General features: G+C 38.2%; 2 protein-coding genes across 2 annotated transcripts; one reads left to right on the plus strand and one right to left on the minus strand.

Moving 5' to 3' along the window:
* Window positions 1-5,061: 5,061 nt before the first annotated feature.
* On the plus strand, window positions 5,062-8,753 carry LOC120754225 (vitamin D 25-hydroxylase). Its single transcript, XM_058420963.1, has 4 exons — window positions 5,062-5,201; window positions 5,925-6,121; window positions 7,136-7,465; window positions 8,060-8,753. Exons 2-4 carry the CDS (start codon window positions 5,971-5,973, stop codon window positions 8,233-8,235), a joined length of 657 nt encoding a protein of 218 aa, XP_058276946.1. The 5' UTR covers window positions 5,062-5,201; window positions 5,925-5,970; the 3' UTR covers window positions 8,236-8,753.
* An 8,784-nt stretch (window positions 8,754-17,537) lies between these two features.
* On the minus strand, window positions 17,538-99,831 carry PDE3B (phosphodiesterase 3B). The gene is made up of 16 exons (XM_040067857.2): window positions 98,634-99,831; window positions 37,044-37,094; window positions 36,157-36,402; window positions 32,728-32,873; window positions 30,186-30,292; window positions 29,810-30,020; window positions 29,203-29,276; window positions 28,579-28,682; window positions 27,701-27,835; window positions 26,094-26,205; window positions 25,256-25,369; window positions 23,439-23,638; window positions 21,861-22,064; window positions 21,465-21,626; window positions 19,894-20,143; window positions 17,538-19,553 (listed from the first exon to the last, which is right to left on the minus strand). Exons 1-16 carry the CDS (start codon window positions 99,627-99,629, stop codon window positions 19,327-19,329), a joined length of 3,339 nt encoding a protein of 1,112 aa, XP_039923791.1. The 5' UTR covers window positions 99,630-99,831; the 3' UTR covers window positions 17,538-19,326.
* Between the last annotated feature and the right edge of the window lie 8,619 nt (window positions 99,832-108,450).

A 108,450-nucleotide genomic window follows, 5' to 3' on the forward strand; every position in this document is an offset into this window, starting at 1 on the left:
CAATCAATTACCTAATTCATAAGGGAAAAACATCGGATGTGTTTTTCTGTTTTAGATAATCTGTAAAGCACCAGCATCATTACAGGCTTGGCTCAGGAGATAATTGTAACATGGAAGTTGATTATTCACTATGATGACATACATTAAAAAAAGCTTTGTAAATGTAATAGATAACATCTACATCTCGGTTTCTTTTCTGAGATTCAGGTGGTTTTAGAGTCTTTTTGCCTTCTGCAAAACCCTGAGCCAGATGCATGAAAGAGACGGAGTCTTCAGGTTCTGATGTTTCAAGGTTGCATGCTTTGTTTATTGTTTCTTATCTCACAATTTTCTCAGTGCCCAACAAAGGTCTGTGCAGCTGCTCGGGCATCTGGTGACTCCTCCCCACTGGGCTGCGGTGTTATCTTTTATACTAATTGTTATGTACTCTTTATTTATCGTTATTTGGCAATACCTATCACTTATACTAAACAGGTCATCTCTACTTTGACCCAATCTCCTTAAACTACTTTGTGCCACCGTCACTGCAGAAAAAGGAGTGGGGGAAGAAGAAAGAAGAAGCAGGAGACAACGCCCAAAATCCTCCATCCTGCTCCATCTACTTCCATACTAAAAACCCAAACCTACTGTTTTCTCACCCTGTGATAAGCTAAACTACTATCTTTCACACTCCTGTGACTTGCAATCCATCCCGCAGTGCAGGAAGCCTTTCCCATGGACTGGGATCAAAGCCAATGTCCCTCTGGGCCCTGGGCCAGGGTCCCAGACCCCCCTGTCCAGGTCTCTGACTTGCCAAAGGAATACCCTGGACTCCAACATCTACACATGGCTCTAAACTTGTCAGTGGGCTTATGAAATTTCTTTCATGACAAGCATGCCTGTTTTACATACATCTGTAAAGATCTCTCTCTTTTCCCCAGTCCACCATCAAAGGCAAGGAGCAAAATCTTTACACATCTGTCTATAAAGAAGTGGTTTTCCTGCATTTTATAAATCATGTCATGATTTCACTGAACAAGAGACATTACTATAGGAATGGAAGACACTTTAACCTGATAAAAGTCTACCTTGTTTTCCAGCTACAAGAAGAATAAGAAAACCAGAGCCTGCTCCAAAGTTGTAGCTAAATGCAAGTTTGTGAGATTTTTAATGGAACTTGGAAACAACTTAATATTTCTCCCTAGAGTTATCATCAACATCTTAACATCACTACTCAGAGAACAGCCACACCAGGCAGTATATTTCTTCAAAAGTCAAAGCTATATATAAGTATGTGTAGTCAAAGAATACAAAGCCAAATAATTGCTTTCTGATTTTCTTGAGAGGACAGGAACACAATCATTTCCTGTTATTCCAGCTTCTGCTTACAGAATTTCCAGTGCAAAGTAATTGTAAAACTTGATGACTAGAATGTTTTAGAATTTAATAAAGATACACGCTTTAATGGGTTTCTTTACTCAGACATCATTTTTATAATTGAAATTAAAAAAACCTTTATTCATCCTATAAGTTTGCTCATTTGATCATCCATGATTAAGATGAGTAAAACATTCCCAAAGAAGCAATTCAGCACAAGCTGCCCACACATTTCTGAAGGAATGAATGAATGAAAAAAAAAAAAAAAAAAAATAAAAAGATCAATCAGAAACTGGCAAGGAATCCTGCGCTTGGACAGCCATTGTAGTCTTGCATCCCTAAACCTGCATCCTTAAGTGATTTCATCTGTCTACAAGGGTTTATTTATCACTTACTTTTGACAAGTTTCAGTCATCTTTGTCCATGCTGGTGCTTTTTACCTCCATTTAATCACACATCTTTTAGAGGTTCTCGGACCTTTAATCTTGATTGATTCACCATCTTTTAGCATTTGGCTTGACCAAAATGGATTTTATTTTTCTGCAATCATGCTCTTCAGTTTCCCTTCCTCTGTTACAGTGGGTGACATCACCGTCTCTTCTCCATCTCCAGGGCTCAAACACTATGGTAAGGTCAGTTTTGACTGTTCTCTCCTCTGCTTGAAGATAATTGTCAAATATCATTGGCTTTCCCTCTGCTACAAGTCTATTTACTTCCTTTTTAGTCAAATATTTGGACTTCTCTTCTGTATCTTGTTTCCCCTCTTCTTGGTTCTTTCCTATACTATTTTCCCCCCTTTATTCCCCCTTCAAAATACTTGCTGTCAAAACTGTTAATCACCTTTCTTTTCTTACCAGATGCAGTGGAAATCATGATCATCTAAAACTTTGGGTATTAAACACTTAAATAACAGAACATTGAAGATAAGCTGCAAAAATAAATCAAAACAATAGTACCTCTTCCTATGTTTTCTCAGATACTTAAGCACACACACATACACTCCTCGGCAATTTCTCTTAATTCTTCCTCTGACTGGAGCCAGTCTGAGGTTCTGAATCTCCTGCCTTTTTGGTGAAAATTCTTTCGGCGCTAACACTGAAAATACTGGTATTTTCAGAATCTGGGTTTGTTTATGAAGTGTTTTGCCAAAAATGTCACAGGGTGCGGCAACCTTGCTCTCCGACCTCTGCCCTCCCGATCTCGGCCGCTTCTGAGGCTCAAGCAGCCCTCGCTCCTGAGCCGTCATCCCCACCACGTAACAACAACCTTTGCACGTTCTGGCTGGGATCTCCGGGGACATTCCCCGCCGTGCTGCCTGCGAGGGCTGGGACGGAGGCCGGGCCCTCTCCAGCTGCCGTGGGTGACCCCAGCCCAGGCTGTGCAGCACAGGGAACTTCGGGCGTCACCGCTGCAGCTGCTCCCACCCACCTGCTACCAGAAATCTGGGGGCGCGCGTCTGCCAGCGGGAATCACAGCGGGCTTCATCGGCCCAAGCCCAAAGTGTCTGTGGGAAAGACACCTCGGAACCGTGCGTTTGAGATTCCACAGAGATTCAACAAGGAGCAGAGAGCCGCCGATTCCTCCGCTCAGTTGCCAAGGTCGGCGTGTGGAGCGCGCAGGCAGCGGTGGGTTTCAAAGCTGCACAAACCCCGAGGGACCAACTCTGTGCTTTATTCCAGGGAAGGGAAAAAAAAAAAAAAAAAAAAAAAAAAAAAAAAAAAGGGCAGCGAAGCAGCAGCGCTCCTGACGCGGCGGGCGGAGCCTCCGCGGACCAATGCGCGGCGGCCGGCGGCGGCCCGGGGACGAGAGGAGGAAGCGGCGGCGGGCCCGATGCGGGCGGCGGCGGAGCCGGGGGTGCGCCCGGGCGCGGCGACAGCGGGCAGCGGCACCTGGCTCCTGCTGCTGGCGGCGGCGCTGGCGCTGCTCCTGTCGCTGGTGGTGCGGCAGCTGCTGAAGCAGCGGCGGCCGCCCGGCTTCCCGCCCGGCCCCGCGGGGCTGCCGCTGCTCGGCAACATCCCCGCGCTGGGCGCCGAGCAGCCGCACCTCTACCTGCGGCGGCAGAGCCAGATCCACGGGCAGGTACCAACGCCCCGGGGCCCCGCGGGAGCGGGAGGGCCGGCCCGGGCGGCCCGGGCACGGGAAGCCGGGGGATGTGCCGCCCTGCCCGGCCCGGCCCCCGGGCGGATGCTGCGGGCGGAGCGCCCCGCCGGGAGCGGGAGCGCCGGGCTCCGGCGGAACCGTGCTTCGAAGTAACTTCAGCGCGGTATTTGAGATACTTACAGCCCACTAGCGTAACTGTGTAAAAACGGATCTTTCTCTTTTTCCTTTTTTTTCTTTTTTTTCTTTCTTCTGTATCGGGCGTTTCTTTCCATCGGCCAGTTTTAAGCAGCCAGTCTCTTCTTATTGGCTTCAGAAAAGTTAATTCCGAGTTAGACCTAACCTGTGTTTTGGTAATAATAATAAAAAAGTAAATGTTCTTCAAGCAAAATACTAGGACAAACAGAATGGAAATAGGAAAGGAAATGTGTTGTCAAATGCCCCAAGCTTTTTACTTGCCTGTATGGGATACTGTATGGAGTTTTAGTCATCTGCTTTCCAAAAGGATCCTGCAGAATTTGAGGGAACTTGGATACAGCACATTAGGATTTGGGAGACTGGAAAAATACAATCAAAGGGTTAAAAACAAACAAACAAAAACCCCCTACATATTATATAGGAATAAAGATAAATAAGCTACACCAAAGTATACAAAACTCACAAATGGTTTGCAGAAATATACTGGAGTGTCTTCTTGACACATAAAAAAGAAGAGCCACTATAACAGTGAAAATACCAAGTTTGCTTAAATAAAATAGTTATAGATTCCTAGAACAATTTATGTTGGAAAAGACCGTTAAGATAATCGGCTCCAGCTGTTCACCCAGCTTTGCCAAGTCTGCACTGAACAATGTCCCCAAATACCACATCTACACAGCTTTTAAATGCCTCCAGGGATGACAACTCTGCCACTTCCCTGGGCAGCCTGTTTCAGTGCCTGACAACCTTTTGGGTGACAACCCAGTTGTCACAGAATGTATAATTAGGCTAACACAATTTCATATTGTGGAGGTCACCAGCTTTGACATGGAGAAAAAGCTAAAGATTTGTAATGGTAAAAATACAGATTTCTAATGCCAAGGGAATGTATGGAAAAGGAGCTAAGGTTTCAGTCTTGAGTTTAGGCTCAGTTTTAATTTTTAAAATGTAGATTCAGATTTTAATTTTTTTTTTATCCTCTATGTGCCTTCTGCAGGTTGTACTGTACCTTTCTCCAATGCACCTTGTACTAGCCACCTGTGGAAATGGGAACTGGGCCTAGCTGGGCTCTGCTCTCAGTAGTTGGCTGTCACCTTGGCTCTCACTCCTAAGGACTATATGAAAGTGTCCCCAGTCCTTTATTTGGAGAGCTGTTTCTTTAGGTGCGCGGCAAAGCACAGAATGTAGTGTGGGCTAATTAATTTCACCTTCTAACAATGCAAATTAGGCACACCACAGACTCTCCTGTGTAGTGCCGCAGCGCCGCAGCTGTCCCACCTGCGTGCCCTGGTGAAGGTTATTCAACTCTGCATTTCGCGTTTATGTTCGGTGTTTCACTTTTTCATTCCTTGTGCTCAAGATTGGGTTGTAACAGCGTTTGACATTTTTATTTCTTCCCCCCGCAAAGATCTTCAGCCTTGATCTCGGGGGTATATCCGCCGTTGTGCTGAATGGCTATGATGCAGTGAAGGAGTGCCTTGTCCATCAAAGTGAAATTTTTGCAGACAGGCCATCACTTCCCTTGTTCAAGAAGCTGACAAACATGGGAGGTGAGTGCTAATGTCTTCTGTATAAAAATGTAATTTTTGTCCTGTAGATGAAAAATCACATGAAACATCTGCTTTAGCCATTTTCTCTACTTGATGTCCTTTCGTAAAATGCTTGATGCTTCTTTAAAGATATTACATGGAAAGGATTGTCACTCGTGGACTATGTTCCATAGCAAGATGTCTGAAATATTTTGTCTCATTTTTTGTCTCATTGAATAATTTTATTATCTTATGGGGGAAGAAAAATAAAACATTGCATAAAATACTGTGTCAAAATATTTTTTCAGGCTTACTGAACAGTAAATATGGCAGAGGATGGACAGAACACCGCAAATTAGCTGTAAATAGCTTTCGAATTTTTGGACATGGTCAAAGGTCCTTTGAACACAAAATTTCAGAAGAATCTCTATTTTTTCTTGATGCCATTGATACATACAAAGGGAGACCCTTTGATCTTAAGCACTTGATAACAAATGCTGTTTCAAACATTACTAATTTGATTATTTTTGGAGAACGTTTCACATATGAAGATACTGAATTTCAACACATGATTGAGATTTTTAGCGAAAACATTGAATTAGCTGCTAGTGCTTCTGTATTTTTATATAATGCTTTTCCTTGGATTGGTATCTTGCCATTTGGGAAACACCAGCAGCTGTTTAAAAATGCAGCTGAAGTCTATGAGTTTCTTCATGAGCTTATTGAACGTGTCTCTGAAAATAGGAAGCCTCAGTCACCTCGACATTTCGTAGATGCATATTTAGATGAGATGGATTGCAATGGAAAAGACCCAGAATCTACATATTCAAGAGAAAATTTAATTTTCTCCGTTGGAGAACTCATCATAGCTGGCACAGAAACCACAACAAATGTTTTAAGATGGGCAGTGTTATTTATGGCTCTTTATCCGAACATTCAAGGTAAGAAATTTGACATTTTGAGGAACTAATTCGCTTTCCTATTGCAAAATTAAAATGCTTTTTTCAAAGTGGTGCATTGATCCATAATCATCACCAAAAAACCAGCTTTGTATATATTAGTCTATTTTATCATTTACGAAATACACTACGGACAGAGATGGAAGGCTTGCTTTTAGTGCAAAGAGGATATCAAAAGTCAAGTGTCATGATAAAATTTTAAGATATTTGTGAATACATTTTTATGAAGCTTTAATACTTTTAAGTATTTCTAATATATTTAAGTTTACCATGGTGATGCATGAGCTGCTGTTGGCAGATGTACTAATCTGTGTAGTTAATAAATAATAAGAAAATTAATTAAATATGAAAGTAATAAACTAAATTAAAAATGTACAAGTGTCAGCAAAAATGTAAATCAGGTTGTGGTTAACAATTTAGATACAATTCTTTTTATCTTAGGTGCCCCAGTTCACAACAGATTTATATATTATAGACAGGAATAATTATACTTTGGGGAGAACAGAAATGGCATTTTAAAATAAAAAGAGATGAGTAACAGTCATTCTGAAGTGAAACAGCAATAGATGTCTGAGTGTTAGCCCAGACATTTTGAGGAGAAGTTTGGGTTCTGTAAGTGAACAGTCACGTTTCTGATTTCACTGCCTCCTCTTCACTTTTCCTGCCAAAACCTCACCAGTGCTTGGTTCAGCTGGGGCTTCCAGGATTTGGAGGAAGAGAGGCCCAGATAACTTGGAAAGTTACTAGTGGTACTTTGACCAAAAAAAAATATCAGTCTAATTTCAATATCAGCATTATTTCAGAATGGGGATAATAATACTAACCATGGATAGGAATATAGAGCCTAAATTGAAAAGCTTGTACGCTGTTGGTTTTTATATAAGGTATATCATGTTTCAGTACTCTTTTAAAATGTATATATATAAACAAATACTTCAGCTTAAATTAAAATGCAAAGGCTATTACAAAATAAACTCCAGCTTTTATTCCTAACAGGGCAAGTTCAAAAAGAAATCGATCTGGTCATTGGCCCAAGCAAAATGCCCACCTTGGAGGAGAAGTGCAAGATGCCCTACACTGAGGCTGTTCTGCACGAGGTTCTGAGATTCTGTAACATAGTACCCCTAGGGATTTTCCATGCGACTTCCAAAGACACTGTTGTGCGTGGCTACGCGATTCCTGGAGGCACCACAGTCATTACAAACCTCTACTCTGTTCACTTTGATGAAAAATACTGGAGCAATCCAGAAGTGTTTTTTCCTGAGAGGTTTTTGGACAGTAATGGGCAGTTTGTCAAGAAAGATGCATTTATTCCTTTTTCCCTAGGTAAGAGCAATTCCTTCCACTGTTCCTTTTCACAAATCCAGGGATGTGTAAAGTGTAAGGGATGGCAAGAAATGGACAAAATAATATCCTCAGTTCTGATTTAAAGATATCCAATATAATTAAATTTAAAGATATTCAGTAGAATGCACTCTGGAGATAATGAATTTTAGCAAAACATCTTTTACAGAGATGAGCTCAGTATTATATATAAACTAATAAAAATCCTCCCTACAAAGTTCTAATAATTGCCAGTTAATAATGAGTGGCAGTAGATGTAATTAAGAAAATAGTAGGGGGAAAAGGCTAAAATCCACAACATCATTTTTTAAAGCATCTTCTATCTAGATTGACACTTTGTGACAAGATACAGTAAGTAAAAAGTGTATCTAAATCAATTTGACAGAACTGGTTTCAATGGCATTTGTGAACAATAAATTCTCTAAATTTTTTAGTGTAAGTTATCACCTATCCTTCTTACAAAATACTACCACACAGCACTCCTAGAACACAGAAATGAACATTCCTATTCATCATAAGAGCAAAAATGCGACTGAAGATATCTTAAATCTTTTTAAATTCTTTCTTTCAATTCAGGAAGAAGACATTGTCTTGGAGAACAGCTGGCTCGAATGGAAATGTTTTTGTTTTTCACCTCATTGCTACAACGATTTCACCTACATTTTCCTCATGGAGTGGTCCCGGAGCTCAAACCAAGATTAGGGATGACCTTACAACCACAGCCGTACCTCATCTGTGCCGAGAGGCGGTGAAGGGGAGGGCTGAGATGGGCAGGTGGAGCACAGTGTGCTCCAAGCAACAGCTCAGGATCCACTTTGCCTTCTATTCCTAAATGTGTTCAAGCCAGAGTAACAAAAATTTAAAGGACTAATAGTTTATTTTTTATTTGGTTTTCAACCAAAAAAAAAACCCAAAGCTGAACCAAAGGTGTGGAACACATCCTGTGTTGAACAGACGTTTTCACCCCAGAAGACTATATTGAATCTAACTTCTGATATGGTTTTTAAATATTTCATTACTTAGCAAGCCATTTTACTCTGAGAGAATATTTTCATAAGCATGGAGAATATGGTTTAAAATGTTTATGCTTGAATTCATCCATGGAAATACCATTTCCATTATTCCAGCTAAGCCATTCTTTATGATTATCCATTACATTTTCGTAGCTAAAAGGGCTTTAAACAGTGTCTATTTGAATATCTGTAACCAAGAATAAACTACATATTGCAGCCTTGAAAAACAGATTGTCTATTAAAGCATTTTAATCCTTCTTTCTCCTTGTCCTATCTTCCCAGTTAGTCATAATTTTCTAGTGATCCAGATAGCCGTGAATTCACTTTCTTTTATGACTTGCTTCTCATTTAGCATCCTACACAAAGTGTTCAATTATTGCCATACTCCTGACAATCACAGGACTTTTTTTTCTCCAGTATATTGCATTTCCAGACACCTGTCCTCCACTGCCTCCCAATACAAAGTACTATGTAATGATTAATCTCTGCTTAAATAGTCTGAAAAAGTCAGTATTTGTGTTAGCAGAGTCACATGCAACTATACTACGAGTAAAGAAAATAGTCTGCTCTCCCTTCTGACCAGAGGAGAAACTTTCTGGGGAGGGCAAGCCCAATAGGATGGGGAGAAACAGACTTTAAATGAATTTTAAGCGCAAATTTTAGGTGTAAGGGCTACACTTAACTTCTGCCAGCTTCATTTATTTGTCTTGCCAACTCTTGCTTTGTGGTTATTGGTAGAGAAAGATTTGTGTCTGCAGAGCTTGCGGGAGCAGCTATAACTCCAAACACTCTGTGTGGGGAGAAAGTGCCACAGGACAGAGTTCAGAACAAAACAAGCAAGCAGCTATTGAAGGACAGGGCTGAGTGTTTGACCTGGCTTTTTACACAGATAATACTGCAACTTGGAGCTGCAGGAAAGTTGGAAGGCAGGAACTGGCGTTTGTCTGCTGACCTGATGTTTTCAGCTTATGCTGAAAAGAAATACTTCCTTTCTTTTGAAAGAGCAAAAGAGAAAAAGCAAAGAGAGCTATTACCAGTCCACTCACCTAACAGCCTGTTGACTTCAGATGCAGCAGGTCCAGATTATTTTACCCTCATGTTTCACAGAGAGCAGCTCTAACACAAGTTCCTGTTTCTCTGAAGAGGCTTGGCAGGCTACTCCACTTCCCGAAAATGTGCCTTTCTTAGAGAAGATTTAAAACTAAAAAATAGAGGAAGGGAGCAAACCTAATTGCTGTGTATTGGGCACACCAGGAAAACTGAATAAACCACTCCTAAGCCACTGGCAAGCAGCAGGGTTAGGAGTAATGATCGAGGTCTTTCTGGATACCAAGTAGATGTTGTGTGCTTGTGAAATGCCTAAGGAGAAATTGTGGAATCTACTGAACTAAAGTGTTCTTCAGGATGAAACCACCCTGAGGACTTCAGCGCTAGTTTTGGACTCATGGCAATTCTCTCTTTGTTCCCAACCCTGTGCTTGTAGATCTGACAGCCAGATTTTGTTTAGTACCTAGTCTTGCTTTCTGGGTTGTAAGAACTCTAGGCCATCCTTTGGTTACAACCTGGCTCAAGAAATGCTGATTGAAGTGGGGGGAGGATTGAAAAACATCAAGAACCAGTTCTTGCTGTTCTTTGAACCATGCTCAAAATGCAGCTGATCGGTTATAATTCCCTTTTGCTGAGGTATTTTGAGATCTAACTCCTGGCTAGTCTTTAATCCATTTAATGAGAACCATATTGATTATATGTCTTTCTGGTTTCTAAATCAAAATGCCTTATAAAAGCCTCAGAATATCAATTTAAACTTTTACCATTATCTGCCAACTTATGGTCTCATTTAAGCAATCAAATACATTTGACAAACTGTCTTTTTTCTAAATCTGTATCAGTATTAGTCATATTTACATGTTTCATTCTCTATCAACTTTTTCATTATTTTCTCTCTGATTTAGGATTAGCCTAATGATCCAATTTAGTAATTTGAAATATTGACATAATAGAAATTTTTCTAGTCCTCTGGAATTTCTCCACTGTATCAACATTGATTACAGTAGCCAGCTAGATGTTCACAATTTCCTGGTGGGATGTTCAGATAATTCCAGCTGAAATTCTAGCTGTTCAGATAATTCCAGCTGGCTGTTATTTAACATTGTTTTGGGATTAAAGGCTGATCTATTAACCAGCGTCACTGCTGCAAGAGCTGCAGCCAGAACCACCATAGTGTCTTAAATCCTCCTTCCGAAATGTCTAGCCTCGCATTTAAGTTTTTGGGTTGTTTTTGGCCATGTCAGCATCCCCAGAGACTGAAAAGGGAACACTACAAGCATGTCATATATGACACTTGGCAAAAGGCTTAAGAAAAATCTCACTCATTGCCGCTTAATTTCCTGAACCTCCAGCAGTTTCAGTGGTACTGATGAACACATCCTTAGTATGAACCCAATAAATGCAGGAAGGTTCATTAATTAATTAACTGTACAAAGGAAGATTTCATGAAAGCTCAAGAAACACTACTGAAAGTCAATAGTTTAAACTTACTGTGATATTTTTTTATATGTATCCAGAATGTGTTTAGCCTAAATTGAGCTTAAGGTTTTGTGCAAGCACTAGAGAGTAGATGAGGCAGATTACGTTGTCACGAAGATAACAAGTTTATGGGAAAAGTGGCAAGCTCAGAGAAAAACACAGTAAAAAATAGCAAAATCCCTTTGAAAAAGGAGTGAAAATTAGATTGCGTAAATTTCGTAACAATGCAATGGATATGAAAACATGAAAATTCAGGATAAACGAGGAGAAAATCATAATGGGGAAGATGCCAGATCAGAATTCGTCTTTGGCTGAGAGAGATGGACTGATGAAAAGACAAGATAACGCGGCCATGATCAGAGGAGTCTTCAGTAAGAGTTTGAAAGGAGAGCTGTCAGCTTAAATTGCTCTGTGAAGGTACACACAGAAGGTTAGTATGAGTTTTTATACCAACGAGCTGTCCCAGGTGTCTTTGGCACTGGGCCTGATAATTCAAACCCTCTGTCTAATCAAGATTCAAATGAAACTACGGCTCTGGAAATCTTCTGCTTTCTTCTGTCCCTTCATAACAATGTAAATTGTACATCAGGAGACTCTTCCCATTCTAGATTATCCCTTCAGGCATTTTTGAAGGCTGACAACTCTCTCCATGTCATTAGAATTAGGCAGAACCCACACTGAGAGTGGCCATTCCTTCGGAAGTCTGCCAGGCTTCAAGAGACGTTACATTTGTTACATTCTTCTGAATAAGTAACATTCCAAATAGATGAAACCCATTAAAATAATGGGAGCATATCAAGAATGTGCAATCTAATCCAATATCTTGCTATTACTGCAGGAGATGGCTGCTTGCCAAAAATTTTGCATGTGATGTAGGCCGACCTATAGCAATATTCCTGAAAACAGAATAAACTTACTGTTTATTCTGCTGCTCTTTTCAAGAGCTGACTTCCTTTTCTCCACTCATACAAAAAAAAAGAACCTTAAAGGAAATATTTTTAATTTGTGTAAACGATTTATCAGAAGCATGAAAAAATATTATGTATTTAAAAGTTTTTTACATCACAGTTAATTTGTTCAGATGCTTATCCACATTAGGCCCATCAGCATCCAGAAAACAGGATCCACTCATCCATGTCTCACGGACATTTATACCCTCGCCAAGACAAGGGGAAAAAGGATGTCTCATTGTTCAGGTCCTTCACTAATATAGATAATCCAGGTACAGCTTCATACCAGTAAGGAATGAAAGTTAGGGAATAGAATCACTATGGGCAAAATATCTGAAAGAATTCCAGTTAGTCTCGGGTAAATGTGTTTCCTTTCTCCACAAGCATCCCTGTTTAAGGACTCAAAATTCCCTTTTGGTTCTCTTCCACTTACACAATAAGCTCAATTTAAAACAATAATAATAGTGCTGAACATGCACCACGGCAGAATTTTATAAACCTAATACTTTCAGGAAAAACATTGATACTGACAACACCTCTTTAGCTGATATAGTTTAGGAAGTTAATTTAATTGCTTTTTTTTGGAAGCATAAAAATTGCTTTATAAAGCCACTTCAGGGCAGTTTCAGATCTTGTTCCATTTTTTTTTACATCCTGTACAGATGCATCATTTCTCTCTCAAGGGGTGTACAGTCTAAACTGCCACACTATAGAGAGGAATGCAACATAGCTTAATATTGCATTTACTTCACCACAAATTGTAGGTATAATCTATAAAATGTTCGAGCTCTTTGTGCCATAATGAACTTCATGATTATATGGAGACTGTAAGAATAATTCATTTTTGATTGGAATAAAATTTAGTGCTAAGAGCTAAAATTTGTCTAAAAATCCCTACTCACTTATATTAAATCTATTGCTAAGTATATGAATTACATCACCTTCTGAAGCATCCAACACCTCCCAATGTCTTAAGTGTGCACTTTCTTGAGATCTAGAAAGACCCACATAGCTTGACAAATATTTAAAATACAATTTGCTTTAGCAAGCTAGCTTTAGATAATCATATTTTAAAAAAACTTTTTGGCTACTGCCTCTTCATTTATTCACAATCTGACAATTAGACAGATTCTTATCTCTGGCTAAGGTTCAAATCTTGTCTATTTTTTCAAGAGTATTCTAGCTCTCTCAACAAATACTCTGCTGGGAGATGAATTATGGGTGAAACATATTTAAAACAAAAAGGTTTTAATATTTACTGAAATACAGGAGTTGATATCTCCAATTATTGTTGTTTCAATGTTATTATTTTTATAACTGTGCACATTTTCTTCTTGGTATTTAAAGTTTCCGTATCAGACTTCTACTCTAGTCCTAGCGCTTATAAAATAGGTTTCAAAAGGATCTCAGTAAGTTATGCAGTTCACTCATCAGGTCCACTAATAGTTCTACTAAAAGCTGTTTTCCAGACTTCTTTTTTATTTGCAGAGACTTTCTTAATAGCCTAAGATAATCTATTTCAGTGAGTCACACTCCTCTCAATCATTAGACAATCAGTCATGTTTGAGCCTCAAAACCTAAAGGTGTTACTTCTTGTCCTAAACACTATAAACACTCAAAGCATTATTCCGATTACTCTTTGAAACAGTCTCACAAGGTAACCTTAGAATATCCCACTCAAGTCTTATTTTCTGTAGATTAGGTAAAAATCTTTTTAATTAATTTTCTCTTTCTCCTTCTCTTCAGGCCACGTCATCAGTCTCACTGCTCTGTACTGTAATTCTGCAATCTGTCTAAAGGACGGGTGTTTTCCCTGAGATGTGGCATCTGAAATTAGAAATAGTATTTTGGTAATGCCTTAGTTATGAGGAATCAAGTTAAATTATTACAAACCCATTCTAAAAGATAGAGGGGTTTACTTATCCACTTCTCTGACTGAAAGAAAGCTTAGTTAATATGAGTTAGATAAACTGGCAAAAGTACAGATTAATAAATTCTAGTAGGATGAATGTCATGATAAAAGAAAGGGGCATGCTAAGCCCATTTGAATGACTATATATAGGAGCAAGCTTTCACATCTGACTGGCACAGGGGACAAAATGTGCACTCTGCTCCTCATGTGCTATAATTAACGCCAACCCTATCCTCAGTATTTTTGGTATGATACCTGCATTTTAAGCTAAGCATTACCTTTTTTTTTAATATGCAATTAAAATGAAGATGTTTTGATCTCATTCAAGGTGCAAAGGGTTCTGCTGATCCAGAGAGATGAGTCAGAAGTGACTCATCACCTAGTTTTTGGCAGGATGTTTAGAACGTGGACAAATCACAAAGTGAATGCTGGGGATCATTTGAAACACTGTGCTCTCTCACCAGTACTTGCCAGGTTGGTTAAATGTTACCTTTTTTGGTTTTCCCTTCTGAAACCTCACAGATAAATCAGCAGACAGAAGGTCTCACCTTACTAAAAAATTTTTACTCTATCAGATTCCACAGAATCTGTGTCAGGTAGCACAGCCTGTGCAGTAAAACCTACCACAGACACCAGTTGCTACCATCTGTGATCTCTTGAAGTCCAGAAATCGAAACATGATCTCATGGTGTACGGATTCCAAAAGAAACCTTCCTTCAAATATTTCAGGTTGTGTTGTGCCCTTTTTAAAGGGTGTCTGAAGTGTCACACAGAACCAAGTAAGTGTCAATCACTTACATACCTAAAGCCAAGTGCAACGGAATGTTTATCCTGTGGCAGCTTAGTCCATAAACCTTCTTTCCTCTTTCCTCTAAATAAGTGTTATTCCTTCTCATTAAACAGAGGACAAATAAACTGATTGCTTACAGCCCTATTAAATGAAGATCAGATAGAGAGCAGTTCAAAATTGTGTTCTTTTGTCAGCTTCGTCTCTGAGAATCCACAGTATAATTTTATAGCAAGTTAAAGACTTACTTCAGAAGATATCGAAAGGAAAATTCCTCATTGGAAAAGTGAAAGTAATTCATTACCTCATCTGCCTTAACATAGATATGAATGAAGCAGCACATTGTCCAGAGACAGTTCTGAAGAGAGCTAGAGGAAAAAAAGCAAAAAAAAAAAGTCACCGAGACACACAAAGCAGACGAGATTTTGCAAGGCAGAGGTCCTTCCGATCCCAGCTCACAGCTGAAAGCCAAGAGAAGGAGACCCCTTTGTTTATTTTTTTACTTTTTATACATTTGTGGGTCTAGCAGAAGATTGGCTTTTTGGGGTTTCCACCCCTCAGCCTCAGTGGCGAATTGTCAGTTACAATTGTTTTCAGGTTAGAAATATGCAAACAAAGGACAGAGAATGAAAAACAAAGGATTTGTTTATATTACTTCTGTGGGAAAGGTAGAAAACTGCTCTAATATTCTACAGTAACTAAAAGACCTGACTCCATTTATGAAAATCAAAAGGCTAATAAAGAAACTCAGAAAAAACCAGGGTAGCAAAAAAATACTGTCTTGGTCATACTTTTTGTACCTCATTTAATCAACATTGTATATTTTCTCTCATCTAATCTTTATTGGCCACTGAAGGATCAATTTTCTAAAACTTGTATCACAGCTTGTGAAAATTGCATCATTATTTCTATTAGCATTTTCATTTCATTTCTAAAAATCCAAGTATTCTGACTTGATAAAGACATACTGTTTCTAAAATATTTTGAATACAAACTGGCCTGAGACAATAAACAGTGTCTCTCTTCTGAATATCTTTAGTATATCTGTGTGTCTGTGCCATCCTTACCTCTTTTTCATTATCATCCAGGCTAATTCCATCCTTTTAGTCCAAAACATCTCTCAGTCCGGGATTCCTGCTCTCAGACTCACCAGTGTATGAGATACATACACTTCTGTGCATCTCAAATGCCTTTTTGGACAAAAGGGGAGGTGCTGCCATGTGAATGTTGGTGCCGCAGAGAATCCCAGGATGGGTCAGGCTGGGAGGCACCACAGTAGTCCAACCTCCCAGCTCCAGCAGAGTCATCCCAGTGCACATGGTACATGACTGTGTTGAGATGGTTCTGGAATATCTCCTGTGAGGGGGACACCACACCCCCTCTATGGGCAATAACATACTCTGGATTACCTCATATTCTATCCATGCTTTTGAAGGATTCAGAAGCCAAGATCCAACTACATCTATACCAGGAGCAAGCACCAAAGCTAAAGCTTTGAGCTCTTGCATTCTGCTGACTCCTTTTGCTGAGTCACCTGCCACTGGTTGTGGTTAAAACTGGATGCAAATACAAAGAAATGGTTCTATGCACAGAGGAAATCAGGCCTTACACAAACTTTAGTGCTCTAATTAGTCTAGACTTACCTTGAGCAGTGCTACACCATTCCTTTCATTTTGAACCTTACACTCACCGTTTAACTTTGTTCATGGAGGAAGAACTCACAGAAAGAGGTTCCGAGTTATTCATTTTGACTGGTTTAGCATATCTCCTTCACATCCAAAGGAGTCCAGAAAGCACAGAGAGAGTTTTGTCCTTATAGAAAACTTGGTAAGTCTAGTTCTGCGTGTATGGGTGCAAGTAATCCAACACACGTTGTAAAAGAAGATGGAAGACTCAAACCTGAGAATAATATACAGAAAAGTTGTAGTCTGCATGGCATAAACTTCAGTGTAGTCTAATTTGGTCTACTTCTTGGAAGAGAAAGAAAAAAAAAAAAGAGGTAGTGTTGCATTAGAAAGTGTTTCAAGTGCGCTCCTTTGTGTGGTTTTCAGCACTACTTAGCATCCCCTGGTAGGTGTGAATTACTGACGTGTGATCACAGATAAAAGAATGATGTGCCTAATATGGAGAGATGTTATTTTGGACAACGCCTCAATCAACATTCAGAGGACCGTCCATTACCATTTTTGAAAGATTTAAGACACCGCTAGCTACAGCCACATCCACTTCTGCAAACATTCCCTGAACCAGTCTGTTAACTTCTTTCCAGTCTTTTCCCTTTGCTCTTAGAGTAACAATTACTCGCCTACTGTGCACACATAAAACCCAGGCATTTTAATGTGGACTTAGAACACATTCATAGTTAAACATATCTTTGAAGCAAGCTATTGCAACTTGGAAATATCTAATTGGAAACACATATTAGCATTACGCTTTATTAAACACTGAGCTTTGCTGCTTGTTACTGGATTTTAAAATTGCTTCAGTATTCCTAAAGAGTTTAAGAGAAACCTGTGATAAGACAGTTGCTGTCAAAGATGTCACCACATCTAAGTCCTGCCAATGCTCCAGTAAAAGATAAAATCTTAATTTTTACCTTGTTATAATTTTGTTATTTTTTAAATAATGACTTTTTAAGGGAAACTAAAAATGGAAACTTGTCATGCAAAATAATAGAACAGTAACTTAAGGCAAACTAATTAGTATCATATTTTCAGAAAAAGCAAAATGATATTAAACAATATTAAAATTATTTTTTTATGTACACAAACACACTATCTAAACAAAAAAGGCTGAGAATACAGCATACTGAAAGAATCAGAATTTTTCTTCACATTATCTATAAGAAGAATATATGACCAAAGAAAGGTAAAATACAGGTGTAAGATCAGTAAGTGCCAGCTTCAATAGTGCAACATTTTATTAAAGACAGAAATATCTGGTTTAACACTGCTCATGTTACAAAAAAAACCTGCAGTGATAGTGATAATGGCAGCAAAGGGGAATTTGGCACTGAAGATACAGCAAAACCACATTTAGTGGTCTTTTAAGTGCATCCACAAGAAGGCTTATTAGTGGAAAACAAACAACAAAAAAAAAAAACCAAAACACCAACCCAAATCTTTCAGTCATTTAAACTGGCCAATGAAATAGCAGAATGAAAATCTATGTAAAATAGTGTAATACAGTTTACACAAGGTTATCTCTTTTTATCCAAGTCAATTGATGCAAACACAAATATGCTGAGACACATTTAGAAATAGCACACGTGCACTTGGGTTTTATTCAGTCCAACTACACAGCATTTAAAGGTTTAGTACTAAAAGTAGCACTTTTAAAACAAGGCTTATCTGTGGCTTGCTTACCTGTAGCCTAATTTATGACTTTTTTGTTTGTTTACAAATCAGACCTATAATGGTAGTGTTTCTAAAAATACATTGGGGTGGAATGTGCAAGTTTGTTATTTTAAAACTCAACAATCTAAAATGTAGTACAGTACAGTGATTTTTATCTTGTATCAAGCTTTACATAAAGTTTCCACCTTCTGGTTTCCACATGTGTATTTCAGGATGTACCTTGAAATTGAAGGCAATAAAAGCGGTGTCTGTGATGGAAGAAAAAGTGTAGGGCAAATTAAAAAAGCCATTTTGAAGCAGTAGTTTATGTTAAAAAAAAAAAAAAACCAAAACAAACACTTTAGTTCTCTTAAAGCTTTACATACAAAGAATAAATGAGATACGATCTTATTTCCTTAAAATTTAATATGGGAAATAGGTGCAAGATAAAAATCTATTATGTGGGTTGACTTGTTTTTACACATGAACCTGAGTAAGGGCAGGAAATACAACATTACTTAGGACTAAAATAATAAAATTCCTTCATAATTTAAGTAGCTGAACAGGTTTTTAATGTTCTACCACAAACCAGCAAGGTGACAGATGAGAATGGCCTTGTATTCAATGAATTATCATGAACATCCACTGCAAACCTGAATATTTTCTGCAAAAATAAAACATCAGATTATGCACAATAATAAAAAGCATCAGAAATAGATGCACCTGGATTTTCTTTCCTCTTTTTAAACCACAAATACCAGAATTCAGCATGTATGTCACAGTCCTTGAACAGTTGCTCTGAGATGACTACAAGAAGCACACTACTGCAATATAGGTAGACACCCCACAACAGGCTTGCACTGCAGCAGTAACATAGTTTTCATGTAGGCACAGACTTTTCTCTCATTCATGTTCAAAAACAACATGAAATAAGCAACTCAAGGCATTAGGATTCATCCCGCGGTTCCTTGTTAGCGAAAAGTTCTTGCCACTTTGGTAATCAAAGTCACTGAATGTTTTTTTAAAAAACTGCAGGTACCTCAAGGAAGAGTTCCATATTGAGCAAGGCAGCATTATATCAGGATATTTTATACCAACTAAGGCATAAAGAACTTTGCATCAGGGTACACAATACTCAATCTCTGAATAAAGTTCTGTATTCTGTGTGACGAAAGTGCATAGGAGTGGGATTCCACCAGAGTAAAAGGAATCCTCTCACAGTATTAAGGCCTTTCGATTTTATGCGAACTGTGTTGGGCTGAAGTCAGCACAGTGGAAAAAACATAGGCTGTCATCACACTGGACTCCACTGGAGTTCCCTTAGCATGTCTTGTCTTCTCCTAGTTGTCGTTCATCATCTTCATCAGCTTCCTCAATAACCTGAATGTCATCTGCTTGAGGTAAAGATGAGATTTCAGTCAGCAGTTTGGCTCCTTCCGTTTTGGTTTTTTCTTCCTCCTCAATCACTTTCTTCCATATTTTGTGATTTTCACTGAGGTGGTGTATTAGCTGGCAAAATATTCGTCTACCTTTTTTTCTTTGAGCTTCTGTAAAATTATAAGCATATTGGATTGTTTGACATTTTGAGTAATTGTATTTTACACATACAAAACCAATGGCACATTGCAAGAGAGAGGTAAATTTGAGCAAGGCACATGGATGGTTATTCTGAATATTTAAACAGTGGCATGGCAAAGGATACCAACAAGTTTCACTTTTAAATTGCAAGTCTCCTGGTAGCATCAAAATCTTTATTAAAAGAGGAAAATTTATGAAGCAGCGTAAAAGCAAAATCTATGAGATTCGTACTGCACAATTTCAATTGCCACTGCTATGTCTGAAGCTACTGAAGGACAACTAAGCACCAACAGAAACACAGAAACTTACTTAAAATAAGATCATCTTCCATTTCTTCATCATCACTCTCTAACTGTGCACCATCATCATCTTCAGTGCTTTCTACATCCTCCTCCTCCTCATCAACCCACTGCCCTGGAAGCAACCCAGCTGCGTTGTAGGAATTACAAAGGGGGCCAACTATGTGAGTGATGAAAGATTCCTGCAGTTTCGCAAGCTGGGGAGAAGAACGATCCATGAAGGGGCTTATAGGTAATCCAAGACTTGCTTCCTCATCACCCTGAAAAAGAAATGGAAAAGTTTACCAAAATTTCTCACAAAATTAGCTTTAAAGTCTCATTTTAATGACTACTTTTAATGAACAGAGTGAGCTCCAGCTTCCTCACTGGGGGAAGCACATGGAAAGGCATGGATCTCTTCTCTCTAGTGAGCAGTGACAGGACTGGATAGAATGGCACAAAACTGTCAGGGGAGGTTTAGGTTGGATATTAGGAAAAGGTTCTTCACCCAGAGGGTGATTGGGCACTGGAACAGCTCCCCAGGTTAGTGGGCACAGCACCAAGCCAGTCAGAGCTCAAGAAGTGTTTGTTTGGACAATGCTCTCAGGAACAAGGTGTGATTTTTGGGGTGTCCTGTGCAGGGCTAGGAGTTAGGCTTTGATGACCCCTTGATGGTCTCTTCAAACTCGGCATATTTTGTGATTCCATGAACCATCAGATGCAGTGTATCTTTTTACTGGGGAGAGTGATTGTATGGACTAAATGAATGAAAATATAATTAGGCCAGTTTAAAATAAAGATGCATTATGACTCAGACTTGCACAGTCCATAATCCTCCCTCCAGCTTTGCTTGTGTTGGGATGGAGAACTAGCTCTCCTGGAGCTGCTATTCCTCTGCCTTTACAGGATGGCTTCAGAGGAGGCAGAGATTCAGCTCCAATTGCTGAGCTGATGAACAGAGAAAATGGCAGAATAATCAGCTATAAGGCATGCTGGTAATGGCATGCCCTGCAAAGCCACAGAAGAATGAAATGAGCTATAACATCCAGAGTAAAGTGGTTTGTTTTGTTGTTTTGGGTGGGGTTTTTTTTCATTTGTTTTGTTGTTGTTGCTGTTGTGGTTTTGGTTTTTTGTCGTTTTCTTCCATTTTATAAACTAGAGAAGAAAAACATTGAACAGTTGCTCATAGAAAAATCTGAGCTATAATTACTTATCTCAGCACTTCCATGGACCTGATATCCCTAGAGCTGAACATACATTTTCAGTCTTGTAGATTTTGTACATAATCTTTCACCTAGAAACACATCTGTGAACTTAACTTCCAAAAGTGAAAGAAGTTATTTTGATTTATAAGCATCATCCTAAGGAAAGAAGCTCTCTTCATCAAAAATCCCATATTATCTGAAAAATGGAGAATATTGGCTGGGAGCTTGTTTTCTAACACAATTATTAGAAACTAAAAGATCATAATGAGAAGATGGAAATACCTTACCTGAAGATTTAAACAAGGAATAAAGCTTACTTCAGTTAAATCACTGGTAATACAAAGAATCAATAATCTGCTCATCATTAAAAAGTGAAAATTGCTCTTTCCATACCCACCTGTTCGTAAAATTCATTGACAATGCCTTCAGTCCATTTCAGATGCAGGTCCCTGACTTTGGCTGGGCCATTAATATCAGCCAGTTTGATGCATATTTGACAGGCCAGCAGGCGATCGTTCTCATTGCTCCATTCTATGCCATTGCTGTTCATGCCATTGACCTGGGGTAGGCACGGACATAGAGTTAAAACTCTTCAGCCATGGGTTAATTAGGCAAGCTACAAACCATCTACAGCTGGTTTGTACAAAGGAAATACTCTACTTGCATTTTAATAGCTTAATTTAAATAATATAAATCTTTAAATGCATGTGATTAAAAGTAACAATTACTGAGAAGCAGTGATAACGTTGGAATATCAAGACCAGATCAGCGCAGACACTAAAGCTGAACAAACCTTGGCATTAAATTCTGCAAGGAAATCAAAATGCTTCTTGAGGTCTGTGGCAAGGATTGCTTCAATCACTAAGAAACGAAAGCGCTTGAATTCTACGTGATCAAGGTTTGATAAAAAGTTGTATTCTGGTCGTGATAAGAAAAGATTCCAGGCAGATGCAGCGTGGTGATTTTCTAAGACTGATCTGTCATTGTAGAGAACAGCCTACAAGAAAAGAAAAAAAAAAAAAGCAAAGAATAATAAATTATGCAGGGAATTTTTAAAGTTATAATTAAATATTCTGAAGTTTAAAGGCTAGCCAGAAACAACATTAGGTAAAAATAAAAAAAAATATGCTTTGTCTTCTAGTTTGAGGGTTAAGTATATGGAAACGACAGAAGAGGTAAACGCCCCCCCCAAAACTCAACAATTAGCAAAGTTCTTTGTTTTTCTAGAAGTCCTTAAAAATGTCTTAGTGACAGCTGCATTCAGACTGTAGGCACACATACACAAAACACTTAAGAGTTTCCACAATGTATGTGTGGAGCAGTGAGTGTTTTACATCACACAGTGATGTAAAAAAGAAAACAAGAAAAAAGAAAGAAATCTGAGTATATGCTTTTATTTCCTCTTAACTGTGTTGAAAAAAACCAAAACAACAAAAATCCCAACTCAACAAAAACAAAGAAATAAATAATAAACCATAACAAATAAAAAAACCCACCACAAAAAGGACACCAAAACACATAAGAACTGTCATAACGGAAAATGGTGCAAAGTATCACTGGTTTTCAAAGGGCCATGTTTAATGCTGATGCAGAAATTTTAACTGCAAATGAGCTAACTAAAATAAAAAAACAGTAGCAGACTTTACTCACAGCTTCCATATTTACATAACACAGAAAATAATCAATCCAATATCAATTAAACAGAACCTGAAAAAAACTTAATTTTCCCAATGATTTTTGCAGTTTTTTGAAGAATGCTTGTATTTTTGAAACTTTGTGATGGATGTCTGTGTTGTTTGGTTTTGTTCCTCATTGTATGCTGTTTCCAGCAGAAGTACACAAGTGCCTACATCCTAAACTCTCTTTGTAATAAGGAGTTATTGAAAACTGATTGGAAAGTTCACTTTCAATGTCTTTATCTCCTAAGAAGCTGTACCAGTTTCTAATCTGTTGTTGTTGTTGATGTTGTTATTATTATTTAAGTTTCTTGCCTGTAACATACCAAGAGAGATCCAAATAGCCATCATAGATGCTTAGACAGATGTAGGGCCATCTCTCTATGAAATAATCTTTTACTCTATCCTGCACTGATTTATGTTATTTTCAATTTTGCAAATTCAAAGTTGAATACACAATACACAAATGAATATATGGATACACAAACAATACATACAAAACACACCAGAATTTAACAGGAAAGAAAAATAAAAATATTGCACAAGTAGAGTACACATTAATTTCCCCATTTCTTAAATCAAGCCTTAAATACTTAAATCCTAAATAACTTACTTTAGGGATATAGAATAGAAAAAAAATCTTTATACTGATTTCAGACAGAAACAAGTAATTTTCTGTGTGAAGATGTTCTGACCTGAGGTGCATTTGTGGCCACTAGAAAAGCATTTGTACGTCCAGGATGATCATAGTCGTGCATGGCAGCTGCTACATATAAAGCCATCAATTCCAAAGCAGGAATGTTTGATGCCAGACAACCATAACTGTCATCGGTAACAGGACAGCTTTTTGAAGAAGTGTAGCTGACTTGAACCGGGGCAATACCACTGGCTTCATCTAAAAAATAAAAATTCAAAGTACAAAACCAGAATATTTTTTAGAACAGTACTTCGTTCACATTTGAGGTATGTTATAAACATGTACAGACAGCCTGAGACTGTTACAAACATGGTACAGTTATCCTTGCTATCATAACAATGAATAATTGGCAAAGACTTATATTTTTAAAAATAAAAGTCATAATAGTGTTAATAGATAAGTAACGATTTTGAAGAAAAGTTGAAGTGCATTGAGTTGCAATTTTGTAGCATTAACATTAGCATTCCACTGTTTGTCTCCAACCTGAATTAGTGAAAGAAAAGATTAATCAGCACCTTCCTCTGTATTTCTGTAATTTTCCCATTTCTTGAACTTGCAAACCTACAGGAAAATCTGGAGGGGGACAGTGGAAACTACTGCAAAAGGAATTAACTGCATTAATTTAGAAACATTTGCATGATAAGAAGATTCACAGTTTTATTATCCTCTTCACCATGGACAAAGTCACTACTTTAAAAAAAAGGAAAATGAATAGCAGTTATTTTATCAATGCATAATATAAAAGGACCTCCTTTGCCTTAATAGAATAAGCAAGGATTAAATGCCTGAAAATATTTATACTGGCAGAGTTTCCAAGCAATAAAATTATAATTTTTTATTTTAATTTATCTTTCTTTGTAGAGGAGAATAAAATGCTTTTTATCACTTTTCTCCAGTTAAGTCTCCAGTCCCAACCCATTTAACACTTGGAGAAAGAAAAGGCAATAGGGTGCAATCAATAGATATGGACAAACTTGGAAAAAAGAGAAAATTCCAGCCCTTTAAAAGCTACATGACTTGGGTCTTGTCTTTTTCTACTTCACATATAACACAGGGTTCTTGGACAGTGCTTAATTTCCCCTTTTCATTTTTCTGAAATACAAACCATTTAGCATCAAATGCTGGGTTTACAATATTTTTTAATACCCTTTTCATACCGGACATAGTTTGGTAAAAATTACAAATTTTAAATTCAAAAGTTAGTTCTATGAAGTCAGAGACTACACAAAAGCAAGTTTAATTGGAATAACTTCACACAAAATTTGAATTTGGAGGTATTATTCCTTTTTCAGGGATGCTCTTATGCAGTTATTGTTGGGGTGGTCACTTCAGTGTTTGAAAGTCTGCATGTGATACCTAACAGAGAATTCTAAAATATTAATTTTTATACTAAAGCCATTAAGGAGAACTTCAATTAAGTTAAATACTTTGGTATTTCTTTAGTCTATTTAACTTTCCAATAAAGTTAAGAAATATTAGCCTAATGTATTTCAAATGCTAAAAATACCCTGACTATGGCAGAATACAGAGGTTTCATTCAGCATAGAAAATTTATTAAGTGAACCAGTTTTCTTGGCTAACAAACTAACCATTACTCATCTAATAATTTTTCTAAAAGTCAATTGCATAGTATTTCTGAATGGTGTGTGCTTTGTGATTTTTTTTTCCTACTGCCTTATATAAAAGTACAAAAAAAAAAAAAAAGTGAGTCATAAGAATAATTAGATATTTTCTTCCAGAGTAATTTGGTTTACCTGATGTAGTTTCATTGTAACATTCTTCAGCACAACAAAAATAAGCTGTGTGAATACATACCTATCTCACTCTCCATTATATGCTCACTACGGATTTGCTGAAATCCAGGAATGGGCCGTGTGGTCAGGTACCACACTGCGTGGAGAACATCCGTGGCATGGATACGATTGTGGTCTGAAAATCAGCAAGATATGATAAAAAAAATATTATCTGAAATGTCATCAAAAGGAATAATAAACACAACAACAAAAAAAGAAATGTACAAAATGTATTACAAGTGAGATTTTGATTAATTATAAAATGTTAGCAGCAGATATATGTATCGCTGAACATTTTTAAGAAGGCAGTTAGATAAACATCAAACATTGGCTATGCATACTTCATCCTACCTGGGCCTCAGGAAGGGATTAAATGGCCTTTTAAATCAATAATGGTGAGAAACAAGCATGGCCTGCAATCTGATGCCTACAAGCACCTGGGCTGGGCAAACATCAGTGGCGTGGGGAAGTGCGTTTTTAGTTTTATTTTCAAATAAACTTGGCTGCCCTGCACAGCAAGGTGAATAAGTACCATCAAAATTCTCTATTTTCTTCTCATTTTATTAAGGACCTCACCCAAATTTCAGCAAGTATTCAGTTAAATCAGCAAGTATTCTCCCACTGACTTCAGCCTGTATGATTCAACTACTAATTCAAATACTTTAAGATTATCTTCAAACTCCAAATTAACAAATTCACTTTTAGAGTCCACCCACTTTGCCCTGCAATTCATTTGACCCATTCTAAGCTCTGTCAAGTGCATTTGTTACAAACACACAAAGCTGCCTAGAAATGCAAATGCACACACCAAAAGAGAGACAGTGACATAAAAATTCCATGTGTCGCCAGGGAGCACTTACAGGGAATATCCCGGTAGCCGTTTTCTAGCGCTCGGAAGTAATTCAGGAATTCTTGAACAGGGATTTTGAAAATTTCAAACAAGCCAGTGTCTTGAAACAAGGCATAAGTTACCTAAATAAAGATTGAAATTAATTAAAGTCAGAAAGATGTACCAATGCATGCTCTGCTTTTTCAACTCTAAAAATATTCTTGTTTGTTATAATTTTACTTGCCCACAGACATGGAAATCACTGAAATTCCACTAAAGATTATCGGAATGCTATTGTCAAAGAGATATGCTTAATACATTTTTAGCACAAAAATGTGGATTTTTATGATCCTCTCAATAAAGAACAATAAAAGCTTTTATTTCATTACTGATAATTCTATGCACAACTGATTTTTAATGATGTACCCCAAAATTTTTTCATAAGGCTAAATAAGGCATGCTTTATTCCATTGGTGACCTAAAAAGAAGAAAATTATATTCTGACTTATTATTCACAACTTCAATTTTTTTAAATTATGACAGCAGAGTCATTAATAATAAAACAAAGAGAAATAAACAACACCAGCCCCCCCAAATACTGTGGCTGTTTTTGAGACTTTGGCAAAGAGATCTTATTTCTTGCCTTTATCATGTTTTATCTAGAATGTTTTTAACAAAACGAGCTGATAAATCAAGAAGTATTTCAAAAAGGTATTCAGAACTTCCATATATTAAGGTTTACATGTAGTGTAACATTAGTGTACTTCAAAGCCTAATGTCCCTCCAAGGCTGCAAATATTTAAAAAAAAAAAAATTAAAACAAGTCACTGTTACTCATTTTTATAATTTTCTTTTTCCTAGACAGGAAAATAATTCCTAGGAGAAGAACAAGAAGTTCCGAAGTGTGGGAGATGCTCAGAGGAGCAGGAGCTGCAAAATTAGGGGATATCATTCCAGGGTGGAAAACTAAGATACTGGAAATAAAACTGTTTAGTAGTCAAATCAGAAGCTCCATGATTGCTAAATTCATTGTAAAGAAGGAGACAGAAGCTTCCAGATGACCTTGACAAAAGGGAGAAGCTGAGGAAGTGCAAACAGAATCCTACTCTTGCACCTGCCAGCAGGTCTGGCTTCAGCAAACATGAAACTGCATGGAAGAGCTTAGTAATAAATCAGAAAGAGATAAAAAGGGTATGATATGAAGAAAGCAGCATGGAATAAATCTCATTTGTAGGCTCAAGAGGCAAAAGAATGCCTAAAAGATCACTTCTCTTCCCCCACAGGTGTAGTGCTGGCAGAAATATTTTACTGAAATAAAGAAAAAAGCAATGGTTTCACAAACAGAGTAGTAATTCTGAAAGCAGGAGGTAATTTTGCATAGAAAATGGCAGATTATTGCAAAACCTAATCAGTGTGAGTTTAACCTATTTACATTGAGAATAAAATTCAGAAAAACTTGAGCACGTTCTCTATAGATAAGCCATTTATTTATGGTTTGCAATGACATGTAGCACATGAGAAGTCATGTATCTGCTTTTCAAGATAGCATTCGCATAAATGTTAACTGCAGAACTTCCTCATGGCTGCAATAAAGGACAGCTTTACATACTCTCCTCCATATAATAAAGGACAACAAACCTGGCTAAGGATCCTTCCAGACTGATCTCCCATTTCTTTTACAAGGTCAAAAACTTGGAAATTCCAATTGTTCATCTTCTCCATTAGTGAATCATGGTCTAATAACATTGTTTCTAATGTAGAACTCTGTTCCACCTGTATGAGATTAAGACACTTCATCATCTCTAAAACAACAATGAAAACTAATTTATCAGTTGTGCTGGCAAAAAAAGCCTTGAAAATGATAAATCATTAGTGAATTTATTGAATGGTGCTGCAACTACGGCTATGAGAAAACTATAAATCAATATCACAAATAGCACACTTAAGGCTTGAGTTTTCCTGCTTTGGGCAGCAGATTCCAGGGCTTTCTGAGATGGTGCTAAATTTTCCTTCTTATATATTTTTAAACAAGATGAGTTAATAAAACAGAGCAAAAAATATGCATAGGCTAACCAAAGATTTTCTGAGCTTTAAGAATAGGTTAATTGGACAAGCTTTTAAAACACCTGATGTGCAAATCCAAAATGTTAATAGCACTGTATTGAACATTCATTTGTAAATCTCACTGCAACTGCTGCATCTTTCATAAACCTCCAAAAGAAAATATTAGCCAATCAGTGTTTGAGCATACCCTCTCAACATTAAATCTACACAAATCAATACTGATCAGCAAAATCAATACAATCACAACCTTTCCTGTCATTTGCTAGTGACATTTATGCAAGATAAACAATTGTTTAACGAAAATTTGAATTCAAATCATGCACCGTAACCCCTTAGAAATTACTATTTTAGCAATGTAAAGGTCTCTTCACAGCAAGTTAGAAATGATAAAGAAATACTGAATTGAGAAAAGCAATTGCAAGTGTTTGGGTTTTTTGCAATTACATGCTTACAAGCAGTTTATTTTGTGTTTGATCGACCATTTCCTTCTTTTCATCTTTCCTCTTCTCTGTATGGTGGAAAGATTCTTTGGAGATGTTAGCACTTGCAATTTCACCTTAAAGAAAACACATACAGAAATACTATATCAATAATTGATTTTTAAATTACTACTGGTTAATATTTTTCAACTGATCATAGAGATTTGTCACAGAAATACAAGTAATAGCTTGTTTGTAAACCATTTTATTTAAGAAATATGCAAAGAAATTAATAAAGGACAAAATTTATTTGACAAAACCTAGTTGAAGATTAAGAAAAGCTGAAAGCATAGCTTTTATACTAAAAAATTGGTTCAGTGATTAGTTTAGCTTAGTTGGTAAAGCACTGGTTTGATACATGGAGTACAGAGCTATAAAGCTATTAGTGGAAGTTTGTTTTAAAATCCTTACGATGAAGCAGGCAATATTTTGTTTTATTTTGATTATTCTAAAGCACAAAATAATGTAAAATACATACATAGGTTAAAATATATGGAAAATTATGTAGAAATAGTAACACTTTAACTTAACTGGCTTGGAAAAAAAAAAAAAAAGCAGTAAGTTGATATCAAGTATTTGTCTATTTTGAAATCCCACCTGATTTTCTGTCTCTGTATTCTGCAAAGTCTGGTTCTGGTATTGGAACAGGCTTGAGTATCTGACGTCCACAGCTTACAAAATACATGAAAAATATTTACAACATTCAGTAACTTTCTTCTTTTGCTACTGCTGTCTTCTACTGAAAAATATCTGCAGATTACTTTTTTTAAAAAGGCTTAGGAAGACTCCTTCAACAACTGAACTAAATTTGGCACACATTGATTTAATCTGTCCTTAGATAATAATCAAACATCACCTCCCTCAGACTTAGACCCCATAATTATTAAAGTAGAGTTTGTAACCAAGAAAACATACAGAAACACAGAATCCGATTCCCAAGTAAGAAACCCTCCTTTTCTAAAATTCCACAGAATATTGTTCATCTACAATAACAGCTGCTGAGAAGGACGGGCCATTTCTAAGCAGCGACATATATTCAGCATTCTTTATTCTCCCCTGGTTAACACAGTTACAGATTATTATGAGATTTATGCCCTTTTTCAACCCTAGTAGGGGCACAGGTCTTGATTTTTTTTTTTTCATTTTAATTGCATTCTTTTCAACCCATACGAATTGACTGAAATTATAACAGAGTTTACAGTACCTGCTACACATATAACCTACAGGTGTTTTAACTGGCTGCTGAAAATCTGGAGAGCTAGGTGTGTGTCCTGGAGGCTTGTGTATGTTAATGCTCGGTTTTGTGAGGAAATCAGCAGTGTCAGGGAACTCTACAGGTGACCAGTTGCTGAAAGCCCCGCTGGAGACAGATCCGTGGCTTGGTGAACCCACGGGACTCAGGCTGGGAGAAGCACCTTCCAAAACAAACATCACATGGGGTTCAGATGACAATAAAGTCATTGCTGTTTACAAAGACTGGATTTAAACAACAAGGGACACGCCGATGTTATTTTAGTGCTGTGTTTACATGAAAAAACCTGTGCTGTACCACCCTGTTATTACAAATTGCATGATCCTACCTGCTCGCCTGGGACCCATGTGATGAGTCAAGGTCACAGAGGATGATCTTTGCTTTGGTATTGTCAGCAAGTTTGCACCAAAAGACCCATTTGAGTGAGATCCTTGGCTGAAAAGAAAACAGTAAAGTTTGTTTGTTTGTTTGTTCCCTAGTTTGTCTTCCACTTTTATTAAATAAAATTCATTTAAAATAGCTACACTGCCCAGTGACTGGTCCACCACCATTCAAGAAAGAGAGAATACTACAAAGCAGTCAAATGCAAAGTCAGCTAGAAAATATATGTCAATCACATGAAATAAAAACTGCTGTGTACTGAATGAAATCAACTTTAAAAACTTAAAAACTTGAAAAACCTAACACAGTCGTAAAATGATGCAGTAAATATACTCAGACCGTGTGTGATAGGTTTTACTTTCTAACACACCGCTTTCCTTTAATATTTGAAGCAGGCTGCTTCCTAACAGATCTGAGGATTTATTACTTTAGAAGCACAATGAAAACTTTACACAGCCACATGAATTTTGCATATTCAATTAATTATTTTATGTATTATAAACTTAAACCTGAAGCTGGTTTTGGCATCAAAGTGTATTTTGCTTCAGCGGCAAAATCCTTCAACTGAATTGCTCAATCCTGCCATCTGCTGTTCTAGGGACAAAATTTCACGCCAGAATTTAAAATCACATTTCCTTTAGTGACCAAAAATGTAATATGCAATTAAAAATAACTGCATATGTTTACTTCAAAGTGAAAAGAGTTTTCATAGAACTCTTTAATCTCAGGAGGGGAAAATAGAATTTACCAAAACAGATTTAATCTTCTTTTAGCTGATCGTTTAAAAAAAAAAAAAAAAAGTCCAATACGGAAATAATATTTGATCTCCCATTGCTAGTTTAAACACATGAATATGAAAAATGAGTTCAAGAATAAACATGGATTTATTTCTGTGTATCTCTAGCTACTGGAGAGGGTCCAGTGGAGGCCATAAAGATGATGAGGGGTCTGCAGCATCTCCCATATAAGGAGAGGCTGCAGGAGCTGAGTCTGGTTAGTTGAGAGAAGGCTGAGAGGGGATCTCATTAATGTTTATAAATATCTCAGTGGTGGGCTAAGGGGATGGTGCCAGACTCTTTTCACTAGTGCTCAGAAAGAAGAGGAGCAGCAATGGCCATAAACTAAAACACTTGAAGCTTCACCTCAACATGAGGAAGAACTTTATATTTTGAACTTGTGTTTGAATGAGAAACCAAACCAAAAATTTGCATACAAAAAAACCCAGAAGTTCCCAGGAACTGCTTTTGAATAGTAAGGAAAGTGAGGAAACCCTGTGTAAATGTACACTGAGACTGCAGCAAGAGGGCTGAGACTCAAATTGAAATCCCAGGCTTACTAAGGTAAAGCAATTTTTCTGGTCCCTGGTTATTTCCAGTGCATACAACTGGGGAGGTTCATCTGGACACTGAGCATCAAGTCAGCATGGAAATATAATATTTTAATGACTCCTACTGCTCTTATTAGAATCTTCAATTATACTCCACACACAAACTACAATTAAGTTTTACAATGTAAAAACTTAAAGATCATATTTTATTCAAGGGGGAAAAACCACTGAAAGGGCCAAATTATTTAAGTGGTTCACTTTAATAGAAGACCGATAATTAAATTCTTGCACATGTGTATATAAATTTCTATCCACTACTAATAATTACCAGTTATCAGCATAACTCACTTTTTTTAAAAAAATGCATCTATTATGCTTTCCTTATGACCTATATAGAACCATTAAGAAAAAAAACCAAAAACAAATAACCAAACAAACAAACAAAAACCCAAACAACCAAACAAACCAAACAAAACAAGAAAAGCAAAACCACACATATTTTTACAGATTTCAGAAGCAAAGGCATTCTCATTTATACATTTAAATAAAATTAAATGTGTGAATTTTCACTAATATACATTACACAAAAAGAAAAAAGCCCACACATTTAAATCCTAATTTAGATCTTATCTTAATTTTGGAAATAAAAGCTCTAGTTGCACCATATTTACTAACATGTAGAGAAGAGATTACTACCTTAAAGTATCTTACACTTTGTTTGATGACTGGAGGAATAATAAACATTATAATACACACAACCAGTGGCTACCAACCACAAGAAAATTGTCTCACATTTTTAATTATGCATGGGTATACGGAAGTTGCTAAGTGATACATATTTTAAATAAAAAGAAGGAAGAAGCCAACAGAAGTTTAGAGACCAAACTAGTTTGTTTTGCAATCACGTATGTTGGACTTTTTTTTCATTTCCTACTCAAGCTTCTATCAAGGCTTACTTACCATGACAGAGCACACCATCTAACCTCGGCATGACCTGATTTCTATGTAAGATCAACCAGAGTTACAAAGCATAGTACATCATTAACTTTTCCAGTTTATGCTGGCAGAATTTGGTGACTTAATTCGCAAGATTTCACATCAAATACTTCGGCTGCCAAGTTCCAGCTTTACTATTGCCCTTAAAACGCTGTTCTGTGCTTACCTTGGTGTGTTATATTCCTGATGGGATCTCTTGCTAATGTTACTCCGTTCCCATCTAGGTGATGTTGATTCTATAGCTGACAAGCCAGAAACTCCTGAGGATCGTCTCAGCTGTGGGGTTGGCAGGCTGCTCCTGCTACTTAGTCCCTGTTGAGTAATTTGGCCATGGTTAAAATCCATGGAAGTAAAAGCAGATGTTAATTTGTTTGTTTGTACGGGCTATTTATTTCTTATTTTATTAGTGAAACAGCTGATTGTAGTATCTTACCACAGGAATGGTATCTTACTCCAGGTGGGGTCTCCCGAGGGCAACAAGGCCAGGAGATAAGAGATGTGCATACTCAGGGGGTTGCCTAGACAACTTTTACTTGCCTAGACTGTGAAATCTGTTAAAACCATGACTGTTAATAACAGCAGAAATCCACTCATCCATGCTGGCAAGCATTCCACTGTCATACACTAAGAAACCTGTGGACAGTTCTAGGGACAGTGCCGATGGAAGTGGATAGTGTTTCTGTTGCAGAGTAGTCTTGCAATGTTTTTGTCTCATATTTAATTTTTTTCTTTCTGAATACTTGGCAGTTTACACTTCCAAGAAACCCAAGGGGAAGGGTTAGTAGTAGATAACCAGTTATGACTAGCCCAAGGACTGAAGCTCTGTTTCAGTTACATTATTTTCCTTGTTTTTTATCCTTTCATATCAAGGAGAACAGGCAGTTCACCACTGAATCATAGAATGGTCTGTGTTGGAAAGGACCTTAAAGATCCTCTAATTCCAACCAGCCCTGCTGTGGACAGGGACACCTTTCCCTCGACCAGATTGCTCACAGCCCCATCCAGCCTGGCCTAATACTCAATCTAACCCTGCCCTCTTTCGGTTTGAAGCCATTCCCCCTTGTCCTGTCACTACATTCTTGTTTAAATAATCCCTCTCCACCCTTCCTACAGGCTCCCTTCAGCTACTGGAAGACGACAATCAGCTCACCCCAAAGCCGCCTCTTCACCAGGCTGAACAATCACAATTCTCTCAACCATTCCTTGTAGGAGAGGTGCTTCAGCCCTCTATTCAACTTGAGGTTCCCCTAATCGACTTGCAAATTATAACTGAACACACTTTGGAAGCCAGTCAGGGAAGAGAAATAAAGATGTACATAATATACAGCAAAAAAAAAAAAAAAAAAAAAAAAAAAAAAAAAAAAAAAAAAAAAAAAGGAGGAGACCTTCTAAATTCCAAGTCAGAGAAAGAGAGAATGGGAACCTTTCAAGATAGTCCATTTTGAAGAAATACTTTCATAATATTTTCTTTGCTGTTATAACCTGGAATTTTTGCTCACTTATGTGGTTTCTAAAAGCAAAATAAATCTTTCTCTTGCAGTAACATACACAGGGGGAAATATTTGGGCTTACTCTTAAACATATACCTGCGCCAAACAATTACTGAATGATTGTAGCAAGCACTAGGCAAATTTCTATACAGAAAATCCCCAAAACTTGAGGAAAAAGGAGAAAAAGAGAATAGGTGTAAAAACCCATAATATTTCAATCTTACATACTCTTTATAACTGGTCTCCAGCAATGAATATTTTTCATTTCACTCTATTTCGACTAGCTATTAAGAAATTTTAAAAACCAAAAGGTACACCAATCCTTAGCAGCTTTTAAAGAAATCCACAAAGAAAAACATGTGGAATGACTGTGATCCCTGCCCAACCGATTCCCGCAGGTATCCATGTGACATTACAAGAAAATTCATACTGGAGTGGTTCTGCAGGATCTTCCACAGAGTAACCTGTAGACACTGAGTTTTTCCCCTAAAAATATGGTTCTCAACAGACATTTCTCAGGCTGAATCAGGCTCCAAAATACTAAGCCAACAGGATGATCAGTTTGGGCCAGGTTGCCCACTTCCTGGAAATGTAAACAACTACAGGGCATGTTCAAGAGCAGCCTCCACAATAAACAGCCTCAAGCAGTCAATACTGGGGTGGAATTTTTAGCTCTGATGCTCTACAGCTGAGTTTCTATATTCCAGGGTTTTTTCCACCACATTCCTTACCATTTCATATAGTAACTACCCTCTTGCTTTCACTTATTAACCCCGAGCAATGGAGAAGTGACAGAAGATTTTACATTGTTCTCATAAAGTGATTTGCTGAAGAAAAAGGAGGGATATTATTGATGGTTAGGTCTGTTCCTTTTTTTTTTCTTTATAGAATTTTTCCCCGTAAACTGCTAAGAGACTAAGTACTGGTGCTTAGATAGTGCCTGACCAACACAACGGAGATGGCCGAAAGTCGGAAGAGGGGAAGATCTTGGGGCAGTTTTGGGGCAGAAAAAGAACAGAGCTGGAGGCAGCTTGGCTCTTCTTGCTCTCAGCATCAGAGAGAGGATGACCAAGCTGCTGCTTACTGTGGGAGAAGTCCACTGTCAACAGAAAGTCCGGTCCCGGGACTAATCTACCATAATCTGCTCATGCGCTCAGGAATTCTGAGCTCCTCCGCCTGCCCTGTTGGAGCTGGGCCAGCCCTGCCACGCCGGTCCTGGCCTCTTCAGCACTGCTTCTTCTTTTTGCTACGCTGTAGCCCCGCACCCCCTGCCTGCCCGGGACATCCCCGCTGCCTGTTGAGGACATCCTGCTGTTCCAGCCACCAGCCCGGGAGCTTCCACCATTCCAGCTTGGTGCTCTCGGAGTCCCAAGGGATCAGACTGCCCTGGGCTTTGTGAAACAAAGCCCCTCGAGGCTCCTGGTTCTGTTTATTATTAATGCTGTAGCTGTTGTTTGTTTGCCTTGTTATACTTGCTAGTAAAGAACTGTTATTCCTTTCCCCATACCTCTGCCTGAAAAGCCTCTTTAATCTTCTAAATTATAATAACTTGGAGGGAGGGGATTGGAATTCCCTGTTCCTAGAGAGGCCCCTGCCCCCCCTAGCAGATACCTGTCTTTCAAACCGAGACAGATAATTTTTCCTTTTACATAGCTAATTTGCTTCTTTATGATGGTTGGTTTGCTGTCCACAAGAGCAAATTTCTTGAGGGAAAAAAGTCAATGAAAAAGCCACACTGATAGTAATGGTTGGATAAAGAATATGGAAGAATCAAGATCAGCCCTGTCTGTCCCATATCATAAGATTATAACATCTTCAATTTATATTTGCTGTTATTTTGAGGAACGATATGGTCAGGGTGCAGACCAGTGCTCATACATGTTTATCCATCAAACACTTGAATTTTCATTTTAGTACCTATCTCCATTTCATTCAACGAGTTTTCACAGCTTTTGACCTTAAACATTGTCCATAGGTACTCAGTAGAGAACCTGCTATGCACATAGGGGCATTCTTTCTAGATGAATTTTCCTTTATCTATTTTTTTTTTTTTTTTCTTTTTTTAATTGCAACACACAGATGGATGAAAATGAAAGTCACTTGACCTTGAGCAGCTTCCGGTCTTTTTCAGCAGGATCCTCTATTTCAGGGCAGGGGAAGAAACCAGGAAAGGGTGTGAATGGGCTGGCCTTTGGCCTGCACGCTCCTGAGAAAGCGCCAATGAGGCTGTTAATGCTTCGAAGGGAAGAGATCATGTGTGGTGGGAGACACGGGTCACTCAGGAGCTCCGTGAGCAGGTTCCGAGCATCGTTCAGTGCTGAGACATCAACTCCATTCCCACTGCCAGCACTCTGGAACAGATGGAAATGTTACAAACTATTAACATATCAAAACACTTCAGGGTATTTCTTTGTTTCAAATAAGTATCTTCTGCATTGCAAATGTCACAAAATTGAATTTTAAAAAATCAATGCAACATAATTTTTTTTAAAGAAAATATATATAGACATTCGGAGAGCAGCATCTGCAGGTTTTTGTCACACACACAAAAAAGTAATTCACAATTCAACATTAGTTTTCAGTTTATTTTTCTGTATTTGGAATCTGTTGACAATTTTTTTATCTCTGTTTTCATTACTTTGTCTCAGCATTAAATTTGGTATTTATTCTCTTCCAACAATATCAACAAATTTTGTCAAACTGTTAGAGCCCCTTGCAGAGGTGCAATTTCCACAACATTAAAAGTTTAATTAACCCTGATTCTACTGAAAGAAATTATAAAAAATTTGTCCAAACAAAAATTATTAGTTTAAATTTTGCATAATTCTCTGAACAGGAACAAGAACAGCTTACTACAATATAAGAGACAGAGGGAAAAATTAGCAAATATAACATCAACAGAAAAACTGAAATCTGGCAGTTTGAACAGTTTTGAACTCGTACTCAATCACATTTCACAAAAAAAATCCAATTAAATTCACAATATACTGACCTGGTAATAGGGCTTGTAGCATTGCTTCAAATCCCAATCCCAAAGTATCATCTGTAAAGATAAAAATAAAAATAATAATAATAATAATAATAAAATTAGGTGATGTGTTTATGTTGAAAAACAGCAATGGCTTAAATTTCAATTACGTGATGCAATAAGAAATGTTTCTCCCTTCATTTTTTCATATGTAATTTGGGCCATATTCTCAGTTAATGCTACCCAGCAAGAGCCCTAAAGAAGAATTTAAAGAAACTGCATGCAAAAGAAATATCATTATGACAGAATAATATGGCCTTATTTCAATATTTTTAGATTGCTTATAAATCATTCAACATGCACATTAAATTTGGTGGTGATGGTGCTTTCCTGCTCCTATTGACCTCAACCTACAAAAGCAAATCTAGCCTAAAATCATCAAAATATTTTTTTCTCTCCAGAATCATCCAAACAGAAGCAATTTTTTGTAAAAACAGTGAAGAAAGCATTACATTAAATCATGTACTTTTAAAAGGGGGGGGGGGGGGGGGGGGCGCAAAAATCTCTCCAGAAGTTAAAAATTGGTACTTTAAAAAACATTTTCTTGCAGGAGGTTTTGTTGGGCTTTGCTGCTTGAACATGGCTACAAAGCCCCACGTTCTGAATAACTTCACTAAACCCACCAAACCCACAAAAGAACGTCAGCAACACAATCTGAAGATGCTATCAGCTTCAAGTACGTCAACAGCACTCACTTAATTTGTCTTCTATACTGACAAAAAATGAAAACAACATACAAGAAATGAAATTCAGATGTCTGTTCTGTTTCAAAAGCTTTCAGTCTTCATGACTTCTTGACAGATTCTAATTATTCTCTGATAAATTAATCCATTTGCAAAATGTGTATTCACAAATTAAACATAGCTTTTCTCTCTTTTTCATAGCTACAGAGCACAAATAACATGCCGATACTGCACTTGGTAATTCATATTTTGCAATCCTGGAAGTTCTTGTACTTATTTTTATAGGTGAGAACTAGGTATGTTTTTGTTCTTCTGGGACTAACAGCACTTCCATGGAGAAAACACGATGTTCCAGGCCAGCGCTTGTCCAGAGGAAGGTGCAGAAAGTGTCAAAAAAGAAACACAGGTGGGGACGTGTCAGCAATGCCCAGGCAAGGGAGGCGCTTAAAGGCTCTTTTTCTCTTCAGTTATCTTTGCAGAGATGCCACTAAGCTACATCTAAAGTTAATAGTTATGACATCCGCTTGCTAGGAAAAATGAAGAGATCTACCCCGAAGCGTCTGCTTGAAATGGGAGTAAGTAGTGCTCTATCATAAAATCATACTGTGTAATACTGGGTAAGGCAAGCAGATCAAAATCAAGAATTTAGGTATTTGAGAGTTTGGGGGTTTTTTAAGTGACTAATGTAGCTACTTTTTTTTTTTTTTCAGTTGTCTGTCATTGATAAACAGTAAGATAATGACCAGCATTCTCTGGCCATACCCATTTTGCCGTGATGCATTTGGTTTTAGCAACATCTTGTCAGATGGGGTTGGCTTTTTTTCATTTGTTTGTTTGTTTGAGTGGTTTTATTAAATTTTCTTTATTGGGAATGAAGCTCCTCTTTCTAGATTGATGCTTCTTTACTGTATTGAACATCAGCAAATCTTTTGGTTTCATTCTGTCCTCACACACAGAGACTGCATTAATCTGCTTCATTAACTTTTGCCTCAATCAGCAGCAAAGATCAGCTGTCCACATGGGTTTTGTTAGTTGTATTAGTAACCTTTGATACTAATGGGCCACAGGGTTGCGTCAGCTCGCTCGTAATCTTGCAGCCTCCATTAGGGGACACAAAAGAGGTTTCCCTCTTAGAGCATTTTTTTTTTTCTTTTAAATATGTGGTATGTTAGCTAATTTTATTTATTTGCTACAAATGAGCTCACAATAATAAGAAGAAACTAACAACCAACAAACAAGCTAACCAAACAAATTAGCAAACAAAAAACCAAACCAATAAACATCTTGCTTACTCCAGAAAATTTCTGAACCAAACCATTTACTGCAACTCCTTTATTCATCCTTTAAGCCACATGTACACGTACACATGCTCACATAAGCTGTGCTTTAGGGGGTCAACCTTTATGACTAAAAACGTTCAAAACCTTCCTTTCAGTTTTAGCCCTGCTACGGTAAATAAATAGGCTCTTGTGACCCATGCTCACCCAGTAAACACAAGGCAGAAAAATCTCCCAATCTACTTTCAATGCAAGTATTTGTTTGATATTTTAAGTGGTGGGGCATAATTTTATGCAGAGTTTTATTTAAATGAAAAATTTCACAGCTTGAACTTGTCACTGAAAATTTTCTGCTGCCGCTTAAACCAGAAGATTTAAGCTTCTCCACTGATACCAATTTTACAGCAAGGAAACTAAAGCAGTTTTAAAATTAATAGAACTTCAGTTTACATGTACTATGCTATCAGATTTTTCTTTAATTCACTATCTATTACCATTAATTAGAAGCCATAACCCCTGAGAGAAGACAAAGCAGTGTATCAACCTAACTAGCAAACTACCACAGTCTGTCACATTTCTACCTGCCTCACAACGAAGTAATTAACATCAACTGATGAGCAGTTTAGGTACAAAGTAGCAATCTCTGTTGCCAGGCACGACAGGAGGGGAAAAAAAAAAAAAAAAAAAAAAAAAAAAAAGGCAGCAGATCTCTAACGATGAATATTTTTCCACGGTAAATCCGACTTGGTTCTTCTCTACACTAAGCAAATCCTCGCAGGTTAGTAGTGAGAGGGGGGTTACCTTTCCTTAGGTGCTGGGAACGCACCACAAGATGGCACTCAAAATCCAAAAAGCCTCCCCCACGAAAACAATTTCAGGAGAAAGCAGAGGAAAGCAGCAGGATGTTCCTTAACACACCTTCTGCAGAATTGCCAGGGTTTGAAAGACAAGGACGGTGACGATTTTAAAGGTTAACAGCTGATAAATCCTATTTCTCTATTTAAAGAAGAATTTTCTCCTTAGGACTAAGAAAATTTTACTCTTTGTCTCACTACCTACCAGACTTAGTTTAAGTAGCCTAACTCCATACCTTGCAAGTTAAATCCCGAATGCTAAACAAGCAGCATTTCTGGCACTACTTTTTGTTGAGAGCTTAGCCGTCCAAGTTCCTTTTCATTACTGTGCATCAACAAAAGTTACAAAGTATTCCCAGGGTCGCACGGATCTTACAACAGGAGTGAAATGACACCGTTTATTTTGACCTACTGTGAACAGACCAAGGGACCTTAAAATAGGTCTTAGGCAGAGCCCCAGCAATTTCTGATTTTGCAACCAGGAGACTTGTTGCAGAAAGATCTGTACCCTGTAATACTGAGATTTTGTAATCCATTGCACATAACGTTCTTCCCTCACCTCCTCCATCAAGAAACACCTTATCTAGGATGGACTTGAGTCATAAAAGTTCCAAGCTGCAACTTAGACCTCTGCTTAGTAGCTCACACACTTCGGCTTTGAGCGTCCCTCGTTAGCGGCAACATCACAGCAACCGCACGTTTCGGAGCTCCTCTGAAAATCAAACTTCAGCGGGCTCTGACATTGCAGACGAACTTCTGAAAGGGGGCAAATCTACAGCCATTCCCACCAGAAATACGTATAGGAAATTACCAGTCAGTTTGGAGGAGAATTTCTCCTATCAGCCTGACTCCAGCCCCAGAGTCTTCCCAGCTTATCCAGAGAGCCATGAACACACTTTCCTGGTTTTATATAATTGTCTGACAAGCTGATCAGGGGTTTGGAGGACAGCTTCCACAGAAAATAGCTTTAAATAGAAAAAAAAACCGAACCAAAACAAAAGCCCACACACATCCACCATGCCCTGTTCTGTAACAGGAAGGGACTGTATTACTTTTAACTATAATAATTAAATCTATTTAGCTTCTGAAATAAATTTCAACATGGTTAAAAGAAGAAAAGCCAGCTTATAGAACCCCTTTAAGTACAAGTGATTTTTCCCAATTTGGCCATCACCGGGCAGCGTAGGTCAAACTGAAACTTGTCACTCAAAACAGGCTAAGGGCCTCAAGAGAATGAATTTGCATCACTGAAAACAATTTTTTTTAAAGGCTAAAAAACGTGTTAAAATTCAACAAATCCTCCCCAAAGTTACTATTCTGAACAATGAACACAGTATTCAGTACCATGGGTGTTCAGTGAGATCTCAGGAGGTTTTAAATGCCTGTCACTTAGTGGATACATGCAGAAAAATTGACAGTAGGCATCGGGCCTGTGTTTTCTCAAACTACAAAAGCAATATTTCCATGTACTTCAGAGGAGTTGCCTTGCTGTGTGGACACAAGAACATCAACCTAACCATCACCAAACCTTAAGGATAGCACTTTGGCGAAGCACACGCTGTTAGCAATGTTAAAAACCCCCCAAGGTAACAATAACAAAGACCGTCCCGAAACCAGCTTCGAGCTCCAACAGCAGCAGCAAGGCAACGCTGGTTTTCACAAAATAATAGGGAGAAAGTGCTCCTCGGAGAAGTTTATAGTCTAAGTAAACCTAAAACAGATGAGAAATGAGAGAAGACAATCAAGGCAAACCAGCCTTCAGGGGGGTTGGGTTTGTTTTGGTTTTAATTATTTTTCCATAGAAAAGGTTATCTTTCCTATCACAGTGCACCCAGTGGTTCCAAGTGGTTCCAAGGCCTGGAACAGAAGTGTCTTTCGGAAGAGTTGATGCCATGGAAGGTGGAGGCTTTTTAGATCTTCTTTTTACAAATACCACAGATCAATTTGTCTAAAGACCTGTTTGAGGAGTATTTTCAACTTCCAAAGGCTTAAGCATGATAAAAGACTATGGATTTTACTTTTGTCAAGCTGAAAATTGCTGTACTATTATTACCGCTGAAATCCCTATAAAAGTACACTAAGTATTTTTAAACCATTTATTTTAAATTTAATCTTAAACTCAAAATATATTTGACTAGATAACTGTGAAGTGATGTTTTCTTAATAATTTAATGTACAAAATACAAAATCACATCAGCTTAGTTTTTCCACAATTATTTGTTTGGTGAAAAGTTAAAGTAAGAACAATACTAATGCTTATGCAGAGATTTAAAATACATAGCTACAAAACAAAACAAAACAAAACAAAACAAAACAAAGGTATTTCAGATCTTTAGAAAACTAAAAATCAATTTTAAAAGTTGAATATAACCAACACTATTCTGCATTCCACAAGCGGAAACGTGCACACTAAGGCCACACACAATGTTAAAATTTCTGTCATTGCTATATGATTCCTTAAACCTAAAATAGGATTTCATTTCACAGGTGATACTTTTTAGAAGATTCAAAGTGTGCTTTAATGCTTGCAAAGAAAAGAAAACTTGTCCTATTTGAGAACATCAATTCCATTTCATGCTCCAAAATCTTAATGGAGAAAAATTAGGACAAAAATGAGTTTCTACTTCTGACTTAGTCTTTCATTGATCAAATATAAAGGATTCCTAGTTGCCAGTAGCATCTGTTTGACACCATTAGGCATTAGCTCCGTAAATAAGTATTTCCATAGCAACCAAGCATAGAATTAACTAAACAATGAAACCAACACCACAGCAACTTGATTCAGAAATCAACTCTGAGAAAATCACCTCATTCAAAAGCCAAATTCTGCAAATAGATGAGAAATAAATTTATTGTAAAATATGAAAAAGGTTGCATTACATACCCATTTCTTTTCATGACTGCCTTTCAAACAAGATTGATCCATTGCTTTTATTTCTAGATTATTCTTTTGTAGCAGCTTGAAATCAATTTTTATCCACGTAATTTAATAACAGGAAAAAAAAAAAAAAAAAAAAAAATCCCAGAGCAGGATTCAACCTTGAAGTCTTAGGGGTCTTATTTATTATTAGAGGTCTTTTCCCTCTCTGTAGAAAAGGTTGAAAAACTGTTGAAAACCAGTATGTTATTAAGTAGTTAAATTGTATTCAGTATGAACTAAAGGTGATGCAACCAAAGAATGACTCTCGAAGTAGAGGCAGCATTATTTAGATAACAAAGACAACGTTGTGTTGTGAAATCTTGCAGGTCAAAACAGCAGCCACTTGAGTAGATTGTTGTGATCAATGCAAAATACAGCCCTCAGTTCCATACCCTGGGCATTTGGAATCATGATGGTATTTCTCCACTCCCTAAACCTTCCCATGAAAATAAATGGAAGAGGGGAAAAAAACTAGGGTATTTTTGGAACCATAATACTTATCACTTCCTGACTCTATACACAATTTATTTATACAAGGTTGTAAAATGGCCAATGGGTTGTGAAGTCTGCAGATAGCCACAATCTTTGAACAGAAGCTGTGTGTACTTTCATGGTTCTGAGGTTTGGACACATATCCTGACGGAAACAGTCACATCCCCTATCCAACGACTCCGTTGTTGACTCTGCTGCACTCTTTTAGGAAAGACATTACTTTTGCTTTCTTAAGAGCCTTGAAATCTTCCTTCAGTGAAAAGAGATTTGCCTCTTCTTAATTGCTTTATTTAGCACTCTTCTGTACACTAAATAGTACCTGCGATATATTAGGCTGGACGCGTAAGAACAACACTGGATCACGCAGGTGTCTCACCGCCACAACGTTGCCAGCAGACTCCCCAGTATCCTGATCTTCCCTGCAAATACAAGCCTTTGACAAGAGCTGCACCTAAGTAAACTTTAGTCAGTCACTTCGGAGTTTTCACAAGCTTAGTTACTATTTTCAGTAACTTTGCCCTCAGCACAGATACAAAAACAGAGCAAAAATGCTCCAGCGTATGCTAAAGTTTTAAAGAAGCCTTCAGCAAGCTTATTCTTACAGCTAATACTGCTCCCTGCAAGCAGAAAAATATTTTCTTGTTTGGCTGAGGTTTTGTTTCTTTTTTTACATGTTTGTTTCATTTGGTTGTTTTTAAAAAGACATGCTACTTCTGCTTTTGTACCCAGGAGTATCAGCAGGACAGAGTCTACTTTGTCTGCTGTAGAAAGTTCTCAGTTCTTATTGCCTGTTTTATTTGGTGTGATCTTCTTTTTAATATATATATATATATGTATGTATGTATGTATGTATGTATATATAAAGATCTTTCAATGTTTCAAAAATGTTCTAAAAGGTAGAAAGTAGAGGGTTTTTTTCTTTTTATGTAGATAATGAAAAAAAAACTGTCTAAAACCACACTTAGGTCATTTCCTGTTCCTTCTAGGTTTTGTCAGACTTGCACGTCAGAGTAAAGGCCAACCAGTAATTTATGGCAACTGGGGGAGGGAGGGCAGAGGGGGAAAAAAAAAGCCTGCTATGTGCAGATCCTTTAATTGCCCATTATAAGCATTTTCCTTTGGAGCATGTGTTTCTAATCACCATCAAAGGAAAGCAATAGTGCTAGGTGGATTACTGCTCTGCTCCGGTGCAGTTCCTTTGGAGTTCTGGCATTCTGCACCACTTTTACTGTCATCCAAAACCCAAAGCAGTTTTTTCTTTTTTTTTTTCTTTTTTTTTTTTTTTTTAAGTGGTGTTTATTTTGCAGAAAGCAAGATCTAGAAATTGCTCCCCAAACATCCTTTTCCCATTTACCTATTGGCATTATTTTACAATTATACACAGTAAAAGCCTTTACTGCTGTGTTGACACACTGTTAATGCATCATGTTGGAACAGACAGAGGAAAGAACCTCACATTTTATCTTCCTTCAGTAGAAGGATGAGCAAAAATCTTATGCTGAAATATTTCACTGTATGCTGATGTATTCTTAAGGCAGTAACAAAAAACGCTTAGAGATGAAGCAATTTCTCCTTCTTATGACTCACGTTTTTCAATCAATTGGTGGTTTTCCACCTATTACCCTGAAATACAGGTATGAATCTTGCATTTTGTTCTTTTAAGCAAAGAGAAACTAGTCCATATAAACACATGTGGGTTTTTTTCAGAATTGAGCTGAAAAAGGGGGATACTGAATTTTTCACCCAGATATTTCTCACAAAGTTTCTCTTTAAAATCTCATACCTGTGTATAAAAATACTTATATTTTCCTCTTTCCCCACTCCCTCTCTAAAACAAGAAGCATAAAATCAAACTGTATAACTCTCTTAGTCAAAAATTACCATGCATCTGAGAATGGTTAGCATCAAAGTAATTAGACCAAAAGATCATCTAGTCCAGTATCTTGTCTTTAGCAATGGCAGCTATCTCAAGGTAAGGGTATTCTTAAGTAAACAGCAACACAGCCCAAGAAGCCATATGTTACAACATATATTGCATGTATATTATAGAAGTCAGTGGATTTTTCACCTTTGTCTTTCTCACACCTAACATAACATTCTGACAGAGCCAACATCACACACAAAGGCACTTCACAAGTTAAATGCAGATTTTGCAAAGTTCCCTTTCATTCTGGATCCGTTGTACAGTGAGGAAGCAAACAACCGGCAGCACTTTCATGCAGTTCTCCACTGAATAATTTGTTTTTGCAAAAGCTTTGAGTTGCTCTCCAGCTGACTTCAGGCACAAGACAAATTTTTTCAGACTATGAGGCTGCATTTTCATATCCCTCAGGCTACTTCAGAGACACAGCACCTTCAGCATAACAAACCCTCTAAATCACTGAACCCTGACACTTTTCATTTGATTGTGTTAACTGCCATCTTAGGGTGTTTTATTTACAAAATTGCCACAGGATACAGGCTTCACAGAAATGAGTGTTGTTTTCTTTCCATGAGTTGAGGGTGACCCAAAAAGAAATATTACAGGGACTGGGGTTAGAGAAGTAAGCTGAAAGAAACTGGTCAAGACGCCAAAGAAGATATTATGTCATAAAGGAAAGCAAATATTGCTGCAGTGCTTTGGTTGGAAGTTATACACTGGAGCTGAACTACTCCATTCTCAGTTGCTCAAGCTAAAGACTTAAAAGCAGTAATTTAAAAACAGATGAGAATATAATTATGAGACTGATTCGAAGAGCAAATACGTTAATGAAAGTTAAATCAGTATTAAGAAAAATCATCTTAATGGACAAGTTTCTGGTTGAAGTGCCAGGAAATACAAGATGATATCTCTTAGGGGGAGAAAAATTGAAACTGAAGAATGTAATACAGATTGCTCTCAGAAAGAGAGGGGAATGCAAATTGCTGCATTCTACAGAAAGTGCCAATTTACTTCTCTCTAATGTATTAATGGTAAGTAGTACTTTAGTTGGCAGCTTTGTAAGCAGCTGAGAAAAGAATCAAATGACAGCAGACTTGAAAGAAAGCAGTTTTTTTTCCCCCACACAGTAACATTGTGATGCTGTTCTAAATGAAAAATAACAACGATGCCTTCCCACTAGCAGTAGCATTAGGTGATGACTAACTTAAACAAAATTACTTGGGAAGATCCACTTTGTACCCAAAATCTTGCACAGATATTTTAGCTTGCATGTGCAAAGTGAACATAGGAATTGCCACAGGCAGTATGGGAGGGTCACACAAACATCATTGCACCTTGCCTCATGATCAATTCATCAAAGAAAATACGCAGTTGGACTATAAATGGTAGTGGTTGCCATTTATAATCTGGTGAAAGAGTTCTCTGTGAAAAGACTGAGGGATGAATGGGCTCAGATTTCAGCTAAAAGCGGGGAAAAGAATCCCAACCAGCCTCAAACTCCAGAAGTCGTTGTGAAATACTGTGGGTTTAATAAGGTTTAGTAGCACATCCTTCTTGAAGAGATCCCCTTTATGTAGGTGTAAACTGAACTTCACATTCTGCTCATGTTGTAGCTAAGATGCACTTCCAAGAAAGAAAAATCATTGCTGTCCCACAATCAACATTTCCTAAATCAGAGGTTCTTTTCTTCACTGCCTTTTTATATATTATGCTATGTTCTGCTGTTTCAACTATCACAGAACTCTCACACACCTGAAGACATAACTGTGCAACCTACTATACACAAAGGTAGTGGGAAAATGCATGCAAAAGCCTATTCCATTGTTTTGATTTACTCTCTAAGATACTTTGCTGCCATATTTGTAGAGCACAAGTTACAGTTACCTGCAGCATTCTTATTGCAAAGGTTTCCAAATACCATCAAATCAAAGCACAAAAAAACTGGGAAAAAAAAGTGATGCTGACTTGTTCCCTAGTTTCGTTTCTAAAAGTTTTCCCGTAATTTTGATGAGTGAAATCATAATCCAACCTCCCCTCCACTAAAAGAAATTTTTTTAAAAAATCAAAGTTTTGTTTCTATAACATATCTTACTTATGATTTTGGTGAGTAAAATCATCACCCAAACCTCCCACTCCCCTCCAAAAGAATAAATGTCTTATAAATACTCCACAATTATTTTTTTTTTCTTTCATTTTGGTAGCATGACTCAGATGGAGAAACTAATATGAAAGAAGGAGGTCAAGATGGGTCAAGTGTCTTCCAGTGACTGTAAGATAATAAGGATAGCTTGCCAGTTTTTTCTATACAAGCAGAAAAGCATTGGAATCTTCTCTTAATGTGCAAGACATTTTTAGCAAAATCATCCCAATAGTGAAAGTTACATAAACATCTACAGAGAACATTGGCAGTGAGAATATAATTTGCCATTTGGGACAAGTATTACTTACAATAAAGTTGCAGTGTAGCATGCCTAATAAATCCATCAAATATTATAAATGCATGCAAAGGAACTTTCCTTAGGGAACAACACTATTTTTTTCATTTCTCAGCCTTTTTTAAGAGCATCTAATGTGTTTGCTATAAAATCTCTTTCAGACTGTGTTTTCAAAATAGTTACTAATAAGATGAACCTAAAAAAAAAGCAGCCTACACTCATTTGTGCCTAAGTCTGTGTTCTTATCAACAAATTCAACTCTCGACTAGCATCTCCTAGAACTTGCATATGTTTTGATTTATTTTCTCTAAAGCAGAAAAAGGGCAAATACGAAGAATTTTAACCATAGAAAAACAATGGATTGTCAAGGCTCCCAGCAATATCTGACTAGAAAAATACTGTCCCAAAGATTTGACTTATCAGACCATTGTAATTTGCCATTAAAAAAAAAAAAAAAAAAAAAAACACAAAAAAAACCACCAAAAACAAACAAACAAACAAAAAAACAACCAAACAAAAAACCCCCTAATACCTCATAATCTTTATTAAAAAGGCAAATATTTATATAGGTTGGAGGTTTTTAACTGAAAGCTATGCACCTCAGGGTTTGAAAACAAATGTTTTTTCCATTGCAGGAATTATAATTTTACTCTCAAATTAATACTTATAAAATATATCTTCTACAGCCTTTCACTACTAAATTTAAACTGATATGAAGCAATTAGAATTTTTCTCTAATTGAGTGTTTTTATCGTATCAGTTAAATTATGATGTCCAAAATACTTATATTAATAAAATACTCTTGCAAAGCACATAAAAATTAAAGTAGGAGAATGTCTGGACAAAACAAATAATCAGGCATTTAGTCATTCATGTAAGATAAGATTTTATTCTAGGGACCCAGAATAAGGAATAAAATCTGTACATTGTGTTAAAACCAATCACAAACTATGGTCTTGTACCATAGGACCAGAAAATGACAGCTACACCATCAGCTTTTAAAAGGATACAAAAAAAATTGAGGAAAACATTGGAAAAACTGGACAGAAATTGGAGGGAGATGAGATAGGGACAGAACCCTACAAAATTAATTTATAGCTACACCATGTAAATGTAACATTGACAAAAATCAGCAGGGTTTTCTACAGTAATACCTTGCCAAAGAAATCTACTGGACTTTTTGAAACAGACTGCACACACCAATAAAAGTGAACCAATCAGTGTGCTTTGATGTAAAAACAAACACAAACACAACAAAATTAACAACTTCGATATGGTTTTCCCCTTAATGATCCTGAAGAAATCACATTTACATGTGAAGAAAGGAATGGCTCTCCTCAGGATAAGTGATTAGTTAAAACATAAAACATAATGAATGAGAGTAGAATGTACACCAAAAAAAATTTTAAAATGCCAATAGGGTCTGCCTCAAAGATTCAAGCTAGGATCTATCCTAATCAGCCCACTCAAAATGAATTGAAAGAGTAATAGATGTCTGAAGATGTCTGCCACATGCATTGACAACACAAAATTCCCAAGGATATTCAGAAATAGAGTTGACTGTGAAAAAACAGCAATAAGCCTTAGTATAGTGATTAAACAGGAATAAAAATTTGCTGAAATTCTGCACTAATGAGAAAATGCTGAGAAAAAAATTAATTTTGAACTATTTATATAGGAAGCTAGGCTTTATTACGGCAATAACAACAAGAACAGAGATCTTGGAGTCAATTGCTTCAGCAATTCTCAAAGATGCTAAATGAAATATTAGAAAAGGAATAACAAACAATACAGATGAAACAGCATCGCTGCATAGATCTGAGCAACACCCACAGTCTGAGCTGCAGAGAGACAGAAGTATTGAAGAAATAAAAAAAGGCAGGCTAATGAGAGAAATCAAAGGGATGGAGCAATTTCTACTGTGAGGAGCTGCACAGACTTTGAGACTGGGATCCCTCAAGCGTGAGGAAAACAGGGATTATTACAATGCTCTGCAGTTACCAGTGTCATGGAATGGTTGGTCCGTGCTGTTCACAAGCACTAGAATGGGGCCATGCAATTAGACCATCTGGCAGCAGGCTTAAAACAAGCCTAAGGAGGTATTTCTCACACACTACATAAATAAATTATTGCAGTAATTGCTGCTGTTTTTTTCAGAGAAGACATGTAACCAAAGATGTTAAAAAACTTCACACAGAGTCATCAATCCATTGCTACTTGCCACAGCACAGATGTGTCCTCTAGCTAAGGATGGCCCAAATTGTGATTTGACAAAACATGGCAGAGAACCCCAGAAGGGGTTCACTTCTGAAAGAAATGCCACTACTGACTATTGCTAAAGATAAAAAGCCTGGGCTGAGTGGGCCAGTTTGATATTATATCCAATTAATGTAAAGAAAGTAATTATAAAAATGGGCCCATCTTAGAAATCTTCCTAGTTGCATGAAACTGTTCTGTTCTTTATACCTTTGGGAAGTTTCCTAATGGGGCCTGTTCATAGAATTGCTCCTCTCCTCCATTTCTGCCTGAATTAGAGGTCTTCAGCCTCTTTCTACAAATCTCACAGAATCACAGAATAGTACAAGTTGGAAGGGACCTCTGGAAATCATCCAGTCCAACCCCCCACCAAGGCAGGGTCACAGGAGCAGTGGCACAGGAACACATCCAGGTGGGCTTGAATGTGTGCAGAGGGAGACTCCATGATCTCCCTGGGCATTTACCCTCTGTGTAAAGTTCTTCATTTTGAGGTGGAACTCCTTGTGTTTCAGTTTCTGGCCATTGCTCCTTGTCCTGTCCCTGGGTACCACTGAAAAGAGTTTGGCACCATCCTCTTGACATCCCCCTTGGAGATATTTGTAGGCATTGATGTGATCCCCTCTCAGTATTCTCTTCTCTTGACTAAATAGGCACAGCATTCTTCCTCCACTCTTGCAGTTTGGAATATTCTTCTCTTCTCCCCACCCAATATGCTGCCAAGGGCAGCAGCAGTCTTCTACTCCACCCAGAGAGTTCCACATGACCCAGTCATTCACTTTAAAATAAATATACTTTTATAAAATATCCACCTGATTTGTTTACTTTATGGCTCAGATATTATTTAATGCATTTGTTCCTTCTGCAGAATAAGTGACATTAATGATCTAGCCCTCCACCAGAAATAACTAAGCACGTGGCTTCTTCAAAACTTAAATACAAACCAGATCCAACAGCTTGGGAAAGCCAAATTACATTCCTTTTCAGGCTGTCTGTATATGTACACTTGTATATACACACTAACTCTACAGAAAAATATATATAAAGTATCTAATCACATTATAAAAGCTCTTTAAAACGTATCAGTTCACCAACAGTATTATCACCTCTGTCCTGCTAGAGCATCAGCAAACCAAGCAACACAATAAATGCAGAAACATTAAAACATCACCTTGCATAATGCTCAGAAAATTCATGGAAAAAGTAAGCTACAGAACTTCTGCTTTTTCATGCAATGGATCTCATCTATTTATTTTTCCTTACACGTTCAAAACATAAACATCTGGCAGGCAACTGAAAATAATCAGGGAGATTCAATAGATAAAAATAGGGGGAAGAGCAGCACTTGCAGCAGCAGAGATCTCAAGTAAAAAATGCAGCACCAAATATTAAACACAAAACTGAATCAAGTGCAGACAGCAAGCCAATAGAGCTGAGAACTTGCTTACTATTATGCTGAACTAATCAAACACATTGATCAATCTGTTATCACACATCCAATTAGAATCTACTTTTTGAAAATCAGTGGAAATTGCAAGTCTAATCCAAAGATGACAGGCATTGTCACAACTGTGACTATAACTGCTGTAACAGGCACAGGGAACACATCTCTGATCATCACTGAACAGCTTAAAAGAACCTAAATTCAGAAAAGATGTGTAAGAATTCTTGAGGAGATTAGCACTTCCCTTACAAGTAGCTAGAGACCTTCAGAAGCTGCATTTAATTTTATAATTTTACTGTTACTACTTGGAAAGAAATTAGATGAACAGCAGCAAAAGGAGAAAAGGAGAGCAAAGGAGAAATAACAAAGGAAAATATTATTGTGAGATCCTAAATTACTATTCCTTAACTTGCTATTTTCTTCCAAAAGGATTATTTAATATTTTAGAAGTATTTTACAGGCTTTTCTGATTGTCATGCAAAGGTCCATGATCTGCTCTATCTACACAAGTACTTATTTTTTAATTTGATGGTGATGGCTGATGATCACATGATCCATAAGAAGAGAGAAATAAACAAACTGTATATAGAAATAGTTAAATTTATGTTAATGAAATCGGAAAGAAAAACCACAAAAAATCACTGATATAATTTTATACACCATGGATACCATGGTAAATAAAGATACTTTGCAGACAAAAGGTTAAAATCAGGCAGCCATAAACTCAGAAATGTAAAAACAGATGGACAACATCAGAAATACATGGAAATAGAGAATTATTTATTCTATGGTATCTTTTTTCCTTTCCTTATTTTTTTATCCTTTCTTTTCAATCTGCCTTTTTATACTGCCTAACTTTATTTTATTTGTTTCTGCCAAGGACAGCCAGCTGGTCAATAAGGGCAATTAGATCAGCTAGACATCACATAATTGTCATGCATATTGCCAGGGATTTTGACCTAAAGATCAGTCAGGAGGAAGTTGATGGGAAAAAAAAACACAAAACAAACAAACAAAAATCTCTCGAATTTTAAGGAAGACTTCATAAAAAAAGAAACAAAAAGTAAGCAAACAAACAAACAAAAACCCCAAATCCAATTCACCTGAAAATTACCCACTGCATTTGCTGCCTTTTTTTTTTTTTTTTCCCCTGCTTTCACATTTTTAGAAGAAAAACCCATTAGAGTTTGCCCTTACTTCAACCCCCTCTCTCCATCAGTCCATTAGGATTTCAATCTTTCCAGGCCTTCATGTGCAGTGGTTCTTTCTTGGTCAGAGAAGACAGCTACCATAGAATCACAGAATATCCCAAACTGGAAGGGACTCACAAGGATCATGGAGTCCAGCTCCTGGCCGTGCACAGGACACCCCCAGGAGTTACACCACGTGCCTGAGAGCATTGTCCAAAAGCTTCTTGAGCTCTGTCAGGCTGGTGCTGTGACCACTGCCCTGGGGAACTGTTCCAGTGCCCACCCACCCTCCGAGTGAAATCCAAACCTTTTCCAGATATCCAACCCAAATGAGCCCTGGCACAGTCTCATGGCATCCCTTGGGTTCTGTCACGGGTCACAACAGAGAAGAGATCAGTGCCTGCTCCTGAGCTTGCCCTCATGAGGAAGCTGCAGATTACCACAAGGTCTGCCCTGCTTCCTCTTCTCTGTTATGCAGTGACCAGCCAGAAATGCTCATTAAAGACCCATTGCTAATTCCAGGTTAAATCAAACAGGGAGGACACCCTTCTTCCTTTGGAGCTCTCTGCTGGCAGCTGCCTCTGTTCCCTTGTGCTTCAATTGTGCCATTGATTGCTGAAAGTATCTTTTAACACTGATGAAAAGCAGCCATAGCAGCTTTAAGACCAGATGACAGAACAGGATACACAACCACTTTCAAAATATTAAGCCCAGAGGGACTAATTTTATTCTTTAATTACATAAATCAGAGCAGAACACAATAATTTCTGCACCCATCCCACAACTACCAACTTGTTTGCTCTAGAACTTATTTTTAATGACAATTTTTGGGTCTTATCACAGAAGCTAATTTCAGTTGAAAGAGAGTATGTGAGAAAGAATGCTTTAAATATTTGCTCCGGCTTGTCATATGCAGCATTATTGCACTAAATCACCTCACCTCTACAGCCTACAAGGGAGCACCAAAAACTCATCTTCCAAAAATTAATGTTATTTTAAAAACTGATTCTGGATTGAACAATTACAGCAAGAGAGAGTTTATATCTCTCTTCAGTTTTCCACTTCCTACAGTATCTTTTGCATGTACAAGGAGGAGTCCTATGACAAGTTCAGCAGAGCAGGGAGATCACTGGTACGCTTCAGCTTTTTCTCTCAGGAGTAAAGTAAACAAATCTTGCTTTTCACAAGACCATCACAAATACTGGGGGGGCTGAGGGATCAACATCTGCCATAACTACGAAGGCTAAACTATTTAAATGCTTTAACAACTAAATAGAAATTTATAAATAACATCATGGCAGAATTTGGTTCTGTGGGCAGTTTGTAAGCAGAACTGCTTTACAGTAAGGCAGTAAAGCGCAGATTTAACAGCAGTCCCATGTACAAAGGCAGACTGGACCAATATTACAGATCAAAAGTTCTGACAGAGCTCAACTTAAGAGAATTGCTTCCTCAAGGAAGAAGCAAAAACTATTTTCTCCAAGATAAATTTGGTTAGAGACCAATTCTTTCTCAGAACGTATTTCCCCCTCATTTATAGCAGGTCCTAAATGAGCCTGAAATAGATCTAGAAACCTTCCCAACTTGCCACCAGAGAATGAAAGTTTAGGACTTCACTGGAGGAAATTATTGATGTTTCCCAAAAAAATCCTTTAATTCCTGGGGATGAGTCCAGATCAAATATCACATTTCTCAAACACAAGCCAAATTGCGAAGGTGTACACAGAGACATCCAGCTCCGAAGCAGCCTCCATAATAAAGGTGGTTCTAAGGCATGGTTAAGTGTAAATGAGAATCTTTGAGGCACAAAATAGAAAAGATCAAAAGCAATTTGTTTTAACAGATGTTACAGAATGGGAACAAAATATTAATCAGACAGCAAAAGTAGCAAGTTACTTGGGCTTGAAATTGCTGTGTAGTTTTAAGAAATAGTGATTCTAGAATTAAACTTTTAGGATTACATTGGTTTATGCCAGTGAGAAGATCCATAGAAAGGCAAGGTTTGTGTGAGTGTCCATGGGTCCTGTTCAGGGGAGAATTTTTCCAGTCTCCAAAGCAGTAGTATGTGTACACCTGTGGAATTTAACTATGGATGAAGAAGCACAATAACAGAATTCTTAACTAGAAGGAAATTGCACAAGTCTCGTACTACTCTTTAGAAGTAGTTTTCTAGGATTCTAGCTTAATTAAAATTCTACCTGGGAGCATGAAGTCCAGAAGAAATATGTTACACAAATGTCTAAAACACTTGACTAGACCATTGAAGTTTTCTGGTTGCATGCTATTCTGTTTCTTCTCTTGGTATAGCCCTTAAAAATGCTCTTACTCTCATTATATAAAGGCTATTCCCTCTTTCTGATATAACATTTTTTCACTAGCTTCTTTCACATAGACATCATCACCAAAGGTTTTTAACATGACTTGATATTTTTGTGCTGCTTACATTGTAGTGTCTGCACCATCCTACAATTCTTTTTAAAAATTAGAGATGACTGTAAAATGTGCTATTTAGACACTTTCAAAGAAATTTAGCAGGGTGTGCAAAACCCACTTTGAAACGTCCTCTCATCAGGTTCACCCTCACAGAATGGTTCAAAGAAAGTAGCAATGCTCTGATTTATGGGTGCTCCTCTCACAAGCCATCTGCCTCAAGCAAAACAGCTGCCAATGATGCAAGCTGGGAAAGTGGCCAACCTGGCTCACGTGCAACTGTACACCCCATAGAGCAATTAATAAGTCACAAAGCAGTGCCCAATTATGCAAGCATTTCTGGATCTTGGGGCTCAGAACAGGGCTGAGAGAGCATGGGACAGCCTGAAGGAACTCTCAGCATTCAACTCCACTGTATGGATGCTCCAGCACCACCTGATCTTTCCTGCCTAGTAAGTTTCTTCAAAAATACGAACCCAGACGCCAATACTTAAATTGCAGGAAATATCTTAAATAATTGCTTAAGCCCCAAGACTCGGATAATGGTACTTTTCATCCAAAAAGCACAGGGTATTTATTCATGAAAAATGAGTTAATAATGATTTACACAAGTGACATTATTTTACCCTACTTACGCGAGCAAATGAGAACATTATTTCTATTGTCTTCTTTCAAATATCACCATCTGAGTTTTGGATATTTTTTAAAAAAAAATAATTAATAATTTAAAATGTAATAAAGAAATCCTCTCTAGACATGAAATTAAATGCAGCCAGGGTTATTTTTTGGCAGGTAGAAAGCAAGATTCAAGCTGAGCACATCTGAGTAAGTTTTGACAGTTGTGTCATATCAAAATAATTTTTCAATGCTCTTTTGTTCACAGCAAGTTTTACTAATTGTCAAAATACAGGAAAATTAAGGTCTGTTTCAGTTTCTGGGGGCCTTCATCAGGAAGATGTCAGGCTATGTTAAGAGATAAAACTAAAACTAGACTAAAAGATTAGTCTACACTTTGTGTTTTGTCAGATTAACTGGAGGAGCTGGGTACTACGAGACTATCTCCAGGTTTATTAAAAAGAACACAGACTGATCCATATGCATAACAAAAAAATCAAACCAGAAACGTGATTAAATGTGTAAATATACCTTGTTTGGGAGCAGCTTTCTGTTTTGTTTCCTGACGTAGCAGGAATATTTGTTTGTTTAAATATTATTACAGTACCACTGCTTGGCAACCATTACTACAAAAGGAGATAGTCTAAAATGAAAAATACAACTATAGCTCTGTTACAAGACCTATCCCCACATTACTTCCCCAAATAAGAGTATAAAGTACATTAGTTTCAAACGTAGACAAACTGAGAAGATGCCTCAATCAGCCATCTCTCTTACTTTCTCTCTTCCCCCTGCAAAATATATTAAATTATTTGTAAAACAGAGCAATTTGATCACACTTGTGTAAAAATCAAAAATTATTCATCACATTCAATAAAGCAGAACATTAGAAATCATAATATCAAAATCATTCTGGCAAATTTTAGCTCCAAAAACATAAACATCTTCTAAGAGGTATGTAACAGTTACATGCTTACTCAACCAAGCTACTTGGTTCAACAAGACACTTTTAGAGTAGACAGGGAGCAGCTGGAGGAAGACAGAACCATAAAGAACTTCACATCTTTAGAAACTTCAGGACAACAAGGCAACGGGGAAACTCCGGCTTGATTACCTGGCACCTGCAATGTACTTAAAGATTTCCTGAAAGGAACTCCGTTCCTTGTAATTTTAGCAAATCTCTCAGAAAGGTCTCACTTCAAGTGAGAAAATTAAGAATGAAAAATTCAAGACTTACGTCTCAAAATTCATGTAATGAAATTTTGCACAGTAAAAGAGCAAAAGGAGACAGTCAAAAACAATACACCAAAATATTGAATAGAAATTAAGATTTCCATGCATTCAAAATCTTTGTGAGGTCTTTCTCGCATAGTAATCCATATCTGGTAGAGCAGAGACAGGAGCTTGCCATGAAATCATTAATAACTGCAGTCCCAAAACTTAAAGGAACTGGATCATCAGTAAAATATCTACTCCTCTATCATTTTTTTTAAATGATGCAACACATTTAAAAGCTAACAAGCACGAGAGCACAGATGTACAGGTAAATACAGACAGCACAGACACTGTCCTGCACCTTTCTGCCTCCAAGGCAGAATCATACAAGCTTCACTTCCTTTGGAAACTGAGCTGAAATACATATTATACCCCCAATACTATTTACTGAACAAACATACCGCTTCCTCCAAAGGAATTGTTCTTTCTGCTCTACTAAGTTATAAAAAAAGGAAACATAATAAATAGTTCAAATCTATCGGTTGCATGAATCTAGAATGACAAAATTGTGAAGGGCATGAAAAAGTGCCAGGCAACCTCCTTAGAGCATTGAAGGGATGCAAAGGAACCGAGTTTCTCTCCTGTCACTGCACAGTCTCCCCATTCCCATACCACACAGAAATGCTGAGGCCATGCGGTTGCCCCTCAGACTCAGATAAGGTCAATATTTATCTCTGACCTCAGCCCTGGCACAGTTTTGTTACTTGTGCCACCCTAAATTTAGCTTTGTAAGCCTCAACATAAAGTGTACTGTCAACACTTACAAATGCGTTTATCACCTTTAAGGAGTGAAACAAAAACAACCAAAACCTTTACAAAAATATTTAGATAGATAATAACTCCACAACCTTTTATGACACAGCGTTTACCCAACTAATAATTAGCTTTAGAAAAAGCTCCTGCAGGCTTCTTATTACCTCACTATCTACACAGTGAGGATAAAACTGACAGGAGAGAAATGTCTATTTGGGGCCTGCCATTTACTTCACAAAGTCATGGCATGAGGTGCAAGCCGAGGTGCAAGCCAAGGATTGACCACTTCTAAAAACCAGGAGCCATCTATCAAACACCAACATCCTGCAAGTGCTTCAAGGGCCTTATGAGCATCTCTAGTCATAGCAGGCACAGTTGTGAAATTTTCCATTCCGGTTCACAATACCCCTGATTTTATGGGAAGTTTAAACTCATAAATAATAATTTTGCATAATAAGTAAAGAAAAGAAAATGCATCTTTGTGCAATATAAATGTGGCTTGTGTAATCTGTAAAAAGAGTAAGATTTCAGTTTTTGTAACGCAGTCCATTTGAGCAAGGATCAAGTTTAACTAGAAAAATTAAATGAGAGTTACGATTCCCACACAACAATAAGACTAAAATGTATAAAATGGCTAAAGAATTTTTTCCTTAAATATTTTACCCATAATAATAACAAAGCCCTTTTTCTTATTTATATTTTTTTCTCTTTATTCCCCCTCCTCCACCATAAGCCCTTGCATGTTTAAAGAAGTTAAAACAATGACAAAGACATTTGCAGGAAAATCCAAGTGCTACAAACCGAGGAAGGTCAAAAGTGTGACGTCAGAACTGAACTTTACTCTACAATGACACGTTTTAAGCCTCACTATCACATTTCAACAAATTGGTTGAATATGTTTTACCAGTTAATTTTTCAGCATAACACCTGATAGGCTTTAAATATCTACAGACTTCCAGGGTCCTCTTCAATTTCAACCACTGTGATGGGCACACAGCAAGTCTAGAGTCCCAAATAAGATCAATCAGACTTTTAAAATTTCAAGAAAATTCTAATAATTTTTTCCCATCATCATACCACTTTGTGAAAGCAAACATAAAAATTTGTATGTCTATAACTAGAGATGTTGAATTACCTTAGAATTGGGATAAAAGCTGATTTCTTAAATATGCTTAAATAGGAGCTTTTTGCCTTGTTTGCTTTTCTATACTAGTTATAACATTTTGAAACAAAAAAAAAAAATAAGGGTACCTAAATACTCACTATCAAAACACAAACCAAATACAATCAGTAGATATTTCCAGGGGTATGAAAGTAAACAGAAAAATCCTACAGGCTGAATTCTGCATCATCAATTTCTTATTTTTAGTTAAAAATTCCAATACCTCCTGCCACCATTCCTCTTCCTTTGTGACACTGAACTAAAATAGGAGGGATTTAAAAAATAACTTGATGGCTTATAGTTATTAGATCTATGTGATTCACACTATTGTTTTCTCATCCTTAAATGAACCTTTCTGGAATCAGGTTAATAAAGGTCTCCCAAAAAAAGCTCCTGAAAAACTTTCTTACCTCAAAACAGCCAGAGCTTCTGATAAAATCAAAGATAACACCACGCTGGTCATAATTTTATACACAACTATTGTGAACACTGAATTCAAAGAGTGTAATCTGAAACTTTGAAAGGATGCAGCCTATTTTCAAGTCACCACTCTGACAAACTACCTGAGACACCATAAATCAAATACCTCAAGAGGCTTAATGCTCTCTCTGAGCTCCCCAGCAGAGTGCTGAGGCGCTGGGCGGAGGATGCTAAGGCAGCTCATGCCTTCAATCAGCTCAGGTAACAGCACTGCTGCAGCAGAGAGAACTAAACTCATTTAAAACCTTTTACTACAGCTCTGCCATTCCAGACATACATCATCATGGCCATTAGGGAATTTCAAAGTACTTCAGTTTTCCCAAATCTACGTGGCACCGTGGTTTTGCGCTGAACTGTAGCACAAAAGGCCCTGAATTTGGAAAGCAGCAAGCCCCACAGCCACATAACCTGTAGAAATGTTTCAGGGGACATGACAACATAAGGGTATAATGCTTGGATTATTCAGCACCTGATAACTGAGGGCTGATGTTCTCGTTCCTCAGGCATATGTTCAGTGATTTCTCTTTACGACATCGTTACAGGCTGAGTATGTACAACGAGTGTCAAACACAAAATATTTGCTCAGTGAAACTACAAGGTTGGTCAGTAATTACAGGAGAAGTTTATACACTCCATCAGTCTGACACATTGCATACAGAAGAAATTTTTTTTAAAAGGAGACTATTTTGTCTGGAAGATACTTTCTATGCGGTGTCACCCACTATGCCCCTTGACTGTGGTGGTTTTTGTGGCAATAATATAAACGTATGGTCATCTTGATTTGCTAATTTTTTAGGGGTTTTTTTAAGACAATCTGTGCCTTCTTTCCCTGAAGAGCGTAAATTCCCAACATCTCCCTTAAAATCTGGGATTAAACTAAGTGCAAAAAGAATCACATAAGCACCACCCTTTTCGGAACTTTCAGACAGGCCTTTTTTTTTTTCCTCCACTCAGAGACAACTTGTAAGTTGCATTTTATAATATTATGATAGCAAAGGCTACTTAATTGGACAGATTGACAGATAAGAGAAAACAAAAATATTTTTTCTTTGAGAAGACACCAGTCTGCGCTTGGACAATACCAAAAGCTCCTGCCAAGCAGAAACAAGTTTAGAGGTCAAACCCTAGTGCCACTATTACTATCTTGAACAATAATCACTGTATCCAAAGAATGCCTTTGCTGCTGCATTAATATTTCTTCTGTGATGAAGGAAAAATGCAGATTGAACCTCATAGGATTGCCAGATGTCCTGTATAACTAAGAAGTTATGTTCTAGCGGCCAAATCTAAAGCCTTATGAAAAGCCTTTATGATATGGCTTTTCCTGCATTTCTGAAGTAACTGCTGTTTTTCCAAACACACAGGAATCAAGGCATCCAGAAAAAGTGGTTATTATGCAGATAAATTGTCCTTTCCATGCACAGTTAATCTACGTATGCACAGTTTAGTTCTTTGACATTGTCCCAGATTTTAGCATCTAAACTCTGGCAACCCTAAGACATTGCCAAATCTCTACAGACAAAGAAAGAGTCTGTTTCAGCTCCAGATGTGATTGTGACTAAGGAGCTACTTCTGACCCTGCTCCTCTCTCCCACTGACCTTGGCAAAATACTTGTAAAATGGGACTATTTATATTCATGAGTTGCCCTCTCAGAACTGGTTCATTACTGCATCCTCAGTCTGTATACAAAATGATTACTGGGGGTAAAAGATGCAAATTTGACTTTTCTGATATTATTAACATGCAAATGTTGAACCAAATTGCTATAGGCTCGTAGGAAAGGCAAAGAAGTCAAACTGCTGAGAAATCAGCATCTCACAGAGTGAGCAGACACAAGCTCTCACTCTGAAGAGCAGAGTTTGCACTGATGTAGGCAGGAAAAGCTGTGAGACGGCTCCTCACAGTTTACAAAACTTAAGAGACAGAAAGTAAATGACAGAAATTGCCTGCCATGGAAGTAGAGACAGCTTTTCAACTAGATATTCATTGGACCTCATCAGTTTAAACCTGAATCTTCAGAATATATGTCAAATGATGAAAATTTTTAAAAAATATACAAATCTTAAGAGATTTTATCATCTGTGTAAAACTGTCAGTCACCTGTGACACTGTGAAGCTATTGGATCAAATCAACAGGATAGCAATTGTTAACTCAGCCTTTAATCAAACCAAATATAAATGCTGAGATTCCTCACATTAATGTTGTAATAAATTAAATCAACCCATTTGACTTTCTTATATATGCTGCGCAAGCAGTAATCTAAATTTTTTGGAGTATTGTAAAGAAATTGCAAAGTAAACACTTGGAAATTATGAATTAAGTAGTAAAAGCTCTAAAATTAAAATAAACTTTTGAAGCAACAGGATGAATTCCAGACTCTCAGTATATATCCCTCTTAATTCTAGGAAATGTGAATTAGCAGGTTTCTCAAATGGTAGAAGCAGGGTGATATTGCCTGACTCAAATTATGAGAATTGTTGCAGTTCCACATGGAGGTGACTCCAGCCCAGCTCTCTGGGACATTTTCCTAAGCATTAGGGTCCCTCAGACACAATTAGTCAGACAATTAGTGTGGCTCGAGCCACTACTTTACAAACGCTCCATCAGAAGCATCTTACTCTTTTTAAAAACCAAAATACTTCAAATTATCACCCCTCAGAGATAATACACAGGGAATGTCTAACTGCACTGGAAATAAAAGCAAATCCACGGGCAATTAGTGCAGAACAGCTGATGTACCATAAAACAGCCAAGCCATAGCAACACACCCACCCACACAGCTACACGATCATGGGATAAAAGGCTAACTTAGACCATTTTTGAGTGAAGAAACAATTTAGTATTTCTTTCTATTCCACGCTTTTAGTGTGACCTCATATGTTCCTTACTGTAAACCTTCCAAACTCTGATGCAGATTAATTTCCTAATGTGTTTTTAATGATGATATTTAAAACAACATCTTCTCTAACACAGATGAAAGCATTATGATAAATACTTTAAAGACAAAGACAGAAAGACAATTTCAAGAGACTGGTTATCAGCATAACAATGCTGTATCAGGCAAAGCTCCTTCGTCGTCTGGTTTTTACAACCACGAAATGACCCTCTCTCATCATATTTTCAACTCTGAAACAAGGCATAGCTCTTAAAGTCTCATCAACTATAGAATTTATTGCGTATCTCTAAGTTACCAACATTGATTATTTTCAGCGAACACATCCAGTTTGTACCTGGAAAAGAGAAAAATGATTGCTGGAAAAGGAAAGGGTTTATGATAATCCTGTGCAATGGAAGATTGAGGGCTATTAGTATGGTAACATTTCAAGCAGAACTGCAAAGCATAAATGCAGGTTTCTTAAATGCATCACATGCTTTACTGCACTTAAAACTCCAATATTTGAATTGAAATATATAAAAATCCCCTCTACAGTATAATCTACATCATATAAATACACACATATATATATGTATATTTAATAAAGTTGTATGGTATATAAGCAGCACTCACATTGTTCTAGACACTAAAAATACTACGGTTCATGTTTTAGAATCACAGTACCACTGCCACGTGCTGATGGGTTATTAACAAAGATTTCGATTCCTGACTGACAGAACTTGTTCTATTGCAGCAGGACAATTAATGAGTTGTCACATTCCTTTTTGGTGATGTGTGCGAGTAGTTCGTCATCACTTACTCCAGCAACTGGGAAGCATTTCTCAAAATTCCATGGAGAAAATGTATCTCTGAAGTTCTCAGTCACATATGGTAGCCTCGAGTTTGATGCAATGATTATGTTTGGGAAACATCATGCTAATGTGTGCGTCCAAATAGGAAAAGAAACAAACATCCTCAGTGTCACAACACTAAGAGACTTGCAGAGGGGCAAATGAGGTAGAAATTTTGTCTGCCAGCAAGGATTATAGCAAGTGTGAGTTGTCACAGTTGAAAAACAATAGATCAGGCCCACAGAAAGAGCAGAGTACTCTGCTGCTTTATTGTTCAGGGTACAGCCCCAAAATTGCTGACTACAGTTGAAAACTGCTCAATCATTTTTTCACTTCCTCTGCTTTTGAAAGAGCGCCTCCCATGATAACACCTGAATATTCACACACATTCTTACAAAATTAGTAACAAAGTGCTTGCAAAACGTTGCAGTACTTTACTGATCAGTGCCTCAGATTAAAAAAAAAAATTAAATGATCTTGCTAAATTTGGATGCCTAACTGAATGTCCAGTTTCTTAGATTTCAGCCACTCAAAGTAGGATGGATAGACTTCAGTCACAGCAAGGAATGGTTCCTGTTACTGCAAAACAGATCCCCAGTCACAAAACACAAACCTAACACATAACAAAACTGAAACACACACAGGCAATTAGGAACCACATGGGAATAACAAGATTTTAGTGAAATGCCAAGAATCTCACACACACAAAGAAATTTTGGTGACAAAGTCAGAATAAAATTCCGTTCTGCAATGTAATGTTTAACTGTCTCAAGCCTAAGCCCATCTCTTCTTTTTTTATCTGATCTCCAACACAATTCCATACTCTTACTTGTGGTCACAGAACTGGGAACTACAGAGAGAAAAAAAACAAAACAAAATAAAATAAATCTCTCATTTCTCATTGTGATGTACCACAGATTTCAGGATTTGGAGGGAAAAGAGGGACAGAAGAGGTGTGCAGAATTATATATTTAGAAGTGGCAAAATCATAGGCACTTTTATTTCCAGTATTATTTAATTTTTTAAATCTTTCAGAAATACAGCCCATTTTAACTTATTTGTTGCTACTTCCTAATTGTTCTCAAGGCACACCAAAACTCCCAAATTCCACCATTTGTCATCACACTAATGGAGTGACAAGCCAACAAATCTGTCCCATTGGAGCAGGGAATGGCAGAAGTCAGGTTAGGGCTTCTTTTTCAGGTGTGTATTAGCACCAAGAGCCTTTCTCAGGAGCTCTTGGAGCAGAGGGAGATGGTCTCATCCAGGTTCTGATGTTCCTCAACAGTCTGAAATTTCAGCACGTTCTCTCAAATGCAAGATTTACAGCCTCATCCATTCAGCATTAATCCAGACCCACCCCAACCCTCCTTATTCCAGTTTCGTTCTTCAGGTAACTCCAGCTATGTTTACTTCCCAAGCTTCTCACCAAAACCTCCTTGTCTAGCATGTCAATCTCATTACTCCAGACATAAAATTATCCCACCCTCATTCAAGCTCAAACCACCATTTGAGCTTCCTCTCCTTCAATTCCAACCTCTTCCCCTCTGCTTGCCAAAACGTTGGACTTATTTTCTTCTCCACACCCACATCCCATTCTTATCCCTACTGCAATCAAACCAGGCAAGACAAGGCAAGAGAGAGACAAAGCACAGAGGAAACTGTTCTGTTCAATTCTGGGGCACAGCCCAAGTTCAGAGAAGAAACTGCAGGCTAAGTCCACTTCAGATCAGATCATACACAAGGTGATTAAGTCCCAAGGTACTCAGTTACAAAGATAAAAGAAAGTTGAGCATATACAAAAAAAACATTTTTTAAAATACAGCTACTTTAGGAGCAGAATTTCAGAAAGACAACACCCCACACATCCTTGCCATAAAGGCCATTTCTCTTCAATTTCCAGTCTTGTCCTGCAACAGAAGACTTCGAGACAATATTCAAACCAATAAAGGAAAAAAGATATAAAAAGGAAAGTTTAGTCTATGTGTCAATTTAGTAGCGTTCGGTTTGGAAAAGGGAGGCAAAGACAAATTAGATTATAATTTAGAAATCAATTTACTAATCAATTTTGGCTAGACAGGCTTAACAGAAGCTTGACTTCGCTTCAGAATCCTTTATCTAACCTAACAAATGTGATCTCCTATGTGCAGAGCTAAAAAACAAACCATACAAACGTTTACTCAAATACATTTATGTTCAGCCCAGGTTTTACATTTTCATGATCCATGGCATTATATAAAAATGAGCATTGCATGTTTTTATTCTGAGTTGCTTAAGAGGGGCTCCATGCATTCCTACTAACAAAATACATAAAGTAAAAGTAACTCCTGCACCTACTGTATATCCTGTAATTCTTGCTGTCAGACACCAGCTGCCCCTGTCTTTTGGCATTCCAATCAAACCACATTCTTCCAGCACCTTGAATTCCTGATAACTGGTAATTCAGGTGACAAAGAGGAGGATGCATAATCTTTTAGAAATCCAAGCAGAATGTAGCAGATGGATCTTTATTATCTACAAATTTTCATAAAGTTCTCACAAGCTGGTTTGATGCAAGGCTCACAAAAGCAGCATTGACTCTTCCCCAAAACATCTTTCTCTGAAGTGAGTCATTTAACATTTGTTATGATTTCTACCAATTTGCCTGCTATGAAAGTTGTAATTATTGGCCAATAATTCTTTAGAGCTTTCTTGGAAACTGTCATTAAATGACTTGCATTGGCCAACTTGCAGTCAACAGGGACCTAATCAAATTTTAGTAAAAAGCTGAACATTACATTCATCAGTTTGGGTGGGTTTTTCCTCAAGTGTCTTGAGAAACTTGGGGGTGCATTATCTGGTCCTGAGAGCTTGCTGTTCTTCTAGCAGCTGTATTTTGAACACTTAAACTTGACTTAAAGTCTCTGAAACATAGTCTGTAAACTTCCACATAGGCCTTTTTCTCCAGATTCTCCCACAATTAACTTCTTCACAAAGAATATTTTCTTTCCCTGCTGTGGCCTCATCTTGTATGGATGGTTCCTTCTGTTTCTGAGAGCCTGCTAGTCCTATAGGCATTCTAGGAGGCTTCAAGCTTCTAACGCATTTGTACAAACACTATTAATTTTTTAATATATTTTCTACAAATTGATTGTCAGATTATTTTTGATCTGCCTTGAACAATTACCTTTATTCTGCCTATTCTAAATACAATTATTTTAAGAATACTTACTTTTTCCTATGAGCCCTTTTTAGCATCCTCTTTAATCATGGCCTTTTTGTTTTTATCTTTATATCTTGTTCTGATAAATAGCATGTATTTGCCTCAAGTTTCCAGTATGATGTCTTGGAACAGTCCCAATCTTGCCTGTAGGGATTCTACTTCATTTACTTTCCCTTTTATTTGAAAAGTTTTTTCTGAGCCCAGATGTAACAGATGTTTTACCTTCCACTGCTCCAGCTTGAATTCTGGATGATCACTGACACTGCAATCGTTATTACAGAAATGTTCTCTGATTGCTACTTTGAAGGAGATCCTAAATATATTCCTCAGGAAGAAGTTAACAGTTGTGTTTCCTTTTCTGGTTGGCTGCTCTAATAAACAATATTATCTGAGTACCCCACCTTCATGCAAAATCTGCAAAATCTACATAAAGATACATTTAATTCAGGTAGTTTTAGAATTTTTAAGGTACCACAAAATGCAAGACCTCTGAGGGGAGAGAAATCTTCAGTTAAAATTAATATTGATATTACCTCAAACTCATTCAACCTCCAACAATTTATAATTATCTGGATTTTCTTTAGACTTGTGAGTTTTTCACTATTTTTAATTCAACATGAAAGCCAACTTGTAAAAAATAGCAATAGATTTGTTCAGACTGAATCTATGCTAGTGTATTATTTCTACCCACAATATCACTCTTAATTTCTAACCTTCAGAATAAAGCCTGGTGTAAGGGACTACCCAACTTTTTAAATCCTATAACATAGATCTAATGTACTCCTGATGCAATGAGGAATTGTTAGACCTTGGAAGCATATTTTTCTGTTACAGAGTGTTTAGTAATGATCTCTCAGTGGCCTAGTCCATCAAAGAGTTGCCTCAACCCTTATAATAATGAAGATATTAACAAGCATCAAAAAATCCAAGCCTCAGAAGAGATGTCAGTACCTCCTTCTGATGGAGGAGAATGACATCTAGCAAGGACCTTTGTTTGTGTGGCAAGGTTTTGGTAGCAGGGGGGCCACAGGGGTGTTTTCTGTGAAAAGCTGCATGTCTGCAGTTTATTCATTCTCCATTACATGCTCTGTAGTGAGGGACAAGAATCACATGGTCTCACTTCTTTCTCCAGTTTAAGAGGTGCAAATTTCTGATAGTTCTATACAGGAGAATTAAAGGAAGGCATAGATTTATGCTGTTCAGCAAAACATACTTCAAAGCTCATTCTGTCATGACTTCCTTAAGCAGCAGCATCCAAAATCAGCAAGTTTCACACCAGGATAGGGATAAGAGAACTAAATTAAAAATATCCACAAGAGGTTTAATTTTTGAAGAATTCAGCCGTTCACATTAAAGGCAACTAATACTACAGTCAGAGGGCATTGCAACACAGAGTTAAAGCACATGAACGCTTTCCTCTAAAATTCACAAGGTTTAATCAAAACACTGAGGTAAACATCAGAGCAACTAGAAGTTTGTGCTGTATTATCAGAAGTATTCAGGTTTCAATTATATTTAAGGGCACAATGTGACTTGAACACACAGTTGCTATGACTGCTGTTCTACAGAATGAGAAAATGTTACGGGCATCTTAAATGCCTCTTTCAGAACACTAAACATTTATTCTGTTCCCACCACCTTCTGAAACACAGATTTAATACGTGCTGATAAGTTTACACTAACACAATGAGCTAACAGACTGTTACAGGTCCAGGTTATAGCAATAAGGGTTTGGTTTTTTTGCAAGTTTAATCCCATAAACAGAAAGATGGGCTAGGTATATGAAATATGGCCTATTTCTACAAGGACAGGAGAGTTATGAGCAGTCATCAAAGGTACTGAGATAAAGCTAGCATAAAGCTAGCTTCATAAAACTAGCAAGGAGCATTACAGAAAACTAGAGAACTATAAGCTAAAGAGCTGGGGCAGTACTAGCTCACTCCAGCCACTGAGTGGCTGGAGTTCAGCATTGACTCAATACTTAAATATTTGCTCAGCTCCTTTCCCAGGATTCACAGCCTGAGAAGAATTATGTGCTACTGCAAACATGCCCTCAGCAGTACCTGCACGAGTTAGCTGTATCTACACCAAACTTCGCACCAACAGGTACACTCTTCCAGGATAATTCTGCTTGAAAGGAACCTCAAGGGGTCACAGAATCATGATCCCTTGAGTGTGTCAATAGCAGATGTTTTCTGTGAAAGAATAAACGTTATCCTGTATCCCCCTCTCACCTTGGAGTAGCCGCCAATTTTATTTCCCTTGTGATAAGTTCCATTTCAAGCCTCATTTCTCTCAGGGTTACAACTCCAAATGTTAATGAGCAGTTAAGCTTTTACACCAGGGATGGAATTCCCTTTGCAACTTCTGTTACCCAAAGTAGGATGACCACCATTGGTCATTCCAAGTAGTTTGGGAACAACTGGGGTACAACACATATGACAACCAAAAACTTTTGGACAAGAAGAACAGTCAGATTATGGAATAAGGCAACAAGGCAAAGCTACCAAGAACAGAGAGAGAATAACTAATATTAGCTTAGTGAGTGGCTTTTTCTGCTCTTCTTTTATATCCAGGGGTTTTCCACAAAAACAACTGCTATCATTGGGCAAAATTTTGCGTTGCATCAGCCGGTGACAAAAAAATCCTAATGGCAAATAGTTATTAACCTTCAGGAAACAGAAAACCTGTGTATTAGTGCTATATGTTCAGAATATAAAATCTCACTAAGTTTGTCGTGTCAAGAGGGTTTCTTAAGCACTTTAAAAAAATTTCTAAATCAAACAGTTATTGTCATTGCTAGATGCCATGCTACAGTGAACCCGTGATTGTTGCAACTTCTGCCCAAGGAACTGATCAGCAGAAAGTTAAACATATTAGAGTATTTTTTTACAGCACTACAATCAGATGCCACTAGCATGGGCTAGGAACAAGCCAGTCCAAACCAGAAAGAGACCATTCTTCCCCAACAGGTAGGAAGTAACCTGCTTCATCAAAGGATTCAAGGAGTTCAAATAAATTCAAGGGAAAACTGGACAAAGGAGGAAAGGTCCATACATCAAAAAGGAGACTGACCAGCACTTGCAACTAAATAACTAAACCACATCAGAAATTCCCCCGAGCTGAAAACAGGTGGAAGTTGAGAGAGTGTAGGAAGGTGGTATGGGAGAAAAGAAAGAAGAGTACCATATGTGACCATATTTTTATCCTTCCATTGTCTTCTGATTACAGCTACTTTCTTTTCCCCCATGACCTTTAATGCACTTAATTGCACATTAGCCCTTGCAATGGACGGGAAGATGATAAGCAGCAACTTGTGATTATAGTTGTTATTGATTTTTCCCTTGGTGTGCTGCTTCTAGAGGCACTGCAGTAGCAGGCAGATGCATTGGACAGACAGAAAAAGTTCTAACACACCCTTTGGCCCCAAAAGTCTGTTTAATATGACATCGTCAAGCCAAGGATGTAAAAGACAGTTAACTGTTATGAACAGATGTTAAACTTGACCTTGGACAAAGATCAGAGATTAGAGACAGAATATTAAGATAAATGAACTCCTAATCTGAGCTATTTTTATGTTTTAGTACTAATGAAACTCACAAATAACTTCATCATTTGTTTAAGAGGAGTTTACAGAATTAAATGTCATTTCCTACGTCTACTTTTCCTATTGAAAGCTGAAAAAATATCTTGTAGTAAGAAAGGGAGTAAGTAAAGGAGTGGAGAACCTACCCTGTGAGGCTGGGGGAGCTGGGTTCATCCAGGCTGGAGAAGCAATGGATTTATGGCTTTGGGGGCAAAAGTCCTGCTAGCGTATACCAGGAGGCCGTCACAACAACAAAGCCAGGCTGTGCTCTGTGGTGCAGAGTGTGGAGATGTGAGACAGTGCTGAAACAAGGATTCAGTCTAGAGGCGAGGAAAAAATGTCTCACTATGAGGGCACATAATCAGGTAGACAAGATGAAGCAGAATGCCCAGAAAAGCTGTGCAGTCTCCAGCCATGAAGGTCCTCAAGGCAAGAGTGGATAGAACTACATAACAGTACAGAATAAGTAAAAGAGAGATGGGGACTTCAAGACTGGCAAGACCATCACCACAGCCACATTCAAACTGGACCTTATTTAGCTTGACCTTTTCTCCTTTATGCTTGTTAATATCCTCCTATGTCCCACAGGCACTTTGAAAAAAAAAAAAAAAATTAATCTAAGTTTATTTTGAGCACTTGCTCTTGTGGCTTTTATTTGGTTCTGAAAGTTGCTACTTCTATTCTTCAACCTGAAGAGGAGATTCTATGCTTCTTGTTTTTCTTCCTGCCCTATTATGCCATTCAATACTACTACTATAACAGCTTCACTTTTTGGCCTACCATGACTGCAGTCCCACTACTTTAATAAAAAAATTTTCATACAAAGAGTTTTTGCTATAGGTAATTTTTCTCCATTGTGGGTGTGCTGCAAGTATATTCAAGTACTAAAAAAATTCAGAAAGGTATGTCAGCCAGCTCCACTCCAACTCTATTCAACACAAAGGCATGCAGTAAAATATTCCAAGAGTATCATTCCAGTTTTTCCAAACGTATATACTCCGGCTAAAAATCTCTAAGTTAATACGTTTCACTTAAACTGGAAATTGTAAGACTGCTTTCATTTCTAACAGTTCTGTTTCTAACCTTGAGATCAGGTGTGTGAAAGCTTCACACTACGACACACGATCTTTTTAAATTCGCATTCTAACTGTGCTGCAAAAAAGAAGTGAAGCAGCTGCCCCTTTAAAGCAATAGCAAAGAGAGTATATACCCCTCCTTATCATCCCCTGCCAACGAGATACTGTGGCATATGCAACAGAAGATACAACTGCTAATCAAAATAAAATACATTAAAAAAAAAAAAGGAGTAAGGCATTGCAAACAGTACGTATGCTTATTTAAAGCAGTAATCTCTTTGGTCTAATCTAGTTACATACTTTCGTCTTTTCTAAGAGTCTGCCCACAGCAGATAAACACACAAACCTTCTTGTGCTGCACCAACTGACGTCAGCAGTCGCTTAGGAACCGCGTTTGGTGCAAAAGTGGTAGAACCGAAACTATGTTTACAATTGAAAAAGAATGAAGTATGCAGGGCTCACCAGAGCTCTGGGAAAAGAGATTCAAATTTATAAGTGTAAACTACAAAAGAGCTTCTTGAAAATTTCAGGGGGCTTTCAAAGACACTTTATCCGCTCAAATACCTTTTGGTGAATACCGATAGCAATAGATTTATTTTTTATATTTTCAACCGTAAAATTTTCACTCTGCCCAGAAAAAAATAAAAAAGTAGTTGTCAGTTTTGTCAGCTTGGAATGTAAGCTCTTCTTCTTTCACTTCTGTATAATCTGTAAACGAAAATTCAAATCCTGTAACAACTTTATTGGGTAACTGTTTACAGGGACAAAGCCCTGCTGTTCCCACAGCAAGAAAACAAAAGATGTCACAAAACAACCTGTACCAATAGAAATAATGATTCCATCACTATTTTCTATGTAGTCAACTGTTTAGGAAGTTTAGTATTTAAGGAACTAGAAGGGATGTATTTTAAATAACTCAGTAGAAAAATTATTCAGAAGACCCTGAAGAATAAACAATGTAAAACTGCACAGATGCAAAGCTGCTTGGGACAATGTCCCAAATAACCTGAATTTACAATTTCAGAATTTTAATTTTGAAAAAATGTGCATGAAAACTCTGTGAACAGGCTTACTTATTCCTCCAGTGTAACTTACAAGTAAAGCTCAAATTCTAAGTTGCCTGATACCCTCCATTCTATAACAATGTTTTATAAAGTTTCCAACCATTTCTGGAAATCTACTGAATAAGAAAAAAAGATTGCATCATCTATACAAGTTTTAAAAATGGCATTTAAAGTGCTAGATACAAGTATTATATCTCTAGTAACACTTCCCAGCTCCAGTCGGGAAATGAAGTAGTTTCCTCATCGGAGCTGGGCCTAATAAGAATGCACTGTAATGTTAGACATCATAACAGAGGGAGTCTGTGTCCTGTGTGCTCACATTCCTCCTGCTGGCTCTGAGAAAATATGAAGGAAGAAGCTAAAACTTGAGTGGCCAAAAAAAGGACACTGCAGAGAAGAACATGGAATAATTTGAGTCAATATTACAAAACCCAGAATACTTATTTTCATACTCTTTTGACACATATCCAGTATGAAACCCCACATTTAACAGTCCCTCTCAACCCCTGAACTGTAATTATTTACTCAGACCTGAGAGGTTGTGTGTACATTTATCACAGATTTTTTGCTGTACACATCTCCAATCAAAAGAAACAAAACTGCAGGGAAAGAGAACACCTAGCTAATATAACACCTACCTAATATAATCATTACCATAAATTTAGGAAGGTTAACTGGAATATGTTATATCAAATGTAAGCGATCAAAATCAGGAACACTTCCCCTTCACCAAAAAAACCCACCATCCATATGCAAAGTGGAAAAACTATAGAAAAGGCAGTAAACGGGGTAAACCTCTCTCTTTAAATAATTAGATCCTAGCGTGCAGTTTTACCGATTCTCTAAAACCAAAACAAGCAAAAAGAGCAAGTAAAACCAACTTGATCTGAAGCAGATAATGACTGATTTTATTCATCTCACTATTTTTTGTCTTCTATCAGGACTGGGAGAAAGCTCTGATTCCAATTTAAGGGTAATTCCAATGCACCTCAAAAGAATATTGTCTCCGGATAAAGCCCAGAGGTAATTTGGGCCAAGAATATCTGTATGATCCCAAACTGAAACATTTCAACACCATCTAAAGGTCTAAGTAGTTTATCTGGAAGTGAAGCAGAGAGATCTGAAAAAAAAAAAAAAAAATGGCTCTACCAAACTCAGTAATGACATACTTATTGATTCAGATACAGTTCTGAAATCACCTCAGCTTGCTTTCTGATTTATATGCCAGTACCTGGGCTCTAAGTCAACTTTTCCAGAATTCTGAATTTGCTTCCCATCACACCTCTCATCATGACAGCTGAAAACTGAGTTGCCAGTCTTCTACCTCCCTTGGAAAACAAAGCATCGCTTTTCTGCTGCTGTATCTGGAACCAATCAAGGTGCTGAAGGGAAAAACTTGCTGTTAAAACTGCCATACATTGAGCATTTTGAGGGGCTAGAGCACAGCTCAACTGTGCTTCCATGGACAGCAGCAGCAGGAGACTCTGTTCCCCCAAGTCTCACTGCTGGTAAACCTCCCAGAGTCTTTCAGAAGGCACCTGGATAATCTTTTCAATATGACTTGGGATAGGAAGGAAAGAGCAAAAAACAAATGTCCAGTTGTTACCAAAAAATGCAGCCTGTGCACTAAGCACACGCTACACAGAATTCTAGTAAGAATTATGCTCCCACAATAACAGCTTTGTGATCCACAAAGAGGTAAGACTTACTGGGGGAATTATTTTGTTGTTCTAATAACTGGTCTTGGAAATGGCCAAGTTTTAAGTGTCTTTTTCCCTTCTTCACCCTCCCCTTTGTAAATGTTAGCTAGTTAATTTTAAAACAAACAAAAACATCACCTCCCTGCCTAAACAGATGACACATGCCTATGAGCAATGTAATAAACTATAAACATAAAAATCATCTTATCTGCAAGCAAAATGTGAACTTGGAGATCCAATGAGAAACATTCCTCACAAACACTTAAGTTCCATTTCTTAGAGTGGGGCAAAAATAACTCTGAGCATCAGAAAAGACTGGGGGAAAGGAGTAGCAATCAATGTTAAAAAATCTTCATGCTTTCTGGTCATCTAGTGAAAAGAAATTCAATGAAAACTCATCTTTTGCTTGAAAAGCAAGCTTCTTTGCTTCATCCTTTTATCTGCTTTCCATTTTACTACTCAGGGCTACACAAGAATAGACTGTGATCAAACCTTTTATTTCTGAATAGATACAACATAAAATACCAGTGAGACAACTCTCTTTTACATCCCAGAAGCAGCAGTGAATCAGGCCTCATGCCAGATCAAAACTTGTTCGAGCTCGTCCTCCAAAGAATGGCCATTGCCATTTCTATCTAGTAAAAAAAAGTAAAGCTATGGTCTCTGCAACAAAGGCACAGAGCACAAAAAAAAAAAGCCAATAAATAAGTCAGCATTTCATTTATATTGGTGCTGTCATTGCTAGAGAGCTCATTTCCATAACTGGTAAAGACTGAGGAGCAACAAATTAAGTCCTTATAACGTCACAAGAAATATGCTGTAATGTTTCACTACATAGAAGAGTATCTTCCCAAAATTTGAATAAACATTTCAACAAGGAGCATCAGGACAATAAACACACTTTTTCAGTAAAAAGGTAGGGGCCTCTCTGAGGAGCACAAATCATGAAATCCCTAGAAATTTTGCCTAATGATTTGAATTACCTGGCAACTTAGAGTTTGATGTTTATGCTCTGTCAAATTTCACTGAAATAAGCAATGATTTCAAATCTACTGAGGATGAATACTCCAGACTGACAAAGGTGAGGCTGTTCAGCCTGGAGAAGAGAACGCTGCATGGAGACCTCACAGCAACCTTCCACTATCTGAAAGTGGCCTACAGGAAAGCCAGGGATGGACTCCATCAGGCACTGTAGTGACAGGACAGGGGAAAATGGCTTCAAACTGAGAGAGAGCAGGTTCAGATTAGAAATTTGGAAGAAATTCTGTACTGTGAGAGTGATGAGGCACTGGAACAGGTTGCCCAGCAAAGCTGGAAGTGTTCAAGGCCACACTGGATGGGGCCCTGAACAACCTGGTCCAGCAGAAGGTGTCCCTTCCCATGGCAGGGGGGTGGAACTAGAGCATTAAAGCCCCTTCCAACACAAACACATTCTATCATTTTATGAATGATTACCTGACAGAAAGGTATTTGAACTAAACTACAATGCATGCACACATACACTGTGTGTTGATATACAAATTTGTCTACATTTACATTAAGGTCTTCATTAAACAGAGGGTTATATCCCAAATAAATTACCCTAGAGAAGTGTATCCAAAAAGAAAGTCAGAGCAGCCACTTCAGAGACAACCTGGAAAATAGACATCTGCGGTAAGGGAACAAAAATTCTTTACCAAATCCAGACACAATTATAGAAGCATAAAATTTTTAAGGTTGGGAGAGAACTTTTAAGATCATCAAGTCCAAGCAGGTTTAGCACTACCACCATGTTCACCAATAAACCATGCCCTCAAGTACCCTAACCACATGTTTTTTGAACACTTCCAGGGATGATGACTACACTGCTCCCCTGGGCAGCCTGTTCCAATGCTTTACAACCCCCTCCATGAAAATATTTTTCCCAACATCCAATCTAAACCTCTCCTGGGGCAACTTGAGGCCATCTCCTCTCATCTTATTGCTGGAAGACAAGATGGACCCCCACCTGGCTACCACCTCCTTTTAGGCAGATGTAGAGTGTGATAAGGTCTCTCACGAGCCTCCTTTTCTCCAGGCCAAACACCCCCAGCTCCCTCAGCTGCTCCTTGTGCTTCAGACCCTTCCCCAGCTCTGTTCGCCAGACTTGCTCCAGCGCCTCAACATCCTTCCTAAACCGAGGGGCCCAGAACTGGGCACAGCACTCGAGGTGTGGCCTCACCAGTGCCCAGTGCAGGGAACAACCCCTGCCCTGGTCCTGCTGGAGACACTGTTGCTGACCCAGGCCAGGATGCCACTGGCTGCCTTGGCCACCTGGGCACAGGCTGGCTCATGCCCAGCTGCTGTCACCAGCACGCCCAGGTCCTTTTCTGACAGACACTTTTCCAGCCACTCTTCCCCCAGCCTGTAGTGCTGCAGGGGTTGTTGTGATCTGACAGGACAATTATATTAGAATTGAATGGGAAAATAAAAAAGGAAAGAGGAAGTTATTTCTTCAAGACTCTTGGTCTTGTATCATAAACTTTGGGGATATATTTATGCTTTAGTTTCTCTAAAGAGCTATGATTTCAAGAATCAGTGCAAGTTCAGAATTAAAACTTTAATCATGAAAGATGTTCAGAGGAAACTTAACTTGAGAGTTCACAAAAACTAGTTGGTTAAGACTAGAAAAAGCTACTTATAAAAGAAATGCTGAATCAAACAGTTCAACTAATTTTTCTTCAATGAAAAAAATCTATATCGTGCTTGAAAACACTGATGTAGAAACTTCAAATATACTAACACCTTAAGACTGAGTCACTTTACTATGTTTAAACAATGTTGACTCCCACTTTCACGCTGAAAGAGTTTTAATTAATTGCCTCAGGCCACAGAAAATGAGCTACTACTCTGCAAACTAGAAAATGCAGTTTCTCAGTGTGTATAAATGGCTATTAAAAATTATAACAACTGCTTAAACAAAGACATTCTGTACAGTTCACATTGGTTATCAAACTAGTCAGAATACTAAGCGGTACAGTTTAAATGTCAAAATGCAAAAGGTGTTATTTAATTTCAATAATTTTTGATTATGTTTTTGACAATGGCAATTTTAACAATTTAGAAAGATGTTCAGCTCTCTTGAAGTTATGAGACTTCAGTGGGAATATATAGAGAACTTTACAATATTTAGTCATCAAAAAGGTTTAGTCATTAAATAAACAGATCTGAAAATGGAGTGGGGAAGCAGGTATCCTCTGTGAATGTTGGACATCCTGATTTTCTTTTTTTTTTCCTTTTATAAATTTTTTAGATTTTAGGGCATAAGGAGTTTTCTTTTAAATTCAAGCTTCAAAGTAAATGTTCTATCGTTACCAAATAACCAACACAGCAGAACACAGCAATTTTTCCATCAAATAAAACCAATAAAGCTACACAAAAAACTTACAGAAAGCTGTAGAATGAATGGAATTAATTAATTAATTAATCTTCATATTGGAAATTTAAACCATTTTGAATACTTAGTTGAAATTTTCTCACAGAATATTGTCTTCTGAAAATAGTCGTTAAGCTTTTTGTCAAAATGAGAATCCTTTATAAGTGTTCCAAGAAAAGAAACTAAAACTCTCTCTTACATAATGAAACCTAAAAAATACAAATATATTATAGGGGTTTTTTAGCATTTAACACAGCAACAACAACAACAAAAATCTCTAATCTTATCATGAATCAAGCTATATATTAAATACCAAAGCAAACACTTAAGAGATTCTGAAATTACTTCTGTTTGATGCTTGTTTCTGACCAATAGATAAAAGGGTGACCTTTATTTTTCCTCGACTCACACAGAGCCGTAACCAAGCTAATTAATTAATTAAAAACTGCACACATTGACAACCAAGCCTGTAATATATATGAAAGACAGATTTTTGACTGAAGGCCATTAGACAGTGCGGTTTAAAAAGTAAAGCAGGGAAATCAGATTAGAATTGCCTGGTCTGGCCTGAGGTTTTATCCCTGATGGCACTGAGCATTTACAGAAAACATTGGCTAAATTCACAGAGCATTCAACTTTTGACAGTTTGTCAGCCACAACAAGGAGATTTGGCAAAATATTTAAAGTCTTGTGGGCTACTTTTCCAAATATTTATCAGAAAGATTAATGTCAGAATGGAATTCAGCACAAAATATCCACCCATGCCCACCCAATTTCCTGAGCAGATTTCACAGAATACTGTACCATTAGCAGCATTACATACAGCTGGTTTAGGGCCACCCTAAAGAGGAGTCACTGTGCCCCTTTTCTTGAGATATTATAAGGTCATTTATAGCTCTTTACAGTCATTATAGTGGATGACTGCTAAGAGCCACAGTATTCAAAGCGCTTGCCAAACTGCCTCAGTCAATGAATAATTCTCCTTAACTATTTCTCACAAAATATTTCTAATCATGTTTTCAGCTGAAAAGTCTTTGTCCTATTTCAGCTCCTCAGTGTATTTGTGCCAACAAGCCATACTTACTAAAGACCTTACAGAACACATCCCTGGCAGTGTTCAAGGCCAGGTTGGTTGGAGACCTTCTGAGTGGAAGGTGTCCTTGCCCAGGGCAGGGGGGGATACAATAAGATGATCTTCCATTCCATAATTCTCCGATATTCTGGGAATTCCGGTGACAAAGGACCCTGCACATCCTTCATCTGTCACAGCACGCTGTCTAGAAAACACACTACCATGTACAATCGCTACCAAATAGATAAAGCCCCAAAAATTGTTTACTTGACATAAAATTAAAGTGTTTCAACTCCATCTTCTGGCTAGGAATAATTGGTATGGAAGATCAAAAATGATTGAGTGACTTCAGCTTGACATTAGACTTTACTTACAAACTTCAGGCTTCTAAAGTTTCCACTTTATGTGATTAAAGCTTTCTCTCCAGTTTATTTTTCATTTCCCTCTTAGTTTTCCCAGGCTTGAGTTTGATCTTTGTCCTCTAATCAATATTTTTGTTAATGTTTTGGTTTAAAAAGTGTGAATTTAATTAAGAGTAAATTTCCTCCTTATCTTCCTGAACATTTTTTTTAAATATAATAATAATAATTAGGTGATACATAATGGTCCTGGTGTTAGGAATGCATCATTAGCTGCACAATGCAAGATTTAATATTTCAGATTTCATAAAAGAATAGACCTAACAACTCCAAACAGCAGGGTCACAGATGTTTTCACATTTTTTTTTTTTTTTTTTTTGATCACAAACCTTGAGCAGACAGTAGAAGAAAACACAAAAAGTTCATGAAAGAAACAGATACCTGAAGTCATTTCTGTCTATTCCTCAGCAGCAGAATTTGTTCAAAAGTTGAAATTAAACACATGGTGCTCCTGCTTCTATCTCCACTCCCAATCCCTTCTACAAAAAAATTGCCTGGGTGGCTTAATGCATCTTACACTGGTGATTCTACTGAAGGGGTGACAGACAGAATAGATAAGCAGATAACTCTACAAAATGAGCATACCAAGGACCAGGAGTTATTATAAAAGCAGTAAGCAAATCCACAACTGGATTGCCCAGTTCCACGTTACAGAAAATTGCAAACTGGATGGAACAAAGGAACTGGCAGGAACAAAGTCATAGGACATATTCGTCCTATGAAATTCAGCCTGGGCTTGAAATATTAATGAGAAACTGACATTGTCATAATATTTTCCTATTTCTTCATAATCACATATGAGAATTTTTGGCAATGTGAAAATTAAGAGCCAAGGAGGATTACTACAATGAGCTAGACAGAAGCTTCCTGACTGTAATAACTTACTTATCTGGAACTTCAGGTACCCACAAAAGTCAGAAAAATCATCACGTAGAAGAATCAGAGGGACAGACACTTGCTGCCTTAGCATGAGAGGATTTCCATTTCTGCATTCCTGGGTAATAGCTTTTCTTCACTACCACATTACACATTTAGTCCTGTAGATGGAAGTATGATGAATTGACGAGAGTCCAAGACTCAGAAGGTGAATCACAGAAGTGTTGTTACAGTTTTATAAAGTTTTCGTTTTATTTTGCTCCAAGGATTATGAAGAATTTTCACATAAACAGAAAAGTATTACAGCGCTGTTTTAAAGGAGTTCCAAATGTTCTGGTGTTTGGAAGAGCCTAATTCACGTGTGCCCTTTACCAGCCCATTCTGTACTGAAGTAGCAATGCAGTATGATTCTGTCTATGATCACACGATTCTCAATTGTTCTTCGAACAAACCCTCTGCTCCATTTATGAACAAGTCTCACTTAAATATCTAAATTGCACCTTTCCATTCAAAGCCTTTGTGAAAACTTTGTGTAAAACATTTATGTTGCAAGCATGGTACCACATTTGCCTGCAGCTGCTTAATTTTAACTATCTGTTTGCCATATTTCAGCCATCAATGCTGAAACATTTTGTTCCTTTACATCAAACAGACAGTGCAGAATATGTGGCTCACTCAAGACATGGAAAAAAAATACAGAGGCTTTTGGGCACGAGGGGATGCCCTTTTAACTGATTTATTGGGAAATTCTAAACACATCCATTCTTTACACAGCAATGCCATTAGTTCTCTTAAATCAGCACAACTTGGCATGGCCACAATAAAGCTGCAGCCCTGCCCTCCCTCTGCTGCTCATTCCCATCCCTGGGTGACTCCCTCCCTTTTGCAGCAAAAGCCTTTATGCAGACACGTGGCAAGGAGCTCCAGAAAAGAACTGATTACTTTTAACACAGATTAGTTCCCCAATTTAGTTCACCGTGTAGTCTCATGAATGCTTGTGTCAGCACAATGGGGGATGGTGCCAGGGCAAGAATGAGCAGACAGGGCTGGGAAGGACCACTCCTCTCAGTGTTATTGTCATAAAACATTCAGGGAATTGGAATATTTGAGTAGAGGTGTTCAGATTAGAAACTGTATGTCCAAAGGTCAATATAAAAAAAAAATCACTTTTTGTGACTATATAAAAAACTAATCTAGATTGGACATAGTTCTTAGCATCAAAAAATTATGCTCTGACCTCAGAACTCAATTTTAATCGAGACTTGCACTGCAAATGTATCTCCCAGCCAACAAAATCTGCTGCTGCACCACGCATTTTACTTGGTTCTGCTGCTGGGATTATGAGTAAAAAAAGAGGGGAGAAAAAAAAAAAAACAAACCACCAGTATGTGAAGGAACAATGAGGAAGGACTGGGGGAAGAAAAACAGAAAATAGCAGAGACAAATATAAGAGGTCAGCATTCTAATTTTTAAAAGGTAAATAAATAAAGGAGGGTGGGAAGAAAGGAAGGAGGTATAGAATTTACTGATTGCACTAAATCACTTGATTTTAAAAGTTATTGAAATCTTGGCCTCCAGCGTGCATCTTAACAAAAACATTTCCTCTAAATAGATACAATACACAGAGGATAACACTTAAAGTCAAAAACGCTTATAAAATTACTATCCCAGGAAGAAACTGTAGTGGAATATGAAGACTGAGAAAAAAATATCTGCAACTGTAATCTAGAACAATGAGAATGAGAAATGAGCTCTCAGTTCCACAGGATTTTAGTAAACTGTTACATTCTATTGATTAGTTAAGGACTCAGATTCTGTGTGGACACCAAACACACTGGGAGGAAGCCTAACACTGAAGAAACTGGGAATAAGTCAGTTAATGGTACACAGCAAATAAATAAACTGTGAAAATCACAAAATAGTAAAGGAAAACTTGTGACATGCCAGGAAAATTTAGATGGCTATGGCATGCCTCTCTGTTATTCTCCCTAGCTTTTATCCTCTGAAAATCCGAAACAAACAAAGAAGTCCAATGACAGGTTTACCACAGGCTGAAGTTGTGATGTTCTAGGGTGGAGATGTAGAGAAACTTCCTATTCATAAGAAAGAGGAAGATTTTAATATCAGGAGAAAGGGTCTGGAGAACAGAAATGTACCTACATAATTTCTGCTGTTGATCTTAATGATTACATGGAAATAAAAAACATTCCTGGCAAAGATAGTTTGAAAATAAAAAGACCTGGAAGAAAGCTATTCAAATTAGACAATGGGAATAATAATAATTTTTAAAAAGCTGCCCATTTAAGGTTTCCTAATTGTCATTTAGGAATATGATGAGGACACAAAACAAACACCCTTTTGTGCTGCTCAGAAAAGTATGGAAACATTTCTGATGCACAACACTTTCCATGCAAAGTGATCTGACTGCTGGCCATTTTAGCTTCACACACTTTAAAAAAACCCCAAAAAACAAACCAAAAAAAAAATTGCCAGCCATATTCTTCTTGCTTCCAGTGGATTTTTCAACAAAATACCTCATAAGAGTCACAAAAACATTTTGCTGATTTGTAAAAATCACAATCAGAAGGAGATGGTAGAGACCTTAATCCCTTTTCTTTCATAGCACCCACCTATTTGACTGGTTCTGTTACAGAACAAACAATATGAGACAAGTTGTCTTGTCATGACGCTGACAGATATAAACCAAATGTTTTCCCAGGAATTGGACAGAACATCACTGATTTTGTTGAAAAACATGCAGTCCATTATTGTAATGCCTGAAAGATGAAATAGCCAAGTAGCATCCAGTTCCATCTGTTATTACAGACTTTATCTTTTGAAACATGCATGTATACCAAACAGTCTGGCTAAGAACCCACAAAAAAACAACTGAGTATTGTCAGCTCATAAAAGCACTTTGAAAATAGCTAACAAGCACCATAATGAAGATCAAATACAGATAATTAAATAATACTAAAAGTTTTGCAGAAACATAAGTATGTGATCATGTAACTCACATTTTCTTCATCGAAGGAAAACTGACAAGGGTTACAGGGCTAAAATACCAAACAAGGATAAAACAAAATATCCAGTATGCCTGATGTACTGCATAACTTGCAGGAATTGCCCTAAAAAATTGGCAGAATTACAGGATATAATTGAACCCAACAGGGATCTGATGACACCACAGCCTCCATTTTACTGTCCAGAATTGAAGGTGCAAAGAAAATGAAGAACAAAATTCAAAACTGTGATTTCCACATCTTTCTTTATTTACATCTACACTAGCTCTTTATTGATCACCCAGTTTTAAGTCCCAATACCCATTGACTTCAACAGTAAACCTTCATATCTTGCAGCTGAGCCAATACCAACACATACCAAATACAGCCCTTACCAAGTAGCGGCCACATGCAATGTCTTAGCGAGGCTGGGCAGGGCGGCCAAACCACTCTGAAATATCAGCAAAACTTGCTGCTCTTCCTTTTTAATGGTCAATAAACCCCTGGTGTTTTAGCCACCTCCACACATTTTTTTTATTATTATTACTTTTTATTATTATTTTTTTAGTTTAAGTAAAATATAGTTGTAGAGAAAGGTCCCAGGCCACACAGACAGTGATCACCATTTGGAATGCAACCCCAGTGACCAGCTAACCATAAATGACACTGGTCTGTAGTCCAAAAAATGCCCCAAGAGTATGGGCTGCCAGACTCTTACAGCCAAGGCAATTTATCATAAGTGTGCAGAAATGAAGATACTCAATCTTTCTAAGCCTTGTATCCAAGGGTTTGGCGGGGGAAGGGGAGGGGAAAGCAGAGTTCAAAATTGGCAAGGTTTGGTGATTTGTTTGGTTGTCTTTTTTCCTTTTTCCTTTTAATATGGATTAAAATCTTTGAAAATAATTTGAAAATACAAGTATTCAAGCATTTAAATATACTGACTTTTTAAACACTGCACAGACTGAGGAACACGCGTATTCTGTATTAACCTTGATGTTTTAACAACTCTGCCCTTCACCTATGTACTATAATACTAGTTTGTTAAAATCTAAGTTTATTCATGTTTGCCTATGTAACAAATGCGTGAAAAATAAAAACACAAACATTTCTGGTTTAACAAGCTGTTGGTCACTGTGTGATTTTTCCCTAAAAAACCCAGCCATAGCTAGCCACAAGGCAATACCCATACTAATAATATACATCAATATTAAGCCAGTTAGTGTAAATTTGTTTACAGTTTTTAAGTGAAATACAGAAGATACGATGATTTTCTGAGATAAAACTCACACTACTTTCAACACTAAGAGGTTTATATTGCTGGCTAGGTAGCCACTGGAACTTACGGAATTTTACTCAACAAAGAAAAAAAGGATTTAGAAGAAAATATCCCTTGCTTTAGAGGTTAAGCCTAAGATAACATTAATTTTGAAAATTATGTTTTAATGTGCAGCACACAAAAATACTTCAGATTAATTGCTGGAAAAGGCGGTGATATCCAAAATGTTGGTGAAACTTGCAGAGCACTTGATTTTGGCATCTAGGGAAGGTCATTTTCATACAGATCACAAAAATGTGTACGGTTTTGAGAGCCAAACACAGCTACAACATTCTTTACAGAAGCAGCACGGAAAGTTTAAAGAAACTGAAAAATTTTCCCAAGCAGCGCTTTGCAAATTCTCTTGAGCGCCTTGGCCGCAGCCACAAGCAGAGGGCCTGCGATGGAGCCAGTCTCTCCCTTTGTAACAGGCGAGTTCAGCTTGCAACACTATCAAAAATAAAAGAACTGTAAGCTAATTGCTGGCACGTATGACGCAAGCGGTTTCCTCGGTAACAGCCCAAGTTGCTGAAGTGCCTGATCCAGCATTTCCTCATCTGTTTGCACTCACACCAGCAGTCTGACAATGTAGTCACTGCATCCTGTTTCACTCAGCAGCCAGAGAAACGCTCAGCTTAACCCTTGCGTTACATCTTTCCACTTAGCCCAGCTCAGCTCAAATCAACTTTTTACGGCCAGGCTTTACCGCAGGCATTTACATTTTCTCACAACTTGGCAGCAGCTGTCTATGCTCTCTTTTCTATTTTCAACTGAGAAGGAAAAGATGCAAAAGAAAACTTTTTTTTTTTAAGCACCTTTTAATTTGTCATTTCCATTTGCACTACTGAAAGTTTTGGCCACAAATTAAATTTCAAAATTTAGTCACCTGCAGACTTTACATAAAACAATGAGTTATATGTATTTCTCATCTTAACTTTATAGCTACAGAATTTTCCTGATTTTATACTATACTTAAAGTAAATTAAATACAAATATCAAGATTATCAAATTGTTTCTTATTCAGTTCAAATAGACGTAGACTCATTTATTAGTAGCTGTAGGCTAATTTATAAGTAGCAAACATTTTTAAAATGTATCAAAAAATGATATATGCACCAAGGAATTAAAAAAAAAAAAATCACATTTTGATCTAAAAAAATGCAGAGACCATGGATCTCATCAATGTGCAGGGAAACTGCAGATCCCAGAGGAAAAAAATATAAAAAAAAGAACAAATGCTGGCCTTTCTGACAATCTATTGAATAGATGAGAAATAGATTATTTTACAGTCTACTTCTTATATGTGAAATTTGAATTTGGTCATTTCAGGACATGAATAAACATGAAACAAACTATTTTCAGCACAGAGCTTTTCTGTGCTGACATCAGTGCTTATCCGGTGTAAAACATGACTGTTCTTCTGTGCTATGGGAATAGTTCTGAGCCACAAAGAAAGCAAAAAGGCGAGATAAAAGTAATTACTTGTTGTTGCTAAAAATTCTGGGAAATTCTTCACCAAGGAAAAATGCACATGAAATTTACTGGTGAAAAAATCTCCTCCCTTCACAGAGTGCACACTAAAATGGGAAATCCCCCTCAAGCATTCTGAAATGGATGACGGCCAGCCAGAACAACCTGTCACAGCAGCTTCCTGACCACCAAAGAGAACTGGGTACCGAAAACGTGAAGGTGCAGGCAGGAGGCAACGGCAGGGACTTTTCAAAATTCCTTTCCCCAAAGCTTACTCACTCAGGGGCCAGTCCACATCACACCAGAACTGCTCTGCAAGGAGATCGAAAACATCCTGATTTTCCACTAACTGGCACTCTCATTCTTTCTAATATACTGTGTTTCTCCTTTTTCTTGGGAAGCCTTCCTGCTCAAATCTAGTATCATAATGTAACAATATTCCAAAATATAAAAGAACAAATCTTAGGCTAAAAAGCCCAGGGGTACAGAGAAAGGAGCAAGCTGAAATAAAACTCCCAAGAGCAGTATGCAGTTATGCACTGTCACCTGTACCCTCTGTAGAAAAGAAGAAACCAAAAAGTTAACACGACCTCATCAATACTCCAGCTCAGTCAGCAATTAACTATTTGCTAGCATCTTAGTAGTGTACTTCTCAAAATATAGATCAGCAGGCTTTTCTACTCTATTATTATAGAATTTTTCTCTGCATCACTTCTTAGCTTCTTCCGTTCACCTGTATTCCACTTATGTTATTCCTCCATGCTACAGCACCCACGTAGTTTGTAGGAAAGCAGAAGAAAAACAGAAATAAATGTTTTCTTCACCCATAGATAATTTTTCTCAACTGAATGGAAAGCCAGCTCAGGAAAAAAAATAAAGGAAGTAGTCTGGTATGTGATTATGGAAATTCCAGAATGAGATCAAGCAGTTTCAGGGATGAGGAAGCAATGATAAGGAGAAAACCTGGGATGGCAAAAGGCACGTTGAGGAACCCTAATGTTCCTATAGGGGAGGGAAGCAAACCAGCACAGGCTAGCAAGGTACAAAAGATTCCCACCCTACCTCTATTCAGCAGTGGATTAGGGAGCCCTAAGAAAAGTGATGAGCAACATGAAGGCTTTAGCCTATGGGATTCAAGGTTCAGACAAGTTCTCCAAAACTAAAACATAAAATGGTTGCCAACGATATCTTTGATAAAATGAGGGCACTAAAAGATAAATATATGTTCATATATAAATATGAACAAAAGTCTCTACAAGGGTTGGAAATCTATCCAAATACTATTGCCTTAGTACTTTTACAATCTCCAGAATTGTCTGCGTTATAACAATCCACTGACTATGGAATCCACCATCACAGGGCAGTTTTCTCCAGCTCTCTCTCCTGCTACGCTGGGACACAAAAAGAAAAATACAGCTCTGGTCACCAAGCTAGGTGACCTCCCAAAGGATACTCATGACAAGAGCAAGGCAGGGAACTAGCTGTCCTTTTTAATTCTGTTTTTTCTTGGCTTACCCTTCTTATGGAAATCTGTGGGGGTACCACTGCAGAACATCTCAGAGAGTGAATCAGAGCTGATGGGAAGAAAAAGACGGACCTGGGACACAGCTGGGAATCTAACAGATTTGCTGAACAAAAGTATTACTCAGTTATTGGAGAAAACGTTCAAAATTTCTTTAAAAAGAAAGAAAAGTTCTGTGAAAATTCACTTAAATGGGCTAGCCTAATGGAGGTAAATGAAGTTCAAGGTATCAGGACAAAAAATATTCTTCTGCTCCTACCAATCCTCTTACAACTCAAGCTGTAATCAGAATGAAACACCTCAACTAAATTCATTGTCAGTACTATACAGATCAGGCAAAGCTTTTCTGTAGCTCTCAAACACTGCAGGAAAATACAACAAATAGAAATGGAGTCTTTATCTCCATTTTTAGTGGTGAAGTGAAGGGAAGATGTTCAGTATTTATTTTTTGAGGCACAGCTCATTCCATATTATCATTAGTCAGCCAGCTCCTCTTTCTACAATTGTAGCCCTTGAGTCAATACTATTCTTATTTCTCCTTCCTCACTTGCTTACAATAGGAGAGAGCAATGCAAAACATAAACAAGGTATCTAAAGGTTTAGTCTTCTTTAAAAAAAAAAAAAAAAAAAAAAAAAAAAAAAAAAAAAAAGGCATCCAAAACCACCATATCCCAAATCAACCTAGAAAACCTTTGCCTCCACCATCCAGGAAATAAACAAGAGATTGTTCTGAGTTTTGAAACTACCGAACACATGCAGATACTCTTTGGGCAGCAAAGAGTAAGCTCCCAGCCACTAAAGCCCATATCTTAAGAGCTCAGATCTGGCAAATAAATTGGTAGTTGCACTTACAGAGAAGGAAGCAGATCACCTTGCATCTAACCTGCAGAACTAAAAGAGCAAAATGAACAAAGAAATTCACAATACAATATAGTATCAAGTATGCATGACTGTTAAAAAAAATAGTATGCAGCATCTTGAATATAGTTGAATTGTGTATAATTTTTCAGTAATGCACAGTTACAAGTAACAGATTCTAAAAACATTTTAATACTCTAACTACAAATAAATACTTCATTCTTCTGTGTTAACACTTATACATTACAAAATGTGCTATAAGTTTTTAAACAATAATTTCATTGCTAAGATTCTAAATAGTATTTTGAGTTAGAACATTTTCATATCTCTGCTGAAACAGACACTTGTAATTTTGCACCAAATAATGGCAGTGCTCTTATAACAAAGAAAGAACACGCTGTGGGAAGAAGTGTTCAAATTATTGTAAATGAAGAAAAGGTAAAGACAAGGACAAAGAAAGAAAAATTATATTTGAAAAAAAGACAAATAAGCAACTTATTTTTGAACATTAATCTCCTGGAAAATTATTTTCCTTGTATTTACAAGGCCCAAATAATTAAAAATAAAAATGTGGCTTCTAAAGGCACACCAAATTTATCCGTCATCAGATAGGTGAAAGAAACATAGCTCTAGGAATGTATTCAAGACTGTTAACACTTGTTAAAGTTATAAATTACATTAAGCTCTGTGAATTTTTAAACAAGTAAGGACTATAATCTCAATCCTTAAACACTGCAAAACACATGTTCTTTTCCACTTGAAAGCTTAAGTGCTCTGCTGACTCTAGGGAGCTTCCTAGTAGAACAAGTGTTAAGACAAGCGTGGAATACTTACAAATCTTTAGAAAGGCGATTTTAACAGCAACTACTCTCATAAAAGACAAATTACACAGGACTAAATATACCTTTAGAGGTCCATAACTGAAGCTCTACCATCTTTTGCAGATACCTGAAATGGCATCTCTTTATTACAAGAAACACAGTTTAAATATTTTCAAAAGTTGTGAGACACTTTCCTAAACAAGGTATCAATATCATGTTTACAGGTGCAATATCAGTTTCTAACTTAATTTGTCCTGAAATGTTACATCTAATGATGAGTTACGCAAATTTTACATGTAAGCACCGAGTTCTATTCAACTTTGACATGATTGAAGATAGGGTCTCTTATCTAGTTTTGATTTTTGCTCTTCATAAAAAATTCTTATTCATCACACATAGAATAAAATACTGTTTTTTTAATCAGGCTATCCTGCAGATGTCCCTGATATGATAATCATTGCCTCAGAGGATTTGAAAACACAGACCACACTTACAGCAATAGCCAGCATGGCATCTGCCTCTGCTCATCTACTCCCGTTTTCTTATTTTCATCTTGACATCATAGAAAATCACTTGCAAACTTATTCTTTTCAAACTTCTTTGAAATTCTCTGGCATATAATGAACAGGTTGCCAGCTATGAAAAATAAATAAAGTAACAGCAGTGACAAAAATAAAAAAGACTGCTCATTAACATAAAAGCCATTCCAAACTCTTCCTTCTCAATCCAACTTGTTCAACCAGAGACTCCAAATAGAAGGAAAAATTAGACTTTCTGTATTATAAGGGCATGGAAATATTCTACTGTGCTGAATAAAAAATAGCAAGAAATGCTAATAAAAATTCTAATTAATGCTTTCTACAACTGCCTAAAAATAAGCTAACAGATATTTATAATCAAAATACTTTCAACTGTGCTTTGCCATAATAACAAAAAGCTGTCATTTACATCATATTAATAACTCATTTTAACTTCAGACAGACAAATTACAGTTTTTTAATCATTAGAAAGATCCTAAATAACATTCCGCAGCTTTTTTACTATTTAAACAAAACAAAAAAACCCAACCAAACAAAAAACACCCACAACCACCTAGAAGATGCCTAAACATCTGTGTGAATAATCTATGGAAATTCTCCCACTGCAAGGCTTGCTTGAAATCTGCTTTGTGAGCAACCCAGTGATGCCCAAAAGGATACTCTGCTGCCCCAAAAATGCATTTAACTGAAACCAGGACAGAAGGAGGACACATGCAGTGTGGACAAGACAAGTTTGTTTGTGTTTTTTAGTTAAGATATGAAATATACTGATCTTATACTAATGTGTTAGAAATAACCATGTCATCATTAACGATTTAGTTACATCTGTGTCTCAGTGCCCTTTTGTACAGACAATCTCAGTGGAAACAGCAAAACCTGGACCAATATTCCTCATTCCTTGAGCAAAATAAAGTCTGCTTCTTGCAGATCCGACTGGCCGAGCGGAAAACCGTGCTAGCATGCTTTTCTTTACTCCTTCCAGCCTGGGCCAATTCCTTCAGGGCAGTCACTGCCAGAGCAGATGGTGTTTCACAGGCACAGCAGGATCTAAACTTTTTCAGCCTGCTAATCACACCTTCAAATGTCAACGCAAATTTCCCTCCCTTTCTACTCACACATCAGAACACAACTGCTTGTATCTACAGAAATGCAATTTAAATCCACTAAAATTTCATTTAATACTACGTAATGAGGGAGGGGGAATGTGTAGGAAACCATGGAATCGCAAGAGCAGGTATGGAAGAGCCTGTGAATGTATTTACACGTTACACTGTCTAGGTGGCAAATCAAACGAAGCGAAGGCCGCTGTGAATGCTAATCAACATAATAATCACCTAAGAGTTATCTCAAAACACATCCCTTTTTTTAAAAAAAAAAAAAAAAAAAAAAGTTAGCATCATTAAACCACACATGACACCGGGTTTTATTGCCTCCTAACGACGCAGGAATACCGAGATCTCGCCCCGGAGGAAGCTCACAAAAGGTCAGCTCACTCTGAGAGGCACAAGCCCGGCGGAGAGGCCGCCGCTGCCTGCGGAGCACACACGGTGCGAGGCTCCCTGGCCACCGCGCAGCCCTCGCACCGGAGATAATGAGGTACCGCAGGGTCACTGCCGAGCAGGCAGCGAGTGCTGAAAAACGGGAGGTGTATAAACAACTTCTGTGAAAGAATGGAAACTCTTCCGGACAGCCAGAAGGCAGGAGAAAAAAACTCCTTTAAACATTCTGTACTTTTAAAATTAGTAACTTTGGAGTACACAGAAATTTAGAATTCCTTCAAGAGACTCTACTAGGCAGAAAGAACAAAATTAAATTCCAGAAGTGGCAAACAGGTATCACACAACAATACTTTGGAGGAAAAATTAAATAAATTCGAACACCTTAAAAATATGTTGTGATTGAACATGCAAGATCAACTGACTAAGAAAAATAAGAAGACCCTAAATGGAAACACAGGCCTTTAGTTTTAAGTCACAGTAGGAAAAAAGTTATCCAGACACTAAGCTTAGTATAAGAATGTATTTTTTACCTTTTAATTTAGCTCCTATCTTGCAAAGTGTGCCAATTAATCAAAAACAGACGAAGCATGACCAGTAATGAAGGTTAAAGAGACATGCTAATAACATAGCGCCTATGCAGAGAGTCATAATTAGGCTGTTATTTCAATAAAACTGAAGAAATTTTCCTCTGGTAACTTAAGCTTTCACACACTTTTAGAAAAGTTCATTCTATACTATGAGCTTTGCTGATAAAACCATCCTGACAGCAGATATTAAGAGGCAAATGTAACACAGGCTCGCTGTATCACCACCCCTCAGAGGTACAAATCCTCTGGGGTAGAGGAGCAGCACTGGCTGCTTGGGGCATAATGAATGAACACACCCCAAATTAAACCCTATTCCTATTTCAGTGGCCATCATCAGCATGGATACAGCTAAACAAACACACCTATAATGCTAATTTACAAAAAGCCTGAGATTTTCCTCATACAAGAGGGAAGATCTCTCAAAACCAAACCCAAAGCACTCAAATACAGCCTCATATGGTACTCTATGGTATCCCGAACGACTTAAAAATAGTGAATTATAGAGGGAAAATATCATTTTCATATTCCATAAAACAAACTTTTATTTATCAAATGAACAAATAAATAGAACATTTGCTGCAAACATGCCTTTAACTTAGTGAAGGTATTTGGGTTTGCATAAAGGGACATTAAGGCTGGCAACTCAATACTGGGTAACAGAACTTGTCAACATTATCATTTGATGAGGCATTGAATTGGAAATATGCCAGGTTTTTTCACACACGCCTATACAAACTGGAGTGAACACTGGTGGTCACAAATGTCCTGCGTAGCAGCACTGTTTTCCATAAATATTGAACTATCAAACAGAGGGATATAAAAAAACTACTCGGGTATCTGTGCCCTGGTCTGTCTGTCTCCCAATAAATTTGCACTTGTTTCAAAGGAATGTGGTACATACAAAAGCTCTGTGTGAAAAAGCGAGGATGGCCCCACACATAGAAATTTACTCCTCACCAGCTGACTGTATTGATATGAATAATACCCTTCCCCACAGCTGAATGATCCATTTTCAAATACAAAACTGCTCTGGAAGCTGACATTTTGTTTCAGTCATGCCTTGTTATGGCCCTTCTAGTTCCTAGAACAGTTTGTTTTGCCACACTCATCAATAAGGCCATTCACTTAACTGATCTTCCTTAAGCCCAGAGTTCCCTGACCTATTTCTTTCACAAATATCGGTAACACTTCCCTTCCCCAAATATCATCATCTGCCAGTTTACTTCTTACCCTGTGAACTCTCATTTATTAACATCCGTGGCTTCTGTTTTGAAGGCTTTAGCACAATTTTAGTGCCAGTGGATTCTTAAAGTTATTGATCCTTTTTATGCCTCAGTAACAATCACTCAGACATTGCACAGTCTGCCCTGACCAATCCAAGCCCTAGCTTTCACCTTAAATTTTCGTTTCTGCTATTGAGTTGCAGGAAAGTCCCCTTTTCTTTTTTTCGCCATTAAAATTTATTCTGTAGTGTCGTTGCATCTTGTTAAGCATTATTTTCAGCCACTGGAAAAGAACATGTTGAAATTCAACATTTCCTTTCACTCTCTTTTATTCTTATCTTCAGCTATTCTTTCAGCTTGCTCTCCACATAGTTTTAGCATGGAAAAATGAGTGAGATTCCAGCAAAATATTCTATGTCTGTAGCCTCCTGTGGTCCTGTCCTCTCTTTTCTCAATTGGCGTACACAGGTTTCTCATCTGTTTTCCTCCAGAACTTTTTACAGCAACAATAGAACAGACTACATCCCCCAGTTTCCCCGTCTGTAATCCCCAATCTTTGCACAAAAGTACAAGATTTACTTTTTCCCATCTTCAGCGACTGGTATCAGCTAATAGTTGTATTTGGCTTTGTTCAGCGATTTCTTTTGAGGGTGGTAAAGCTGGATGAAGTTTTCATTTTAAAGCATCAGAAAAGCAAAACAGGAATAAAAGAGCTGTTTTTATAAATATAAGTTTCCAACCAAATATCACATAGGGCCCAGGCTGTGACAGTCTCCCAACCCCACCTGCATCATTCTGGAGTTCACTTATGACATGAGACACTGTCATAGGGATTCTGAGTGTTCAGCTCACACTGCAGACTTACCCTGCATTGGGCCATATTCAATAAGGTTTCTTCACTTCCCACTCGTGGGTTTTTCATAAAATTTGCTGGGATTTGATCTTGTAAGGCTAATATACTACAATCAGTTCCATTGCTCAAGTTCAATTATTAGAGTAGTACTATCAGGCTGTGTCAAAAGATAAGTCTTTTTCTCAGGAAAATATACCAAATTTCTTGCCATTCTCTTCCCTTTCATATTTAAGGGAAATATTATTCTCTTTCCTTTCATATTTCCCTCCCAGAACACACTGTTCACAAACCTCAGCATGGAGGCTGCCTCTTCTTTTTCATTCTAGAGATTCTCCTGGGTCCCTTTAGTTTCTCATATCTACAGGTTTCTTTCATAAATTCAAAACATTTTCCTAGTCCAAACGGAATATTAGTACTTTATGCAATTTATTCGGCTATTTTTCTTCAACAGAGTCAATCATGCAGTTGTTGGAACTGCCTCTCAGTTTCTTTCATTTCTTTCCTACTGGTGCTCCATAACATGCCTCCCTCACCTTCTAACAAATTTCTCCAGCATTTCCACAGCAGTGGTCTTTGATCTCCTTCCTTTCTCCACTTATATTTTCTTTCCAGGAAAACACACCTGAAGCAACAGTAAACCTCCTTCACTACATGGACAACTCAAAGACGCTCTTGCCTGCTTTTACTTATGCAGAATATAAGCTGCAACCAAGTCTGGATATCCAAATGCCAGCTTAAGGTAAATTTAGCTAACAGAGTTCTTAAGTGCATTCAGACTCCCTAAAACCCTTCTATGTCATTCTCAGTGGTCCCAGGTAAAACTTTGCCAGAGGATAACAACTTAAATTCTGACCCCACTATGGGCAAACCATGATTCAATCATCCTTTGTTGCATAATCCTACAAGAAAGAAAGAGAGAGAGAGAGAGAAAGAGAGAGAGTGAGATGAAACTTTTACCAAGAGTTTTCTCATTTCACATTTCATCTAGCTCAAAATATTTTTTCAATGTCAGAGAGAACCAGACAGAAACTACAGAATCATACTCATCCAATATATATGGTTGCAGAAACAGTTTTCCAAGTCTGTTGCTTTCACCATGTAATCTTCTCTTTACACATTCCTCACTCTCAGCTGCATCCCATTGGAATTGATTCCATTCACAGCTCAACACACACTGCTACCTTGATTTTTGACCCTAAGACAAACTCCAGAGACAGGAAGATTCGGTGGACAACAGAAACACATCTTGTCTCACAGGTACAGCTGTGGTGATAGTCATAAGAATCATGAGAGGGAAACTTCCAATAGCAGAGCTGCTTTGTCAAACAGACAGCAAGGAGAATTATATTTTGTTACTGGCTGCACTCAACAGGTAAAGGTTCACCTGTTTCTGGGCTGCAAACTGTTTCTGAGTCTAACAATTTTAAGACACTCTAAAATACGCATTAACGGACAGCTTCTGCGCTAGGAAGTTTATACCCTGAAAGCTTAAGGGCAAAGTGTAATTTGTTTCACAAATAGATAACAGACACAGATGTAAATTTCATGAGCAAATAAGGTACTGCATCAATTTCAAGTTACACAAGTATTTCAGACTCCCAAAATCAAGTCCTGATTTTCCTAAGGTAATACATCAAAGGTATGAGATAGCTTGGAACAGCAACTGGGGAGAGACGGTGGTCAATCCAACCCTAACCACAAGACAATTCTTCCTGTAATTAACAGAGTGCAACATGAAAGCAGTCTTTGTCCATGAACTATCCCAGCTTTCCTACTTGTTTGAACCTAGTCAGATAACCAGAAAAAGTGTGTGTCAGCTCTGTTTGCAGACTGTTTTGGACATGTATCATGTGTATTTAATTAGGAAGGCCTATTCTTTACTCAAGGAAAAATACGAATATTCTTTCTGAGAAGCTCCTATGTAAGATTTCCTACACATAGTTGTTTGCTCTCATATACATGTCCACCATCAAGCTAAAGAAAAAAGAAGTCTTACTACCATATTTTTCAGGCCACAGTGTTTACAAGGTCTGCAATACTGACAAGCACCTTTTAGATTCCCTGATCTGGCTTTCAGACCAAAAAAAAAAAAAAAAAAAAATTAAGTGCTCAATGTGCAACAGTCAGTAAAGATAAACCCTTTGATATCAGTAGCAATAGGCAGAGCTAACAGACTAGCATCCAATTGATACAGGGATACAGGCAGTCAAAATTTGACCTACACAAAATTTTAAATACCAATCAATACTGCAGTCTTACTGCAATTCCTCTCTAGGTCCAGGATGAATATTGAAGTAAGAATACAAATAGCCTGTTAACTACTGAAATCATATCAATTTCTATTGGCAGAAATGTTAATATAGTACAGTTCAGAAAAGGCATTGCCTTTGCAAAATTTTTAGCCATGATTTTAGTCATATTGTTTCTTTCTATGTGTATTTATATATTTTGATATTGGAATTTAAACATAAAAACATAAAGCCAAAATCTGTTCAAGTTTCTTTCCTTCCATCTCAGACTATGTTGCTAGACATATATACTGCAGAAGAGACACACAGAGCATGAATTTAGATACTTTGATGGCTAAAGTAGATATAAATATTGATATAAATAGTAAGAATAGTCTAATTTTAACTTTCCAGACTTATAGTTCCCACACCTGTTGACATCCAGAAAGCAATATCTAAGTATTTGTCAGGAGGATTACTCAAATTTGCCAGCTTTTACAGAATCATATTTACAGGGCCTCTTTCCACTTGTACCAGAGAAAAAAATTATACTTCCATCCAATTTCCATGTTCATGTGCTGCTAGCTGCACATTCCCCTGTGTGTTAGTATTCCATCCTGTTCCCACCACCTACATGCACACAGACCCCTTGGAACTGTTGGCTGAAAAAAAAAAATCAAATAAATAGAATTATTTTCTTGTATACTTAAGTAGAAAGAGAGCACATATGACTTCAAATCAACATGCTACTAAAAATTTAAGGTCAATACTAACATTCTCTATTTTCATCAAATAATAACTAAAATCCTAAAATCTACACAAAATGAGTTGGTTTTGGTGGGGGTTTTTTGTTAGTTTTTTTTATAATGAGAACAATCAGACACTGGAATAATCTCCCCAGAGAAGAAGTGGATTCCCCAACAACGGACAAGTTTAAGCTGTAGCTGGACAGGGTGCTGGGCCAACTTGTCTAGACAGTGATTTTGCCAAGAAAGGTAGGACCAGATGATGCTTGGGGTACCCTACTGACCTGCTATTCTATATTTGACATAAACTTCTTCTACATGTAAGAGGTTTGTGACAATCACACAAACCTCATCTAATAGAATCACAATAACTTATCTCTCATTCATCAAAATGTTTTTGTCATGGTGGACCAGCAGCGTCTTCCTAACAATGTTCATTAAACTCCTTGAAATATTAATATTGGAAAAGGTCCCTCTACTGCTTTATAAAGGTTTGCAAAATGTGTAACCAGCCCTTAAAGAAAAGCCACAAAATAGATGCTCTCTGAAAAGCATTAAGTACGCACATTCCTTCAGTTTCAAGGAAGCAATATAAAAACCTTGTACTGTTTATTCAAATAAAGGCACACATTACGGGCTTACTTCTCCCTACCCCTGCCCAAACAATTGATGTTTTATCAGCTCTGCAATGTCTGATCTCTCTCCAAGTCAGACAGGAGATCAGAGGATTTAACCTGTGTTATCCTTGTAAAATTGCATATAAAATACAGCAGAGAACATGTATCTGTGAATCTCATTTAAACTGCGCTTAACAAAACACAAATATTTATTGTAAAGCGTAATAGATTATTAGAAAATTAAGAACTTCATATCTCCTTGTTGTTCACATCTAGTGATAACAAAGACATCAGATTCTGGAAGCCTACCAAAAAGTTATGTTTTATTATGAACATGTATGATTTAAGCATTGCCAATAAATTCTGTGCATTTAGTTATAGCTGACATTTATGACGTTACTTGAAGAATAATGAAAGCCCTAACCTGAAATATGCACGTGCCTTTAAGAAGTGAGCCAAACGTCAAAGAAAGCTTTTAGTAACTCACATAGGAACAAATATCTTCTATCATCTAGAAAGGTTAATGAAATCACATTTTCTGAGATTTCTGTGCTACAGACAAACGTGACAGCAAAAGAGAGCATTTATTATCCAGATGGGAACAGAGAAAATAAATTATTATATGGTAGTCCCTACATATCTTAACTGCTAGTAAAATATTTTAATGTTTCTTTCATTGTATGCATTAGATAATCTTCAATTTACTGAATGAGTTATTTCTGAAGATTGTCACAGCATACTTGCATTTTAATCTTTTATGCAGAAACAATTAATGCATTAATCACAAACAATTACTGTATTAATTCTGTTGTGCAAACTCGGGGGGAAATGCTCAAAAACTACTCCACCGTTTCAGATTCACTTCGTATTTCCTCAGACCTAATTCACAGGCAATCACAAGACCTGCATTATACCATAAATGTCAAGGAAAAATTAGAAAATTTCATTCGGCACCAATGAGTTTCAGCCACGACAGTAACAGACGGGGGATTCTGCAGCAACAATCAGTTCGCAGAAACTGCTCACTTGCACGTTTATTAAATACACTCCCCTCATTCTCCCTCCTACAACGGGCTGATAATCCACTTGCAGCAGCCTCAGGCCAGTTCCAACACTACTCGATGTTCCTGCAGTTGACGTGCAAGCGCCCAAATAAAAACAAACTCCCCCACACGCACGGGGGTTTACGCTACAAAAAAACAAGACTCATTGAAAAGTTTTCCGGGAGGTAGAAACCAACAGAGTTCCATTCAAGAAAACTGAGCGTTTCGGGCATCCCTCCAGCCCCTACTGAACAGCTCTCTCTTCAGTAAGAAGAAGTTTCTTAAAACCCATCAACCCAAAACTAACGTTAACTTAGGTGGAGCGAGGAGCAGGGGGTTCGAGAGAGGGAGAGAGAGGAACAAACGACAGTAATCTGCAGGGCAGAAGGACAGCTGCCACTCAAACAACGCCAACATTCGATAAATAATAACCCTCAAAACCTAGTACTTCTTTAGCACTTGGCAATGGTTTTGTCGACAGAAAGCGGGAAGAACCAGAAGCGCCGAGCAGCTTAGAAAGCTGCGGTTTCTTTCTCTCGGAAAGGCTGTCAGACGCGGAGGAGGTGGGGGGCTTCGAAAAAGAAACAAAACAAGGTAACTGAGAGCTGAAGCTGACTGGTTTGAGGTTTTGCTCTAATCAATAAGAAGCGCTGTTTAGTAATTGAGATTGCATGAAAAGGGAGCGAGCCTTCTGTCCTACAGAAAATACATTATTATGATTTAGCACCCACGCAGAAATAAAGGGTTATATCGACTCTGCAGAACCGAGCTGAGAAACCCGCTAAGGGACTAACATTCTCCTCCATTCCTCTAGCAGGGGTTGGTTAGCGAGCAGACATCCAGCACAGACACACACAGCAGTCAGGAAAAACTACGGGGCGACGTTCATTTCCTCCCAAAGTTTCTCCTTCAAGTTTTGGAGAAACCTACCTGCTCTCTGGAAATGCAAGGCAACGAGGGTCTCCTAAACATTTTGCAGCTGCCGTAGTAGCTGACCGAAGTTTCCCCTAGGGACACGCAGCTTGATCTCCTCCTAGGTCTGATCACAGGCACTTTTTCCTCCACGCTGGGGAGCCGTGGGTGGCGGTGATGCTGGTGGTGCGGTCCTCGGCTCTGCGCCGAGAAGATGCCGCGCTCCCCGCCACAGAGTGCCAGGAGGCAGCCTGCCACCCCGACCGTGCCGGCCAGCAGCGGGCCCAGCGCTGGGGGCAGCGCCTGGAGGCTGCTGAGCGACACCAGCCACACCAGGCTGCAGAACACCAAAACGAGGAGGCTCCGGCGCATCTTCAGGGAGTTCTGCGGCAGGGTCAGCGCCGCCACCGAGACCAGCACCGTCAGGAGCCTTCCTAGGAACATCTGCGGCTCCTCTTCATGCCTCTCCGCGGGCAGCAGCCACTGCAGCGCCACGAAGTCCCCCGAGAAGCAGCACATGGGCAGCGCCAGCAGCCACCAGCGGGTCGTGCCGCCGCCCTGCTCCCCGCGCCGGCCGCCGACCAGGTAGCAGGTGAGGAAGAAGAAGGCACAGGCGATGCTGAAGAGGGGGCTGAGGCAGCGGCTCAGGCACAGCACGGCGTGAAGCGGCCGCGGGCTCCTCCAGCTGCTCCCGTCCTGCTGGTCCCGGGCGCTGTCCCGGCCGGGAAAGGCCAGGAGCGAGAGGACAGCGGCGGCCAGGACGCCCAGGACGAGCCGAGCCCGGGAGGAGGAGGCGGTAGGAAAGAGCAGCAAGGAGAGGAAGCTCTTCGGGGGGTCCTGCCGCAGCGGGGTCGCGCAGCTCTTCACGTATCCGTTCCGCAGGCTCTCCACGCTGCCGGGCAGCGCCGCGGGGGCGGCCGCCCCGCCGCCGTCCGACTGCGGGCAGTGCTGCGGGGCTCTGCCGGCCCCGGCGGGGGAGGCGGCCGCCGCCGCAGTTTCTCGCTCTTCCCTCATGGTGGTCGGGGACGCGGCAGGGGGAGGACGGCGGAGAGGCGCGGGTCGCGCTAGCTGTGTCCCGGCCGCGCCTCCGGCATCCCTTCAAGAGAAGGGCGCCGGGCTGAGCCGCCGCTCGTCCCCCGCGGCCAGCGGCGTCCGCGGCATGGTGGGTGAGGACGGGAAAAAGAGAGAAAAGGTAAAAGTCTGGCTCGCCCGCTCGCGTTCCTCAAACGGCTCCGGCGGCGGGCGCTCGCTGCCGCCTCCCAGCGCCCAGCGGCGGCAGCGGCCGCGGCGGAGCCAGAGGGGGTGGGAGTGAGGCGGGGAACGGCGCTCGCCACCCGCCCCCCTTCCTCCCCTCCCTGCCTCCTGCCTCCCCGCCCGCCTCCTCTCCCCTCCTCCCCCGGGCCCCGGGAACCGCACTTCCCGCGATCGTTTTTAAAATATAAATCTGTATGTCGGTGTCTGCCCGGCCTCCCCCCGGGGCGGCGTGAGGGGCTCGGGCCGGCCCCCGCCAGGCGCCGCAGCCGCAGCAAGGGACTCGAGGGGAAGCGATGGAGGGGCAGGAACGCTGAGCTGGCGTAGCTTCGTGCTTTACCTTGTCTTTTAGCTTCGAGATGCCGCGGGAAAGTTGTTCGTACGGGCTGTAAAGCACAACCAGAGTATCGAAGTGTTTTCCATCTGAGGAGCATCACTTTTTCCTTTTTCTTTTCCTTTTTCTTTTCCTTTTTCTTTTCCTTTTTCTTTTCCTTTTTCTTTTTCTTCTTTTTTTTCTTTTTTTTTTTTCACCCTCTTTAACTAAGTTACAGACTAGACCGCATTGCAGGACCAGGTTTATTTGCATAGCTAACACCTTTAGAATGGATCAAAACAGTAATTTTGGAACGGACCGTTGGAAGCGTTTAGACTGCTGTAAGGGAAAATAGGCAGCTAATGGGATTTTGAGTAATGCCTTTGCTCATTCATTCTGTTTGTTTGTATCTGGAAAAGTAACTGCTAAACACTTCTGAAATTTATTATAACTGTGCATGTTTACCTTGTTACTTAGAATGAAGGTCCTTTGAGCCATGTTTCCACATAACATTGTACTGCTTTACTTACGCTGGTTTAGAAATCAGTTCAGGTAAATCAGTGGTTGCACTTTTTGCTTCTTTCATTGAAGCAAGCAACTCTCAACTCTTGAAATTATTTGGTGCCATTGCTAGTGATTCCCCCCCTTTGAGCCCCTGAGTAGTAGCTGGTTTGTGGAAGTTGTGGGGTGGCAGGAAGTGCTGCTGCACGACATTGGCCTGAAAGTTGGCCATGAACAGAAATCGTCAAGCGTGATTCCTGACAGAAAATGCAGTATGCAATGGCAAATAGAGTAACTCCTGTACACAGGAGGGAAATAAGTAATGATTTATTTTTTCGAAGCCAGAATCTGGTAGAATTTTAACACCATAGTACATCTTCCTTTGTTAGAAATATCCCTACACTCTTTTTCCAAAAGAAAAAAAAAATATATTCTCTCCTGACTCGGTACACTTAACAAAGATTCTGTGCTATCTTATTGGTTCTAAAAAGTTTTGAAACAGGAAAATGTGGATTTGGGATTCCTTTGGGATTATATTCTTACATTTTCTTGTATTCGTATGTTCATATGTATTGGACCACAATGAAGTATACTTGTAAATGCTTTTAAGGATGAGAAATATTTTGCTTTTATGCATATCCTTTAAATTTTTTAGCCACTTGAATTCAGCTATAAATAAATGCATTCCAGAAATAATTTGCTGGTGTAATCTTCATTAAAACACTTTTGGGTATATTTGTAGAAGTGGAGACTAGGAAGTGCCTAAGGAAGACTACAGAGATAGGGCATCACATGATTCCTAAATACCATGGATGCAACCATCTGTGGCTTCAGCACTTTCTGGATCAGAAGTGGTGTCTTATTCTTGACAGTTCTCAGTAGGTTTTTAATCCACAGATTTGCCTTGTCATTTTTGGTTTTTAAGTCCATATAGGTTTTTAGCATCTGCTGAGTAGTACAAGGAAAATTCCCTTAATCAATGCAACCTGATTATGCAAGTGTGAATTTTTTTTTTAATTATTATTATTTTCCTATCTGTCTTAATTTATATTCTTCTCATTTTGATAGAAACAATGAACAGTTTCTCTCTAATCACCTTGTCTCTTCAATTCATGATTTTATATCTTTCCTCAGTCTTGCATTCATTTTCTAAGATGAAGTGTTTGGGCATATTTTTTTCATATTCTTTTCAAGTTCCTGGGTTTTTTGGGGTGGGGGGTTGGGTTTTTTTTCCCTTTTTTTGAGCACCACTATATGCTTTTGGAGCAGAGAAGACCAGAGTTACACCCAGTATTCAAGACAGAAGCACAGTCCAATTAATGGTTTCTTCCCTTGTAATTCCTGTCTCTCATTTGTTTTGCTTTGCTGGGGAAGTGAGATGGCAGATAAACTAAGTGTTGTTGAAAACGGTGCTCTTGAACATTGAACACTGTTTTCACAGCATTAGGTATATAGATCCCAGGCTCTGTGTTCTGATTGTTAACATCTACATCCATTAGATAATTTTCTAGGTAAGATTAGGATTTTTTTTTCTGTGTTTACATTACAGTTATCTACAGTAAATTTCACCTGCCTATGAACTCAGCATTGTGAGGCTGTAAGCACATTCTCTCAGTCAGTTCTATCTTTACTCTTAGTAACTTTGTATTAACAATATACTTTACCACCTTCCCATCTTCTTTCAGATAATTTATCATTAATTAATTAGCGTTCATTTCAGTCATATGTGTGCTGAAGAAATGTATACGTTCCAAAATGTAATGGGAATATAGCTGGTCTTTAGTAATACCTCTGATGCCTAACAATGCTCTTCCTGCCAAGTTACAGGACCCTGTCTTGAGGAGTTTTCCATCTAATAATAAAGAATTTCAGTATAAAGAAAACTTGGTTTGAATACTTTAGTGTCTATTGTAAATTAGAAGAGCATTAACTAAATTGTTCCTTGTAACAGAAAAATTTTTAGAATAAAGAAATAACTTTTCATTAGCTATTTCTTAAACAAATGCAGAAAAACACATATTGTTCTATTAAAATTGGAGTGAAGACATTTATGTCAGGGTAATGTCATAATTTTTTGTCATCCTCCAGTTTCACTACCAAAACAAGATGGGTGGCTTAGTGATTTGAGTCAGGTTGGCTGTCTCTGACAATCTAATAATAACAAATACTAATATAATTAAATATTCATTTTAAGTGGTGGTAAAAAACATTTTCTAAGTTAAGTCTGTTTCATAAGTGACCTCCTTGTCTTTATGCTGAGGCAGCTTTCTCGTTCCTGCTTTTCTTATTTTTTCCCTTTCCTCCTGAGCAGAGAGAATGAGCCAATGCCTGGGTGGAAGTTTCGCTGCCGGCAGGGGCCAAGCCACCACAATAACAATGGCGATCTGATCAGGAATATACTGTGAAGTTTTGGATTTTCATTGCAAAGACTGACCATGCTGCCATCACTGTTTTAATAAAGAATTTTCATTTGTTTGGTCAAACTCAAAACCATACTGAATTTTAAAGTGTAATTCTTCGTGGATGAGAGTATGAAGAAAATGCTGTTTGTACCCATAGCATATTGGCTGTAGAATAGAACACCTCCTAACTGTTTTGGCAGTAAAGTCTTCTTTTTTCTTCACTAAGTCTATACTAACAAAATTCATAAACTGGTGGTATCTATCTCTACAGAAAATATTTACTGACTTATATTGACAACCTAATACACTTTGTCAAGTTTTATTGGTTACTTTCCTTTGATCCTGAGACATGGGGTTCCTTTTGCTTCCTAAGCGATTAAACTTGCAAACACTTAGAATCAGATTTTGGGAAGTTCAGTGCATATTACTTTGTAATTCACTTCTGAAAAGCATAATAATGATGAATATTTCAGATAGAAATTATAATATTTAACAAGAGAATACAAACCAAAAGCAGGCATAAAACAGTTAATCTAAGTTCTCCTAATTCAGAGGATAACTATTTTTATAGCTTTGTTTTGAGGGTTGTTGTTTTTCTGGCTAAGGAAATTGCAAGTATTTATTTATTCAGCTACATCCACATTTTCCACTCTCATTTATCCTAGCGGTCCCTACAGTGATAAGTGGTTGGTGACCCTTGCATAGGATGATACAGGAATCTTAGAGACCTGCCAGTTATTCATCACAGTGTTAGACAACTGCAACAATACAGTGACATTTTGCTAAAAGCTCATTTTCCCCAATAGGTTATTACACGGGGAGAATAAAATGCTTTCTTAAAACTTGACCATGTCTTTTCTCCACCTAAAAAGTCACTTTTGTTTGATTTTTCCTTAATTTGGTCAAAGAAAAAATAAAAAGGAAACTCATTTGAAAGGCCAAAACTACCAACTAGTAGTGCCTCTGTGTGAATGTCCCCATTTACAGAGTCAAACTTGCACCTAGAGACCTTAAACTAAATTTAAAATGTAGTTTAGCAGGTCCTGTCAACTGCTGATTATCTTCCTCCTTGATTTCTGCTTTGGCATCACTTCAGAACATTGCCAATAATAAAACTGATGCGTAAGAGTTGAAGTAGTTTTTGAAATTGTAAAGCTGATTTGTAGTCTTTTGTCCTATTGGACTAGTAGGAATGGGAAAGTCATCAAAGTTTACATTCCTCAGAAAACAGCACGATACTCCTTCCAATGAAGGACCTTTATTTTAACAAAGGATAGAATATCAAGAAAATAACACAGCATAGTGTAGAAAAGCTGACCTTTATTCAAATATACTCCTCAAAAAGTCTAAAAGTAGGGGGTGAGAAATCTACATGGGGAGAACCTTATACCTAAAAAACTGTCAACTTCTTAGAACTGGAATGCTAAGAAAAGCTTTATCTTCTAGGGGAAAAGATTGTTGGGAAGCTACAGCTAAGCTATGGGAAGCTATGGCTAACAAATGGGATCTTCACTAAAACCCGTGGTGTGGGATGTCACAGTTCCCGGGCTGAGCACAGGTCACACATCCCCTTGCACTGCTCTGAGAACTGAGAGGCGAGCTGGAGCTGGGGAGTTAAGAGCTGAGGGGACAAGTGCAGTTTCCTCCTCTTTTAAAGGCCGCTTTTTGCTGGTCTCTTCTGCCTGGGCCTCTGCAGAGGGCTGTGGTTCAGGGATGGCCGCGTCAGGGCGCGGCTGTGCCTCAGCACCTGCAGCAGCTCCTTGCAGCAGCACGGCTCTGCGGAGACCGAGGGGCTCTGGCCCTCCTGCAAGACACAGCAGAGGGAGAGCATGGTGCTGAGTCCCCTTCGTGTACCTTTGGACACTCCAGGAGACACTTGGGCCTGCTTGGGCTGTCCTGGGCAGAGGCTGCAGGAAGAAGGGCTCTGTCTGGCTCGGCCTGGTGTCCCTGAGGCTCAGCCCCTGTGCCTGATTCCCTTCCTGGGCCTGAAACACCTCCTCTGCCTCAGGACCTTTGGGATCTGCCCAGCTTTTCTCCCCCAGGGGGGCTCTCATGCCTTGCCTCACACCACCTTGGTCCTCATTTCCTCCTGGCCCCTGCCCCCATCCCACCTGCCTGACACCCCTCTCTCACCTCTCCCCAGCATCTCTGGGGCCTTCTGCCAAGGCGCCATCTGAGGATAATTCCCGTCAGCAGCAGCTCCAGGACGAAGCCGGCCAAAGAAACAGCCACCACGACTTGCAAGGAGGTCATCTCAGGACCCGTGTCCTGCTGCTCCATGTCCTCGGGAAGCTGGTGCAAGGTGCCCGTGTCCCTCTCAGGGTGGCTAGAAGGGCTGAGCGGACGGGCCAGCATCAGGAACACGTAGACTCTCAGAAGCCACTGGGAGCCGTGGCCAGCCATGGTGCTGCTGTAGGTTGAGCTGCCACCTCAGCACACGCTCTGGCTGTCTGTCCAACTTCTGCTCATGCTCTGGGCACGGTGACGGTGTGGGGACAGTTCCACTGCACTGGCCCCAGAGGCCTTGATGTCACAGAACCATGGAATCAATTGGCTTTGGAGGGCCCAAGTGGGGACCCATCCCCATCATGGCAACTCCAGTGGAGCACTGAGCACCATGCCCAAGCTTTCTTTGAATACCTCCCACACCAGAGACTCCACCACCGCCCTTGGCAGCCCATTCCAACCTCTAACATCCCGCTCTGGGCAAAAGCACTTCCTAATGTCCAACCAAACCGTCCCTTGGCACAGCTTAAAATCCTTGTTGGTATCTGGTCTCTCATGTCCTTGACCCATCTCTGAGAAGGCTGACTCTGCCTCATTAGCAATTTCCCTGTAGGAAGGACCAGAAACTTTGCCCAAGAGTGCTCAACTTTGCTCAGCTTTTTGGCCATTCCAAGGGGCTGCTTTCCTTTTTCTTTGTATATTCGCATTAAAGAAGAAAGCATAATTTCAGGGAAGAACTGCTAACTGTAACAGAGAGTTTGTACAAGAATGAAAGTTAATAAGTAGAGTAGGAAAAAGGAAGGGGCTTGGAAATCAGAGGATGATGGACTGTTGGAAGTACAGGGTTTGGTAAGGTCTTTTCAGTCAGCAGCATCTCGAGTTGTAGGATGCACTTGGAGCAGCGCACAAAAGGTCATTCTATGATGTACCTGCTGTGGCAGAACAGGAATCTCAATGCCCCCTCAAGCCCTATAGGCCTCTAAGCAGAGGAGAATGGAACTCAGAAGGGACAGAATTTGTCGCTGAAGTCCAAGGCTGTATCCATGCCCAGAGAAGAAGAGCAGAGAGAGAAGGAGCACAGGCATTCAGATGAGACAGGTCCGAGGAAATGTATCAGAGAAGCAACACAAAATTGCTGAATGGACCAAAGTCTCTGCAGCCTCTGGACAGGAATTCTTCACAGAGGAGTGAATCAGAGAGGCCCTGCTCCCTGGGATCTTGGGATCTGGAGAGCAATGCAGGCCCAGAGACAGCAATGGTGCTCGGTGAAGGGAGGCCCTGCTTGAAGTTCCCCAGCAATGACAGGTGTGTGCCCCAGGCCTTGGCAGCCATGCCAGCTGGAGCAAGTGCCCTTGGCACAGGAGGCAGCTGGAGCCTCACACAGAGCCCTGCAGGAAGGAAGGAAAGAGTGGCCTGGAGCTGCAGGGGGTTCTTGTGGCCCAAGGGCAGGGCCCAGCTCTTGGTTCTGTTGAGCTTCCTGCCGCTGCTGGAACTGGTTGGTATTTAAGGTACCACATGTTAGAATACCTTCATGTGTGTAACAATGGCTAAAGATATTATGGACTCCATAAACAAATATCTTAATTTTCTATTTTGCAATTTCTAAATTATAATTTTTCTATATTTCAAAATATTAACCTATTTTTGCCTTGTATCTGTTTTAATGTAGAATAACTAGAAAGATCTGAACACATATCAATGACTCTTTTCACTCAAGACTGTAATCTTGGCATCCTCTTCCGCCTGTTTCTTTTGACCCACATATCCAGAACTTGTCTAAATCTTACCACATCCATTTTAATATTTCTTAGTTTTGATAATTGCCTTCTATCTGTACTGTCCAATTTTATTTCTTTTTCACTAATGCCCTGTAATCTTGGTATGCACAGAGATCAGCTCCGTTGAAAATTGCTGTTGGTTTCACCTCAAAGCAATTTTTCTCCTGTTCCTCAAATAAATGAAATACAGGTCTTTGATTATTCCTTCTTAATGCAGTGCTGCCATTCCAATGAGTTTCTCACTGTGTGGACACCAGTTGTATCTGTTTAATAACGTTGGACATAGTTGCCCAGCTCTTCACTTCGTAAAACCTTTTTGTGCTTTCTTTTGAATCAGCATAGAGGTGTTCGTTAAATTCTAGGAAGTCCTCTTTAAAGTTTCTCTTCAAGCACTTCATTTGATGTTAAGCATCAAATTAATAACAATCAGATCTAATTGTTATAGCATATAAACGTGACCTGATTGTAGTCCTTGCCCCTTTTTTCATGGGGAGAGAAATTATCAATTTGATACCTAATTTGGAAACTCTCAGAGTAACACTCCAGGAAATTAAGAGACACATCAAACAAGGCTTTCTAGAGCCTTCTTCTTGGCTTTCTCATTATAGTATGGGATAATTTGTGTAGAAAGTCTTGTGTATGATCAAAGAATCAGTAAATTGATGTCTTATTCAGGGAATAATATGCTACTACCTGACTACTGGTGAGGTGTAGAGCATAGGAAAGAAAAGGTGGGAAGAGAGGACTTACTTCTCGTGAGAGCTCTAAGTTTATAAGTTAATGGTTTTGCTGCTTTTCATTCATTCATATCCATTAGGAATTTGATGGCCAAATACCAGGTTTTGAATTAGCTTTTCCCTGAATATTAAAGTTTGAGAAACTAATTTGTCCACAATTAATTTAAAGACAGTTTCTATTATATAGGCAGTAACTCTGTGCGTGCCTCAACTTTTTTATCAGTTGTGCATCAGATGCTTGAATAAACAGAGAAATGGCATTATTACAATGTAACTAGTTAGGAAGGGAGAAAAAATAAATTTAAAAAAAAAAAAAAAAAAAAAAAAAAAAAAAACAAAAAAACGCCAAGCAAACAACAAACTAAAGAAATATTATGCCTCCAGAAAAGCCAGACAAGTGTGGCTCACTTAAAGAAATCAAGAGTTTTGACCAAAGTTCAGTGCTGGGAGAAACACCAGCACTGTGCCTTACCTTTCTAAGTTCATGTGGTGGCAATCACCGTGTTTACTCTCTAGAAACATGTGCTGCAGCCTGTTGCCATATTCTTTTAGCCTTCTGATTGTTTGCATTTTTGTAGTGGAGTCTTCTCATGGGTTGTAACATAAACAAAGTGATTGTTTTCACAT

This window comes from Hirundo rustica, chromosome 6 (assembly GCF_015227805.2).
Source record: "Hirundo rustica isolate bHirRus1 chromosome 6, bHirRus1.pri.v3, whole genome shotgun sequence".
NCBI classification, from domain to species: Eukaryota; Metazoa; Chordata; class Aves; order Passeriformes; family Hirundinidae; genus Hirundo; species Hirundo rustica.

What these genes read in the sequence shown, in the direction of transcription:
- LOC120754225 (XM_058420963.1), top strand. Translation starts at nt 5,971, where the DNA reads ATGGATTGCAATGGAAAAGACCCAGAATCTACATATTCAAGAGAAAAT. An exon ending in TCTTTATCCGAACATTCAAG is followed by an intron (nt 6,122 to 7,135) that starts GTAAGAAATTTG and finishes TATTCCTAACAG; the next exon opens with GGCAAGTTCAAAAAGAAATC. An exon ending in ATTTATTCCTTTTTCCCTAG is followed by an intron (nt 7,466 to 8,059) that starts GTAAGAGCAATT and finishes CTTTCAATTCAG; the next exon opens with GAAGAAGACATTGTCTTGGA.
- PDE3B (XM_040067857.2), bottom strand. Translation starts at nt 99,629, where the DNA reads ATGAGGGAAGAGCGAGAAACTGCGGCGGCGGCCGCCTCCCCCGCCGGG. An exon ending in CAGGAATATAACACACCAAG is followed by an intron (nt 30,293 to 32,727) that starts GTAAGCACAGAA and finishes TTTTCTTTTCAG; the next exon opens with CCAAGGATCTCACTCAAATG. An exon ending in CATGGGTCCCAGGCGAGCAG is followed by an intron (nt 30,021 to 30,185) that starts GTAGGATCATGC and finishes TTGTTTTGGAAG; the next exon opens with GTGCTTCTCCCAGCCTGAGT.